The sequence below is a fragment of the Danio rerio genome, chromosome 7, assembly GCF_049306965.1.
Source record: "Danio rerio strain Tuebingen ecotype United States chromosome 7, GRCz12tu, whole genome shotgun sequence".
Classification (NCBI taxonomy): Eukaryota; Metazoa; Chordata; class Actinopteri; order Cypriniformes; family Danionidae; genus Danio; species Danio rerio.
The window spans coordinates 4,352,087-4,495,247 of NC_133182.1; the positions used below are offsets into that span (position 1 = coordinate 4,352,087).

A 143,161-nucleotide genomic window follows, 5' to 3' on the forward strand; every position below is an offset into this window, starting at 1 on the left:
CGCCTCACAGTAAAAAGGTCGCTGGTATGAACCTCGGCTCAGTTGGCGTTTCTGTGTGGAGTTTGCATGTTCTCCCTGCGTTCGCGTGGGTTTCCTCCCGGTGCTCCAGTTCCCACACAGTCCATAGACATGCGGTACAGGTGAATTGGGTAGGCTAAATTGTTCTTAGTGTATGAGTGTGTGTGTGATTGTGTGTGTAGATGTTTCCCAGAGATGGGTTGCGGCTGGAAGGGCATCCGCTGCGTAAAAACTTACTGGATAAGTTGGCGGTTCATTCCGCTGTGGCGACCCTGGATTAATAAAGGGACTAAGCTGACAAGAAAATGAATGAATGAATATATGACGTATTGTCTAATATGAGATTGTTGTTAATCTGTTTTGTGGCTCCACACTAATTTGAGCTAAATTTTATAATTTTTTACTCAATCCATACTTGTTGAATTTAATTAATAACATTGCTTGTAATCTGTTACCTTAATATTATTGTGTAGATAGCATATTATATTTAGAGCTGATAAACAGGCTCCACAAAATTTGTTAAAGTTAAATAAAAGCATTGAGTAGTTTTTATTGACATTTTGTGGGTTTTTCTGTTCAATTAAATTAATATTTTTATTTAATATCTGCAAATTACTAAACTACAGTTTGTAGTTACTCATTTTAAATGACTAACTTTAAATAAGCTAATGTAAATAATTAATTGCTATTAATCTGTTATCTCTATTTTATTGAGTAGATATAGGGTATTATTTTTACAGTGTATTTGAGGGAGCTCCTGGTGTATTATAGCCCTGCACGTCCTCTACGCTCAATTCATTCTAGACAACTGATTATTTCCAGAATATCAAAATTAACTGTAGGTGGTAGATGTTACTCATATCTGGCACCTAAACTCTGGATCAGCCTTCGTAGCACAGTTCGGGAAGCAGACACACTCTGTCAAACCTCTTGGCCAGCACCATGACGCGGACGTACTGGGGTGTTTTTCAACATGTCAATGTTTATGAATAAATTACACCAGCAAGAATACATGACAAACTGGACATCAGTTTAAAGATACAACCCTCAAGCAGCCATTGCAGCTAGTTTTGTTTCAATTGGAAGCTTATAAAGAATGTATTTGCTAAATTTGTGTTAGCTGTACAGAAAAAGCCTATTAGATATGGAGTACATATCATCGTAGTAACAGCACACACACACACAAGGGCCGGAGCAAGCTGAACTGCCGCTCTAGGCAGAGGACAATCACGCCGCCCTCAACCCCAATGTGAAAACGAAAGTGACCGGTTCTGAAAATGAAGTGAGGTGTTGCGGACCTCTATTCTGCCGCCCTATGCGCGGATATAACTGAGGATGCACGGGTGCTGAGGGAGGGAGGGAGGTGTCACGGACACCTCTATTCTGCCGCCCTATGCGCGGATATAACTGAGGACATGCGGGTGCTGATGGAGGTGTCGCTGACGCCGCCCTCTCTATTCTTGCGTCTATGCGCAAATATATCTGAGGACGCGGGTGGTGAGGGAGGTGCTGCGGACATAACCTCTATGGACGCGCCGGCCCTGCACACACACGTTCATTGCTGTGTAACAGTTTTTCCTGTCACTATTTGAGTATGTTTCTACCTGTAGTAACTAGCTCAACCATTAGGGGGCAATCTAGGTATCGAGTCCTCAACCTGCGTAAATGGAGGTAGAGAAGAAGCAATAGACAGGAAGTATTGTGCTCAGCACATGGAATGGCTTTTTCACTTTGCTGTCTGTTGTTGGTGCTCTCATTTGAGGATCATTTTTGTTCTTAAACTCAGATGGAAGTAGGCCTTGTAGGGTCCAGCCAGTTGGTCCAATGACGGTATCCAATGGTGCATGTTCGGTCTTTCCAGTGCACAATGTTGATTTATATTAAACTTAACTCATATTTGACTCCAATTTTAGTATAAGATGGTTTAGAATATTAATATGTTTATCCTCGTTTTATCTGACTCCAATTATAAAACATTGAGAAGATTATTTTGTTTCCTTTCACATTATTTTAGATTATGATTGAATATTCTTTTGATTTGTTATTATACCTTATTCTCATTTACTCAGATTCCGATAGCATCTCGAGTCTTGCACCGGCCGGGTATACAATCTCTTAATACAAGCTTGTCAGTCTTGGTCATTAAACAGAGGCGATTAACCACTTTCCTAGAAAGGCAGAACCCTACTTACTTAATTTAGGAGATTTTTATGTGGTCCCCATAGATCTGTTATCTACTTAATCAAGACAAAGTATTTTAATAATAATCGCACAGGATTATAAATTTGTAGATGAAGGCCTAAATATCCACATTTAAAGTAGTTTCAACAATATTTTGTTGTTCTAAATAGTTGGTCTTTTGCAGTCTACGTATACATGAAATAATGCCAATTTGCTAGTCGGATCTCTAACAACATTGTTTAGCGTGCCACGCTGCTCCGTCTAACATGTTTTAGTCCGTTACTAACCTGTACAGTGGCTTGTAGTGCTATGGACAACAACATTTATCAGTGATAACACGAGGTTTGAATAATTCAAAACATAACAATTTATTAGTCAGGTAAATGTATTATGCCAATTCAATCAGTCAATTCATAAACGATTAATACAAAACATCAAATTATCAAAGATAAATCCAAGATGAAAAAGATGCATTCCTGACTTTGAAATATACATAACGTGTGAATTTTACATAACATGGAGCCTAAGCTCCATGTTATGGGCTGATCTGGGTAGGCAGAATCGCGCTGAGTTTTTCCTCAAACCTTGCCTTAAATAATCCAAGAATTCCCTCAAGGAAGGGGGTGTGTGTGTAAAAAGTCACACCCTTCACAGTGGTTCAAAAGATGCCTGAAGTTATATATTTATTGTGTTGATTATATCTATTTCTGAGAGAATGAGACCATTGTACCAATCGCACTGAGACATTTCAAATGATATCAAACATGATAGTTAAAGTCAGTTTGGTTAATCTAAAACATTCAAACATTGAAATGACCATATGCGTGAGTTGGGGGGATGAAGCTGAGTCTCAGCATAGTCAGATGCAAATGCAGCAGGAACTGGTTTTTCACGCATTCCCCCCTGGTGGGTTGTGGAGTCCATTGGCCCTGTCTTCAGCTCATGTTTTGAATTGTCAAAGATATCAGAATATTTGTAATATTTCAATTCTTACAGCCTGTTATTTGTATATATTTCAGTTTTGTATATGTGTTTTGTGTGGTGTTGATTGTATGTTTGTTTATATGCAAAGGGTTTTTGTATGCACTTTAAGACCTCAAAACAGGACCTGGACAAAAAAGGGACAATCCATCTTCATATCTGCAGACTTTCTTTAATCCACTTACCCTCTGATTCCATGGCCAACCCTTGATGAACTGTTTTGCTGAAACCGATGTTTCATGTGTTTCACTTAAGGACTGACGGTATCTTTTTTTGCTTGCTCTAAAAACTGGTTTAATTTGGAAAGACTGTTATCAAATGCTCATATCTATTCATAAGAGATCTTTAATCTGTAAGAACGGTCTTTAAACCCCAGCGGTTCGAACTGTAGTTCTGCCGAGTGACTTAAAAGTGATCAGCATGATGGTAAAAAACTGAACATTTCTAGTCAAACCATTCTTCTGCACTCTTATACCAAAAACAGAAATAAGGGGAGTATTAATAGCTATAAATGTGGGAGAGGGTTGATATTATGTGATTGTATTGTATTGCAATATGGAACAATTAAATGTTGATGTTAAATCAAAAGTAATTCACAAATACCTGAAAATGAGATGATTTAATGACAATAATTCTCTATGGTTACAACTGAATTAATAACAAAATACTGTATAAAATGATAAAATATGAAATGATAAAACGTATGGTATAAATTGTACCCAGCTTAAATGTAAAATTAAAGTTACCAGAGGTAAAAGGAGACACAGAGGGAGGGAGAGAGAGAGACAAAGAGAGCAGGCCCAAAAGCCTGATTGCAGTAGAGTCAGAGAAGATAGACTCCAGAGGAGAGGAGCAGAGCAAGAGAGAAGCAGGCCAGGAAAAGAGAGGGCAGGAAAAGAGACAGAGCTCGAGTTTACCGACTATTTTGTATATTTCTTGACCATGTGACTAAAGACATTCAAACTGACCAATCAACATGTGAGCACACCATAAAACCCCCAAAGTCCACACAACAGGCCCTGATCTTATCAGTATCTGTCTTTGTAGTTAGTATGGACCTTCTTGAGTCAAAAAGCATGTTTTGTCACATAAACAAATGCATATGATAATTAAGCCTCTTACAAATCTTTAACTCTTTAACTCTGCTGATCATGTCATATCCCTGGTGTGTTCCAGAATTATTTATTTCTGTAGTCATATACATTTTTTTCTAAATACACATGACTCTCTGAAAGTTTCTTTTGTGGTCTCTTAATTTCTTTAATGTAACTTCGAAAAAGTAGTTGTTACAGCTGTACATCACGGTTTATTTTGAAAGGTAAGAGTCCACAGAAAAACATCATATTAAAGCACATTTAGTCCACCAATACAATAGTGTTGAATTATGGATGATTATTCATTTGTTCATGTCACCGTGTCTGCCGGAGACCTCCTTTACCATGTTTTACCATGTTACTTACACATGAAAAAGTCGATGACAGCTTACAGTGTTACAGATGAAATGAGACAACAAACTGAATAAAAAGTCAAAGTTATAGTTACTAAAATCTAAAAGCAGTCGAGTGTTTTGACCTTCTGCATATGCTGTCATTGCTATTGATCTGTCACAGTACTTCCTACTTCGAGTAGTTTGACTGATGGAGAATTTAGCCAGTGGCTGCATGATATATATGAACATCTATTAATCGTTGGTGGTGTTATTGCACTCTTTTTGCTGTCACTGGCTCAGTGACCTGTCAAACATTATGTGATGAGATGCGCCTGCCCCTACACAAGTGGTCCTGTTTACAAAAAAAAGTAAAGAAACAAATCTGAAGTTAAAGTTATATAATCAACAGCAAGAACAGGTATCAAAAATAAGACTTTTAGGGATGTGGCTAGATAATAGACGTACATGGAACAAACATATTAAAAGGATGGAAGATAAAGGCAAAAGTTCTGGCAGACAGGATGGCTTTAAAAACTATATAGATATTACACTGAATAGACCAGTGTTGGATTACGGCTGTGTAGTGTACAGTTCAGCAGCAAAGACTCATCTAGAGAAGTTAGAAAGAAGCCAAGCTCAAACATTAAAAATTTGTTGTTGGGCATTTTGATCATCCCCTGTGTCAGCTCTTCAAGTTGAACACTTTTTTCACAATTTGCCTGGACCATACCCAAGTTCCATTGCCCCCCCTTGCCACCTTCTCGGTTGGTTTGTGTTCACGCTGTCTTTTTTCCTTCTGAAACCTGCTACACTTGCATCATTGAGCTGCCGTTGTGTGTACAGCTACTGCTAGTTGATGGACGTGAAGGCAAAGCCCCAAAATGAAAAGACGGACACACATTGCGGTCGTTCTGTTTTACTAAATCTTTTGATTTTGAACATACAGAAAGCGACTCGCATCAGTCTGCAGCAAAAATATATTATAACCGTTCGGAATATCACGCAGCATCTGCAGAAACTGTTTTGGGAGAAGACAAGCAGACATTATTACTGTGTTTGCCCTGGCTCAGTCCCGCTTGTCACCAAGGTACAGTAAATGATACACAGACTCACACACACACACACACACACACACATGAATAAGCATTATGAAAACGATAGTTTGTTGTACATTCGGCGGTTTACATCCGTTACCTGGTATGATTGCATTCTCATCAGAAGTGAATCGGAATTCATGTGAACCGTACCCCAGACCACCTCATTCAGGCGGACTCGAGTATGGTTCTTGGGTGCTCACCCGAGTTCAGAACACACTAGCTAAACATACCAAACTCCGACATCAAACGAACACGGGTGCAGACCAAAAGTGCTAGTGTGAAAGCACCATTAGAGTATTATGCTGGCCAACTACATATGCTCAGGGACACAACCTCTGGGTCTTAGTCAGAGGATGTAACTGTAAATTAATATTCTTCAAGTAGACCACCCAAATGCTTGCTCGTGCATAAGGAATACACTATGTAATATCTTGTTTTAAGTCAGTGATTGCCAGAAATCAGATGGTCCGTTATGTTGTGCAATAAGCGTTAGGACTAAGATCAAAACAAGGGAAACCAAGACCAGGGGCCTGTTTCAGTAAGGAGGTTCAAACAACTCAGAGTTTAAACTTGAACTCTGGGTTGATTTACCGAGAGATTAAAAACTCGGAGTTTTCGGTTTCAGAACAGTTGATCTGAGTTGGGTCAATCAACTTCGAGTAGACCAACTCAGAGTTAAGCGCACACACAGTGACTTTAAAAAGGCATCATCAATGGAGCGCAGACATTACGAGTGACTATGGCAATATCTTATAAAAGAGATCACCATTTCTTTCCCTAGCTGAACTTGATGTTCTCATTCAAAGTTATAGCAAATATGAGCGTATATATTTGAAAAGAAGCAACCATCAGTGAAGAAGAGACAGTTAGCGTGGGAAAACAGCTGCTCAAGTTAATGCCTAATTTCACTTTTTAAGTATAATAAAATAAGTAATGTAATTTGTGACGTTTATATATTTTTTCTAAACTTTTTTATACATTTATTAGTTTTAAATGATTTAACAGTGCACTTGTGTGCCTGCCTTTTTATTAATCAAATGATAGAGGTTAATATAACATTTAGAAGGTAAGCAGTACTAAAAATAATTTTTAGAAAGAATAATAATGTCATTAATCTAGATACATGCATGTCGAAGGTGAATTTAATTTAATTATTTATTAAAAAAGGATAAGCCATTCTAGTTCAGTTCTTCTGTGTGTGACTAAAATGTAGGCAATATCTGTTTCCATCCAAATATATTACATAAATTCATGTGCAAAACTGGAATATTGCATAAAAGATGCGAATAAAATTCCATCCAACGAGTCAAAGAGAAAAAAATTGTCACTTCCTGATTAAACTGGCACCAAATATCAACAGTAAAAACAGAATTTACTGTGGTAGAAGAAGCTGCGTCAATTAATTCTTTATTTAGCCTAATTAATGTACTTGCGCCTCGATGTCAGAAGACAATGCTGAAACACAATGAACACGTGGGGGCGTCTCAAGCCATGAGACGCGGAGACTCTTGACACGCACCAGACGTTCGGAGGTAATTAATAATATACACTAATACTGAAACAGTAAAGGCATTTTAGAATGACTAAAACTATATTTAAGACATGTTACAGTGTGCTCAGCCTGCTGGTTTGTCCATTTACACACATTTTCATTATCATATGATCATGATCTTTTTTTTAATGTACATACTGTAATTTGTTCAGTAAAAGTGTTTCCATCGTAGTTTATGTGCACATTTTCTATCGAATAAAAGTTTATCCTACTCAGTTATGCGCATTTTTTATACATATTTTAAAAAGTTATGTGCATCATGACGTTTCTATCAATCGTTTTTATGCACGTATCCAAATGAGCATTAAAATAGGCAAGGCAAGGCAAGGCAAGTTTATTTATATAGCACATTTCATACACAATGGCAATTCAAAGTGCTTTACATAAACAAGAATAAAAGAAACAAGTAAAATAAAAATAAAAACAAATAATAAAAATGCGTAAAAACAAAACAAAACATAAAAACAGGTAAAATGTGATATAAAAGAATGAAGAAGAAGAGAAAAACATGATAGTGCAATCTGTCGGACGCAGCACAGTGCTCATTCAGTAAAGGCACAGCTAAACAGATGTGTTTTCAGTCTTGATTTGAATGAGCCTAATGTTGGAGCACATCTGATCATTTCTGGAAGCTGATTCCAGCAGCGGGGGGCATAGTGGCTGAAAGCCGATTCACCCTGCTTTGACTGAACTCTTGGAACTTCTAGTTTATATGATCCTAAAGATCTGAGTGATCTGTTAGGTTTGTATTCAGTGAGCATATCTGTGATGTATTTAGGTCCTTGGCCATTTAGTGATTTATAGACCAGTAATAATATTTTAAAATCTATTCTGAATGTAACTGGCAGCCAGTGTAAAGACCTGAGGACAGGTGTGATGTGCTCTGATTTCCTGCTTCTGGTTAGAATTCTGGCTGCAGCGTTCTGGATGAGCTGCAACTGTCTGACTGTCTTTTTAGGAAGACCAGTGAGGAGTCCATTACAGTAATCCACCCTGCTGCTGATAAAAGCATGAACAAGTTTCTCTAAGTCTTCACTGGAAACAAAGCATCTGATTCTTGCTATGTTTTTGAGATGATAGTATGCTGATTTACTGACTGCTTTGACATGACTGTTAAAACTCAGATCTGACTCCAGAGTCACACCAAGATTCTTGACCTTATTTTTTGTCGTTTGACCTTTAGTGCCAAGGTACGCATTTACCTTGAGAACCTCATCTCTGTTCCCAAACGCAATGACTTCAGTTTTCTCTTTGTTTAACTGAAGAAAGTTTTGGCACATCCAATTGCTCATTTCATCAATGCATTGGCAGAGGGTGTCAATGGGGCTGTAGTCATTAGGCACTAAGGCTAGGTAGATCTGAGTGTCATCAGCATAGCTGTGGTAGGAGATTTGGTTCTTTCTCATAATTTGGCTTAGAGGGAGCATGTAAAGGTTGAACAGGAGAGGTGCCAGAATCGAGCCTTGTGGGACTCCACACGTCATGGGTGTCCACCTCGACCTATGGTCACCTATACTGACATGGTAACCTCTCCCTTCAAGGTAAGATCTAAACCATTTGAGGACCGTGCCAGACAGCCTAACCCAGTTTTCCAGCCTATCCAGAAGTATGCTGTGATCGACAGTGTCAAATGCAGCACTGAGATCCAACAATACCAGCACTGTTATTTTACCTGAATCTGTATTTAGGCGTATATCATTGATTATCTTTATAAGAGCGCTCTCTGTACTGTGATGTGCTCTGAAACCAGATTGAAAATTGTCTAAACACCCCCTGAAGTTTAAGAACTTGTTGACCTGGTTAAAAACAACTTTTTCAATGATTTTGCCAATGAAAGGGAGATTTGAGATTGGCCTGTAATTGCTCAATAGGGTGTTATCCAGGTTGCTCTTCTTCAAGAGGGGTTTAACAACTGCAGTTTTAAGTGAGTTTGGAAAAATCCCTGATAGAAGTGAAGCATTTACCACTTTTAGAAGATCCATTTCTAAACAGGTAAACACCGTTTTGAAGAATGATGTGGGGAGCGTGTCAAGACTGCAGGTTGATGTTTTCATAACTTGCACAATTTCTTCTAAGATTTTGCCGTTAATTGCCATGAAATCAGACATAATTTCTGATTTCTTAAGTTGTGGTTGAGCTTGTTTGATATCGACACAACTTGGCTGATTGGATGAGCTGATTGCCTTTCTGATATTATTGATCTTATCAGTGAAGAAATGAGCAAACTCATTACATTTGCTTTCAGAGAGGAGCTCACTTGGAATCCGACTGGGGGGGTTTGTGAGTCTCTCTATCGTTGCAAAGAGTGTACGAGCATTATTTAAGTTGCTGTTTATAAGGCTTGAAAAGAAAGTCTGTCTAGCAGTGTTTAGTTCCATATTAAAGGCATGAAGACTGTCTTTATAGATATTATAATGGACTACTAGTTTCGTCTTTCTCCACATACGCTCAGCTTTTCTGCACTGTCTTTTCATCATTTGTACTCTAGGTGAAAATAGAAAATAGGTGGGTGGAAACGTAAGGCTAAGGCGAGAAATACCGCTTCATCTTTAACAAAGGGGAGGAGACCGACAGAAACTCTGAGTTTAGAGAATAAAACCTGCTTCTGACCAGGTTAGATTCACAGAGTGAGTTACCACAGTAAAGTTAAAGTTACCTTTCTTTCAGAAACAGGCTTGACTTACCCTGCTTTCTTGAGTTTAACAAACCTGCCATTTTGAAACGGAAAACCCAGAGTTTCTCTCATTTCAGGGTTAAAATACTCTGAGTTTTCAGTTAACCCCCTTTCTGAAACAGGCCCCAGGGGTCCGTTCTTCGTACCTCGCTTAAATGATCTAAGATGATTTGGCAGATCCTGGATCTTTTAATCTTGATAACTGATCTCTTGCTAATTTGGTTCTTCAAACAAGTTCGCGAATCAGATTAGAATGTCTGGATAAACTGATCTGAGATCGCTGTGTGTGTTGTTAAGGACAGATCTATCGATCCTCGAAATCATGATCAGCAATGCAACGATTGGCTGACGGCACAGCAGCGTAATGACATCATCTGATTAATATTCAATTATCCATGTGAGCAAAATTACATCAAATTAGCAGTAAACGGCTTGTTAAATATGACACGCAATAACCTTCCACATTTGTTGTGAGCTGCAGGCTTTCCACTTTCATGTGTCAAGAGTATTCATCATGTATTTCAATGCAAATCAAAGTATTTAGTTCTACATTTAGAAAATATTTTCTTTATTATTGTAGCCGTTTTTTTAATCGGTGTAAAGAATAACTGGTTGTTTACAAAAGCGTTTTCATATTGGTAAAGGCGTCTGCAACTTTTGTGAAGCATCAAATCACCGGAATATTAACTATCAAAACATGTTTCTGACTGCATAAATGTATTATTGCTGTAAAAAAAAGTCACATATTGTGCATTTCCATTATACACAATTTGTACTAAAGCGATCTAAAAAGTTCATATCAATAAGTTTTCTCTTTGCACCACCAGGTGGCAGTCTTTGTACTTTCATTTCGAGGATGCAGATTGCATACGTTTTATTAATATGTATAACTTAATTTATTTTATTAATGACTATAACATTGTGTGTGTATGTATATATATATATATATATATATATATATATATATATATATATATGTATATATATATATATATATATATATATATATATATATATATATATATATATATATATATAGTTAAAAAAATATGTACCATTTTCCCAAGTGTATATAACTACTACTGTAAGAAAATATCAGAATTCGGTACATACTTTATTATCTTTGCTTGAACTGAGCCGATCTAATCCTGTTTATATGAATTGAACCTGCTCCCGATCAGGTTTGACCTAGCAGAACTGTTGCTATGACAACAACTCTCGGATCAGCTTTGAAGAACGAAACGATCCTGGATCGTGTCAAATCGTCATTATCCAAATCCAGCTAACTGAGTAATCCACGTACGAAGAACAGACCCCTGGATAACACGTTGTAATGTCACCTTACAGATAAACAAGACTCGGCAACGTGTGTGGAACAAAGGGGTATAACTAGTCCAAATAATCATTGTGTGAGTGGCTTCAGCTGTGAGAGTGCAATCAGTGTGATCTGGAACCGGTTGTGTGTGTGTGGCCTGACTGGGTGTTGTAGTCAATAACATGGCAGATATGTAGTTCAATGAGTGTGTGTGTGAATGTGTGTGTGAATGTTTACCAGCGACATCTGGTGGTTGTTCGCTGGTGAACATGGCAATAACCATCTAAATTAGGGATGCACGATTCTGACAAAAATGTGAATGACAATTTTGTTTGCTTAAAATCAAGATCAGGATTTTCTCACGATTTAGTAGATGTAAAATAAAGGGTTATATGAAAAGCCTATTATTATTGTTTATTCTCAAACATATGGTAAAACAACACTAATAATATTAGGCCTGTGTGAAGCTCTACTGTTGCTTAAAATGCTACATTTTGTACTGTCATTATGGAGGACTTGAACAGACTTTAACATATCCTGTTTGTTAATTTACAGTAAAATGACGACATCAGAATAAAAATATTCATAATTATAAAGTTGATTTATTATGTTTAGGACATGTGCTTGTCATCTGTTATTGACAACATTATTAGATCATTTGTTTTCACTGGTAAAATTAGAATTTTGTCATTATCAGATTTCTTCTTGCATCATATTCAACATGATATAGGCTAGGGTTGTTATACTGACACAGTAAACATTTATTTTCATGCACAACACTGTGTTCGCTATGAAAGAAAAAAAAATCAAATGCTTGTCTTAATCATAACTGTCCAATGTGATATGATCATTTAAATGATGTGCACACCGGTTCACTTTCACTTCTGAGTTTGGCTCATGTCTACCATCACTGTGAGAAAACACACACGCATGCAAATCAAACTTCCTGCATGGCTCTCAAACGATTGCTCTGTGCAACAAACTGAACATTATTTACAACTTCATTACCTGTTATTTACAGCATTTGCTGGTTCTATTCACTAAAAAAGGCATTATGCGTGCACGTGCGCGTTCTTGAAAGTAAACAGACAGCTCACGTGTGATTTCACGGACACGAATACATCATTACATGAAGACAGAAATGCCATTTCTGGGTGAATTATACCTTATAAATACAGTATGTGACACTTTTAACACCATTTGAAGATGTCCGTGTTGCTGTGAAGACTTGTGCGTCTGCCTTTACCCTTCTCTCCAGACCTTAAAATATAATTGTCTGAATTGTAGAAAAGCTGAATTAAGATCGTGTGTATGGTCGAATCGAGATCCTGATCTTTTTTGATTAATCGTGCAGACCTAATCTAAATTATCACTTTAAATAAGTATGATGGCTTTTAACTAGGCCCTTACCTGTTTCTGCAGATTTTTAGGCCATCATTAATTCTGTTAATTTTCTTGCGTAAATCTATATTTATTCAGTTTTTAAATTAATTTCAGTAATATTATTGACTAATATGAAAATATTCATGATTTATTTACAATGCAGCTTGTACAGTAATATTCTTTAATAGTCTTTTAGTAGCAGATATTTTATGAGAGATTTGCTTTGTTTACCAAATAAAATGGGTTTAATTGGATTTGCATTGTAAAGATTAAATAAAAGTTTAAAATGTATTATGTTTTATTTAAAATATTAAGGTTTTAGTTATGATACTCCCAAAATTATTTGCCAAAATCCACAGATTTTCAACAATATTCTGCGCAGAAATAGCAGAAAATGTCTGCAGATACTGATTTTGGCACTACTTTATAACTGATTAATTTAAATTGCCTCAACATCTTTGCAGTGAAGCGAAGTGATGTAGATTTTCATCAAAAAAAAAAAGAAATATTTTACACCAAATCACCTGTTGATGATGTTATTTCAAACATTTAAAGTGTCATACGAGTAGGTTGACTTGTTTATTACTTAAAATAGTTTGGATTTTATAGGTTATCTAATATTATAATAAAAAACAGACAATGAACTTCCTGTTTTATTTAAATTAGTATACTTCCAGGGAAATACAAAAAACAATATGCAAATGCACCTGAATGTGGAAAAAACTGAACAAGGCCTTTGTAAGAGTAATAAGCAAATGATGTGATGAGCTGAATAATGGATTAGAGCAGATCTAGAATAATCACACGGTCTGACGCTGCAGACAGAAACATCAGACTGAGGACAGAAACACACCAGCTCTGAAGTAAGAACTACTCACATTCATTCTTGAATCAAAAATATTCAGACATTAAACAATTACATTAATGATTGTGATTTTTTTTCTGATGATTTTTAAAGCAGTCATGTTTTACTCAGAAATGAATATCAGAGTTATTTTTCATCTCAATGTTTTTCTTCCTCAGAAATGGCTCAATCTCTATATCTCCCTCTTCTCCTCATTGGTGAGTGTGTTTGTAGTTTTATTTATGGTTTATAGTTTCATTAGGTTTGACTCTGTTCTGAAAAGCATTAAAGCAAAGTGTCTCTTTCACAGCTCTCTGCTCCATATCTGAATGTGTTCAGCGTCAGTATCACTTTATACATGAGATGAAGAACTGGACTGAAGCTCAGATTTACTGCAGAGAGAATTACACAGATCTGGCCACTGTTGACAACATGAATGACACGATCCAGCTGATGAAGAGTGTGAATGATGTACGTCTCTGGATTGGTCTGCAGAGGAAATGGCAGTGGTCTTCAGGTGATCCTGCGCTCTTTTTGAACTGGGCAAATCAACAACCAGATGGCAAAGATGAGTGTGCTTTTATGAGAAATGGAGAGTGGCATGATTGGCCATGTAGTAACACCTTGTTCTTCATATGCTACAACAGTGAGTACAATCGCTTAAAAAAACTGTCATTTAACAAAGGTTTATTCGGATATAAATATGACTGTAAAACTTGTGTAAATTAAGTGTAAATGTAACTACAAGTCAAATCCACTTTGTATTTTTCATTATATAAACCAGCTACTCCTTTTGAATTATTTGTTATCTTTAATAGCACAATATATTGATTCATATTTATGACAGATGTTCTGTTGTGTGTGTGTGTGTGTGTGTGTGTGTGTGTGTGTAATATATATTTTAGTAACACAGACATGCATGATGATTTCGTTGCTGTTCCTGTTCACATTTTAACCTAAGCATAGAAGGGCTGATTCATGGTATCATTATTATTTTTTTATTCAAGTGAGCAGAGGACTGGTGTTTGTCGATCAGAAGATGAACTGGACAGCCGCTCAGAGTTACTGCAGACAGAATCACATTGATCTGGTCAGTGTGAGGAACCAGAATGAGAATCAACAGCTGGAGAAGTTCATTAATGTCAAAAACCCATCTGGATCTGGAATCTGGATCGGTCTGTTCAGAGACTCATGGCAGTGGTCAGATCAGAGCAACTATTCATTCAGTTACTGGAATACTGGTGAACCAAATAATTCTGGAAATAATGAAAACTGTACAGTGCTATTAGAGAACACTCATGGACACTGGGCAGACATCTCTTGTGATCGCCAGTTTCCTTTTGTGTGTCATGAAGGTGAGCAGATCCCCAAACACACTCAATCCATCATCAGCTCCAGATCTCTTAAAGGTGAAGTAGGTGATCTGCCACAATGCTAACCAGTTAGCATTATATCTTTGATAAACAGTCCCTCCCCTGCCAAACCAAGGCTCTTGAAAAACGAGCGCGCACATCTTAAAAAGGGCAGACAACCCTCTCTCACGTACTGTCCTATTGCGACTCTGCTTAGTGCTTGGCCAGCGGCATGCAGGAATTACATTTATTTCTAAGCCATACTTACATGCTGTTTCTGACCGAATATTCAGAGTAGCACGGTAAACAATACAGGAAGCACAACACAGACTGTCACTGTTCAAAAATGAAACAATGAATACAAAACCAACTTCACCTCAGTAAAGCAGGCTAGGCAGAATAGAGCTACTGATGTTTTGTTGTTAAACTGAATGAAAATCTACATTATCGGTGCTTTATAAGGTCTCTTATGAAACTGAAAATAGTCACATCAATCTTCTGCTGTAAGATTTCAGTGGCTGAACAACACTTCTGTGCATATAACCCATTCATAACAACACAATCTACATCAGCTCTGTGTGACTAAAATAGTTTTAAAACAGAACATGACCTGTCTAACAGAAATACTTCAGCCATGATGTCGTCCTTCCTCCAGCGTGCTAAAGTAACTCCAATATTGGTTCAGGATATTAAAAAGTTTTGACTTAGCATTTGTTTTGCTCTATCTCTCTCTCATGTGCAGGTGAATTTGCATGCTTGCGCTGATGGCGGATGTGTGTGAATGGCTGCAGATATTCAAATCTAGATTTGTTGACAGACAGTTTGGCCTACCTAACATAATTATGGGTGATGTCGGCATAACAATATTTAATTGGATGAACATTTTTTTAATTTTATGCCTCATCCAGAAAATAAAAATACATATAAACACATTTAGATCATTTACTTTAATCATTACTATTCAAGAGTGAAGAGACTTTCAACCAGCACAACAACAACATGTTTCTGAAGACAATCACCTACTGCACCTTTAACAATTTCCCTGACAGTGTTTTTGAAAAGATTCCCAGCATTTATGGTGATTTTTACCTAAATTTGATGGCCCTCAGGAAGTTTTCTAATAGGAATATATGATCAGATTATATATAACAATAAAGTACCAAAACATCTATATTCATGGGCTCATGTTTTCCCCCAATTGAATGCAGGTAGGTTTAATCAAAAATGCAACATTTTCTGACAAAAACTGAGAATTATATAATACACGCGCATAAACATGTTTTGTAAGCACACGCATGTGTTTGAAAACTTTTTCACATTTCTAACCTCATGCAAATCCACAGGGGTGGATCATTTTATTGTGGTTAGCTCTGGTGAAGCAGTAAATAAGCCAAAGGAAGCTTAATAACTCTTCAATTTTACACGCAATCTGACTTTCACTTTCTATGATTCTCTTTATTTTTCACTCCCAAGAGAATCTGAAGTCCTGTAACTGATTTAGGAACTGCATTAGGGCTTCCCTTACCTTAATATAAATAAAACACATATTGCCATAAAAACATGAGAAGGTTTGTCTCTTAACTAACAAGTTATCTAGTCAATGGCAGTGAAAGTCTTAAAGTTGACTCTACATGTCTGACATGACAGATTCCTCCACAGTGTTTGTTCTGCATGTTGTTGTTGATCAGTCTCTATCTAGTTTCTGCTTTGTTTTGTGTCCAGATAAACTGATTGTGATCCAGCAGAATCTGTCGTGGTCTGAAGCTCTGAGATACTGCAGACAGCATCATGTGGATCTGGTCTCGGTTCAGTCAGTGGAGATGCAGCGTCGTGTGATGAACGTGGTTAAACTGGCGTCTACTAAGGCGGTGTGGTTGGGTTTACGTCACTCCTGTGCTTTGGGCATCTGGTTCTGGGTGAGTGGACAGACCGTGTGCTATCAGAACTGGGCTCCAGGGAACGGCACATCAGAGGAGGACTGTGAGCCCACAGTGAGATCTGGAGCAGTTCAGTCTGGAGGAGATCAGACCTGGATCAGCCGTCCTGAAACTGACCGACTCAACTTCATCTGCAGGAATTATTAAAAGTGAAAGACCGGTGTATGTTTCAAATTATCAACATTTAATTTGTCATACTATTATAATATACTGTGTTTATTTATAGTGTATAATGACAAACTGTCATTTCAAGATCTACTGTATGTAAAATTTATGTTAGTCACAACTTTGCACTGTATGTTTTAAAGACCCTATATATATATATATATATATATATATATATATATATATATATATATATATATATATATATATATATATGTATGTATGTATGTCACTATCACCAGCAATCGTAACTCCCTAGATTGGTTGTTTGCATGTACAATAACTTATGGACTACAAATCCGCCATTCATGGACTACAATTTTTATACATGCACTCCGCTCACACACATACATGCTTCCTCATTCTGACTGATTACACTCGCACCACCTGAGGATTGTCAAAGACTGATTACACACACACACATTTAAGCAGCAAATACACTCATTGCTGAGTCTTGTTTACTGTTTAGTGAAAATTCAACTCGTTTCCTTAGTCTTGTTCTTCTGTGTGTTTACCTTAGCCTTGTTCTGTGTTATCTCTGTCTGCTGCCTGCCTTCCGACCTCTTGCCTGTTATAGTGACTATAATTCTGGATTTGCCGTCATACATCTGTTTGCCCCTGTGCTGACCATTGCTTGCCTGACTACCGAATAAACCTGCATGTGGATTCCCAAACGCATACAATAATTATCATAATACAAGTGACTGAGACCATTTACAAATCACACAGAGACATTTAAAATAATACAAAGCATTACAAGTTAAAGTTACAGATTCACAAAATACACCATATGAAGAGAAAAAAAGATTAGATGTGGAATGTCAGTGACCTGGGCTCTGAGTGAAGAATTGAAGGGGGTGGCAGAGAGGTGGGCACATAATGGATAACTGAGGCAGTTGAAGAACTTGCTTTTTCTAGAAAGTTTGTTGTTTTGTTGCATGGCAATTCTCGTGGTCTTGTCTCATGAAATTCCATAACAGTTCTCAAGGTTTGGTATTATAGAGAGATATAGCCATGCTTACAGTAGTACAATGTCAAATTAGGTCAAAGATGGAAAGCAATCAACATAAAATCGGTAAACAGAAAAGATGTGGCTTCCAAGCTCATATAAAACAACAACTAAGTATCTCACAGTATGCAGTGTAGCAGTGCTTGTTTTGCTATAATCCCATGATCTATGACAGCTGTAAGGGTCCAGCCCAATGACAAAACTAACAGTGTCGGTGAAGGTTAAATGTTGTAAGCCTTTTCTAGTACATCTGAAAATAAATTTTTTATTTATTAGAATTTACTTTAAAGGTGACACTGTAGCTCAGTGGTTAGCACTGTCGCCTCACAGCAAGAAGGTCCCTGATTCAAATCTCTGGGCCAGTTGTCATATCTGTGTGGAGTTTGCATGTTCTCCCCATATTGGCGTGGGTTTCTCCCTTTTCCTCCTACCTTTCTTTCCAGGCCTGATGCTGAAAGGCTTTCCCAGTCCTTCATCACATCATGTCTTGATTTTTGCAACTTGAGGGTTTATCAGCAAGTTCAGTAAGGAGGTTACTTATACTTACAAATCTCAGCTGAACGTGTGGTGACTTGTACGACTTCATGTCTTCATATTACCCCTGTGATGCAGCAATTTCACTGGCTCCTGGTTCAATCATGCATTGATTGTAAAATTCTGGTTTTCACCTACAAAGCAGTAGCTGTGGATTATATTTGAGATCTGGTTACTCTTTCCAATTCCTTTCCGTATCTTCGGTCTGCTGGAAGTCTGATAACAGTCAATATTTTTTCATTAAATATGTGGATTTGATCATCATATAAATTATCGCCCTTTACAGTACAAGATGGCTTTTAACCGATTAAACTGAATTGCCTTAAAATATATCTGCAGTAGAGTGTAGTGCTTTACCATTTCATAAAAAAAAAAGACTTGACACCTGTTCATTTAAATTGCCATATGAGTAGTGTTACGCAAGAGCGTATTGGGTTGTTTCTGTGCTGCTGTGTGGGTGTGTCTCTCTTTTTCCCTCTCTCGTCCTGTCCCGTTCCTGTTTCCAGGTTACCCCGCCCTAATTGGACGTGCTGCGTGCGTGCGCTGTGGTTGGTGCTGGGAGAAGTCAGCATCTTTTGAAAAGGAACCGACGGAGTCAGATCGCTGGGGGGAGAGACGGAGAGTTTTTCTAAGAGTGTGGCGTTTGTGTGGAAAACGTATCATAGTGCTTCTGTTTGTTTATGAATTGTGAACATTAAGGTGTTCTCTCCCTTTTTCCTCTCCCTCCAATTTTTGTGACTGTCAAATACTGTTTGATAAAGCTGTGAGCTGAGCGCCGTAGGGGCTGAGTGCCATTTACTTTGACACTGATTTTCTCCTGTTTTTTCGTTTAGTTAAGGAGTAAGGGTAGTGTTTGTAATTTATTTTCATCATTTACTTTTGATTCAGTAGGTAAGTTATCTTCGAGGTGGAGTTAGTAAATGTTTTGTTTGTTATTTTGGCCTTGCTCAGCCCTGAAGCTTTTTGTTTGCGCTTATTTATTAGTTTATTGTAAATACAAACCTTTTCCACCTTCTCACAATAAAAGAACCTTAAAGGTCATTTAAAAATCAAACCTGCTACTGTTTATTTATTTTCTCTATAATTTTTATGTTCGACTTCAGCCCTAGACATTTTTGAGGTCGTAACAGTAGGTTGACTTGTTGACTTTTTAAAAATTTGTTTACCATTTTCAAAAGGTAATGCAATATTCATGTATTGAAAAACAACAGATCTTATCTTAAACATTTAATTTTAGAAAACAGACTGGACTTTCTGTCTCATTCAAATTAATATACTTCCAATGAAGTACAGAAACAATATGCAAATACAGCTAAATGTGGGGAAAAATGAAAAAGCCCTTTGTTTAGGGTAATAAGGAAATAATGTGACGTGATGAATGATGGATTACAGCAGATCTAAAATAATCACACAGTCTGAAGCTGCAGACAGAAACATCAGACTGAGGACAGAAACACACCAGCTCTGAAGTAAGAACACGTTCATTCTTGAATCAAAATATTCAGAATTTTAAGTTACATTAATGATTGTGAATTTGTTTTATGTTCATGCTGTGCTGTTTTACTCTGAGATGAATATTAGAGCTATTGTTTATCTCATTGTGTTTCTTCCTCAGAAATGGCTCAAACTCTATATTTCCCTCTTCTCCTCATTGGTGAGTGTGTTTGTAGTTTTATTTATGGTTTATAGTTTCATTAGGTTTGACTCTGTTCTGAAAATCATTAAAGCAAAGTGTCTCTTTCACAGCTCTCTGCTCCATATCTGATTGTGTTCAGCGTCAATATCACTTTATAAAGGAGACAAAGAAGCAGACTGATGCTCGGCAATACTGCAGAGAGAAATACACAGATCTGGCCACTGTTGACAACATGAATGACACAACTGAGCTGATGAAGAGTGTGAAAGATGTACGTCTCTGGATTGGTCTGCAGAGGAAATGGCAGTGGTCTTCAGGTGGTCCTGCGCTTTTTCTGAATTGGGGAGATAAACAACCTGACGGCAAAGATGAGTGTGCTTTTATGAAAAATGGAGAGTGGCATGATGGGAAATGTAGTGACACCTGGATCTTTGTATGCTACAACAGTGAGTACAAACCTATAAAACGCTTTCATTTAACAAAAGTTTCGCAGGAGATTTAAATGTGAATGTAAAATTTGTGTAAAATAAGTGTGAATGTAACTTTATAAGTCAAATCCACGTCGTATTTCTCAATATATAAAACCAGCTATTTATTTTGAATTATTTGTTATCTTTAATAATATTTTATTTACAATTATGTCAGATGTTGCATATATATATATATATATATATATATATATATATATATATATATATATATATATATATATGTGTGTGTGTGTGTGTGTGTGTGTGTGTGTGTGTGTGTCTTATTGGCATATATAAAATTAAATAAAGAGCGATACGTAATTATGTCTCATTTAAAGATAAAGATCTTATAGAAATATTGCTGATTTTATCAACCAATTCTTTTAGTAACACTGACATTTATGGTGATTTTATTGCTGTTCCTGTTCACATTTAAACATTTATAAAGCATAGAAGGGCTGAATAAATGTATCATTTGTTTGTTTTTTTAATACAAGTGAGCAGAGGACTGGTGTTTGTTAATCAGAAGATGAACTGGAGAGCTGCTCAGAGTCACTGCAGACAGAATCACATTGATCTGGTCAGTGTGAGGAACCAGAATGAGAATCAACAGCTGGAGAAGTTCATTAATGACAGAAACTCATCTGGATCTGCAGTCTGGATCAGTCTGTTCAGAGACTCATGGCAGTGGTCAGATCAGAGCAACTCCTCATTCAGATACTGGAATACTGGAGAACCAAATAATGTTGGAGGGAATGAAGACTATACAGTGCTAATGGAGAACACTCAGGGCCATTGGGCAGACATCTCTTGTGACCGCCAGTTTCCTTTTGTGTGTCATGAAGGTGAGCAAATCCTCCAACACACTCAACTCATCATCAGCTCCAGATCTGTTAAAGTTGACTCTACATGTCTGACATGACAAATTCCTCCACAGTGTTTGTTCTGCATGTTGTTGTTGATCAGTCTCTCTCTAGTTTCTGCTTTGTTTTGTGTCCAGATAAACTGATTGTGATCCAGCAGAATCTGTCGTGGTCTGAAGCTCTGAGATACTGCAGACAGAATCATGTGGATCTGGTCTCGGTTCAGTCAGTGGAGATGCAGTATGAGGTGATGAACGTGGTTAAACTGGCGTCTACTGAGGCGGTGTGGTTGGGTTTACGTTTCTCCCACATTTTGGGCATCTGGTTCTGGGTGAGTGGAGAGACTGTGTACTATTGCAACTGGGCTCCAGGGAACGGCACGTTAGAGGAGGACTGTGAGCCCACAGTGAGATCTGGAGCAGTTCAGTCTGGAGGAGATCAGACCTGGATCAGCCGTCCTGAAACTGATAAACTCAACTTCATCTGCAGCAGATATGAGTGAATGGTCATTTGAGAACAAATGTGTAATCACTTCCATTCACTTTTATCTTTATTCATCATGTTACATCCCAACCAGTATAGCATTGGTGGGAACAATAACAAGAGTGTAAATAAATTAATAAATTAAACTTTAATACTCAATTCAGGGTTTCCCCTTCTCCTGTCTCAACTCACAATGATCACAGCGTTTATCAAGTAACAAAGTTTATTATTTTCTTAGACAACAAAGATATTAGAAGCATCTCTTCGGAAGGCAATCCAGGCCAAAATAAAAACGAAAAGACAGCTAACTTGCAGGGAAATAATTCTAACTTACCTGCTCAAATGAAAAGAACCCCAAATAAAATTACAGCAAACTTCCCTTTCCCCCTCCCTCCCACAAACCAGGAGAAAATGTTTTAAAGTAAATGGCGATTTCCAACCAACCGCTTCTATTTATAACCAAAAAATATATATATTTAATAAGTGAAAAGCACACAGGCTCAGATCTAACAGCGAGCCGTTTAGAAAAGAATTAAATTGTCATTTAAAGAAATCAATCTATCACACCACTAATTCATCCAACTATCTGGGGCAGGAGATAGGAGACGCTCGGAACAACAGTGACAACGGAGATTTGTGACCTACACCGAGCAGAAAGATTCCTCCTTTGTTAAACTCCTCCAGCTTATATATGCTCCCACTCGCAACACAGCTGGACCGCAATCAAGCGCAGCTCTAAAGGGAGAGAGAGAGACCTGCGCATGCTTCACAGCCCGCAACACAACATCAGCTCCAAATGCATAAACAAAACACTATATATAAATCTGTACATATACAATATTTATATATACATAAAATAAATGAACAAATAATACGTTCTATAATGTATACGCAATTAGTTTGTATAAAAAAAAGAAATACTTTTGCATATAAAATAAAATATAACAAATGACCATAGGTGGCGTAAATTCTCTGTTCAGATATTGGTAAAATGTATTCTTCAATAATTGATTGATCTACTGAAGTTACTATTTTTGCTCGAGTCTCTTCCTCCAGGTTTTTAACTATCTGTAAAATGAATCAATGGGATCTCTGTCTGTGTTTTGATTTATATTGTAATCCTCACTTGTCAGAATGACTGGTTGCATTGTGTTTGTAAACTCTTTGAACATGTGTCTTGTTAGTAACATCATTAGAGATATCTTTGTATTGTTTTCTTTTAGTTTTATCATGAGGTCATTTGCTTCCATCAATAAGTATATTCATTCATGTAGTTGAAGAGTATATCATGAGTTTTCTGCATTCCTTGCATGTGCTTTAAGGACATATATATGCGTCTATGTACTTTATCCTTATTTTAACAAATAAAAGTGTTTAATCAATCTCTGTCCTTCAGATTAGTCTCTGCTTTATCAAGAGTCTCCACAGTAGAATAACCTCCAGTTAACCAATCAATTAAAAAATCAATCAAAGGCCTTTATGTGTCCCATACACTTCCATGTAGTCACATACACTGTCATGTAGTGAAATTGGACCCCCCTGACCATACACAAACATAACATTTCAGAAGAAGACAGGTCAACGGGAGGTAGCATTAAGAAAAAGAAAGTAAGATACATTTCAGGAGAGAGAAGTGAAAAAAAACTCCCTCACACCTTGCCCTTGAATTAGCGCAGTGTGAGATCAGGGAGAAAAAAGCTCCAGCAGTCAAGTGTAGCAGATCCCAATCTGTACTTAACAAATAATCCCACCGGAAACAGCAGGACAGCTTTGCATCATCTTTTTATTGGTCCCTGAAACACATGTGGGACTCTCAATCAGAAACTCTCTCCACGCTTTCCTCTATTTTCACACACATAATACGAACACAAGTGCAGGAGAAACTTATGCACGTCTTTCCCCGTCAGCATCTGGATTCCGACTGAGGCTGACTGTATAACATTGTACAATATTAATCACAAAAAAACATGTATTTGTTTAAATAAAATAAAAATAAAGTGAAAATAAGTGGTGTTGCTCTTTACAATTGTACTCAAAGTGCTAGATCATGAAGGATTCGGATTTCTGCTTTCCAGTCTATCTCATCATGGACCAACGTTTATCCTTTTCATCATCCTGTTTCTTAGTATTTAACTGTGAATTGATTTTAATTAATGAATAAGTTAACACATTGCTTAATATAAGAATGTTCAGTGCATTTGCCTGTCTCTTTATACCTATTTTCAGGAGCCAGCAAACTAGGTCAGAGGTCATGGAGATCTTGAGTGGAACTGAGGACTGGAAACAACTGTTTCTATTGTTATTTCTAGGAGTTAATATTGTCTAAAAAGTCTAAAGTGATTTTGCTATAGATTTACGGTTAAATCTTTTAAAGTGATTCTACTTTTTATTCAAGATAGACTTTGTGTAGTAAGAATATAACTGCCTGAATGTAGATTATACCAGTTTTGATAAAGACGGCTGACGGTACACTCAGCCTTGGATAAGAAACAGATTATACTTTAAGTGTGTGTGTTCTATTTGATTGTTGATCCGTTTCACAGGTCTGGAGTCAGCTCTTATCAGTCTAAAGAATGTCTGACGTTTATGTTTAGATATTGTTCAGAATTGTACGCACGAACCTCACGTGGAAATGTTCTTAGTTTATCTGTGTTTTAACCAATCAGGTTAGAACACCTATATGTATGACGCAGTTAATGACGTTATGTGAGAGTATAATTGTTATTGATTGGTGATTGTAAGCAGAGCGGCCTAGGAACTCATTGCGAGTGTTGAAGCTGGCTTCTGCGGATGAAACTGCAAACTATCTTCAGTAAACTTGATTTATTTATTTAAATCTCTGATTCCGGCTCTTCTTCATCTACCAGACTGGTCATTCTTTGGGTTAAACTGTAAACTATCCCTACAATCAAATTTATATTCTCAAAAAAAAACAGCAAATAATGTTCTCAAAAAATTAGGCTTATTCATTATGCAATAAACCATGAAATAAAAGCACAATTTAGATTCATATAGTCAATTATTATTTTTTGAGAACAACCAAATTGACAAAAATATTATAAATAGATTCACACATAACAATTTTACAATTTGACTTCATCAACATCAAACATACCTGAAACACATGTGGGACATTCAATCAGAAACTCTCTCCACGCTTTCCTCTCCTTTCACACACACTGTGCACAATATTAAACTCACATAAATCTCAGGATTTTTTCAATATTATAAACTGACTGAATAAAAAACGATCCTAAACATATTTTATGCAACATTATATGAACTTAAATCAAACAGACTATATTAAACATACCAATACGAACACAAGTGCAGGAGAAACTTTTGCACGTCTTTCCCCGTCAGCGTCTGGACTCCGACTGAGGCTGACGCCATAGATATATACATTAGATGTCGCCTGGCCTATTGTTGTCTATTGGACGGAATGCGTCAATAGCGCCACCATCTTGCTACAGGGTAGCGCTCCTTTGAAATGAATGCGGGACCAAGGTACAGTGGAGGACTGTGGCCATCCAAAGCCAGAGATATACACATATACACATATATCTATGATCGGGAGTTTTCCTGGATGTCAGTATGTAATTTTTTTTTTCTAATTACGAAAATTATAATTTTACATCACTTTTCTACATTGATGGATCAGTGACCGCACGGGCATTCCTGACAAAAAGCTTGTGTTTGTGTGTATGGAAATGTACTATTCACCCTCCCTGTTAAATTTGATCTAATCATGTCCTGAAATACAGCTCCTCTCCTGCTTTCACTTCTCATACTGACGGAGGGAGCGATTCGTTTGTGAATGAATCCCCCGAACGACTCTTTCACTAACGTTAGCCGACAATAATACAAGTTTCTGGCAACGCAGCATCTCGTTGTCATATTTCTTTTGCATTGTTTGCTGATTTTATTCAACAAAACTAGCATAAGCCGAGTGTTTAGTGCGAGTTGGAGCTGCTTTGCCGTATGGTGAGTACAGTAAGTGACTGTATTAGAGATCTGTGCGGGACTAAATTTTGAAGACCCGCCCCGTTTTCTATCCACCGCGCCCGATCCCGCTAAAGAGCGGGGGGAGAACAAAACCGAAAATCACCCAGTTATACAGTCCAGACAGCCTATAACAAGCTGTCTGTATAAACACACACACGCACAGCACCAAGCACACACACACAGACAAAGCTTTCTCTCATTCGCTCGCGCGCACACACACACACACACACAAATATCTCTCATTCGCGCATGCGCATACATACACACACACACACACACACACTGCAACAAACAAGCTAAACACAGCATCGCGCTATTTCATTTACACACATACATACGCATGCTCACTTGGGAGTCGGGAGCGATATTGCTAGACAGCCCGCTCCCGTCCTAAATTAAACCCGTTACCGACCGCTCCCGTGATTTATTCGGAAATTTATACCCGCGCTGTAGAAATCTGGTCGGGTCCCGCAGCGCCCGCGGGACAGCCGCGGGAATGCAGACCTCTAGACTGTATTATCAGCAATAACGTGACCCGATTAGCACAAAAGTTCAGAACATACAAAAACGCAAAAAAACTTAATATTACCTATGAAATGTTCTGCCTTTGTGCTTTGTTTTCTTTGTTTGCTCGTTACTACACCCGTAGACAGCGCTAAAGTCCCGCATCTTCACGTAATAACACTGTCTTGACTAGTGCGGATAAATGACATTTGTCCTGGGAGCACTGTACCAATGTGGCGGCGCTATTGACGCATGCTCAGGGTCCCTATGCCATATCTAGTGTATTATCTATGGGCTGACGCCAAGTGTGCCGCAAGCCTGCGTTTGAGTGAAGGTCTCGGCCGTTAGATCGCTGCAGTACAAGTCATAAAGCCCGCCTCCTCCGTGTTAATGAAGGAGACTTGAGCCCAAATAAAAAAATTAATTACACTTACAATAAAATGTCCCAAAAGATGGTTCTGGTCGATTAAGGCACTGGTTATTGTGCTGAAATAGGTGCAGATCTTCATTTTTGTAAACAGTTTGTTTTTAGCAGTAATTTAATGCTGGGCGTGTCATCGTGATTGACAGCTGTGATTGACAGTTTCTCAAAGCAGCGCGTCTGAGCTTCGGCAGGAGACTGAAGTGTTATTATTCGATTTCTGTGTTATTTTACCATGACAAAATGACTTCAGCAGTAAACTACAGTTTCTGACATACATGATCTGGTGGAACACTGTTTATTCGCTAAGGTTAGAGCTTTTTTCGGGCTTTATTAGTTTGCTGATACACGCCTAACCACCCAGATAGCAAAATACACTCGGGCCAGTTCCAGCTAGATTCTCGCCTGCCGGAGACTTACCCCTCAGAGCTCAGACTGACTACCTCTGCTGGACCTACTCCGGATGCCTGGACTCACTGCCCGATTCCAGCCCGAGTCAATCGAGCCAGATGCGGTGGCCGAGCGAGCCGGCGCTGCCGCATGTGAGCCGGAATCAGCCCGCGACGCCGCGAGTACGTTATGAGCTGCTGCCCGGAGCTGGCGCGATTGAATATAAAAAACCCTCATATTTGTTAACGTTATTACATCCATCTGTGTTGATATGACAGCAAACGCATGCTGAGAAGTTCGGGGGGCGTGGTTGATTTTACATAAAGCGTTTGGTTGGAAGCTCGACTCATTTTCGCGGCTCCTCCTCTGGCTCCATCAGACAGTCCTTCTGCGCATGTCAAGGCTCCAATTTCAGCAGTCTTTTGCGACAGTTTGTGCCCGTCAAGCAGGCGTTTTGCCCTCAAGGTGTTCAATGGGAAAAGGGGCTGTCGCGTCGTCCATATTTTTTACAGTCATTGGCTGACGCAACTCTCCCACACTCTCTGAGAGCAAAGCGTGCAACACTAATTGCGGTCCCACTTAAACAAATGCCGAAATAAGGTTCCTACGCCCGGTAGGCATATGATACATAAATTACTTGTTTTTAGTTTTGGGAAGTTCAACAAAGAATATTCTCATTAAAAATAAACATTTCTCTTCCCACAAGCTACACAAGCACAAAGACATAACATCACAACAGCAAATGTGGAAATAGTCTGATTAGAGCAGGCCGCCATCCGGTCCTGCAGCAGAAGAGAGCTGGTCGCAGACACGCCTACCCTCTCCAGTGGGTGAAAGCACACAAAGGCATGGGATGAGGGGCTAGGTAGTGATTGTCTATCTGTAGCCTTGTATGTGTGTGTGTGTGTGTGTGTGTAAGCCTGTAGAGTCCAACAGGTGTCCTTGACAGGGAGCAGGAATTTCAGAGCATTTCCTTATCTTGCTAACTGGGAGAAGATGTTTGTCTCCAGCCGAGGCCGTCTGGCAGGAAAACACAGGGAAGCCAAAAGAGAAGAAAAGTATTTCAAATTTAAGTCAATATCGATTGGCTGAGCAGAGGTAACATAAGAAAGAAAACGTGCCAAACTCTACCATCACCTTACAGACAGTACAGAAAAGATGCAGCTAGATCAATGAGTAAAGAAGCCCAAATATTACTATGAAATCACTTTTAAATGACATCGAAGTCAAAATTATCGTACGTCTGGCAACACTGGTCCCTGATGACCAGAAATGTTTATATAGCAATAAGAAACTAAACACACTTGACATGAGATACTTTGCTGTTTGAACTCCTAAATGTTTTAATCATGATCTAAATACAAAGAAGATTATAATTCTTCATGTAAAAGGTTAACGATCTGTTGTAGGGTTTGACACAGAAGCACATTGTTCTTCATTAACGTCATGAGAAAACAGCAACAGGAAACAACAGAAGAGGAAAGAAAACTCAAATTATCATTGATCATCAGACCAGGATGTTTCCAGTGTCTTCATGAAGGATTATTATTATGGCAGCTCTGATACAGATCATTTGATCTTTTCTGTTCTCTTAATAGAACCAGCAGGTCTCTCAGATGAACTTTTTTTGAGCTCTGCATGTTTTCTCCCCATCCCACACAGAATTTCATGCATTATAATTTATTTAGATTTTACTGACATCAGTTTTGTGATCAAGCTTGTTTAAGCACTTGAAGAATGTCTCAGTTGTGTCATCTTTTAAGTGACATGCAGTATACAATATACAGTAGTCAGTGTTTAAGGTTTGATAGACGTACCTGGAGCCTGTACCATATTACTTAATAAATGGGGTCACAGTTACTGGACAAAACCAAATCAACCAGGGGTCCCTAAGAACCGGGGGCCAACACAGTGGAAGTAGTGTTGCTGTCAAGGTATTGGATTCAGCTCAATTTCCATCAGCTCTGGGTTTAGACAGCCGTGTTTATCAATATGATCACTTAGGCTTTATGGTTTACCTTCAGAAAAAAAAAACATTAAAAAAAACTGTGATACAAGACCCAGATAAAAATTTTGCTTTTTTTATTAATTAATTTAATCATTGAAGTTTACAGTTACTGACTGACGCAAATGTCATGATGCAAATAAGGGAAAATGGTGGAGTAAAAACACACATAGAGGAAGTGAAACAGGTTTTTAGAAAAAATAAACAAATTATGAAAAGTGACTAGAATAATCAGAGTCTGAATCTGCAGACAAACATCCGACTGAGGGCAGAAACACACCAGCTCTGAGGTAAGAACACACATCTATTTTGTGATGCTGTTTTATTAATAAATGTTGAAGTATTTGAGTTATTCTATATCTTTCTTTCTCAGAAATGGCTCAGACTCTATATTTCCCTCTTCTCCTCATTGGTGAGTGTGTTTGTAGTTTTATTTATGGTTTATAGTTTCATTAGGTTTGACTCTGTTCTGAAAAGCATTAAAGCAAAGTGTCTCTTTCACAGCTCTCTGCTCCATATCTGAATGTGTTCAGCGTCAGTATCACTTTATAAATGAGAACAAGACCTGGACTGAAGCTCAGAGATACTGCAGAGAGAAATACACAGATCTGGCCACTGTTGACAACATGAACGACATGATCCAGCTGATGAAGAGTGTGAATGATGTACGTCTCTGGATTGGTCTGCAGAGGAAATGGCAGTGGTCTTCAGGTGATCCTGCACTCTTTTTGAACTGGGCATCTGGACAACCAGATGGCAGAGATGAGTGTGCTTTTATGAAAAATGGAGAGTGGCAAGATGGGAAATGTAGTGACACCTGGTTCTTCATATGCTACAACAGTGAGTACAAATGCTTATAAAAAATGTCATTTAACAAAGATTTCAAAGGAAATGTAAATATGAGCGTATAATTTTTGTAAATTAAGTGTAAATGCAACTTTTTAAGTCAAATCCACTTTGTATCTTATAGAAATATTGTTGAATATATCAACCCATTATTTTAGTAACAGACATGTATGATGATTTCATTGCTGTTCATGTTCACATTTTAACTATAAAGCATAGAAGGGCTGAATCACGGTATCATTCATTTGTTTAATTTTTAATTCAAGTGAGCAGTGGACTGGTGTTTGTCAATCAGACGATGACCTGGAGAGCCGCTCAGAGTTACTGCAGACAGAATCACATTGATCTGGTCAGTGTGAGGAACCAGAATGAGAATCAACAGCTGGAGAAGTTCATTAATGACAGTCATACATCTGAATCTGAAGTCTGGATCGGTCTGTTCAGAGACTCATGGCAGTGGTCAGATCAGAGCAACTCCTCATTCAGATACTGGAATACTGGTGAACCAAATAATGCTGGAAATAATGAAAACTGTACAGTGCTAATAGAGAACACTAATGGACATTGGGCAGACAACACTTGTAACCATAAGTTTCCTTTTGTGTGTCATGAAGGTGAGCAGATCCTCTAAACAAACTCAATCCATCATCAGCTCCAGATCTCTTGACTCTTTCCATGCCAGTGTTTTTAAAAAGATTGCCAGCATTTATGATGAGTTTTTTTTCTCTGGAATTTTTCTCATAGGAATATACGATCATATATAACAATAAAGCACCAAGAGTCTGTTTTAAAAAAAAAAATATTCCCCCAATTGAATGCAGGTAGTTTAATCAAAAATGCAACATTTTCTGACAAAAACTAAGAAAAAGGAGTAAATTTTTAAGAAGTATACACATGCATAAATGTGTTTTAGTGAGCAAGTGTCTGTGTGTGTGTAAACTCTTTCACATTTCTAACCTCATGCAAATCAACACGGTGGATCATTTCACTGTGGTAACTGATGAAGCTGTAAATAAGCCAAAGGAAGCTTGTATAACTAATTTTTGCACGCAACCTGACTTCCACTTTCTCAAATTTACTTTTCACTTCCAAGAGACTCTGAACTCCTGTAACTCCTGTACAATATTGTCAATGGCAGTGAAAGTGTTAAAGTTGACTCTACATGTCTGACATGATAAATTCCTCCACAGTGTTTGTTCTGCATGTTGTTGTTGATCAGTCTCTCTCTAGTTTCTGCTTTGTTTTGTGTCCAGATAAACTGATTGTGATCCAGCAGAATCTGTCGTGGTCTGAAGCTCTGAGATACTGCAGACAGAATCATGTGGATCTGGTCTCGGTTCAGTCAGTGGAGATGCAGCGTCGTGTGATGAACGTGGTTAAACTGGCGTCTACTGAGGCGGTGTGGTTGGGTTTACACAACTACTGCAGCATGAACATGTGGCTCTGGCTGAGTGGAGACATGGTGTGCTATCAGAACTGGGCTCCAGGGAACGGCAGCACACCGGAAAACTGCAAACTGGAGAACAGAAAAGGAGCAGTTCAGTCTGGAGGAGATCAGACCTGGATCAGCCTTCCTGAATCTCACAGACTCAACTTCATCTGCACTAACTACTGAGAATAAAAGACTTGTATATGTTTGTTAAAAATAATAAATGCTTTATTGGACTGTTTTTTTTAATATAATTTAATGTGTTTATTTCAACTGTATAATTTAAAATTCTGTAAGTTAACACATTCAAATGTTATTCTCTACTGGAAAGTGGTTTAAAACATTTAACAAAGACAGTTGAGTGAAATTTCAGTCAAGAGGAAACTAAAAATAACAGTTCGATATTGTGACGTGTGCATACTGAACACTTAAAAGATTAAAGTAAACAAATCTTGTGCAGTGACTTCTTGGTTTTCTGGTGGTTTGTGAACTTCTCACTGCTGTGTTTTAGGCATATCTTTACAGTTGATTAGTTTAAAAAGTGATTGTGTGCATCAAACATTTAATATATCTCTTGCATGTCTTTAATTACAATACAATTTAGTTTTTAGAGTGTACGAGTAAAAGTTGTTTAAAAAATCTTGCAGCATGTATGCAGTGTTCAACCTTCCCACACTGAATGTTCAACCTCAGCTCAAATAAAGATTTGAACAAGTCTAACAGTTACTGCATTGGCTCCCTATTAAATATTGTATCCATTAAAACATTTTATTGACTACCTACCAAGCCGGCTTATCTCCACAGCACTCTCGCACAAACATCTGTTAAAACTTTATTTCATGATACAATGTGCACTAGTTCTGTTCAGTACTCGTGTTAGATTGAATCAGATTTTATCGTTTTTAAATTGAACTGTTTGTTGGGGCATCGGATCACACGTGTTTAAAAGCTTATACTTATAAGCTTATATTATAATCAACATGCATTTAGTGTACTATATCTAGTACCATAAAATGTGTGTGGCTAAGCAAAATGAAATTTAATCAATCATGTTGTTTTATTTTACATTATTATACAAAAAAGGCAATCAGTTTCGGATTGAATCTGACTCTTATAATTCACTGAAGGGAGCTGACTCCTAGAACCGAGCCGACTCGACTCGCAAACAACGCCTGGCTCCCTTCACCAGGCAACGCAGAATGCCCACGTTGTGAAGTTGTCGTGGTCTCATCCAAACAGATTTATTGGTAAATTAAGTGTTGAAATGCCCAATTCTTTAAGTTTATTGTTTTTAAACACTATTGTTTTTTGTTTGATGTCCAGTTGTTTGAGACTATGCTGTTTAAAAAACATCGAAGACATTGTTAAGATTATCTGTGTTTAATTGTACACTTTTTAGTGTGTATTATATGACGTACTGTGGGCGAGGCAGTGGCGCAGTAGGTAGTGCTGTCGCTTCACAGCAAAAAGGTCGCTGGTACGAACCTCCGCTCAGTTGGCGTTTCTGTGTGGAGTTTGCATGTTCTCCCTGCGTTCGCGTGGGTTTCCTCCCAGTGCTCCAGTTCCCACACAGTCCATAGATATGCGGTACAGGTGAATTGGGTAGGCTAAATTGTTCATAGTGTATGAGTGTGTGTGTGTGATTGTGTGTGTGGATGTTTCCCAGAGATGGCTTGCGGCTGGAAGGGCATCCGCTGCGTAAAAACTTACTGGATAAATTGGCGGTTCATTCCGCTGTGGCGACCCCGGATTAATAAAGGGACTAAGCTGACAAGAAAATGAATGAATGAATATATGTTGTATTGTCTAATATGAGATTGTTGTTAATCTGTTTTGTGGCTCCACACTAATTTGAGCTAAATTTAATAATTTTGTACTCAATCCATACTTGTTGAATTTAATTAATAATATTGCTTGTAATCTGTTACCTTAATATTATTGTGTAAATATAGCACATGTATTTTTAGAGCTGATGAGCACAAAAGTTTGTTAAACTTAAAGAGCCCATATTATACATGAAATAGGGTCATATCCTAGTTGTAAGGGTCTCCAACAACAGTCTAATATGCATGCAAGGTCAAAAAACACTTTCATGGTCTTATAATCTGCATTTATTTTTAGCTAATTATCCCAGCGACTCCTGTATGAATCGTCCAGTGATTCATTTGTTCCCAAACCCCTCCTTAGCGCGGAGCTAATCTGCGCTGATTGGACCGATGACAGTCTGTCGCGATTGGTCGACTGCCTTCAGTCAGAGAGGGAAATGGCCAACAGCTAATCAGCAATTTAAAAAGTAATCACAGTTCATACACGCTCGATAGTGTAGGCGTGGATTTTAGCTGCCACACTATGGCGAGTGGATAGTGCCACGGATAACCGAACGAAGGAGACAGTCGTGTACTCGCCATACCACACACACACAAAAACACACACACACCTCCGGATGACAACGCTCCCGCTTCCGCCCGCACCCGCCAGGTTTTAGCCTGAGAACCCGCTCCGTTTTCTGCCCGCCGCGCCCGGTCCCGCTAGAGCGGAGAACACAACCAAAAATCACCCAGTACACAGTCCAGACAGCCAAGCTGTCTGAATAAACACACACACACAGCACAAAGCACACAAAGCTCGTTCGTTCGTTCGCTCTCTCTCTCTCTCTCGCTCTCTCTCTCTCTTACGCGCGCGTGCGCACTAACACACACACAAGCACCACGCAGACTCTCTCTTTCTAATTCGCATAGCAATATCCGTGATATTGCTAGACAGCCGGCTCCCGTCCCAAATTAAACCCGTTACCGACCGCTCCCGCGATTTATTCGGAAATTTATTCCCGCGGCTGTCCCCGCGCCAGATTTCTGCGGCGCGGGAATAAATCGCGGGAGCAGAACTCTAGCACGGAGCTCCATAAACAAACAGCACGCGTCGCGTTTTTAACGTGACTTTGCACGCGATAAGATAAAATATCCAGTTAACCTGATACAGTACACGCGGTTACAAGTAACAAATCACAACTAAATACATTTGCAAGCTAGAGTAAACGAGGCAACAACTTTAACCGCACGTACTTACACTTGAGAAATGGAAGAAACCCATCCTGACGTCCATCAGTTACTCTTTACTGATCCTTCCTTTAACAAACTCAGATGAAGTATTCTTTGTAGCATGTAGCTTCCAGAAGTTTCCAACTGCTTGGTTATAATGCTGATGTTTCATCTTTGGGTAGAGACTCAATATAATGTCCATCTGCAGTATGACTTCAATCGACCGGCATGTTTGTGTGCGTGTGTTTGTGGGTGTGCGTGTGTTTGTGGGTGTGTGTGTGTGTGTCTGGGTTTCTGCGTCAGAGGGCGGGGCCTCAGGTTTGAAATCTCCCGGGTTTGCGCGTGCACGTGAATAACTTGGTTTCGTTCGTACGTCATGGCGAAACACCTAATGAGTCGGTATCAAGGCGACTCGTTTGAAGCACTATGATTCGACTCTTTTATTGATGAATCAACCGTTTAAAACACTGTATTCTTACAGATTTAAGCCTTAGCTGGATACTTCACTTCACTTAGAGCTGTGTTACACACTACATGGAGGGAAATTTTCAAAAACCCATAATATGGGCTCTTTAAATAAAAACATTGAGTAGTTTTTATTGACATTCTGTTGGTTTTTCTGTTCAATTAAATTAATATTTTTGTTTAAAATCTGCAAATTACAAAAGTACTGTTTGCAGTTACTCATTTTAAATGACTAACTTTAAATAAGCTAATGTAATTAATTAATTGCTATTAATCTGTTATCTCAATTTTATTGAGTAGATATAGGGTATTATTTTTACAGTGTATTTGAGGGAGCTCCTGGTGTATTATATCCCCGCACGTCCTCTACGCTCAGTTCATTGTAGACAACTGATTATTCCCAGAATACCAAAATTAACTGTAGGTGGTAGATGTTACTCATATCTGGCACCTAAACTCTGGATCAGCCTTCGTAGCCCAGTTCGGGAAGCAGACACACTCTGTCAAACCTCTTGGCCAGCACCACGACGCAGACATACTGGGGCGTTGTATTTCAACATGTCAACGTTTATGAATAAATTACACCAGCAAGAATACTTGACAAACTGGACATCAGTTTAAAGATACAACCCTCAAGCAGCCATTGCAGCTAGTTGTGTTTCAATTGGAAGCTTATAAAGAATGTATTTGCTAATTTTGTGTTAGTTGTACAGAAAAAGCCTATTAGATATGGAGTACATATTATCAGATTTGGAGTACATATCATCGTAGTAACAGCACACACACACACACACACACACACACACGTTCATTGCTGTGTAACAGTTTTTCCTGTCACTATTCGAGTATGTTATTACCTGTAGAAACTAGCTCAACCATTAGGGGGCGATCTAGGTATCGAGTCCTCAACCTGCTTAAATGGAGGTAGAGAAGAAGCAATAGACAGGAAGTATTGTGTTCAGCACATGGAATGGCTTTTTCACTTTGCCATCCTTTGTTGGTGCTCTCATTTGAGGAACATTTTTGTTCTTAAACTCTGATGGAAGTAGGCCTGTTATTTGTATATATTTCAGTTTTGTATATGTGTTTTGTGTGGTGTTGGCAAGGTGTTGATTGTATGTTTGTTTATATGCAGAGGGTTTTTGTATGCACTTTAAGACCTCAAAACAGGACCTGGACAAAAAAGGACAATCCATCTTCATATATCCAGACTTTCTTTAATCCACTTACCCCATGATTTCATGGCCAACCCTTGATGAGCTGTTTTGCTGAAACCGATGTTTCATGTGTTTCACTTAAGGACTGACAGTATCTGTTTTGCTTGCTCTAAAAACTGGTTTAATTTGGAAAGACTGTTATCAAATGCTCATATCTATTCATAAGAGATCTTTAATCTGTAAGAACGGTCTTTAAACCACAGCGGTTCGAACTGTAGTTCTGCCGAGTGACTAAAAAGTGATCAGCATGATGGTAAAAAACTGTACATTTCTAGTCAAACCATTCTTCTGCAATCTCATACCAAAAACGGAAATAAGGGCAGTATTAATAGCTATAAATGTGGGAGAGCGTTGATATTATGTGATTGTATTGTATTGCTATTTGGAACAATTAAGTCTTGATGTTAAATCAAAAGTAATTCACAAATACTTAAAAATGAGATGATTTAATGACAATAATTCTCTATGGTTACAACTGAATTAATCACAAAATACTGTATAAAATGATAAAATATGAAATGATAAAACATATGGTATAAATTGTACCCAGCTTAAATGTAAAATTAAAGTTACCAGAGGTAGGAGACACAGAGGGAGGGAGAGAGAGACAAAGAGAGCAGGCCCAAAAGCCTGATAGCAGTAGAGTCAGAGAAGATAGACTAAAGAGGAGGAGAGAAGCAGAGCAGGAGAGGAGCAGGCCAGGAAAAGAGAGGGCAGGAAAAGAGACAGAGCTCGAGTTTACCGACTATTTTGTATATTTCTTGACCATGTGACTAAAGAAATTCAAACTGACCAATCAACATGTGAGCACACCATAAAACCCCCAAAGTCCACACAACAGGCCCTGATCTTATCAGTATCTGCCTTTTTAGTTAGTATGGACCTTCTCGAGTCAAAAAGCATGTTTTGTCATATAAACAAATGCATATGATAATTTAGCCTCTTACAAATCTTTAACTCTGCTGATCATGTCATATCCCTGGTGTGTTCCAGAATTATTTATTTTTGTAGTCATATACATTTTTTTCTAAATACACATGACTCTCTGAAAGTTTCTTTTTTTGTGGTCCCTCAATTTCTTTAATGTAACTTCAAAAAGTAGTTGTTACAGCTGTACATCACGGTTTATTTTGAAAGGTAAGAGTCCACAGAAAAACATCATATTAAAGCACATTTAGTCCACCAACACAATAGTGTTGAATTATGGATGGTTATTCATTTGTTCATGTCACCTTGTCTGCCGGAGACCTCCTTTACCAAGTTTTACCATGTTACTTACACATGAAAAAAGTCGATGACAGCTTACAGTGTTACAGATGAAATGAAACAACAAACTGAATAAAAAGTCAAAGTTATATTTACTAAAATCTAAAAGCAGTCGAGTGTTTTGACCTTCTGCATATGCTGTCATTGCTATCGATCTGTCACAGTACTTCCTACTTCCAGTAGTTTGACTGATGGAGAATTTAGCCAGTGGCTGCATGATATATATGAACATCTATTAATCGTTGGTGGTGTTATTGCACTCTTTTTGCTGTCACTGGCTCAGTGACCTGTCAAACATTATGTGATGAGATGCACCTGCCCCTACACAAGTGGTCCTGTTTACAAAAAAAAGTAAAGAAACAAATCTGAAGTTAAAGTTTTATAATCAACAGCAAGAACAGGTATCAGAAATTATACTTTTAGGGATGTGGCTAGATAATAGACGTACATGGAACGAACATTTTAAAAGGATGGAAGATAAAGGCAAAAGTTCTGGCAGACAGGATGGCTTTAAAAACTATATAGATATTACACTGACTAGACCAGTGTTGGATTACGGCTGTGTAGTGTACAGTTCAGCAGCAAAGACTCATCTAGAGAAGTTAGAAAGAAGCCAAGCTCAAACATTAAAAATTTGTTGTTGGGCATTTCGATCATCACCTGTTTCAGCTCTTCAAGTTGAAGTGGGAGAAATGCCTCTTAGTTTAAGAAGGAAACAGTTAACGGCAGTTTATTGGGTAAATCTAATGGGTCAGGAGGAGTCTCACACTACATCAAAGGTCCTAGAAATGTTGGGAGTATAGAAAGAGTGAATGCAAAAGTTTTGGGTAGATAGTGGAGTTTAGTACATTTAGTAAAGGAAAAGAACATTAAAGGGTCATAGGCTCTATTTTGATGATCCAAGCGCAGGGCACAAAAGTATTAAGGGCGTGTTCACTTTTTTTTTTTTTTTTACATGTATTTGTATATACTTTTGTGTGTATATATATATATATATATATATATATATATATATATATATATATATATATATATATATATATGTGTGTGTGTGTGTATGTATATATATATGTATATATATATATATATATATATATATATATATATATATATATATATATGTATGTATGTATTGTAGCGAGTCTGCTGATACCACGGCGCCCTGGTCACAAATCCACCCCAGCTGGAACACTCATCAACACCGGATCGCTCACAGCTGGACCTCATCAGCCAGGGAGAGATATAAGCCAGCCCCGCACAGGAGGAAACTGAGCTTCATTTCCACATGACTCCCTGCGCTAACGCTTGTCTCTCTCTGTCTCTCCCACAGCCGAATCCAGTTCGTGACTGATCCAACACCAGAACTCTCACCAGTTTTCACCATCTCCCCGGAGCACTTGAGCATGCACCCTTAAGAAGAGCACTCATTCACCCCTTTTACACTTATAAATAAAGCACCCTCCGGGGCATTGTTTGTTACACCATCTAACTGTGTTTGTGTTTTCCCTCTGCCTCGCTACAGTATGTATGTATGTATGTATGTATGTACTGTATGTATATATCACAGTAAAGCAGCGTACCAGATCTGGTTTTATTTTGCTATAACCACATGATCTTTGACACCTGTAAGGACCTATCTAAAACCCCAATGACACAACTAACATTATGGGTGAAGCTATAATGTGTGTAAGCCTTTTCTAGAGCATCTGAAAATAAATATTTTATTTATTAGTATTTACTTTAAGGGCGATACGGTGGCCTCACAGCAAGAAGGCCACAGGTTGGAGTCTCGGCCTGGCCAGTTGGCATTTCTTTGTGGAGTCTGCATGTTCTCTCCGTGTTGGCATGGGTTTCCTCCGGGTGCTCTGGTTTCCCCCACAGTCCAAACACATGCGCTATAGGTGAATTGGATGAGCTAAATTGGCCGTAGTGTACAGTATGTGTGTAAATCAGTGTGTATGGATGTTTCCCAGTACTGAGGTGTAGCTGGAATACATATGCTGAATAAGTTGAAGGTTCATTCCATTGTGGCGACCCCTGATGAATAAAGGGACTAAGCTGAAGGAATTGAATGAATGAATTTAATTTGTTTCCATTTCCGAATGTGATTAATTTTAGTTGATAAATTTTGATCTTTTTTCTAATTAGTAATGGATTACATTCATCTCTAATGAATATAGCATTTTCAGCATTTCATCCTTTACTTTAATTGTTCATCGTTTAGCTGGAGTGACTTAGTGTGACTTTCACACTTGGTTCACTTGCCTGGACCGTACCTAAGTTCCATTGCCCCCCCCTTGCCACTTTCTCGGTTGGTTTGTGTTCACGTTGTCTTTTTTCCTTCTGAAACCTGCTACACTTGCATCATTGAGCTGCCGTTGTGTGTACAGCTATTGCTAGTTGATGGACATGAAGGCAAAGCCTTTTCAAAAATGGAAAGACGGACACATATCGCGATCGTTCTGCTTTTACTGCTTTTTACTGCTTTTACCTGAATGTTTTGATTTTGGAAATACAGAAAGCGACTCGCATCAGTCTGCAGCAAAAAATATATTATAAACGTTCAGAACATCACAGAACATCTGCAGAAGCTGTTCTTGGAGAAGACAAGCAGACATTATCACTGTGTTTGCCCTAGCTCAGTCCCGCTTGTCACCAAGGTACAATACATGATACACACACAGACACACACACACACACACATGAATAAGCATTATGAAAACGATAGTTTGTTGTACAGTTGGCGGTTCACATCCGTTACCTGGTACGATTGCATTCTCATCAGAAGTGAATCGGAATTCATGTGAACCCTAACCCAGACCAGCTCTTTCAGGCGGACCCGTGTATGGTTCTTGGGTGCTCACCCGAGTTCAGAAGACACTAGCTAAACGTACCAAACTCTGACATCAAATGAACCCAGGTGCAGACCAAAAGTGCCAGTGTGAAAGCACCATTAGAGTATTATGCTGGCCATCTACATATGCTCAGGGACACAACCTCTGGGTCTTAGTCAGAGGATGTAACTGTAAATTAATATTCTTCAAGTAGACCATCCAAATGCTTGCTCGTGCATAAAGAATACACTAAGTAATATCTTGTTTTAAGTCAGTGATTGCAAGAAATCAGATGGTCCACTATGTTGTGCAATAAGCGTTAAGGCTGAGATCAAAACACAGGAAACCAAGACCAGGATAACGCGTTGTATTGTCACCTTACAGATAAACAAGACTCGGCAACGTGTGTGGAACAAAGGGGTATAACTAGTCCAAATAATCATTGTGTGAGTGGCTTCAGCTGTGAGAGTGCAATCAGTGTGGATCTGGAACCGGTTGTGTGTGTGTGGCCTGACTGGGTGTTGTAGTCAATAACATGGCAGATATGTAGTTCAATGAGTGTGAATGTTTGTGTGTGAATGTTTACCAGCGACATCTGGTGGTTGTTCGCTGGTGAACATGACAATAACCATCTAAATTAGGGCGGCACGATTCTGGCAAAAATGAGAATGACAATTTTGTTTGCTTAAAATCAAGATCAGGATTTTCTCACGATTTAGTAGATGTAAAATAAAGGTTAAAATGATTAACCTATTATCATTATTGTTAATTCTCAAACATATGGTAAAACAACACTAATAATATTAGGCCTGTGTGTAGCTCTACTGTTGCTTAAAATGCAACATTTTGTACAGTAATTATGGTGGACTTGAACAGACTTTCAACATATCCTGTTTGTTAATTTACAGTAAAAAGACGACATCACAATATAAATATTCATAATTCTGAAGTTGATTTATTATGTTTAAGATGTGCTTGTCATCTGTTATTGACAACATTATTAATCATTTGTTTTCACTGGTAAAATAATAATTTTGTCGTTATCAGATTTCTTCTTGCATCATATTTAACATTATATATAGGCTAGGGTTGTTATACTGACACAGTAAACATTTATTTTCATGCACAACACTTTGTGTTGGCTATGAAAGAAAAAAAAAAAAAAAAAATATCAAATGCTTGTCTCAATCACAACTGTCCAATGTGATATGATCATTTAAATGATGTGCACACCGGTTCACTTTCACTTCTGAGTGCGGCTCATGTCTACCATCACTGTGAGAAAACACACACACATGCAAATCAAACTGCCTGCACGGCTCTCAAACGATTGCTCTGTGCAACAAACTGAATGTTATTTACAACTTCATTACCTGTTATTTATAGCATTTGCTGGTTCTATTCACTAAAAAAAAAGGCGTTATGCATGCACGTGCGCGTTCTTGAAAGTAAACAAACAGCTCACGTGTGATTTCACGGCCGCGAATACATCATTACATGAAGACAGAAATTACATTTCTGGGTGAATTATACCTTATGAATACAGTATGTGACAATTTTAACACCATTTGAAGGTGTCCATGTTGCTGTGGAGACTTGTGTGTCTGCCTTTACCCTTCTCTCCAGACCTTGAAATATAATTGGCTGAATCGTAGAAAAGCTGAATTAAAATCGTGTGTATGGTTGAATCGAGATCCTAAATCATGAATATTTTCATATTAGTCAATAATATTACTGAAATTAATTCAAAAACTAAATAAACATAGATTTACACAAGTAAATAAACAGAATCAATGATATGCTAATGATATATATAAAGTGATAATTTAGATTAGGTCTGAAAATGATCAAAAAAAAAAAGATCATTTAAAATGCAGTTTGTACAGTAATATTTTCTGTCTTCTAGTAGCAGATATTTTATAAGAGATTTGCTTCGTTTACCAAATAAAATGGATCTAATTGGATTTGCATTGTAAAGATTAAATAAAATTTAAAAGGTGTTACTTTTTATTTAAAATATTAAGGTTTTAGTTTTGATACTCCCAAAATCATTTGCCAAAATCCACAGATTTACAACAATATTCTGCGCAGAAATAGCAGAAAATGTCTGCAGATTCTGATTTTGGCACTACTTTATAACTGATTAATTAGAATTGCCTCAAAATCTTTGCAGTGAAGTGATGTACATTTTCATTAAAAAAAAGATTAATTTCACACCAACTCACCTGTTGATGATGTTATTTCAAACATTTAAATTGTCATACGAGTAGGTTGACTTGTTTGTTACTTAAAATAGTTTGCATTATAAAAGGTTATCTAATATTATAATAAAAAACAGACACTGCACTTCCTATTTCATTCAAATCAGTATACTTCCAAGGAAATACAGAAACAATATGCAAATACACCTGAATATGGAAAAAAAACTGAACAAGGCCTTTGTTTGAGTAATAAGCAAATGATGTGAAGAGCTGAATAATGGATTAGAGCAGATATAGAATAATCACACGGTATGAATCTGCAGACAGAAACATCAGACTGAGGACAGAAACACACCAGCTCTGAAGTAAGAATAACAGACGTTTATTTACACTTCACTTCATTCACAAAATTATTCACACTTTAAACAATTACACTGATGATTTAGATTTTTTAATGTTTCTGATACTTTTTTAATGCACAGTCATGTGTTACTCAGAGATGAATATCAGAGTTATTGTTCATCTCAATGTGTTTCTTCCTCAGAAATGGCTCAGACCCTATATTTCCCTCTTCTCCTCATTGGTGAGTGTGTTTGTAGTTTTATTTATGGTTTATAGTTTCATTAGGTTTGACTCTGTTCTGAAAAGCATTAAAGCAAAGTGTCTCTTTCACAGCTCTCTGCTCCATATCTGAATGTGTTCAGCGTCAGTATCACTTTATAAATGAGAACAAGACCTGGACTGAAGCTCAGAGATACTGCAGAGAGAAATACACAGATCTGGCCACTGTTGACAACATGAACGACACGATCCAGCTGAACAAGAGTGTGAATGATGTACGTCTCTGGATTGGTCTGCAGAGGAAATGGCAGTGGTCTTCAGGTGATCCTGAACTCTTTTTGAACTGGGAATCTGGACAACCAGATGGCAAAGATGAGTGTGCTTTTATGAGACATGGAAAGTGGCATGATGGGAAATGTAGTGACACCTGGTTCGTCATATGCTACAACAGTGAGTACAAACACTTATAAAAAAACCTGTCATTTAACAAGGGTTTATTAAGATATAAATATGACTGTAAAACTTGTGTAAATAAAGTGTAAATGCAACTACAAGTCAAATCCACTTTGTATTTTTCATTATATAAACCAGCTACTCCTTTTGAATTTTGTTATCTTTAATAGCGCAATATATTTATTCATATTTATGACAGATGTTCTGTTGTGTGTGTGTGTGTGTGTGTGTGTGTGTGTGTAATATTTATTTTAGTAACACAGACATGCATGATGATTTCATTGCTGTTCCTGTTCACATTTTAACCTAAGCATAGAAGGGCTGAATCATGGTATCATTATTATTATTATTTTTATTCAAGTGAGCAGAGGACTGGTGTTTGTTAATCAGACGATGAACTGGAGAGCTGCTCAGAGTTACTGCAGACAGAATCACATTGATCTGGTCAGTGTGAGGAACCAGAATGAGAGTCAACAGCTGGAGAAGTTCATTAATGACAGTATTCCATCTAGATCTGATGTCTGGATCGGTCTGTTCAGAGACTGGCAGTGGTCAGATCAGAGCAACTATTCATTCAGTTACTGGAATACTAATGAACCAAATAACTATGGAAATAATGAAAACTGTACAGTGCTGAAGGAGAACACTAATGGACATTGGGCAGACATCTCTTGTGACTGCCAGTTTCCTTTTGTGTGTCATGAAGGTGAGCAGATCCTCCACACACACTCAATCCATCATCAGCTCCAGATTTCTTAAATGTGCAGTAGGTGATCTGCCACAATGCTAACCAGTTAGCATTATATCTTTGAAAAACAGTCCCTCCCCTGCCAAAGCCAAGGCTCTTGAAAAACGAGCGCGCACATCTTAAAAAGGGCAGACAACCCTCTCTCACGTACTGTCCTATTGCGACTTAGTGCTTGGCCAGCGGCATGCAGGAATTACACTTATTTCTAAGCTATACTTACATGCCATTTCTGACCGAATATTCAGAGTAGCACAGTAAATAATACAGGAAGCATGTCACAGGCTTTCACTGTTCAAAAATGAAACAATGAATACAAAACCAACTTCACCTCAGTAAAGCAGGCTGGGCAGAATAGAGCTATTGAACTAAATAAAAGTGTACATTATAAATGCTGTAAAAGGCCCTTATGACACTGAAAATAGTCACATCAATCTTTTGCCGGAAGATTTCAGTGGCTGAACAACACTTCTGTGCATATAACCCATCAGCTCTGTGTGACTAAAATAGTTTTAAAACAGAACATGACCTGTCTAACAGTAATACTTCAGCCATGGTGTCGTCCTTCTTTCAGCGTGCTAAAGTAACTCCAATACTGGTTCAGGATATTAAAAAGTTTTGACTTAGCATTTGTTTTGCTCTCTTTCGTGTGCAGGTGAATTTGCATGCTTGCGTTGATGGCGGATTTGTGTGAACGGCTGCAGATAATCAAATCTACATTTGTTGACAGACAGTTTGGCCTACCTAACATAATTATGGGTGATGTCGGCCCAACAATATTTAATTGGATGAAATTTTTTTTTTTTTTTCTTATCCAGAAAATAAAAATACATATAAACACATTTAGATCCTTTACTTTAATCATTACTATTGGAAAGGGAAGAGACTTTCAACCAGCACAACAAATGTTTCTGAAGACAATCACCTACTGCACCTTTAACAATTTCCCTGCCAGTGTTTATAAAAGGTTGCCAGCATTTATGATGATTTTCACCTAAATTTGATGGCCCTCAAGAAGTTTTCTAATAGGAATAAATGATCAGATTATATATAACAATAAAGCACCAAAACATCTATATTCATGGGCTCGTGTTTTCCCCCAATTGAATGCAGGTAGGTTTAGTAAAAAATGCAACATTTTCTGACAAAAACTGAGAATTATATAATACACGCGCATAAACATGTTTTGTAAGCACACGCATGTGTTTGAAAACTTTTTCACATTTCTAACCTCATGCAAATCCACAGGGGTGGATCATTTCACTGTGGTTAGCTCTGATGAAGCTGTAAATAAGCCAAAGGAAGCTTAATAACTCTTCATTTTACACGCAATCCGACTTTAACTTCCTCTGATTCTCTTTATTTTTCACTCCCAAGAGACTCTGAAGTCCTGTAACTGATTTAGGAACTGCATTAGGGCTTCCCTTACCTTAATATCAATAAAACACAGATTGCCATAAAAACATAAGAAGTGTTGTCTCTTAATTAACAAGTTATCTAGTCAATGGCAGAGAAAGTCTTAAAGTTGACTCTACATGTCTGACATGACAAATTCCTCCACAGTGTTTGTTCTGCATGTTGTTGTTGATCAGTCTCTCTCTAGTTTCTGCTTTGTTTTGTGTCCAGATAAACTGATTGTGATCCAGCAGAATCTGTCGTGGTCTGAAGCTCTGAGATACTGCAGACAGAATCATGTGGATCTGGTCTCGGTTCAGTCAGTGGAGATGCAGTATAAGGTGATGAACGTGGTTAAACTGGCGTCTACTGGGGCGGTGTGGTTGGGTTTACGTCACTCCTGTGCTTTGGGCATCTGGTTCTGGGTGAGTGGACAGACCGTGTGCTATCAGAACTGGGCTCCAGGGAACGGCACATCAGAGGAGGACTGTGAGCCCACAGTGAGATCTGGAGCAGTTCAGTCTGGAGGAGATCAGACCTGGATCAGCCGTCCTGAAACTGACCGACTCAACTTCATCTGCAGGAATTATTAAAAGTGAAAGACCGGTGTATGTTTCAAATTATCAACATTTAATTTGTCATACTATTATAATATAGTGTGTTTATTTATAGTGTATAATGACAAACTGTCATTTCAATATCTACTGTATGTAACATTTATGTTAGTCACAACTTTGCACTGTATGTTTTAAAGACCCCATATATATATATATATATATATATATATATATATATATATATATATATATATATATATATATATATATATATATGTATGTCACTATCACCAGCAATTGTAACTCCCTAGATCGGTGGTTTGCATGTACAATAACTTATGGACTACAAATCTGCCATTCATGGACTACATTTTTATACATGCACTCCGCTCACATAATACATGCTTCCTCATTCTGACTGATTACACTCGCACCACTTGAGGATTGTCAAAGACTGATTACACACACACACATTTAAGCAGCAAATACACTCATTGCTGAGTCTTGTTTAGTGTTTAGTGAAAATTAAACTCGTTTCCTTAGTCTTGTTCTTCTGTGTTTTTACCTTAGCCTTGTTCTGTGTTATCTCTGTCTGCTGCCTGCCTTCCGACCTCTTGCCTGTTATAGTGACTATAATTCTGGATTTGCCGTCATACATCTGTTTGCCCCTGTGCTGACCATTGCTTGCCTGACTACCAAATAAACCTGCATGTGGATTCCCAAACTCATACAATAATTATCATAATACAAGTGACTGAGACCATTTACAAATCACACAGAGACATTTAAAAGAATACAAAGCATTACAAGTTAAAGTTACAGATTCACAAAATACACCATATGAAGAGAAAAAAGATTAGATGTGGAATGTCAGTGACCTGGGCACTGAGTGAAGAATTGAAGGGGGTGGCAGAGAGGTGGGCACATAATGGATAACTGAGGCAGTTGAAGAACTTGCTCTTTCTAGAAAGTTTGTTGTTTTGTTGCATGGCAATTCTTGTGGTCTTGTCTCATAAAATTCCATAACAGTTCTCAAGGTTTGGTATTATAGAGAGATATAGCCATGCTTACAGTAGTACAATGTCAAGTTAGGTCAAAGACGGGAAGCAATCAACATAAACATGGGAAACAGTAAAGATGTGGCTTCCAAGCTCGTATTAAACAACAACTAAATATCTCACAGTAAAGCAGTGTACCAGTGCTTGTTTTGCTATAACCCCATGATCTTTGACAGCTGTAGGGGTCCAGCCCAATGACGAAACTAACAGTATGGGTGAAGCTTAAATGTGTGTAATCCTTTTCTAGTACATCTGAAAATAAGTTAAGTTTATTCATAAACTAATTTCGAGAGGATCACGTGCTTATGATTTATCACGGCCGGTCTCGCATTTGCTAATCTCTATCTTCCAATCATATGAGCCCTAAGCTACTATAAATAGCCACAGTTTTCAGTTCACTTTATCTTCGTTTGGAAGAAGCAGCTTCACCATAGCTAGCTCCGTTGAAGAACCAACTCTAAACCAGCATGGACAACCAAAGCAGCTACAATCTTCAGGCTCTTCGTTTGGAAGAACGCTCTACTCCGCTCATCAACTACAAAAACTACAAAAGCTACACGCGCTACAAAAGCTACAAGCTACAAAAGGTTCAATCTACAAGCTTAAAGCTTCAATCTACAATATACAATCTAAAAGCTTCAATCTACAAGCTACAGTATACAAGTTACAGCAACAACTATTACTACCATTTCAAACAACTCCAACTCCAACAATTTCATCAACAGCTTAAACAACAACACCAAAACCTTCCACTTCAAAGAGCCTCCACAACGCACCTGCTGTGTCTTCAACCTTATTTTCCAGCAAGATATCAGCCAAAACTCCAAAGCTATTGCAATAAAACTGAACCCTCACCTTCTCCTAGCAGTACACATGCGATCCATCGTTTAACAGATTGTTTGCTGGAATGTGTTCAGCAGAGCAGCAGCTCCAGCCATAAACAATGTTGAATTTGATCAACAAAATGGCCGCCAGGCTTTTTGCACCTTTTGCATGGCCTGACTGAAACTTCTTTAAGCCAATAGCTGTAAAGAGTAACGTAACCATCCAATGAGCTAAAAGACTGGAGATGGTCCCGCCCTCTCTCTTGACTCTGTTGCAAAGACCTTATGAATGAATAGGCCAGACACGCTTGTGAATTTAGTTAAGTTAAGATTTAAAAAAATAATAAAATAAATCCAATAGACATTTAACTTCTGAAAAGATTATTACCAACCAGTATATATTAGCCAGCTATTGGAAAACATTATGCCATCAACCACAGAAGTCCAATTGTAATACGCCAGTGACTCATGTGTTGATATACAAAGCGTCATATAAGATTATATAGCTAGTCAGTCGGATGTGAAAACGGCAAAGAAACAAACTTCCCACTTGACTGTTATAAACAGAAATTCAAACTTAACTGTCACTTCACATGCTCAGTCTTCAAGAGGTACCAGTTTTCCAGGACCACCAGACAAGCCACACCCCATATCCTCAGCTCTCCATCCATCTGCCATCCCGTTGGGAGACGAACACCCACCCCTACCATCCTTGCACATTGTATCAATGAAGCTATCGGACCATGCATTAACAAAAGCGCTTCCATTTACAGCCGCCCATGCCCTTATTAAGATGCCTCGCATGGATATCAACTAAAACAATTTTCATGTCTGCCATACTCGTATTATTTTGCAAAGATTTAATTTCTGATTCTCTTTGTTTTTCTATTTTAGAGATCATGACTGCTGGCTCCAGAAGCTGACCCTCATCCAACCTATTACACTCCACATCCTCTTCACAAAGAATACGTTCCATTTTTCACTTTATCTAATCTGTCCTAACCTGCAGTCTGCGACCTCCGAACCTGAAACCGTTGATTATCTTATTAAAAAAGAAATCGACAACAACTTCATGATTGGACCATTCAAGGCTCCTCCATTTAATATCTCGCGCATTAGCCCCATTGATGTTGCTACTCAAAAATTTTCTGGCAAAAAACGCCTTATAGTCGACCATTCGTCCCAACACAATTGCTCTTTTCCTAGCATTAACAGCACTATCCCATTGGATGAATATTCGCTTAACTACCACATCCTTGATCAAGCGATCTTTCTCTCTCTCATAAAGATAGCCGGTCATAATGCCTGGCTAGCCAAAGTAAACATTTCCTCTACCTTTAAAATCATCCCAATCCACCCAGACTTCTGGCACCTTTTTGGCATTTATTGGCGCAATCAATTCTATTTTTCGCATGCAAAAGCAACCCAAAAATATTTGACATGATGTCAATGAAGCTTTATGCTGGATTCTGTCTAATATTTACGGAATCCCATACCTCATTCACCTTCTAGACGATTTTCTTATTTCCCCCCGTCATCTCCTCCAGCCAAACACCTAGCGATCACCCAGCAGGTTTTTGCTGATCTTGGAAGGACCCAGTACTTCAATCGAATTTCTGGGCATTAATCTAGACTTACATAAATTACATAAATTCCAAGCATCCCTTCCTAAAGAGAAAATCAATCGAGTAATTTCTCTATCCCAAATTTTCCATGAAAAACAGATGTGCACACAACGAGAACTCCTATCAATTCTCAGCCATCTAAATTTCGCTATGCGCATCATTCCTATCATTTCCCACCTCCTTCAACTATCCACCACAGTTCATGGTTTAGAAGAAACATTTTTTCTCTCTAAACCCAGTCGCGATGAACTCTGCTTATGGATCTCTTTCCTTAAGCAATGGAACGGCTGTTCCTTTTTCTACAGCGACTTGATAGCGTTCCCTACTAACATTAACTTATACACAGACGCTGCCCCTTCAATTGGTTACAGTGGCTACAATAAAGGACAGTGGTTTGCCTCAACATGGCCACCGCAATTAAATTCCATTCCAAAAGACCAATGTTCTTCAGCCCTCTTCGAACTCTACCCTACCATCGCAGCAGCCATCCTGTGGGGGGACAAATGGTCTACATCTAGCATTCACTTTCACTGCAATAACGAAGCTACAGTGCATTGCATTAACAAAGGGCACTCCCACTCCCAATCACTTATGCCATTTTAAAATGCCTTATCTGGATATCTGCTAAAAAACTATTTATCATGATTGCTGTACATGTACCTGGTTGCAAAAACCAAATCGCTGACTCTCTCTCTCGTTTCTCTTTGCAGAAATTCTGGCCCCGGAAGCGGACCCTCACCCAACGCCTGTCCCTCCTTATTCAGAAACGATATTGCCATAAACCACCCACTTCATAATCTTCATCAAACTTCTCTATCTCTTATCCCACAAGCAATAGCTCCCAGAACCCTCAATGCATACCTCACAGCATGGAATTCATTCAAACAATTCCATACCATGCTAGACAACCCATTACACTCAAAATCCTTACCTCATGCATCTACACCCTCCGTAAAGGTTACATTTCCTCCCATACAGCCCGCACCTTAGATGCAATGTTCAATCTAGCATTTTTGGGTTCCTTAGATGTTCTGAATTAACAGTTACATCCAAATTTAACCCTCTACTCCAGCCCACTATCTCAGATCTAGCTTTGCAAGACAGGCAAACAATCTCTTTCCTTATCAAACAAAGCAAAACAGATCAATTCCAGAAAATACACTCTACCCTTATTTTCAATATACCTTCACCTACCCGCCCGTTTCAAACCCTCCTAGCCTACCTTAACCAAGAAGATCTCAAGAGGCTAACCCACTAGCCCCGCTTTTTACTGATGACGCTAACCGTCCAGTATCTCGATTCTGGTTCCAAAAACACCTTAAAGAAATCCTTTGCCTATCAGGCTTTCCCCCAGAGCCCCTTTCTCCTGCCACTCATTAAGGATTGGCGCAGCCACTACAGCAGCCTGTAACAGGCTCTCCCACTATCAGATCCAGACCCTTGGTCGCTGGTCTTCTGAAGCTTTCAAATCTTACATTCGCCTCAGTAAATACCACCTCAAGAAAGCCCAACAGGCTTTATCCAACCCCCAAGCCCCTCCTCACACAGCTCCGACCCCCAAAGGTGTCTAACAGAGCCTCGACTCTCGCAAGAGTCATCCAAATCAAAACCCTGTAGAAGCCCATTTGTCCACCCCATGGCACCCTTACATGTTTGCCAACAGACTACCACAAGGGCCGTTGCAGTTAGCATCTTCCGCAAGAGTTATTTACAGATGTTAACGTTTGTATCCATATGTTCTCTGCGCATGTGTTGTGTTTGTACGTATGTATAATATTTGTGCTTGTTCCCTTCTTCCAACCTTTCAAAACTTTTCCTTATAACCCTAGCTTTCAGCTTCTTGTTCCTTTTCTTCTCTACACCCCACTCCCAACTTAATTCTTCTACACTCTACCTCTAACAATCCTTCTTCTCCTGTCTAGACTCCACCTCCAACCTCTGACACCCGCAGGGGCCCCCTCGATCTCCAACTCTTGCAGGACTTGGCCAGAGTCCTTTCTTCTTCATGCTGCTACCTATCTTCTCCCGCCTAGACTGTACCTCCAAGCTCTGACCCCCACAGGGGTCCCCTCAAGCTCCAATTCCAGCAGGAATAATCCAGAATCTTAAACTTCTACACTCTACTTTCAACTACCTCTCTTCTTCTTTTTTGACATCACCCTCTAAGCTCTGACCCCCGCAGGGGTCGCTCCGAGCCCCAACTCTCGCAAGAGTTACCCAGAATCCTCTCTTCTACACACTGCTACCTATCTTTTCCCATCTACACTCTACCCCCAAGCTCTGACCCCCGCAGGGGTTGCTTCGAGCCCCAACTCTCGCATGTTACCCAGAATCCTCTCTTCTACACACTGCTACCTATCTTCTCCCATCTACACTCTACCCCCAAGCTCTAACCCCCGTAGGGGTCGCTCCGAGCCCCAACTCTCGCAAGAGTTACCCAGAATCCTCTCTTCTACATACTGCTACCTATCTTCTCCCATCTACACTCTACCCCTAAGCTCTGACCCCCGCAGGGGTCCCCTCGAGCTCCAATTCCAGCAGGAGTTATCCAGAATCTTCACTTTTACACTCTACTTCAAACTACCTCTCTTCTTCTTTTTAGACACCACCCTCTAAGCTCTGACACCCGCAGGGGTTGCTCCGAGCTCCAACTCCCGCAAGAGTTACCCAGAATCCTCTCTTCTACATTCTGCTATCTATCCTCTCCCGTTTAGACTCTACCCCCAAGCTCTGACCCCCGCAGGGGTCCCTTTAAGCTCCAACTCCCGCAGAAGTTACCCAGAATTCTCTCCACTCCTTTCAACTACCTCTCCTCCCCGTTTAGACATCTCCCCCAAGCTCAAACCCCCGCAGGGGTCCTTTCGAGCTCCAACTCCCGCAGGAGTTCCCAGAATCCTCTCTTCTACACTCTACTTTATTTACCTCTATTCTCCTCTTTAGAAGGGAGGCCCCCTTTTTTACCCATCTTACCACATAAAGTCCAGCCCCCTTATAGCTCCAGTGTCTTTACCCTTCGTAACCCTACCTATTTAATGCCCCCTGCATGAACCTCTCTTTCCTTCCATTATATCCAGCAGCCGGACATAGCTCTATTCTCCTGCTTTTTGGGGGTTTTTCCCTTAAACACGCGGCTGCTGTCCCGAGCGATTAATTACTGCATTTTGGGGAGTTCTAAGATCCACCGAGCTCAGGCTCCTCTTTTGCTCTGCCAACGGGAGGAAGCCCCGGGCTCGATGAGCCCTTGAGCTCGGGGCTCTCTCCTGGGACAGAATGCCAAACAAGCTGTTATAAATCATCAGCTAAGTGTGAACTCTTGAAATATTTTATTTATTAGAATTTACTTTAAAGGTGACACAGTGGCTCAGTGGGTTAGCACTGTCGCCTCATAGCAAGAAGGTCCCTGATTCAAATCCCAGCTGGGCCAGTTGTCATTTCTGTGTGGAGTTTGCATGTTTTCCCCATGTTGGAGTGGGTTTCCTCCATTCCCCCTTTTAACCCTAACCCTAACCCTACCCTACTTTCCAGGCCTGATGCTGAAAGGCTTTCCCAGTCCTTCATCACATCATGTCTTGATTTTTGCAATTTGAGGGTTTATTAGCAAGTTCAGTAAGGAGGTTACTTATACTTACTAATCTCAGCTGCACGTGTTTTGACTCGTACGACTTCACGTCTTCATATTACCCCTGTGATGCAGCAACTTCACTGGCTCCTGGTTCAATCGTGTATTGATTGTAAAATTCTGGTTTTCACCTACAAAGCAGTAGCTGTGGATTATATTTGAGATCTGGTTACTCTTTCCAATTCCTTTCCGTATCTTCGGTCTGCTGGAAGTCTGATAACAGTCAATATTTTTTCATTAAATATGTGGATTTGATCATCATATAAATTATCGCCCTTTACAGTACAAGATGGCTTTTAACCGATTAAACTGAATTGCCTTAAAATATATCTGCAGTAGAGTGTAGTGCTTTACCATTTCATAAAAAAAAGACTTGACACCTGTTTAAATGCCATATGAGTAGGTTGACTTGTTTACTTTTTAAAAATTTGTTTACCATTTACAAAAGGTAATGCAATATTCATGTAATGAAAAACAACAGATCTTATCTTAAACATTTAATTTTAGAAAACAGACTGGACTTTCTGTCCTTTCATTCAAATTAATATACTTCCAATGAAGTACAGAAACAATATGCAAATACAGCTGAATGTGGGGAAAAATGAAAAAGCCCTTTGTTTAGGGTAATAAGCAAATAATGTGACGTGATGAATAATAGATTACAGCAGATCTAAAATAATCTCACAGTCTAAAGCTGCAGACAGAAACATCAGGCCGAGGACAGAAACACACCAGCTCTGAAGTAAGAACACATGTTCATTCTTGAATCAAAATATTCAGACTTTTAACAGTTACATTAATGATTGTGAATTTGTTTTATGTTCATGCTGTGCTGTTTTACTCTGAGATGAATATTAGACTTATTGTTTATCTCAATGTGTTTCTTCCTCAGAAATGGCTCAATCTCTATATTTCCCTCTTCTCCTCATTGGTGAGTGTGTTTGTAGTTTTATTTATGGTTTATAGTTTCATTAGGTTTGACTCTATTCTGAAAAGTATTAAAGCAAAGTGTCTCTTTCACAGCTCTCTGCTCCATATCTGAATGTGTTCAGCGTCAGTATCACTTTATAAATGAGAAGAAGACCTGGACTGAAGCTCAGAGATACTGCAGAGAGAAATACACAGATCTGGCCACTGTTGACAACATGAACGACACAACTGAGCTGATGAAGAGTGTGTATGATGTACGTCTCTGGATTGGTCTGCAGAGGAAATGGCAGTGGTCTTCAGGTGGTCCTGCACTTTTTCTGAATTGGGGATATAATCAACCAGATGGCAGTGATGAGTGTGCTTTTATGAAAAATGGAGTGTGGCATGATGGGAAATGTAGTGACACCTGGATCTTTGTATGCTACAACAGTGAGTACAAACGCCTTTTAAAAACGCTTTCATTTAACAAAAGTTTCGCAGGAGATGTGAATGTAAAATTTGTGTAAAATAAAGTCAAATCCACTTTGTATTTTTCAATATATAAAACCAGCTACTCCTTTTGAAATATTTGTTATCTTTAATTGCACAATATATAATTTTTTTACATTTATGTCAGATGTTGCATATATATATATATATATATATATATATATATATATATATATATATATATATATATTAGTGCTGTCAATCGATTAAAAAATTAACTAATTAATAGCACCTTTTTTTTTTTAAATTAATCGCGATTAATCACATTTAAAATACTAAAACTTGTAATTTTGGCTATTTAAATGTAAAATTAATGTAAACGCAAGTCAAAAACTATTAAAATTCAAAATATAATTGTTTAATAGAATTTTTGTTTAACTTGTAACACAGATTTCTTCATGTAAACAACACACCCACAATAAACCATCAAGATCCTGGCTTGACAGCCATATTTATTACAGAAATTAAAACACAGGCATGTTAATGACATTTAAATTTCAAAACAATCAATGCCAATAAAGAAAACATTGATTTCCATGTTGGATTCTAAGTGGACTGCAAAAAAATGCCAAAATACAGATATTGCAGATATGGAAAATGAAAAATTATAATAATAAACTATAGAATACAAACTGTTGCACTCACTGTAAAGTTTTATTGCTGTGAGTTGAGAACATTAGTTATAGAGTAGAAACAATTTTGCTTAATCCTCCTTTACATTCATCCAGTTGCTAAGACTAGGAGTATCCCGCAAGTGCACAGAGACTCCCGGATGCTTGCAAATGAATGATTATTTCTTGCAAACCGGTCGTTAAATACATTGCACACCCCTCTCCCCCGCATCCCTCCTAGCTCTTTAGGTAGCCTATGTCTCGCGCAACTCACCCCCACTGTCCTTCAGGTGCATCTCGCGCGCACACGCCCCTACTCAGATACGTTGCTCACTCCACCCCTGACACCCCTCAACGGGCCTGACACAAACACACACAATGCGCTGCAGACGTTTTGGCCCAAACGGCCTTCCATACTGGAGCGACTCCCCTTAGATTCAACACGCATGATCACGTTCATCAAATTTGCTTAAACTAAGCGTCCTAAAGTATTACTGTATTTCACAAGGATTCTGACACAACAACGCTTTAATGAGGAAACACGCTAAACTTGGAGGGCTCATGCTGAAAGGCAGTGTAATGCCCTGTCTTTGACAGCTCGCGACTTCACCAGACGTTCTGAGTACATTTACATAAGACACCAATACTCCGATTTTAATATGATTAAGATAATACTCTTATTAAAATTCTACCGTGTAGCCTAAGCAGTGATTTTATTACCTTAAAGGAACACTGAGTCACGAAATGCAGAGGATTTTCTTTCTGTTCGCCATGCGGTATCAACTTACTGCAGAAGTCTAAAGTTAAAAATGAAACACCCGAAATTGCATGAATCTTCGGAGAGCCTGGTGATGTGACTAATTGTTTTATACTGAAACTTGCCTTCAAAAAGTGCTTCCTTGGTCTTATCCACATTTATTGCATGTTGAACACACGTCCACCACAACAGGAAGTAAAAAAAACCTGAACTGCGTTAATTTTTTTTTACGCGTTAATTATTTAAAATTAATCGCATGCGTTAACGCACTAATTTTGACAGCGCTAATATATATATATATATATATATATATATATATATATATATATATATATAAATATATATATGTGACTTATTGGCATATATAAAATGAAATAAAGAGCGATACGTAATTATGTCTAATTTCAAGATAAAGATCTTGTAGAAATATTGCTGAACATATCAACCAATTCTTTTAGTAACATGACCATGATTTTATTGCTGTTCCTGTTCAGATTGAAACTATAAAGCATAGAAGAGCTGAATAAATGTTTCATTTGTTTGTTTTTTTGATACAAGTGAGCAGAGGACTGGTGTTTGTCAATCAGACGATGAACTGGAGAGACGCTCAGAGTTACTGCAGACAGAATCACATTGATCTGGTCAGTGTGAGGAACCAGAATGAGAATCAACAGCTGGAGAACTTCATTAATGACAGAAACTCATCTGGATCTGCAGTCTGGATCGGTCTGTTCAGAGACTCATGGCAGTGGTCAGATCAGAGTACCTATTCATTCAGTTACTGGAATAATCAGGAACCAAATAATGTTGGAGGGAATGAAAACTGTACAGTGCTAATGGAGAACACTCAGGGCCATTGGGCAGACATCTCTTGTGACCGCCAGTTTCCTTTCGTGTGTCATGAAGGTGAGCAGATCCTCCAAACACACTCAATCCATCATCAGCTCCAGATCTCTTAAAGTTGACTCTACATGTCTGACATGTCAAATTCCTCCACAGTGTTTGTTCTGCATGTTGTTGTTGATCAGTCTCTCTCTAGTTCCTGCTTTGTTTTGTGTCCAGATAAACTGATTGTGATCCAGCAGAATCTGTCGTGGTCTGAAGCTCTGAGATACTGCAGACAGCATCATGTGGATCTGGTCTCGGTTCAGTCAGTGGAGATGCAGTATGAGGTGATGAACGTGGTTAAACTGGCGTCTACTGAGGCGGTGTGGTTGGGTTTGCGTTTCTCCCACATTTTGGGCATCTGGTTCTGGGTGAGTGGAGAGACCGTGTACTATCGCAACTGGGCTCCAGGGAACGGCACATCAGAGGAGGACTGTGAGCCCACAGTGAGATCTGGAGCAGTTCAGTCTGGAGGAAATCAGACCTGGATCAGCCGTCCTGAAACTGACAAACTCAACTTCATCTGCAGCAGATATGAGTGAATGGTCATATGAGAACAATTGTGTAATCACTTCCATTCACTTTTATCTTTATTCATCATGTTACATCCCAACCAGTATAGAGTTAAAGGTGACAATAAAAAGAGTGTAAATAAATTAATAAATTAAACTTTAATACTCAATTCAGGGTTTTCCCCTTCTCCTGTCTCAACTCACAATGATCACAACGTTTATCAAGAAGTAACAAGGTTTATTATTTTCTTAGACAACAAAGATATTAGAAGCATCTCTTCGGAAGGGAATCCAGGCCAAAATAATAATGAAAAGACAGCTAACTTGCGGGGAAATAATTCTTGCCTGCTCAAATTAAAAGAACCCCAAATAAAATAACAGCAAACTTCCCTTTCCCCCTCGCTGCCACAAACCAGGAAAAAAACTTTTTAAAGTAAATGGCAATTTCCAACCAATCGCTTCTATTTATAACCAAATAAATATATATATTTTTCTAAAAGCAAGCCGTTTAGAAAAGAATTAAATTGTCATTTAAAGAAATCAATCTATCACACCACTAATTCAACCAACTATCTGGGGCAGGAGATAGGAGACGCTCGGAACAACAGTGACAACGGAGATTTGTGACCTACACCGAGCAGAAAGATTCCTCCTTTGTTAAACTCCTCCAGCTTATATATGCTCCCACTCGCAACACAGCTGGACCGCAATCAAGCGCAGCTCTAAAGGGAGAGAGAGAGACCTGCGCATGCTCCACAGCCCGCAACACAACATCAGCTCCAAATGCATAAACAAAACACTATATATAAATCTGTATATATACAATATTTATATATACATAAAATAAATGAACAAATAATACGTTCTATAATGTATACGCAATTAGTTTGTATAAAAAACAGAAATACTTTTGCATATAAAATAAAATATAACAATTGACCATAGGTGGCGTAAATTGTCTGTTCAGATATTGGTAAAATGTATTCTTTAATAATTGATTGATCTACTGAAGTTACTATTTTTCCTCGAGTCTCTTCCTCCAGGTTTTTACCTATCTGTAAAATGAATCAATGGGATCTCTGTCTGTGTTTTGATTTATATTGTTATCCTCACTTGTCAGAATGACTGGTTGCATTGTGTTTGTAAACTCTTTCAACATGTATCTTGTTAGTAACTTCATTAGAGATATCTTTGTATTGTTTTCTTTTAGTTTTATCATGAGGTCATTTGCTTCCATCAATAAGTATATGCATTCATGCAGTTAAAGAGTATATCATGAGTTTTCTGCATTCCTTGCATGTGCGTTAAGGACATATATATGCGTCTATGTACTTTATCCTTATTTTAGCAGATAAAAGTGTTTAATCACTCTCTGTCCTTCAGATTAGTCTCTGCTTTATCAGGAGTCTCCACAGTAGAATAACCTCCAGTTAACCAATCAATTAATCAATCAATCAAAGGCCTTTATGTGTCCCATACACTTCCATGTAGTCACATACACTGTCATGTAGTGAAATTGGACCCCCCTGACCATACACAAACATCACATTTCAGGGGAAGAAGGGTCAACGGGAGGTAGCATTAAGAAAAAGGAAGTAAGATACATTTCATGAGAGGCCAAAAAAAAAAAAAAACTCCCTCACACCTTGCCCTTGAATTAGGGCAGTGTGAGATCAGGGAGAAAAAAGCTCCAGCAGCCAAGTACATAGACATAACATCAAAACAGGGGATAAGGATATAGTCTGATTAGAGCAGGCAGCCATCTGGTCCTGCAGTTGAAGAGAGCTGGTCTACCTCGTCCAGTGGGTGAAAGCACACAAAGGCATGGGATGAGGGGCTAGGTAGTGATTGTCTATCTGTAGCTGTGTATGTGTAGCTGGGGCCGGTCTTAACGGCTCGACTACCCCTCTGCATTGTGTTGTGTTGTGTAAAGTAAAGAGCTGGAGTCTGTCTGCAGGTTCAGCGGTCATTTATTTAAGTGCTGCACAAACAGAGAACATGCAGTTAGTCTTCTCTTAAAACTCCTCTTACGCCTGCTACTGTTTATCTTAATTACAAATTTTTGTACTTCATACACATTTTTCCACAGGACAGGAGTAAATGCCTACCTCGCTCTGCTCTGTCCTCCGACAGACTGAAGCAAAGTGCGCGCTATGTCACTGACGTCACCGCGGCAACGCACGTCAATGACGTCATCGCGCCGACGCGTCAAAACAAAAATAAAACATTTTCTCTTTATTTCTTACATATTAATGACTAACAAAACAAAAATTTTGCGCGAATTTATAACGAAAACATACATTTAATACCTGTTACATATGTGTGTGTGTGTGTAAGCCTGTAGAATCCAACAGGTGTCCTTGACAGGAAGCAGGAATTTTAGAGCATCTCCTTATCTTGCTCTCTGGAAGAAATTGTTTGTCTCCAGTAGAGGCCGTCTGGCAGGAGAGTCACAGAGAAACCTAAAGAGAAGAAATATTTTTTTTCAAATTTAGGTTATATCTTCCAATTTTAAATATATTTAATGTCCGTCACTGGTCTCCAGGTCTGGCCAAATCTTGTTGCAAAGCCGCTAGTTTCACCTCAATGTTTTCCAAGTAGCGACCCTGCTCGCCACCATTTCAATCAAGCCGGCCAGCTTGGTGGTAGCAGCACTGACCACTTTCATCAATCGTCAATACCCCAGGGCTCTTTATAAGCCCATCAGCAGAAACCCTGTAATCAAAGATCTGAATAGATATATTCAATATCCTCCAAGGACAGAGCAGCCAGGCACACGGCGCACCATTTCTCCCACTCGTCCATCATGTATTCAGCTGCAAGCGTACCGGCAGGACAAGTAGGCTCTCCCAAGCCCAAACTTCTTGTTGAGAAGATGGTGTCAATTGAGTTTAGAGACTAGTTAAATAAATCCATAGTCCCTTATTCGTTTGGACACAGAGCATGGAGAGCCTCAGAGATAGAATAAGACGAGACAAGAGGAGCCAGCCAGGAAAGATATGGGACGGAGGGGAAAAAAGGGTGATCACCTTTGCTGAGAGCCAAAGAAGAATTACTAACATGCTCAACAGATGGATGCCTTTCCTGCTGCAACCCAGCACTGAAAGTATGCTTACTCGTGAACACCCAGTGCTGGGAAACCAGACACTCTCATTTTAACACACTCATACACTACGGTTAGTTTAGTTTAAGTCACATACACTGTATGTCTTTGGACTGTGGGCCAAATCGACACATCCCATGGAAACCTCCATGTACATAGATGGAACATGCAAACTCTACACAGAAAAACTTCCTGGTCCAGTCGGGACTCAAACCAGTGACCATCTTGCTGTACGACAACCGTGCAACCCAGCATCTGGCCACTTGGTGCACCGACAATAATCTGCTCCTTAACACCAACAAGATCAAGGAGCTCATTGTGGACTTCAGAAAGGGACGAACAGGCTCACATGATCCCATCCACATCAATGGGATGGCCGTTGAGCCTGTCTCATCCTTTAAGTTCCTGGGGACCCACATCTCAAAGGACCTTTCCTGGACCACCAACACCTCCAGCCTGATCAAGAAGGCTCACCAGCGCCTATTCTTCTTAAGGCAACTGAAGAAGAACCAGCTTTCATCAGCCGTCTTGGTGAACTTCTACCGCTGCACAATAGAGAGCATCCTGACAAACTGTGTCACAGTCTGGTATGGAAGCTGCTCTGTTGCTGAGCGTAAGGCACTGCAGCTGAAAACTGCCCAACGCATCACAGGGACCACACTGCCAGCCATAGAGGACATCCAGAAGAAACACTGTCTGCGCCGAGCACGCAGTATTCTGAAGGACACCTTTCACCCTGCTCACAGACAGTTTTCTCTCCTGCCCTCCGGCAGGCGCTTCAGGCTCCCCCGGACAAAAACAAGCAGACTGAGAAACAGCTTTTTCCCCAGAGCTGTCTCCCTCCTGAACTCTGCCCCCCACTGACTCTTTTGCCCCCCCAATACACCCCCCACTCTCCTCTAACATACACTCCTCGCAATCACTGCACTGTTTAACATTTGCACATTTAAAATTTGCACATTCACTGCACCACATTGAACTGTTTACTTATTGAACAGTACATACCCACTGCATATGGACATTTGTAATTATGTACACACCCACTATACATATACACTTGTAATCATGCTTATTTATCTGCATACTACTGATTATTAATAGCAACCTGCACATATATTCATATATTGTAACATATACACTTGTAATCATGTTTATTTACCTGCACACTACTGATTATTAATAGCAACCTGCACATATATTCATATATTGTAACATATACACTTGTAATCATGTTTATTTACCTGCACACTACTGATTATTATTAGCAACCTGAACATATAGTCATATATTGTAAATCTGTTCATAGCTTATCCAACCTGTATATAATGTTGATAGTACATCCATCTGTAAATATCACCATAGTTTTCTATAACTGCACTTTATAACTTACTCCTGTATCCTGCTCTTGCTGCTATTGCACTGCTGGTTAGACCTAAACTGCTGGTTAGACCTAAAGCAGCTAAACATAGAAGTTCTAGTAAATTGAAACTGTGTCAGTTCAGTTTTCAGAGTTGAGGTTTGGTTTAGTTTAGTTCAGTTCAATTCAGTGTGGTTTAATTTTCACTCCTGAAAGCCAAACATCATTGTCATCAAGTCTCAAACCAAACAAACCAGTGTACAGGAACAAAACTTCACCAATTGATGAAAGTGGAGAAAATAAAAAACCTAGTGAGAAAACAGGCTCTGTTGGGCATGACCATTTCTCCTCTGGGAAAACTACTTATGCCGAGATGCAGTCTAGATGCTGGAGGCCGAAGAACACTGGACGTCCATCGTGGAGAACTGCAGGTGTGATCACGTAGCTGGCCCATGGGATCAATGCGGAGACTCGTTTGTCACTGGGGTCTTTCAGGAATTAGTCTCATGCTCTCCATTCCTTCATGACTGCCACAGCATCAGCTCAGGAAACGGCCTGGTCCAGGATTATAGATTCTTCTAGAAGTCCTCTATAGTTGCGATCATCTCTTCACTGGTCACAATCTCTAGATGCCTCGGGATAAGTATCTCCAGATGGAAATAGGAAGCAAAGAAAACAAATAGTGTAGCTGCTATTTGTAGCGTATTTAATGAAGAGACATTAAATATCAAGGCAAAAATGAAGTGCTATAAATAAAAATAGCAGTTATATGAATAAACATAGGTGAAGTGCGTCATAAAGGTGGTTGGTCAAGCCCACTCACCTGCATGGAGCACACGTGCATCATACTGTTATGTGATGCATTGTGTGTATGTTTTACTTAAAAGATAGGTCTTTAAAGGGTCACGAAATACCAAAACACATGTGTTTGAGCTGTTGACAGTCGTATATGTGTCCCACGCTGCTAAAAACACTATTAGGACACCTATATTTCACTAAAAAGTGTAAATTGGTTGTTTTTGCGTTATTTCAAGCAAATTCGTACTTCCGGTTTGAAACGAATTTTTGAAGCTGCGTCACGGTCATGACATATTAGCGTGTATTCCAGCGTGCAGACTGGGCGTCTGTGCCAGAGGGAGTCTTATTACGTCTTACAGTGTGATGCATTAATGCATGAGTAAAGCTTGGTTCAAACCAATCAGCGCGCTCTATTGTGCAACTTCATTAATATTCATTACTGTCACAGTGTTTAGACGACAGAGACGCCACGTTGTGTTGGCAAAACAAGCGTGAAGTGTTGCTTTTATAGTTTGCTGCAGTTAAGTTTTGTTTTCATTTTCTCTCTGTGAGAGCTCAGACTCACGTGTGGATTAACAGTGTACGCGACGCTCGACAACAATAACTTGCATGTCTAACGTGGATTATTGTTTACCTGAGAGCTGTTCTCATCTGCAAATGCTGAGATCCGGATTCGCTTGTAGTCTCCTCTTAATAAAGACGCGGCTCTAGTTGCTGGTGATTGTCCTGTCTCTACAGATTCGGTAAGTGAGCGACCAGTGCTCTTTGTTTATTCAGTTTGTTCGTATCGAACAAACTATTAACTATGTAAACATGTTAGCACCACAACCAAACTTTAACCTCGTGTAGGATTTTCCCCGCATTTTGAGACCGGAATAACACACGCGGCTTTCTGACACTACCTGCCGAGTGCATCTAAGTTTCCGGGAAATGCTGAGGTTTTTTTTTTCTCTCATTTGCCGTGCGGTATCAAACATTGCATGAAAAATACACGCTTAGAGCAGTTCCTCGAATCAAATATCTCGTTTGTGAATTTCCAGAATAAAAGAGCCAAACTGCAAGTAAAGTCCACCATTTAATAATTTGGCAAATAATTCGACTATAGATGTCCATGTAAACACAGTCACTTTGTCCCCTGTGTGTGTGTATTTTGACTCTGAAACTCAGCGCACCCAAATAGACACTCCCACACCATGCCTCTTTTCTTCCTCCGACGCTCCCCCCTAAACAGAGCTGGACACGCCCACTTTTCTGACTTTTTCCAAAGTAGAGGTGTAAAAACACCCTGCTGAAACGAGGGGGTTTCATGGCCCTTTAATCTAGTTTTGAACTGACAGAGTGTGTCTGAGCCTTGGACATAGTGTAGGAGCCATACATGAGAAGGCTCAACCTCCTTTAGTAGTCAGTGACAATTATAGTGTAACCTACAGTCCCTCAGGCCTAAATCTGCTTTAATGTCCTTGACAGTGTTGCCAGATTGGAAACGTCAAAGTATCGTACCAGAACCTCAAAATTATTGTATTTGGAGGGAAATTATTGTACACAAATCAAACAGAGAGCATACAACAATTATCCAGACACACAGCATTTCGACACAACGTCCAAATTAGCACAATACATTAAAAACTAGGCATATCTTAATGGGAAGGTTCAAACTTCACCTCTGAGTAGATGTCATCAAACGTTGCATGTTGCCATATGTTGAGGGATTCATTTTGCTGTACAAATTTTATGCCGTTATGGACTGCAAAATAGTGCTGGTTGGCTTGAAAGCAGTGCGCCCTCAGCAGTGCAATTTTAACACACTCTGAGGTGTGCATGCATGCTTCTCGCCTTCTTTTACAGCACTAATTGTTTTAACATTATTGCTTAAAAGATCAACCTAAAACCTCAAACTACTGACCTAACCATGGGCACGCAAAGCAGGAGCGTTAACTCGTGAGAGAGAGATAATTACCGTACGTCTGGCAACACTGGTCCCTGATGCTGTTTAAACCCCTAAATGTATTAACCATGATCTAAATACAAATTCAAGAGTTCACACTTAGCTGATGATTGGTAATAAGCTAGTTTGGCATGCTGTCCCGGGAGAAAGCGCTGAACTCATGAGAGCCTCGAGCCCAGGGCTCCCTCCCGTTGCAGGGCGAGAGGGGAGTTTGAGCTTGGGTAGATCTCGAGAACCCTCCCCCTTCTGCTGCGTGAGGGTTGCTAAGGTGATGCGTTGCTGACAGAATTGAATCGAATTTGGTGCTAATTTGGTTTAGTCAATTTACTTAAGTGTCATGTTTTTGGGAGTGTGGGAGGAAACCGGAGGACCCTGAGAAAACCCATGCAAGCACGGGGAGAACATGAACTCCACACGAAAATGCTGTCCGTTTGGGTAGAGGCCCGAACCGGAGGCACTTTGCTGTGAGGCCGCAGTGCTAGCCACTGGGCTGCCGTGCTGCCCTGTAGACAAAGAGGAGGAGAAGGGCTGGAAGGGGGGATTCTTCAAGACGAAGATGACTAAGGTAAGGTGTTTGGTTATTTATACTTGGTTTGGAATAGTCTGATTGGTGGTTCGTACATTAGCTTGACTCAGGGCCAGCCATGTCAATCATAAGCATGTGATCCTCTCGAAATTAGTTTATGAATAAACTTCACGAAGATAATAATTATTCATGTGTAAGGTTAACGATCTGTTGTAGGGTTTGACACAGAAACACACTGTTGTTCACTGACGCGTTGAGAAAACAGCAACAGGAAACAACAGAAGAGGAAAGATAAACACAAATTATCATTGAACATCAGACCAGGATGTTTCCAGTGTCTTCATGAAGGATTATTATTATGGCAGCTCTGATACACATCTTTTGATCTTTTCTGTTCTCTTGATAGAACCAGCAGGTCTTTTAGATGAACTTTTTTTTTTTTTTTGGCAAAGCTGTGCATGTTTTTTTCTCATCCCACACAGATTTCTCGCATTATATTTTATTTTGATTTTACTGACATCAGTTTTGTAATCAAGCTTGTTTAAGCACTTGAAGAATGTCTCAGTAGTGTCACCTTTTAAGTGACATGCAGTATCCAATATACAGTAGTCAGTGTTTGAGGTTTAATAGAAGTACCTGAAGCCTGTACCATATTACTTGTCAAAATAAGTGGGGTTACAGTTACTGGGCAAAACCAAGTCAATCAGGGGTCCCCAAGAACCAGGGGCCAACACAGTGGAAGTAGTGTTGCTGTCAAGTATTGGATTCAGCTCAATTTGTATCAGCTCTGGGTTTAGACAGCCATGTTTATCAATATAATCACTTAGGCTTTATGGTTTACCTCCAGAATTTAAAAAAAAAAAAAACTCTGAAACAAGCCCCAGATTAAAATTTAGTTTTTTTAATTAATTAATTTAATCATTCAAGTTTACAGATTCTGACTGACGCAAATGTCATGATGCAAATAAGGGAAAATGGTGGAGTAAAAACACACATAGAGGAAGTAAAACAGGTTTTTAAAAAAAATAAACAAATTATGAAAAGTGACTAGAATAATCACAGTCTGAATCTGCAGACAGAAACATCAGACTAAGGACAGAAACACACCAGCTCTGAGGTAAGAACACAAATCTACTGTCTTTAACCAATATTTTCTTATTATTGTAATTTTGTGATGCTGTATTATTAGATAAAAGTGAAGTATTTGAGCTATTCATTGTGTTTCTTCTTCAGAAATGGCTCAGACTCTATATTTCCCTCTTCTCCTCATTGGTGAGTGTGTTTGTGGTTTTATTTATGGTTTATAGTTTCATTAGGTTTGACTCTGTTCTGAAAAGCATTAAAGCAAAGTGTCTCTTTCACAGCTCTCTGCTCCATATCTGAATGTGTTCAGCGTCAGTATCACTTTATACATGAGAAGAAGACCTGGACTGAAGCTCAGAGATACTGCAGAGAGAAATACACAGATCTGGCCACTGTTGACAACATGAATGACACGATTCAGCTGATGAAGAGTGTGAATGATGAACGTATCTGGATTGGTCTGCAGAGGAAATGGCAGTGGTCTTCAGGTGATCCTGCACTCTTTTTGAATTGGGCATATAGGCAACCAGATGGCAAAGATGAGTGTGCTTTTATGATAAATGGAGAGTGGCATGATGGAGCATGTAGTAACACCTTGTTCTTCATATGCTACAACAGTGAGTACAAACGCTTATAAAAAAACTGTCATTTAACAAAGGTTTATTAGGATATAAATATGACTGTAAAACTTGTGTAAATTAAGTGTAAATGCAATTACAAGTCAAATCCACTTTGTATTTTTCATTATATAAAACCAGCTACTCCTTTTGAATTATTTGTTATCTTTAATAGCACAATATATTTATTTATGACAGATGTTCTGTTGTGTGTGTGTGTGTGTGTGTGTGTGTGTGTGTGTGTGTGTGTGTGTGTGTGTGTGTGTGTGTGTGTCTGTGTATAATATATATTTTAGTAACACAGACATGCATGATGATTTCATTGCTGTTCCTGTTCACATTTTAACCTAAGCATAGAAGGGCTGAATCATGGTATCATTATTATTTTTTTTATTCAAGTGAGCAGAGGACTGGTGTTTGTCGATCAGATGATGAACTGGAGAGACGCTCAGAGTTACTGCAGACAGAATCACACTGATCTGGTCACTGTGAGGAACCAGAATGAGAGTCAACAGCTGGAGAAGTTCATTAATGACAGTAACTCATCTGGATCTGCAGTCTGGATCGGTCTGTTCAGAGACTGGCAGTGGTCAGATCAGAGCAACTATTCATTCAGATACTGGGATACCAATCAACCTGATAATCAAGGAGGAACTGAAAACTGTGCAGTGATCACTCAGAACGTTCAGGGACGATGGAATGACATCTCTTGTGATCATCAGTTTCCTTTTGTATGTCATGAAGGTGAGCAGATCCTCCAAACACACTCAATCCATCATCAGCTCCAGATCTCTTAAAGGTGCAGTAGGTGATTGCCACAATGCTAACCAGTTTGCATGATATCTTTGAAACACAGTCCCTCCCCTGCAAAAGCCAGGGCTCTTGAAAAAGGAGCGCGTACACCCTAAAGATTACAACCCTCTCTCGCATGGTGTCCTATAGTAACTCTGCTTAGTGCTTGGCCGGCGGCGTGCAGGAATTACACTTATTACTAAGCCATACTTACATGCTATTTCTGACCGAATATTTAGAGTAGCACGGTAAACAATACAGCAAGCACAACACAGGCTGTGATTGTTCAAAACTGAACCAATGTATATAAAACCTACTTCACCTCAGTAAAGCAGACTAGGCAGAATAGAGCTACTGATGTTTTGTTGTTAAACTAAATAAAAATGTACATTTATCGATGCTGTAAAAGGCCCTTATGAAATTGAAAATAATCACATTAATCTTTCGCCGGAAGATTGGGTTATACAACACTTCTGTGTGTACAACCCAATCATAACTGCACACTCTACATTAGTTCTGCGTGACTAAAATAGTTTTAAAACAGAACATGACCTACTTCAGCCATAATGTTGTCCTTCCTCCATCATTTTGCTCTGTCTCTCATGTGCAGGTGAATTTGCATGCTTGCCTTGATGGCGGATGTGTGTAAACGGCTGCAGATATTCAAATCTACATTTGTTGACAGTTTGGCCTACCTAACATAATTATAAGTGATGTCGGCCCAACAATATTTAACTGGATGAACATTTTTTTTTGTTTTATGCCTCATCCAGAAAATAAAAATACATATAAACACATTTAGATCATTTACTTTAATCATTACTATTGGAAAGTGAAGAGACTTTCAACCCGCACAACAACAACATGTTTCTGAAGACAATCACCTACTGCACCTTTAACAATTTCCATGCCAGTGTTTTTAAAAAGATTTGCAGCATTTATAATGATTTTTACCTGAATTTGATGACCCTAAGGAAGTTTTCTTATAGGAATAAATGATCATATTATATATAACAATAAAGTACTAAAAAAATTATATTCATGGATTTGTTTTTTCCCCCAATTGAATGTAGGTAGGTTTAGTCAAAAAGAACTGCATTAGGGCTTCCCTTAACTTAATATTAATAAAACTTGGTTTGCCATAAAAACTTGTCAATAGCAGGGAAGTGTTGTCTCTTAATTAACAAGTTTTCATGTCAATGGCAGGGAAAGTGTTAAAGTTGACTCTACATGTCTGACATGACAAATTCCTCCAGTGTTTGTTCTGCATGTTGTTGTTGATCAGTCTTTCTCTAGTTTCTGCTTTGTTTTGTGTCCAGATAAACTGATTGTGATCCAGCAGAATCTGTCGTGGTCTGAAGCTCTGAGATACTGCAGACAGAATCATGTGGATCTGGTCTCGGTTCAGTCAGTGGAGATGCAGCGTCGTGTGATGAACGTGGTTAAACTGGCGTCTACTGAGGCGGTGTGGTTGGGTTTGCGTTTCTCCCACATTTTGGGCATCTGGTACTGGGTGAGTGGAGAGACCGTGTTTTATCAGAACTGGGCTCCAGGGAACGGCACATCAGAGGAGGACTGTGAGCCCACAGTGAGATCTGGAGCAGTTCAGTCTGGAGGAAGTCAGACCTGGATCAGCCGTCCTGAAACTGACAGACTCAACTTCATCTGCAGCAGATATGGGTGAATGGGCATATAAGAACAAATGTGTAATCACTTCCATTCACTTTTCTCTTTATTCATCAGTTTGTATAAAAAACAGAAATACTTTTGCGTATAAAATTAAATATAACAATTGACCATAGGTTGCGTAAATTCTCTGTTCACATTTTGGTAAAATGTACTCTTTAATAATTGATTGACCCACTGAAGTTACTATTTTTCCTCGAGTCTCTTCCTCCAGGTTTTTACGTATCTGTAAAATGAATCAATGGGATCTCTTTATATTGTAATCCTCACTTGTCAGAATGACTGATTGCATTGTGTTTATAAACTCTTTCAACGTGTTTCTTGTTAGTAACTTCATTAGAGATATCTTTGTATTGTTTTCTTTTAGTTTTATCATGAGGTCATTTGCTTCCATCAGTAATTATATTCATTCATGTAGTTGAAGAGTATATCATGAGTTTTTTTACATTCCTTGCATGTGCTTTAAGGACCTATATATGCTGGAGTACGTCTCTGTATTTTATCATTATTTTAACAATAAAAAGTGTTTAATCACTCTCTGTCCTTCAGGTTAGTCCCTGCTTTATCAGGAGTCTCAACAGTAGAATAACTTCCAATCAATCAATCAATCAATCAATCAAAGGCCTTTATGTGTCCCATACACTTCCATGTAGTCACATACACTGTCATGTTGTGAAATTGGCCCCCCCACGACCGTACACAAACATCACATTTCAGGGTAAGACAGGTCAACGGGAGGTAGCATTTAGAAAAAGGAAGTAAGATATATTTCATGACCACTACAGCATCAGCTCAGGATACGGCCTGATCCAGGATCATGGATACTTTTAGAAGTTCTCTTTAGTTGCGATCATCTCTTCACAGTTCACAATCTCTAGATGCCTTGTATGAGTATCTCCAGGTGGAAATAGGAAGGAAAGAATACAATTAGCTGCTGTTCAAAGTGTATGTAAGGAATAAATTATTAAAATCAAGGCAAAACTGAAGTGCTATAAATGAAAATAGCAGTTATATAAATAACCATGAAAAACACATGATTATTTCTAACATGTCTGGTGCATTAAGACAGGAGAAGTGTGTCCTACAGGTGGTTTGTCAAGCCCACTCACCTGCATGGAGCACACGTGCATCATACTGTTATGTGATGCATTGTTTGTATGTTTTACTAAAAAAATAGGTCTTTAATCTAGTTTTGAACTGACAGAGTGTGTCTGAGCCTCGGGCATAGTGTAGGAGCCATAAATGAGAAGGCTCGACCTCCTTTACTAGACAGTGACAACTATAGTGTGACCTACAGTCGCTCAGGCCTAAATCTGCTTTAATGTCCCTGACAGTGTTGCCAGATTGGAAATGTCAAAGTATCATACCAGAACCTCAAAATTATCATATTTGGAGGGAAATTATTGTACATGAGTCAAACAGAGCATACAGCAATTATCCAGACACACAGCGTTTTGACACAACGTGCAAATTAGCACAATATGTTAAAAAAAAAACTAGTCATATCTTAGTGGGAAGGTTCAAACTTCACCTCTGAGTTGCTGTCATCGAACGTTGCATGTTGCCAGATGTTGAGGGATTTGTTTTGCTCTACAAATTGATAGTAGCTTGAAAGCAGTGCACCCTCAGCAGTGCAATTTTTAACACACTCTTAGGTGTGCATGCTTTGTTTTGATGAGATTAACATTGGAAAAATCACGTTCACATGATGCATTCTAATGGGGAAAAATAAGAACATCAAGAGAAAACTCCCCTGTCCTTCTCACCTTCCTTTACAGCACTAACTGTTTTAACATTATTGCTTAAGAGATTAACCTCAAACTGAAAACTACTGACCTAACCATGGGCATGTGCAGCAGCAGCATTAACTCGTGAGCCATTCTCCACGTTGATTGGCTGAGAAGAGGTAACATAAGATGAGATAGAAAACGTGCCAAACTCCACTTTCTACTCACAGACAGTACAGAAGATGATGCAGCTAGATCAATGAGTAAAGAAGCCCAAATATTACAATGAAATCACTTTAAAAGGCCATACAATTCTGAAATTATCATACATTATAGGATTTTTCTCATTATTGATTGTACAAGGGTCGAAATTATCGTACAAATATGATAATTGTCATACGTCTGGCAACACTGGTCCCTGATGATTAGACATGTTTATATAGCAATAAGAATCTAAACAAACTTGACATGCGATACTTTGCTGTTTGAACCCCTAAATGTTTTAATCATGATCTAAATACAAAGAAGGTAATAATTCTTCATGTGTAAGGTTAACGATCTGTTGTAGGGTTTGACACAGAAGCACATTGTTCTTCATTAACGTCATGAGAAGAAAGCAACAGGAAACAACAGAAGAGGAAAGAAAACTCAAATTATCATTAAACATCAGACCAGGATGTTTCCAGTTTTTTCATGAAGGATTATTATTATGGCAGCTCTGATACACATCTTTTAAACTTTTCTGTTCTCTTGATAGAACCAGCAGGTCTTTCAAATGGACTTTTTTTAGAGTGAGCCGTGCATGTTTTCTCCCCATCCCACACAGATTTCATGCATTATAATTTATTTAGATTTTGCTACCATCAGTTTTGTGATCAAGCTTGTTCAAGCACTTAAAGAATGTGTCAGTAGTGTCATCTTTAAAGTGACATGCAGTATGCAATATGCAGTAGTCAGTGTTTAAAGGGCCATGAAACCCCCTCGTTTCAGCAGGGTGTTTTCACACCTCTACTTTGGAAAAAGTCAGAAAAGTGGGCATGTCGGATGAACAAAGGTGGGAGGGTGTGGGAGTGTCTATTTGGGCGCGCGCGAGTTTCAGAGTCAAAATACACATACACACACGGACACACACACACACACACACACACATACAGGAGAAAGTGATGGTGTTTAACCTACATGGACATCTGTAGTCAAATTATTTGCCAAATTATTAAATGGTGGACTTTAACTGCAGTTTGGCTCTTTCATTCAGGAAATTCATTCATGCCCCTCGCGACAAACGAGATATTTGACTCGAGGATCTGCTCTAAGCGTGTATTTTTCATGCAATGTTTTATACCGCACGGCGAATGAGAGAAAAAAAAAACCTCCGCATTTCCCAGAAACTTAGATGCACACGGCAGGTAGCGTCAGAAAGCCGCGTGTGTTATTCCGGTCACTAAATGCGGTGAAAACCCTACACGAGGGTAAAGTTTGGTTGTGGTGCTAACATGTTTACACTCGGTGCAATAGTTAGTTCGATACGAACAAACTGAATAAACAAAGAGCACTGGTCGCTCACTTACCAAATCTGTAGAGACAGGACAATCACCAGCAACTAGAGCCGCGTCTTTATGAAGAGAATACTACAAGTGAATCCGGATCTCAGCGTTTGCAGATGAGAACAGCTCTCAGGTAAACAATGTTCCTCCTTAGACACGTAAGTTATTGTTGTCGAGCGTCGCGTACACTGTTAATCCACACGTGACGCCAGCTGAGCTCTCACAGAGAGAAAATGAAAACAAAACTTAACTGCAGCAAACTATAAAAGCAACACTTCACACTTGTGGCGTCTCTGTACTGAAAACACGGTGATAGTAATGAATATTAATGAAGGTGCACAATAGAGCGCGCTGATTGGTTTGAACCAAGCCTTACTCATGCATTAATGCAGCACACTGTAAGACGTAATAAGACTTACTCTGGCACAGACGCCCAGTCTGCACGCTGGAATACAACGCTGTTATGTCATGACCGTGACGCAGCTTCACAAATTTGTTTCAAACCTGAAGTACGAATTTGCTTGAAATAACGCAAAAACAACCAATTTACACTTTTTAGTGAAATATAGGTGTCCTAATAGTGTTTTTAGCAGTGTGGGACACATATACGACTGTCAACAGCTCAAAAAATGTGTTTTGTTGTTTCGTGACCCTTTAAGGTTTGATAGAAGTACCTGGAGCCTGCACCATATTACTTTTCAAAACAGATGGGGTTGCAGTGGCTGGACAAAACCAAATCAGTCTGACCAGGGGTCAACACAATAAACTAATGTTGCTGTCAAGGTATTGGATTCAGCCTAATTTGCATCAGCTCCGGGTTTAGACAGCCGTGTTTATCAATGTATTCACATGGGCTTTATGGTTTACCTTCGGCTGATTAAGGTATAGTTGTACATAGTCATACCTGATGAACACAACAATAAAACATAAATAAACTCTGACACAAGACCCAGGTTAAAATGTAGCCTCTTTTATTAATTAATTTAATCATTCATGTTTACGATGAAATGTCATGATGCAAATAAGGGAAAATGGTGGAGTAAAAACACACAAAGAGGAAGTAAAACGAGTTTTTAGAAAAATAAACAAACTATGAGTTTGAATACTAGAATAATCACAGTCTGAATCTGCAGACAGAAACATCAGACTGAGGACAGAAACACACCAGCTCTGAGGTAAGAACACACATCTACAGTCTTTTACCAATATTTTCTTTATCATTGTAATTCTGTGATACTGTTGATAGATATTTAATTATTTGAGTTATTCAATATGTTTCTTTCTCAGAAATGGCTCAAACTCTATATTCCCCTCTTCTCCTCATTGGTGAGTGTGTTTGTAGATTTATTTATAGTTTATAGTTTCATTAGGTTTGACTCTGTTCTGAAAAGCATTAAAGCAAAGTGTCTCTTTCACAGCTCTCTGCTCCATATCTGAATGTGTTCAGCGTCAGTATCACTTTATAAATGAGAACAAGAACTGGACTGAAGCTCAGAGATACTGCAGAGAGAAATACACAGATCTGGCCACTGTTGACAACATGAATGACATGATCCAGCTGAAGAAGATTGTGAATGCTGTAAATGATGAGTATATCTGGATTGGTCTTCAGAAGACGAGTGTTTATAAATGGCATTGGTCTTCAGGTGATCCTGTGCTCTTTATGAACTGGTATTTTGGAGAACCAGCTGACAGTGATAATTGTACTATGATGAGAAATGGACAGTGGTTTGTTGTGCCATGTAGTAACACCTCATTCTTCATCTGCTTCAACAGTAAGTACAGACCCCTGCCGTGACAAACATTCATTAAACAAAAGATGCTTCAAACAGACACTTAAATGTAAAAATAGTAAAATGCTAAAATGTGCACTGCAAATCAAAAGTCAAGCAAGTCAATTCTACTTTGTAATGTAGTGAAAAATTTCTAACAAACCTATTAATAGTAATGCAAATAGAAAATGAGATGTTAAATTGTAATCTTACTGACCATGGTTTGACCTAAAACAGTAATCATAGCAATTTCCATAACCCAAGTGTTCATAATTACTCAACTCTTCTGTAACACAGGCTATACTTAATATTTTACACCAAAACCACAAAGCAAAATAGGAAAATTGATAAAATAAAATTTTTTATTATTATTTTTTTTATTTCTTTAAGCCAGCAGAGGACTGGTGTTTGTCAAACAGACAATGAACTGGAGAGATGCTCAGAGTTACTGCAGACAGAATCACATTGATCTGGTCAGTGTGAGGAACCAGAATGAGAATCAACAGCTGGAGAAGTTCATTAATGACAGAAAATCATCTGGATCTACAGTCTGGATCGGTCTGTTCAGAGACTCATGGCAGTGGTCAGATCAGAGCAGCTCCTCATTCAGATACTGGGATAACAATCAACCTGATAATAGAGGAGGAATTGAAAACTGTACAGTGATCACTCAGAATGTTCAGAGACAATGGCATGACATCTCTTGTGAACATCAGTTCCCCTTCGGGGGGAACTTCAGCACTATAAGTGGATTTGATTTGTAAAATCCACGCATTGGGAGGTTCGGTTCAGAAGCTACTCGTCTGAAAGAGTATTGAACGGGCCAATTAAGAATGAATTGGCAGCGCAAGCCTGCGCAGGTGAGCGGCATAAGCAATCAACTGAGTATATAAGCTCACCTGGCGCCAGCAGACGCTATCCTTTTCGCTTCAGAGACTTTCTGATCGAGTCGATGAGGGTTCCTCCTGCTGTGACCAGCGATTCTGAGCGAACGAGAGCATTCTCCCGGTCCAGAGTGTGTACACGCAGTGGCAGACGGTCGAGCTGGGTTTCTCCCTTGCCTGGCGTTCTTTGGGTCCGGTCCTCCAGAGCGGTGCGTATAAAGTTGCAAACTTCACAGAAAGAGCAACACAGTCGTGCAGCACGTCCTTATCAGGACGGCGCTCCGACTGTGCGTTTCTGGATGCGGTGGTTTCCTGTCCTCGGATGATGGGCGCGGGCACTGCGTTACATGTCTGGGGGTCCAGCATGTTAATGCGCTGCTCGCCGCCAGTTCATGTCGTCATTGCGATGCCATGACTGTTGCGCAAGATCGCGGTTAGCCTTTGCAAAAGGGTGAACCACCCCAGTTGTCCCCTGCTCTGCAGTGGGCACTCGGGCAGATCTGAGGGTTTCAGCGAGAGATAATCCGTCGCCCACGGGCCCGCGGACCTCCCGCTCCTCTAAGCGCTCCATCCAAGCTTCGGGCGGGGGAAGCGATCCGTCTAACAGATGGTAGCCCTTACGCCCGATGACACCGGAGACCAGATGTCCACCGCGGCATCGGAGGGTGGGCTTTCATTGTCCGATGATGTTCCAGACCCGCTCGCCCCCTTCGGGCTGGTGAGCGCTGTCACTACGGATCCTGAAACGGACATGTTAGCCGTGCTTTCCCGGGCTGCTTCGGCCGTTGGTTGGAGATGGTTTATCCCCCAGCTCCGCGGCCGGACCGACTAGAGGGGCGTTCCCTTCTTCCCGGAGGTGCACAGTAGGCTCACGCGGTCTTGTAAAGCACTTTTTTCTGCTCGTGCTGCGTGTTCCTCCACCCTAACCACTCTTGACGGTGAAACAGCCAGGGGGTATGTGGCGATTCCTCAGGTTGAGTGCGCGATGGCGGTAAATCCGCGCGGCGCCTCTTCTTGGCGGGGTCCGCCTCGTCTCCCATCCAAAGCCTGTAAGTTATCTACCTCCCTCGGAGCTAGAGCTTACATAGCTGCGGGCCAGGCTGCTTCCGCCTTGCATGCGATAGCCACCTACCAGCGCTACCAAGCGCAGGCGCTGGCCGAGCTGCACGAGGGTGGGTCCAACCCAGGCTTACGAGCTTCGCACCGCCGCCGACTTAGCTCTTCGGACTACTGAGTCCGCTGCGTGTGCGTTGGGGAGGACGATGTCCACATTAGTGGTCCAGGAGCGCCACCCCTGGCTGATATGCGCAAAGTCGACAAAGTCCGCTTTCTTGACTTCCCCATATCCCCAGCCAGGTTTGGCGACACTGTCTGTGAATTCACCCAGGAATTCAAGGCGGTGAGAGAGCAGTTGGTGGGTGATGTCTTATCGGCGGTCCGTAGCCCGCTCCGCCCGCCGTGCCATTCATACCTGCTCCTCGCCGAAGGCGCCCGCCTACGAGAGCTGCTCCGCCCCCGCACACGCCTCAGGCGAAGCGAGCGCGTCGGGCACCTCGGAAGCAGGCAGCCCCCCTGCCCAGAACGCCGCTAAGTCCGGAAACGGACCGCGAAGCGCCCCTGGGACAGGCCATCTGGAGAAGAGGGAACTTGCTCTTTCCCCGCTGGAGGGCGGGGCCCCATTTCCAACGACACTTTTTACTGCCATGAAAACATTATGAAAGGGCACTTTTCACTTCCCCAGATGTGACAGCCCGAAATCTGCCAGTCTGGGACGCTATGCTTTCTAGCTTGCAGATTCGGTGCGTTTCGCCAGTGGCTCACGAGCGCTGGGAGGACGGTCTCCTTTCTCCCACCCCTCGAGCCTCCCCTCCGGAGCTCGGGTTTGGAGTGAGAGCAAATATCTCACCTCCAGCTTTTCCGTGGGACCCGCGAGCTTCCCGGATCAGCACACCCACTCCGCGCTGCCCCACTGCTGGTACGTCAGCGATTGTAGCGATGAGTCCATTAGCGAGAGCTCTGCCTGCCTGGTTAGCGCGGGCCAGCTCTTCGCGGTGGCTCATACGCACAATCAGACTCGGCTATGCGATTCAGTTCGCGAAACGGCCCCCCAAGTCACGGGTGTGTATTCACCAGGGTCAGCCCCCTGTCCGCCCCTGTCTTGCGAGAGGAGATTGCTGTCCTCCTGGCGAAGGATGCAATCGAGCCGCTCCCTCCAGCCGAGATGGAGAGTGGGTTTTACAGCCCACGCTTCATCGTGTCCAAAAAGAGCGGTGGGTCACGGCCAATCCTAGATCTGCGCGTTTTGAACCGCTGCCTGCACAAGCTGCCGTTCAGAATGCTCACGCAGAAGCGCATCCTCCGGTGCGTTCGTCCTCTGGGTTGGTCTGCAGCATTAGACCTGATGGACGCGTATTTCCATGTCTCCACTCTTCCTCGCCACCGACAGTTTCTGCGGTTTGCGTTTGAAGGTCGAGCTTGGCAATACAAAGCCCTCCCCTTCGGGCTCTCTCTGTCTCCGCGGGTCCTCACCAAGCCCGCGGAGGGTGCCTCAGCGCCCCTTCGGCTCGCGGGCATCTGCATACTCAATTTCTTTACGACTGGCTGATTTTTGCCCTCTCTCGGAGCAGTTGATTATGCACAGAGACAAAGTGCTCTGGCACTTCCACCTGTGGGGGTTTCAGGTCAACCGAGAAAAGAGCAAACTCGCCCCCGTGCAGAGGATCTCTTCTCTCGGGCTGGAGCTGGACTCGGTCACCATGGCAGCGCGCCTCTCCGGAGAGCGCGCTCAGCTGATGCTGTACTGTCTGAGAGAGCTCGACAGTAAAATAGTGGTCCCACTGAAACTATTTCAGAGGCTCCTGGGGCATATGGCATCCGCAGCCGCTTCATGCCGCTCGGATTATTCTATATGAGACCACTTCAGCACTGGCTTCACGATCGAGTCCCCAGACGCGCATGGCACGCGCGCGCACACCGAGTCTCTGTTACTGCGCTGTGTCGCCGCGCCCTCAGCCCTTGGAGCGACCCCTCGTTCCTACAGGCCTGGGTGTCTCTAGAACAGGCGTCCAGTCTTGTTGTCGTTTCAGCAGACACTTCCAACACGGGCTGGGGGGCTGTGCGTTGCGGGCATGCGGCTGCGGACCTGTGGAAAGGTACCCAGTTGCATTGGCATATCGCCTGGAGCTGTTGGCAGTGTTCCTCGCTCTCCACCGTTTTTTTCCGGTGCTGGAGCGGCAACACGTGCTGGTCAGGACGGACAGTACGGCGGCGGTGGCGTATATCAGCCGTATAGGGGGTATGCGCTCTCGCCGCATGTCTCAGCTCGCCCGCCGTCTGCTCCTCTGGAGTCATCCGCGGCTGAAATCGCTGCACACCATTCATATTAAGGCAAGCTCAACCGTGCAGCCGATGCGCTCTCACGGCAGCCTTGCGTCCTGGAGAATGGAGACTCCACCCCGAGTCTGTTCAGCTGATATGGGCGCGATTCGGGGAAGCCCAGATCGATCTGTTGCTTCCCCCGAGATCGCTCATTGCTAGTTGTTCTTTCCCTGACCGAGTGCTCTCGGCACGGATGCACTGGCTTACAGCTGGCCTCGGGGCACGCGCATATACGCGTTTCCCCCAGTGAGCCTGCTCGCGCAGTTACTGTGCAAGGTCAGGAAGAGGACGAGGAACAGGTTGCTGGTTGCGCCCCTCTGGCTCAACCGGACCTGGATGTCAGAGCTCTCCCTCGCGATAGCCCTCCCCTGGCAGTTCCTTCGAGAGAGCACCTACTCTCTCAGGGACAGGGCACCACCTGGCACCCTCGCCGATCTTTGAAGAGATTTTAGACGCGAGGAAGACTTAGGTAACCTCCGATTGCGGTGGCTAATACCGTCACTCGGGCTAGAGCCCCCTCCCCGAGCGCGCCTATGCCCTGACGTGGAGTCTATTCACTGAATGGTGTGTCTCTCGCTGAGAAGACCCCCGTAATTTGCCAGATCAGCGTTGTGCTTTCTTTACGCCGAGAGAAGCTGGAGAGCAGGCTGTCGCCCTCCACACTCAAGGTTACGTGGCTGCCATCTCCGCTCTCATAACGCGGTGGCTGGCAGCACCGTGGGAACGCATAACCTCATCATCCGGTTCCTCAGGGGCGTTAAGCGAATTAATCCATCCCGCCCCCTCTCATGCCCTCTTAGGATCTCGCCCTCGCTACACAAGCCGCGTCAGATCCCTTCGATCCTCGACTCAGTATCTTTCTGTCCCTGAAGACAGCTCTGCTGGTCGCGTTGATATCGATTAGAGGGTCGGGGACCCGGAGGCATTTTTCGGTCAGTGACTCGTGCCTGTAATTGGGCTGGCTTCTCTCACGTCCTGAGACCCCGCCCGCGATATGTGCCCAAGGTTCCTACCACTCCGTTTTAATACGAGGTAGTGAGCCTGCAAGCGCTGCCCTCGGAGGAGGCAGACCCAGCCCTTCTTTATTGTCCAGTTCGCGTTTTGCGTATTATCCGGACCGCACTCAGAGTTTAGATCATCTGAGCAGCTCTTCGTCTGTTATAACGGTCGGCAGCAGGGAAGTGCCGTACCGAAATAAGTTCCCACTAGATTGTGGATGCCTTTCTTTCACTATCAGAGCCGAGATAAGCCGCGTCCCCCGAGAGCGCGTGCGCACTCCACTCGGAGTTTCGCATCCTCTCGAGCGCGCGCACGCGGCGCCCCTCTAACAGACTTCTGTAGAGCTGCGGGCTGGGTGACACCCAACACATTTGCAAGGTTTTACAATCTGCGAGTGGAGCCGGTTTCCTCAAGGGTATTAGGTAACCCTTGGTGATTGAGGAAACAATTCGGTAGGGTGTTGAAACACGCTTGCTGCGCCATTTTCCCTAACACGGAGATACGTGCGCCTTTTTATCTGTCAGTAAAGTTCCCCGTCAGGTGAGCCCTGCAGATTCCTCCGTGGCCCCCAGCACTGACTCAGCGGAGGAGTCACTTGCTGGCCCACTACGTTGTAGGCCTGCCCGCTGGTCAGCCCGCGTTTTGGGTAAAGGTGCCTGCTATGCGTGATCCCCACTAGGCGATCCCATATGCTTATTCCGCCACGGTTAAGTCCCCCCCCTGGGCGGACCCGTGTCTTCCCTCCCCGCTAACCACTCTTTTGCTATGCGTACTCCCCCTTTATAGGGCTAGTCCATATGTAAATTCTGCCATCTATCCCCCCTTGGGTAACGGATGGCCTCCGCAGCGTCCTCCCTATCGGGATTGCACGCTTCCCAACGTACTGTCGTATTTTCCTAGAATTATCTAGATGCTCACGACTTCCCAAAAAAAAATATATCTAAATCCGTAAAACTTCTGTTGAAGTAGGATAAATTAGGGCCAGGGACACGTTGGAGGACCGCGCCCCCCATGATGCGGGTGCGTCACGCTTGCTTGACTATCTCCTCATCGGGGGTGTTGGTAAGGTGCAGTCATTATGGCGCTTTCAATGGGCTCCCAATGCGTGGATTTTACAAATCAAATCCACTTATAGTGCTGAAGTTCCCCCCGAAGGGGAACGTTCGAGGTTACTAAAGTAACCCTTCGTTCCCCGAGGAGGGGAACGGAAGCACTATACTCCGTCGCCATAATGACTGTCCCTTAGCTGTTGAAAGTCTCTTCAGCTTAAAAAGGATAGCGTCTGCTGGCGCCAGGTGAGCTTATATACTCAGTTGATTGCTTATGCCGCTCACCTGCGCAGGCTTGCGCTGCCAATTCATTCTTAATTGGCCCGTTCAATACTCTTTCAGACGAGTAGCTTCTGAACCGAACCTCCCAATGCGTGGATTTTACAAATCAAATCCACTTATAGTGCTTCCGTTCCCCTCCTCGGGGAACGAAGGGTTACTTTAGTAACCTCGAACGTTTTCTTTTGTATGTCATGAAGGTGAGCAGATCCTCCAAACACACTCAATCCATCATCAGCTCCAGATCTCTTAAAGTTGACTCTACATGTCTGACATGACAGATTCCTCCACAGTGTTTGTTCTGCATGTTGTTGTTGATCAGTCTCTCTCTAGTTTCTGCTTTGTTTTGTGTCCAGATAAACTGCTTGTGGTCCAGCAGAATCTGTTGTGGTCTGAAGCTCTGAGATACTGCAGACAGCATCATGTGGATCTGGTCTCGGTTCAGTCAGAGGAGATGCAGTATAAGGTGATGAACGTGGTTAAACTGGCATCTACTGAGGCGGTGTGGTTGGGTTTACGTCACTCCTGTGCTTTGGGCATCTGGTTCTGGGTGAGAAGACAGACCGTGTGCTATCAGAACTGGGCTCCAGGGAACGGCACATCAGAGGAGGACTGTGAGCCCACAGTGAGATCTGGAGCAGTTCAGTCTGGAGAAAATCAGACCTGGATCAGCTGCCCAGAAACTGACACACTCAACTTCATCTGCAGAAATTATTAAGTCAAAGACTGGTGTGTTTCAAATAATTAATATTTAATTTTCCAGACTATTATAATATATTGTGTTTATTTAGTGTATAATGAAAAACTCATTTTAGGATCTACTGCATGTAACATTTCTTTTAGTCACAACTGTACACTGTAAGTTTTAAAGTTTTAAATACTATATATATATATATATATACAGTTGAAGTCAGAATTATTTGCCCCCTTTTGATTTTTTTCTATTAAATATTAAATATTTCCCAAATGATGTTTAACAGAGCAAGGAAATTTTCACAGCATGTCTGATAATATTCTTTCGTTTGGAGAAAGTCTAATTTGTTTTATTTCAGCTAGAATAAAAGCAGTTTTAAATTAAAGAATTAAAAAAAAAATTTGGAACAAAATTATTAGCCCCTTTAAGCATTATTTTTTTTGATAGTCTACAGAACAAACCATCATTATACAATAACTTGCCTAATTACCCTAACCTGCCTAGTTGACCTAACTAACCTAGTTAAGCCTTTAAATGTCACTTTAAGCTGTATAGAAGTGTCTTGAAAAATATCAAGTAAAATATTATTTACTGTTATTATGGCAAAGATAAAATAAATCAGTTATTAGAAATAGGTTTTTAAAACTATTATGTTTACAAATGTGCTGAAAAAAAATCTTTGGGGAAAAAATAAACAGGGGCGCTAATAATTCTGAATTAAACTATATATATATATATATATATATGTGTGTGTGTGTGTGTGTGTGTGGATTTAGGGTACCTTTAAAAATTCAGTAATTGTCTTCTGGAAAAAGTGGCTCCAAAACATTTGACTGTTCAATGAAATGTCAGTCAATTAGAAAAGTAGAAAATAATGGTATAAGTATGAGGTTTTTACTAAAAAATGTAACTATTTTTGTTAATTGATTTCATGAACTCTTCGTTTTCTGGTGGTTTGGCAATTTCCTTTTCACTACTGTGTATTTTCATTAGTTTTATTTTTGCAATTTACTATTTTAAAAAGTGATTGTGAGAATCAAACTCGTAATATCGTGCATGTTATAAAATACAATTTTTCAGACTGCCATTAAGAGTTACTTATAAAATATCTTACAACATGTATGCATCTTAAACTGTACACAGGAGTATTCAACAACATCAGCTCAAATAAACTTATTTAAAATTTACTAATGCTCATTCTTTTCTAATTTCAAGAGTTTACACTTCAAATCGTCACTACAGCTGACGATTGATTATGAAGCTTGTTCATCGTAAAATCCTTTTGTTTGCTGGCGAGAGGGGAGTTTGAGCTCAGGTAGGTCTTGAGAGCTCCTCCTTATTTAGGGCTTATGACAAATTAGAAATTACTATATAGAGATATTTATCTGCTGGTTAAGAGCTCGACTATAGTGCCAATTTGTATTGATCACTTCGCTTATGATTCATGTCTGTGGATTATGGATTAAAGTTAGCACAGAAAAAACAATTAAAACGCCACACAGAAACGACAACTGGCCTGTTAAGTACTTGAACCAGTGAAATTCTTGCTGAGAGGCAACAGTGCTAACCACTGGGCTGCAGAGCCACCCTATAAAAGAGGAGAAGGGGTAGAAAGGGAGGATTCTTCAAGGTGAAGATAATTGAAGAAATTCTGGTTATTTATAAGGAGTTAGGAATCATCTGATTCTCATTAATCATGCATTAGTTAATACGGGACCAGCAGTGATCAATTATAAGTACATGCGCTTCTCTAAATTTTTTCATAAACAAACTTCACTTAATAGCATTATATTTTTCATATAAACATCTTCATGAAACCCCATTTTACCTGGGAAAAAAATCAAACACGAATGTCTATACAATCATCTAATATTTTCTACGTGTAGATCATTTACTCTTCTAACAACTTTACTCAGCCTTGTGGCATCTTAAACAATTATCTGTGGAAAATAAAGGTTAGGAAATTTATGATGCAAACAAATCTCAATATGAGAGCAAAGAAATGTTAATTAAAAGTGGTTATGACTTCAGCACAATATTTGGCATGATCTGAAGCCACTGGACACCTTTTTTATTTTCACTTCAAGAGTTCACACTTAGATATTGCTTGACAACTGTAAGCAGGTTTGGCATGCTGTCTCGGGAGAGAACCCTGAGCTCGGAGATAGTTGAGCCCAGGGCTCCCGCCAGGTCCATAGAGCATGTGAGGGGAGTACGAGATCAGGTGGTTCTCGAGAGCTCCCCTTTTTTGTAAAGGAGAAAGGGGGTGGTAGGGGGGTTTCTTCGGAAAACGAAGATAAGGGAGTAATATCTAGCTAGGCTACTTATAGTGAGTTAGGATAGATCTGATTGGCTAACTAATGAATGTAGATAGGTGGCCAGCTGCAGTCAATTATATCACGTGCTCCTCTCGAAATTAGTTTAAAAACTTCACTTAAATCAGCACACTTGTTTTTCTATTTTAGATCTCACTTTCACAACTATCAGATGATATTGTCCAATCCTGCAATTATAACATGGTAGATTTTGTAAATCGTTATGTTAAACTGTCAATAAATTTACAAAACTTGCCATGAAGCACAGCACCTTGATTTACTAAACTCAATAAATCTAGAGTTAAAGTAAAATGCCTACAATATTTAGTTCTGTGATTAGTAGTGTGTCTAGATCAGGGGTGCTCAACCCTGTTCCTGGAGATCTACCTTCCTGTACATTTTAGCTCCTACCCTGATCAAACCCATCTGAACCAATTAATTAGGACCTGAAATCCACTTGATAATTACAGACAGGTGTGTTTGATAAGGGTTGCAACTGAAATCTGCAGGAAGGTAGATCTCCAGGAACAGGATTGGCCACCTCTGGTCTAGATCATGGAGAAATTGAAGCACTGTTAAATGCTTTTATTATGTTAGATTTTGAGCTTGTTGCGTAAAGGATGTAATTTTATAATCCTGGGTCAAAGGAAAACACGATTTGCCAATGCAACTTAAGGGATTTTTAAAGATTGAGGGACGTAAAGCCATCCACTGGGTGCCGCCTGGATCAGACTCCTGAGTCAGAAATCTTCGCACCACATGCTCAACTTCCCATCTAAGGGTAGCAACAACCTTAGAGCTAGGGATGGCAGGTGCTTCAGGTTTTACCTGTTTTCTGGGAAATAGGCTTGGGACAAAGCATCTGGCTGTTGGTGCCAGGTCTGCAAGTTAGAATAAACTGAAGCCTCTTAAATACAGGGAACATCAGATCTGCTGACGATCCATTTGCTTTGGCTGTTGTAATTATTCCAGGTTCTTGTGGTTACTAAGAACCTAGAAAGGATGTTAAGCCCCCTGAAGTCAAATGGTGGCGTTCCTCCAAAGCTAATTTTATTGCAAATAATTCCTTACTCATCTGTAACAGACTGCCTTTCACAAATAACATCAGAGGCATCCACCTCTTTGAATCTGAAATTGAGCAGGGTCAAAAGTAAAGTGGTGGTCCTTGCTGCTTCTGGACCCCAGTAAACGTAGACTTCTCCCTTTGTCGGGCTTTCAAAAAGGTGGCAAATGGAGGACGTCACAACAGAAAGGGTTGAGAATATTTAGCTATTAACTCCTCTTGACAGTTCAGCACAGCTTCATGATTCTGGAATGAGGCTTCATGTTGCGTAATCACCTAGCAAAAAAAGTCAACTTAAAATAAGTTATTATGTTCTTCTCGAGTTTCTTCGCAGGTGTTTTTTTGCAATCCATGGACGTGCAACAACTTTAATCATAAGGTAAACACAAAACAAAAGTTTTCATCTGGAGCTCCTTCATGAGAATCGACACTTGTAAACGCTCGGTCCATCAAGCTTGCAGCTCTCAGCACCGCCCACACTCATCACTGTTACCAAGCCAACCAATCACAGAGCTTCCGCTACCCATCATTGCGAAGTGTAGTTACTTTTGTTGAGAGGTGCACGTCAGCAAGGGCTATGAGGCCACATCAGACCATACATATGAGCTTTATGCAGAAGTACAATTTATTCTTGAGCGTTGCTAACACTGTGGGATTTCAGTCACGATTTGGTCATCTGAGACAAATTTGGCAAATACAAAATGATTTTATAAATTCCTAGGCAAAAATCTTGAATCTTAGTAAGGTTGATGTGTTAATTAACAGCCATTTAATGGCTGTTGTGATCAGATATTTCTGGCAGATTCACAAGGTTTCAGACACTTTTCTGTAGTGTGATTCATTGTTGTCCTGCAAAGTTTAGCTCCAACCCCAATTAGACACACCTGGGCTAGTTAATTGAGCTCTTACTAGGGTTTCTAGAATCATCCTTGCAGGTGTTTTGAGGGAAGTTGGAGCTAAAACCTGCAGGACACCAGCCCTCCAGGACAGAGTTTGGGCACCCTTGGTCTAGATCAGGGGTCACCAATCTCGGTCCTGGAGGGCCGGTGTCCCTGCAGGGCTTAGCTCCAACTTGCCTCAACGCACCTGCCTGGATGTTTCAAGTATACCAAGTAAGACCTTGATTAGCTTGTTCAGGTGTGTTTGATTAGGGTTGGAACAAAAATCTGCAGGACACCGGCCCTCCAGGAATAAGTTTAGTGACCGCTGGTCTAAATCAAGGGTGTGCAACCTTGTTCCTAGAGGGCCACTGTCCTATAGAGTTTAGCTTTCTTCTACACACCTGCCTGGAAGTTTCTATTATACATAGAAAGAGCTTGATTAGCCAACCTGATCTCACGAGGAAACATAAATATTTTACATTTGTCAGTTTAGTGGCTAATTCGTACAAATTTGTATGAGTTTAGTCATAGGATAATGTACGATTTTAAAATGGAGGCGTGGCACCCAACCCCAGCCCTAACCCCAACCATCATTGGGTGATGAGCAAATCGAACTAAGTTGTACGAATTAGATCATACAAATTCATACAAACTAGCCACTAAATCAAAATGCTACGAATTGCCGTGAGATTGTGTTGGATTAGCAGGTTCAGGTATTTAATTGGGGTTGGAACTAAATATGCAGGACACCAGCCCTCCAGGACCAAGTTTGGGCACCCCTGCGTCTAGACAAAGCAGTAAAGCTTGAAAACACAATTTCCTCTACAGCTGTTTCAATGGTAACCAGAGGATGTGGTTAGAAACACAGGAAGAACAGAGACAAAACCCAGAACAAAGACCAAAAGGCTAAACTGGATGGACATGATATGTGGTGGGCTTTGATGTAATTCCACACAAAGTTAGTCATTATGGAAAATGTTGATTTGATGATACCCACTGAATCCCATAGTCATTCTTTTATAGAAGTCCATGGGCCACTAAAAAGCTTTTTTCAAAATCTATATTTTTTTGTGTGCAACAGAATAAAGACCTTTACAAACATCACTATTTTGCCCCTGTCAGTTTATTTAATGTTCATTCGGCTGCAGTGTAGATTGTACTGCCGTTTACTTTATTGCATTGTGGTTTAACTGTGTTTATACCTTATTATACTGCAATTTTGCAGTTGTATTGAATATACCACAGATATCATTGTATACAGGCTACTGCTGTTGTACTGTTCAATTCACTGCAGTTTATATTATCCAATTTTGAATTAAAATTCTAATCAGAAAATTACTTGAATCCCAAAAAAATCCCTAAAAAAAGGACAATATATTCTTGGAAGATGAAGAACAAACCCCTTGGAACACAAGTGCAGTACGGTTCTTGCATATTAGACTACAGCAGCACAAGTGCTGTAAAGACGGAGTTTACTTGTTTTTATTCCAGTTTACTGCAACTTTTATTGCTGTTGAACTGTATTGTACTGCATTTGAACTGTGTTTATACTTCATTGTATTGCAATTTTGTGATTGTACTTAATTTTCCTGCAGTTATACTTTTATATACTGCTCTTGTACTGCAGTTGTTTTTGTAAGGGGAAGCTCATAATCACATAAAATATAAACGATTATCAATCGAGGGTGACCTGTGATTTTAATAGTTTTATTTTAAACAAAGTCAAAGGTTTGGGGTCCGTTTTTTTAAGGTATTTTTTCAACAAAATTGTTATGTTCATTAAGGCGGGGTTTATTAAATGAAAAAAAAAATGTAATTCTTATAATTAAAATGTTAAATATTCATTAATTAGACAGTCATTTTTCCATACTGTACCGTCCCTACTATTCTCAAAGAGCTGCAGGTGATGCCGTTGGCCCCTCTTCCGTCTCAGAGCACTGCCCAGTCCTCATACAGCAGTTTCTCCCAACTGCAGCCTGACAGCAGATCACTCCTCTGCATACCGACAGCAAATAATTTAGCACCGGCAATGTGAGGGTATTTCCCTTGTACAGTCAAACTGATCTGCTTCTCTTTTATTTTAACAATTTAATTTGACCATTTATTATTTTCTTGCTGACGGTCACAGATATTTTGGTGACAGTTTCGGAACTTATTATACTGTTTTCAAACAACAATAAATTTAGCTAAATTGACATGCTAACATAAAGCGTAGTGCAAATATAAATACCCCTTTATTAACCATAGGCTTTTAAACAAACAGAAACAGGAGAACGTAATGGCGACCATAATATGCAAATTTATGCATATATTTTGACATAATATATAATTTATGCTAGTTTATGACATAATCTAGCAGAGTTTAGCGCATTTTCATTGAAAATAGTTGACAACAGAGGTAGTTTTAATTGGAATCGTTAATCCAGTCTACAGCTTTTATCACTGTAACAAAGGCCAGCTAGTAAGTGCTGTGCAGGTAAACCTCACTCCTCTGACCTCTAAAAGGCACTGTAGTGACAAACACTAGAGGCCATGTGCAGCGTCCCAATCCGCATACTATCCGTCCTAAATAGTATTTAAAAAAATAATAAGTGTGTCCTAAACCATAGTATGTTGAAAAGAGTATGCCAGAGGTTCCCGGAAAAAAATTAAGTAGAAGCCTTCATGATCGCTGATATTGCCCACAATACATTCGGCATTGGGCATGAATTCGATTAGAGCTACAATGCATGTGAAACATGATGGACGAGCAAGACCAACCGTCAAGTAGAGAGGCTTCAGTAAAGATGTTTGAATGACTGTTAGTCAATATCTAGCCCACTGGAACATATTTAAATCGCATTATGTGTCTTATATTTCATTAGCAACAACAATACTGAACGTATATACGGATACTTTTGGACGTCAAAATGTCTGAATGCAGAATTACCCAAAGACCTGAGGGGATTTCTCTGCATGAAAGACTCATGAACGGCAGATTAACCTGCTGCTGCTTCTCCAATAAGGTAGGAAATTAAATAGGACAGAAATATAGATGATGTGTGGATGATTGACCGAGTTCATAACTAAGCAACACAACGATCTGTTAAAGAGGAAGTAATATGTCCCAAAGCTTGCATACTCTTCTGTTGCACACAAAAGTATAAACATTTCCTTCACAAAAAAGTACACACTTTTAGGACTTAGTATAAGTATGCGAATTGGGGAGCAGCAATGGTCTTTAGTCTCCTTGTTAGAGCAACCGGCTCCCATGCGGAAGGTAGCCGGTCATGCGCATCCCAGCTCAGAGCGGGTTGGGTGGTGTCGAACTGGTGGGGTTACATTACTATAACCATTAATAATTATAATAATTATTAATATCAGAGTTGTATTTGTCGTTGTATTATATCAGTATTTTGTACTGTCTGGAGTCAGCACCTAAGCTTTTCACTCACCATAGCACACGTGCTGCTGATGATGTGATAATAAAAGTGGTTTGATTTGATTTGAGTGATTTCTGAAGGATCATGTGACTCTGAAGACTGGAGTAAGCTTAAAATTCATCATTAAAATCACTGGAATACATGATTAAATTTAATTATAAACTACATTTGAACATTTATTTTATAGTACAGTAACATTTCACAGTTTTACAATTTGTAATGTATTTTTGATTAAATAAATGTGGACTTGGTGAGCAGAAGAAGCTCATTTTAAAACATTTAAAAATCCCCAAACTGACCAGTAGTGTAAACTGCCATGAAAGAATGTATATTTATTATTCGAATATGGTTAGTGTTATAATGTAATGCAGGGAAGTACAGCAACAAAGATCAACACAGAGATAAATAGGCAAATACACCTGAATGAGGAAGAAAGGCCTGTTTAGAGGAATGAATAAATAAATGATATGGTATGATATAGAATAATCACAGTCTGAAGCTGCAGACAGAAACATCAGACTGAGGACAGAAACACACCAGCTCTGAGGTAAGAATAACTCACTTTTACACATAAATACTCTTCTGACATCTGTTCATATTCTTATTAATGATTTACTCTACATTAATGCATGTTTTACTCTAAAATAAATCTGATTGTTTATCTATATGTCTCTTCCTCAGAAATGACTCAAACTCAATACTTCCTCCTGCTGATTGGTGAGTGTGATTGTAGTTTGATTTATGGTTTATGGTTTCATTAGGTTTGACTCTGTTCTGAAAAGCATTAAAGCAAAGTATCTCTTTCACAGCTCTCTGCTCCATATCTGAATGTGTTCAGCGTCAGTATCACTTTATAAATGAGAAGAAGACCTGGACTGAAGCTCAGAGATACTGCAGAGAGAAATACACAGATCTGGCCACTGTTGACAACATGAATGACACGATCCGGCTGAGGAAAAGTGTGAATGATGAACGCATCTGGATTGGTCTTCAGAAGACGAGTGTTTATAAATGGCATTGGTCTTCAGGTGATCCTGCGCTCTATCTGAACTTGTCATCTAGTCCAGCCAACAATAATAATTGTACTTCTAAGATGAGAAATGGACAGTGGTCTGTTGTGCCATGTAATAACAACAATTACTTCATCTGCTACAACAGTGAGTACAAACCCTTACAGTAACATTCTTAAACAATCTTCAAATTGACATTTAAATATGACAACAGTGAACATTCTACATGTTACTTTTATAAGAAAAGCGAAGCAAAAATAAAACCAAATTGTGATCCTAATGTTATTAGTTTAAAGCAGTGGTTTTCAACCCCAGGGGGCTGTGATGGAATTGCAGACGGGCTGCCAGCTGTTATTATTCATTCATTCATTCATTTTCTTGTCGGCTTTGTCCCACTATTAATCCGGGGTCGCCACAGCGGAATAAACCGCCAACTTATCCAGCAAGTTTTTACGCAGCGGATGCCCTTTCAGCCGCAACCCATCTGTGAGAAACATCCACACACACATTCACACACACACTCACACATAACGGACAATTTAGCCTACCCAATTCACCTGTACCGCATGTCTTTGGACATGTGGGGGAAACCGGAGCACCCGTAGGAAACCCATGCGAACGCAGAGAGAACATGCCAGCTGTTATTAATAGAAATGAAATAGATTTACTTCTAAATTTATTTTAAAATGTCATTTACTTTTAAATTTAACATACTTAAAAATGTCCGGTCATAAGTTAAATTAATATGATGATTATATTGTTTAAGTGAGCAACATATATGACATGACTGCTAGAGACTGCATTAGCACCCGGGACAAGATTTGATAAGTAGGATAATACTTATAATCAGGGCTTGAAAATAATTTTTTTGCTCACCAGCCACTGTGGTTAGTAATTGTCCAAAGTTCTAGCCTTTCTGCATTTTCATTCATTCATTCGTTTTATTTTTGCCACAGTGGAATGAACCGTCAACTTATCCAGCACATGTTTTACGCAGTGGATGCCCTTCCAGCTGCAACTCATCACTGGGAAACATCTGAACACACTCATTCACACTCATACACGATGGACAATTTAGCTCACCTAATTTACCTTAAGCACATGTCTTTGGCAGTAAACCGGAGCATGCGGAAGAAACCCACACGAACACGGGAAGAACATGCAAACTCCAATAGAAATGCCAACTGACCCAGCCAATGCTTGAACCAGGGACCTTCTTGTTGTAAAGAGATTGTGCTACCCACACTGCCCCCATGACGCCCATTTTGCATTTTCACCAGCCAAATTTTGTTGAAAACTTGACTTAACCATGCCAAATTACTTCAATTAAAGTCTTTTAACTTGATGTAATTTATTTAAAACCCCTCTGCTTACCCAAATTAGAACAAAGTATAGTAGCTGTCTTTGATCTACTATATGCAGCATATTAATTATGTCTAATAAAGCATAGTTAAGGACAATTTTGACTATTGACATGATATATTGGCCAATATAAACAGCTCAGGCTCACTCTGATTATGTACCCCTATATACATTTTTTAAGAGCACCAAATACATGCCACAAGCTATGTTTTTTAGCAGTTTTTGTTTTTATGAATTTACTAGAGGCTGCTGTGTATGCTTTTTCAGATCTCAAATGTCTTCTGTGCATTCACGCCTGCTGTTCTCACGTAAATCTACCAGAGGCCACTTGACTGGCTGACTGACTGACCAACCCGATTCCCCCAACCAACGCCTTTGCCTAAACCCAACCAATAGTGTTTTGAAAAGCACCGCTTGTCAAGCACCCACTCACTTCCCTAAAGCACTTCCCTACGTTTTCAGATTTTACGACATTATCAGCCTATTTTTTACTTGTTTATTTAATTTTTGACTTCTGTTTTTGTCTTACCTTCTTTCTGGAATCGTTCTTCCCCTGAACTCCAACCTTGTTGTTGTGATCAACTCAGCTCTCTGTCTCAAATCATTCCTCTCTCCATTGCAAATGTTGTAATGATCCCCTTTTCAGTGTGGAGTTTGCATGTTCTCCCCATGTTGTCATGGATTTCCTCTGGATTCCCTGGTTTCCCCCACAGTTTAAACACATGCGTTATAGGTGAATTGGATTAAGTAAAATAGCCGTAGCGTATGAGTGTGTGTGTAAATGAGTGTATATGGGTGTTTCCCAGTACTGGGTTGCAGCCGGAGGGGCATCCATTGTGCAAAAACATATGCTGGAACAGTCCGCGGTTCATTCCGTTGTGGTAACCTCTGATAAATACGGGACTAAGCTAAAGAAAATGAATGAATAATATTTAATTTGGCCAACTTTTTTTAAATCAGTAAAATTATGAAAATGTCTGACATTTGCAACCAAAGCAACCAAAAAATTGCCAAAAATTATCATTTAAATTAATAAATATAACTTGAAGGTGGACCATGAAAACATGTCTTTGGTTTAGGGAGCCAAAAGTTTAAAAAGGCTGAGAACTGCTGGTTTAAAGGACTTAAAATGTTAAATATAAAAAAATATGAATATTTTTTGTTAATATAAACATTGCTGATGCTCTCACTGCTGCATCTGTTCACATTTCAACCATAAAGCAGTAGAAGAATAAGTAGATAAAATAATGTTTTCCATTGGATTTTTAAAAGTGAGCAGAGGATTCGTGTTTGTCAATCAGACGATGAACTGGACAGCTGCTCAGAGTTACTGCAGACAGAATCACACTGACCTGGTCACTGTGAGGAACCAGAATGAGAATCAACAGCTGGAGAAGTTCATTAATGACAGAAACTTTTCTAGATCTTCAGTCTGGATCGGTCTGTTCAGAGACACATGGCAGTGGTCAGATCAGAGCAACTCCTCATTCAGATACTGGGATACTGGTAAACCAAATAATTCTGGAGGTAATGAAAGCTGCACAGTGATTGGTCAGAATTCTCAGAGAGGATGGGAAGAAGTCTCTTGTGACCGCCAGTATCCTTTTGTGTGTCATGAAGGTGAGCAGATCCTCCAATCACACTTAATCCATCATCAGCTGCAGATCTCTTAAAGTTGACTCTAAGGCTGCATTTACACTGCAGATCTTGATGGTCAATTCCGATTTTGTGACTGTATCTGACTTTTTTGATGACCTGCTTACATCATCTTTTAAAAGTGAATCGTATCCGTTTGTCTGCATTTACACAGCACACGGCAAAGACACAATGACCAGGGAAAAAAAGGGCATGCGCTTACTAACAGCTGATAATAAGAGTGCTCTTTTCTCTATTCCTGTATGTAGTCTGTTCACAGCTTTTGACAAGCTGTTTTACTATAATTTATGACAGAAAGTTTCTCATTTGTCCATCTTCTTTTGGTATATAGGCTTTTTAAAAAACCTTTAGGCATCTTGATATAATGTCCATGGCGGGATTTATGCTTGTGATGTAGCTATGCACTGGCGGAGATTGCGCTCTCTCGCTCTCATTAACATGCTTAAATACCTGTGCTACATGACAATATAAAAGCTGTTTAAGTCCTTGTGTATGAGGTTTAAGGTTTGAGACTTTGCTGAAGTCTGTTCTGAAAAGAAAGCGTTAGACTTAACGTCTTTCACTATGGTTTTTAATGACGCGTGACTCGCATTGACAGGAGAAAATCCGATCTGTCTGCTTACACTGCAGACACGAGAACACAGGTCCGATTCATATTGGATAAATTTCCAAATATGAACAAGGCCTGAATCTGATTTGAGTAAATCAGAATCCATGCGATTTGTTCCTGCTTACATGTACATGAGCCAAATCCGATCTGTGCCACATGGTAGAAAAAATCGTAATGGAGTCACTTGAACAGTGCAGTGTAAATGCGGCCGAAGTGTCTGACATGTCAAATTCCTCCACAGTGTTTGTTCTGCATGTTGTTGTTGATCAGTCTCTCTCTAGTTTCTGCTTTGTTTTGTGTCCAGATAAACTGATTGTGATCCAGCAGAATCTGTCGTGGTCTGAAGCTCTGAGATACTGCAGACAGAATCATGTGGATCTGGTCTCGGTTCAGTCAGTGGAGATGCAGCGTCGTGTGATGAACGTGGTTAAACTGGCAACTACTGAGGCGGTGTGGTTGGGTTTGCGTTTCTCCCACATTTCGGGCATCTGGTTCTGGGTGAGTGGAGAGACCGTGTGCTATCAGAACTGGGCTCCAGGGAACGGCACATCAGAGGAGGACTGTGAACCCACAGTGAGATCTGGAGCAGTTCAGTCTGAAGGAGATCAGACCTGGATCAGCCGTCCTGAAACTGACAGACTCAACTTCATCTGCAGCAGATATGAGTAAATGAATATAGTATCTGTCATTTAAGATAACAAATGTGTGATCACTTTTTTGTTTTTATCCTCTTTTGTCTGCTTGTTTAAAATACATACTTTTACATATCTTGTAGTTGTTCTATCCTGTAGTTATTAAGTTCATTTTTAATTCAAACATTTTCTTCAGTAAATATTTATTGAGCTGTAAATTTCTCTTTTCAAGTGGGCCTGTTTTGCTGTATTTACATTTGCATTTATTTACACTTCGTATAGCTGTCATAATAGAAAAAATGCTAAATGATTTTTCCTTTTATCTTTATTCTTCCGTTAGCTTAAAAAAATAAATTAATTTGCTTATAATATTTATTGATTGAACTTTGAAGAGATAAAAACTCTTCATGTTCATTTTTTGGTCAAATATAATTCTCAGTAACTTTTTTGTTGAAAATATTGTGGAGTCACGGTGGTTGCTTCACAAATGGACCTAATCACCTTCTTCTTAGCTGCTACTGCTAGGCCTAACTGGTTGAAGACTTTACAGAGTGAACGCCCTGCAAACCCTCTACAGCCCACCTCTATTGGCTCATTATTCCATTCTCCTTACCGACACTTCTCTTCTATCTCCTTGTACTTTCAGCTTTTCTTTTCATTTGCCTCTTCCATCCGTTCAAGCATAATCAACTGTCTTGTTGTCTCAGAAATTATAATTACGTCTGGTTGGAGTGATGTTGTGCTTTAGGGACTTTATGTGCTTCCCCAGGTTGACTTGCAACTTTCAATCAGAGGCTGAGTAAAGGAAGCCCGATCTTGTCCTTTGCAGTTGGCAGGGTTCCTCACTAGCTTTCACAAAGTCAATCCACCTTTTCAGGGCAAGATGGTACCTAACAGAGATGATGGCAAGGCACATGCTTTCTGCCATTGCCTTCAGTACTTGGTAATGCCGTCAACGGTAGTGCCCATCCACCAGGGTCTTTAGTAGAGGTGTAACCCTACACTAGTCTCACGATTCGGTTCGGTTACGATTATCATGCCATCGATTCGGTTCAATTCGATATTTCGGTGTATCACGGTCCATTGACGATGCTTTCCATACACAGTTTTATATTTTCTTCACAGCAGCAGTTCTTGTATTAAAATGTATGAATATATTAATATTTATATACTATTTGTAATACAATTTTGTCATTTAATACAAATAGTCAGATTTATAAACTGTACCTTTAAACAAAACGAGCATTTAGCAAATAATATAAACAAATATAAATATCCAGCTCAATTTCTGATCCTTGTCTAGTTCTCTTACATCCCTTTGATTGGTCACACCCTCAAAAAAAAACGGTTGCGATTGGCTCTTGCATGCTGCGTTCTTCACAGATGAGTGACACCGATAAGCGGCAGGCGGCAGCGGCGATCTCACAGCTGATTTATGATAGACACGGTGGAGAAAACTCTGCAGACACGCGCTCGTTTCTGGATGCAAAAGTAACGCTGTAAAACAGCCGAGAAGAGTAGAAAAACCACGCCAGCAGGTCAAATGGGCCACTGTGTGTGTGAGAAAGAGAGAGAGAGAGAAAGCGAGAGAGAGAGAGAGAGAGAAATGGAGTAGGCTACTTTCATTCTCTCGATCTCAGTGAAATAGGGGCTATTGTTGTATATGTCAGTGAAAGACTGATCCAGCAAACACACACAGTGAAATTGTGCAGTTTATGAGTTTTAAGTAGTTAAAGCGCTGTAAATACTCGCAATCGCCTCCCTCGCGACAGAGCGCATATGAGGTAAATGACGTCAGTAATAACCGGTTATGATTATTACTGAACTGATACCGAATTGTCCGCATCTGCATCGCAGTGCACCGAAGAAACGATTAATTTTGACACCCCTAGTCTTTACACAGCTGCTCAATAGGTGTTGTAATAATTCCCTACCAAAGCATAACTGGCATGCTGGAGTCTTAAGAGGGGTCTGGCTGCAGACTCGGTGCAGTGCAATCAGAGCTGCATCCAATGCTTTTTAATGCGCTCACCTAACCCCACCCCTAACCCTACCCATCACAGTGACGTCACTCACTCCATTGAGTGCATTGTGTCTGACATTGCATTGCTGGGTGATGCAATATCATCTTGCATCATAAAGGCTGCATCCAGATACTATTGGGAGTCTTACTCTTGCCCCTCAAGTGAATGTTGGCTGGAATGGGTGGATGAGGAATCAGATGTGCTGGAAGTCTGCCTGCATGATGTTTTTTTCCAGGTGATCTTACATTGTGGGCTACCCTCCCACTTTGTCCATGCCCCCTGCTGCCTCAACCCTACTGTCCTGCTCATTTATAACCATTACATAAACACATGCTGAAGAACTAGAAACCCTGAGACACTCAGGAGCAGTGGGTGTTAATTGAAGTGAGGCAACCATTAATGTTGCTGTGGTGGGTGTTGCCACTGCCCCATGGCCAGCAGGAAATGTAGGTTAATTGTTGTCAGGACAGAAAGGCCAAACAAAGTATATAGGTTAACAGAAACTGTGTTTGGGGTTAAGAGTCAAATAAAGAATCACATTTTCTGGTCGCATTGGAGGAAATGCAGAACTTGAAAACATTGCAGGCGTTAAACAGAAAATAAAGACACCTGCTTGGTTTGGAGACTCTGGGGAACTGGTCTGGGGAGTAAGGCCAAAGCTGCAAACCTGGCCGGAGAGATAACCCTGTGGAAGAAGCAAACCTCTGGATAGCTGTTGACTGGGTTAAGCACAAGTAAGACACCACTAATTAAAGAAGACTTCAGCCAGCACAAAGCAGAATTGGACAAATGATTGATGTAGTTAACAGTACGGATGGCTGACGTGAAAGTGACATTTCAACAGTGTCGAGATCCCGAAACGCATGCACTAAAGCATTATCTGAAACACCTAGGTCACTTGACTAAAATGTTTCAAAACACCAGGTCATGTGACTGGAGCGATTCTAAGTATTTGTCATTTCAGAAGCATTGAAATGTCATGGGTCAGGTTTGATCTGAGTGTCTATGTCTCAATCTGTTGTGTTTCAGCTGTTGCCTCATACAATTAGGGCTGACGCACATACTTTACTCACCTGTTGCTATTTACTTCTGATTCTCCCCTTTAATTCTCTGCCAGGTTATTGTGTTTATTAAAGCTTACGGACGCTATGGTATTCCTTATTGCATTGAGTGAATTTTGTCTGGTCCAGTCCAGTCTAGCACAATAATTTTAACTTAACATGATTGCTTAGACGTGATCTGTGCATTCACCACGCTGTTGAATCCAGCCTCCACCTCTGCGCTCACCAGCTTCAGCCAAGTGATGCTCACTGCAGAGCCATTTGGGAAGAGCTGAGCTCCAGTGAGGGGGAGCTTGAGCTATTGCTCCTCCTTTCTTGCAATTCTTCTACGAGTGATGTCACTGGGGGTAGGGTTAGGGGTGGAGTTGGTGTACGCATTAAAACAGCTTATAGGAGGAGGAGCGAGAGCTCATGCTCCCCCTCACTGGAGCTCAGCTCTGCTCAAATGGCTCTGCAGCGAGCAGTGTCTCGCTTCAACACTCGCTCTGCTGCAGGGGTTATCTCCTCATACTGCCCCTTCAACCGCTCTCCTCACCAAAGGACCCGAGTGAGGAATTTCTTTTGCCTTTATCCAGTCTGCGTTCCCGCTGGTGGTCGGCAAATGGCAGCTGCCTTTGTTCTTTACTAAATAAACGATTAGTTTGAGCATTATCTGTCTGTGTACTCTGTCTAAACCTGACATTGAAGACCTGGCGAATCTGCCTTTGACTGACAGGGTCAGAAAAAAAACTCTCTTTATGACCAAAGCAAGACATATTTAATCACAAAATGTTGATTCGCATGTCAGACCAATAGTAAAACAAGATACGTTACAAGATCAGAGCATTTAAAAACTAATATCTATAGCTGCATGACCCTGGATTCAAACCCATCTCTCGGCATGCTAGTTAGCAACTCTCACTAAATTACTTGAAACCTTAACTCTACAACGTGGGGTATAATTCCTCAATTTGCTAAACTAATTCTTTGCTGAAGCTGTTCCAGAGCAATATATTTCAAAAATGACCACTATGTGTCACTGTAAAGACAAGTTTCGGAATGTTTTAAAGTTCTACACAATTGCTTCGACTGTTTCAGTGTTTGATGAAGCATCGCTTTGCCCACCACTAGTTAACAGAGTAGCACATATTTTGACTGTAGAGCAACAATTAGAGAAACAAGAGAGTCTACAATGAAACAAACAAAAGTAAAAGGACCTTAGAAAAAATAAAACAGGAAACAGTATTATGGAATTTCAAAACAAAGGGACTTGCATACAGAGAGAACAATGAGCTAAAAGATAACAAGGGGTGGAGACAATCAAAATCCATGGTAACAAACAAGGGTGTGGCACAGGGAATACACAGAGAACAGAACAAAGTACAAATACACCACGGGACAGTGATAAATGCAGTGTTGACTACAGTCACAGGTGTAAAGCTGCGGTCACACTAGCTTGAACTTTGCACCGCAGCGAACTGCAAAACTTAACGCATGACTCTGGGTTTTCGGTCTGATGCATTTGCATGCGTATGAATAGAAGTCTATGGGGAGAAAAGTCAAGTGTGACCGCAGCTTTAATCTGTTTTACAGTCCCCCATGACCAGACATGTTTGAATAAGAAAATAAAACAGATAAAGGATCCTATTCAGTTTGAACCCAATTTTTAAGGATTACCTAAATACAAAGTCAATAATATATCTAACCAAATATCTGTTGTAGGGTTTGACACAGAAGCACATTGTTGTTCCCCGATGTCCACTGACAGCAACAGCAAAACAAATGAGGAAAGGTAAACCAAATTAAAACACAAGCCAGTTTCCATTGTCTTCTTGTTGAAGGATTATTGTATCGTAAGCTCTAATAACCTTTTTCAGTCTTTTCTGAACTCCTAATCAGACATCCAGGTCTTTCAGATGTATGTTTTAATTATATATATATATATATATATATATATATATATATATATATATATATATATGTATATATATATATATATGTCACGTGGCTCTTTAAAAAAATGAATTTGCTGAAAAAAGGTTCCCGACCCCTGTGCTAGGCTCTTAACAGGCACAAAAAAACGAGAACACGCTATACCTGTACTTGTTTCTCTACACTGGCTGCCAATCCAGTTTAGAATTTCTGGATTGAAAGTTCTGTTGTATGTTTATAAATCCCTCTATGGCCTAGCCCCTGAGTTTATTTCTGAGCTAATTATTATGCACCAACCCGTGAGATCTCTTCGCTCTATGGATCATCTCTATTTGCAAGTTAGGGTTAGGGTTAACGCTTAAAATGTCGAGGTGATAGAGCTTTCTCGGTAGCAGCTTCAAAACTTTGGAACGATCTCCCACTCTCTTTAAGAACAGCTAAAACTTTTGAGTCTTTTCAAGGTCACTGAAAACACACTTATTTTCTTTAGCTTTTAATCATGTGATTTGAGTTTATGTATTTTGGTTTTATGTATTTTTACATGCGTTTTATGTGTTTTACGCACAGCACTTTGGTAATCATTGTGGTTTGTGAAAGTGCTATTGACCTTATTCTAAAATGATTCAGTCGCCTATGGGAGAAATGACTAAGAATAATAAACGGCAGAAAACGGTCAAACTACTTGCTCTACAAACAAATGTTTGCATGACTATACAGACCAAGTAGAATAATATAATAAGAAAATATCAGTTTGTAACATCAAACAGCGAAAATAGCAGTTTTTAATGCATTAAATTTAAAAGTGAATGAGACCGAAAGTCTCGAGCCAAAAAGATAAATGGCTGCCCCCACTCGTCGGCGAAGAATAAGGTGAATTGAAATAAAGAAATAAAGTGAGTTGAGTCTCTCTCTCCCTCCCCCTGTGTCTCTCCTTCTACCTCTTGTTACTTTAATTTTACAATTAAGCTGGAAACAAATTTTAAAAAAATTATAACGAATATCAATATTTATTTTTATATGTGCTAAAAGGCTTATACGCATTTAACGTTCACCCATGCTGTTAGTTCCGTCATAGGACTAATAGATAGACCCTTACAGTGTTTGTAGGAAATAATAATAAAAAACACTTAAAAAACTTTTTAGCTGGTGAGAATACAGGTGTTGGTATACAGGCTTGCCACCACTGTATATCATAAACCAAAAATATGAAAATGTCTGAATATCCCTCATTATATACAAGCAACTGTTTGCACCTTGTTTGTAAAATAAGGCAATGTTTAGTGTCTAATGAAAGAGAAACACTTTTTGTTATTTTGAACAAAACAGTGAACAAAAAACTTTTTTTTTTTAACATTTGTTTGCCAGTATTAATTTTGTAGTCTTTGTTTATTAAAAGGTATTTGAAATGCATGTTTTAAATTTATTTGTTTAAAGACAATGAAGAAGTGCTAAAAGAGAAATGGATTTGTTATTATTATATCAATGTTTCTGAACAAAATCACCAGACTGAAGGAAAGTTTAAAAAAATGCATCATTCTCTAGCAATAAGTTTGTGTTTAAAAAGGCTTAAAAGTGTTTATAATTTGTCCTGGGTTTTAACAAATACATTTAATACGCTGTTCTCCTTACAGAAAAGTTCATTTAGGCTTAAGTGCATGCTTTTAAAAGTAAAAGTATCAGTATCGGTAGCCCTTTATTTACTTGGTATCGTAATGATACCAAATTTTGCAGTATTGCTCAGCCCTATTATGAACTATTTACATTTAAAGTCTTAAACCAATGCTGTCTTGATGATAGGGTATATGCCGAGCTAGTGTGTTTCCCATACTGATAAACTTCCAGTGACCTTTTATTGTGGGTTTTTTCCCTTTTTATATGGTTCCTGTTACAGCATCGATGTTGTAATGTAATTAAAAAACAATCAGTTAAATAGACTTTAGCATATATTCAGTTGCTCAAGCATAAAATGACACAAAAAGCCGTTTACACGCACGCGCCTGTCAGAATCGGCAGGTTAGCGCAGAAGCTCTATCGAATATACTGGGGTAATATAAGTGCTCGAATTATAAAGACATGACGGGGGAAATGTAATGTAATGCAGTGCTTCTTGTACAATCTGAGACCCACTTTATATCTGATATCACTCAGCCAGTGAAGATCACTGATTTTCAAAGAAAACAGACCTCAAACGCGCCGATTTTGCATTGGCATTCAGTTCACCAGAAGCGGTTAACCCAGGTTAGTGGCAAATTAAAAGTCCTGTTAGCATGCTTCGGCATATATCCTATTGTAAATTGTGTTGTGATCCTGTTTTATTTAAAGAGTTGTTCAGTGTGTTTCTTTCTCAAAAACAGACACATTTCTAAATTACACTCTTCTCCTCATTAGTGAGTTGCTCTCAGTTTGAGATTAGGCTGTCGTTACATGTTTGTTGTGTTTATTTTATTAACGTTGTAAAAGGTTAATGGTTTTCCTTCTTTCCTTGAGCTATGAGTTTTCTGTTGGCAACCAGTAGCCAATGTGATGAATCTCAGCGATCAATGTGTTCAACTTTGGTTTCTCATCAGTTCAGCTGTGTGCTTCTGCTTCACATCCTTTCACAAATCCTCTCCTGTAAAGACTGTAAAGTGTTAAAATGACTCAAATTAAACAGCGCCAGTGTCAAATATATCAGTGGCAACTGAAGAAGAACCAGCTTTCATCAGCCGTCTTGGTGAACTTCTACCGCTGCACAATAGAGAGCATTCTGACAAACTGTGTCACAGTCTGGTATGGAAGCTGCTCTGTTGCTGAGCGTAAGGCACTGCAGCGGGTGGTGAAAAGTGCCCAACGCATCACAGGAACCACACTGCCAGCCATAGAGGACATCCAGAAGAAACACTGTCTGCGCCGAGCACGCAGTATTCTGAAGGACACCTTTCACCCCGCTCACAGACTGTTTTCTCTCCTGCCCTCCGGCAGGTGCTTCAGACTCCCCCGGACAAAAACCAGCAGACTGAGGAACAGCTTTTTCCCCAGAGCTGTCTCCCTCCTGAACTCTGCCCCCCACTGACTCTTTTGCCCCCCAATACACCCCCCACTCTCCTCTAACTTAAACTCCTCGCAATAACTGCACTGTTTAACATTTGCGCATTTAAAATTTGCACATTCACTGCACCACATTGAACTGTTTACTTATTGAACTGTGCATACCCACTGCATACGGGCATTTGTAATTATGTACACACCCACTATACATATACACTTGTAATCATGCTTATTTATCTGCATACTACTGATTATTAATAGCAACCTGTACATATATTCATATATTGTAACATATACACTTGTAATCATGTTTATCTATCCCTGTACATATATTCATATATTGTAACATATACACTTGTAATCATGTTTATCTATCTGCACACTACTGATTATTAATAGCAACCTGTACATATATTCATATATTGTAAATCTGTTCATAGCTTATCCAACCTGTATATAATGTTCATAGTACATCCATCTGTAAATATCACCATAGTTTTCTATAACTGCACTTTATAACTTATTCCTGTATCCTGCACTTGCTGCTATTGCACTGCTGGTTAGACCTAAACTGCATTTTATTGCATTGTACTTGTACATGTGTAATGACAATAAAGTTGAATCTAATCTAATCTAATCTAAAATATAAATTTGTGCAGGTTTTCCACAACAGCATAACAGAAGAGCACCTCAGGAAACTGGACAAACACATTAATTTTTAATTACAAATAATCAGATTTGATGCTGTCAGTCACTGCATTACTGAAGAGGATAGAACACAGAAGTGAAGTTTATTTATAAATTAAATTTCGAGAGGATCCCATCGTTGTGATTGTACTTAGCTGTTCCCGCATCAGCTAGCTCATGATTAATTCTCCAGTCAGATGATTCATAACTCACTATAAATAACCAGAGTTTTCTTATCTCAATATCTTCGTCTTGAAGAATCCCCCCTACTCTCCCTCTTTTCCAGATGGAATCCATAGCCATACTCTTAGCGAGTACACCTCTCCTCAGCCCACCATATCTGTCATTAGCCAGTAAAAAGCCGGGGTGAGTTTATCGAGATCTACCTGAGCTCAAACTCCCACCTCACCCTGCAAACAGGAGGGAGCCCAGGGCTCAAGGATCTCACAAGCTCAGGGCTCTCTTCCGGGACAGCATGCCAAACAAGCTTTTATTTTCAATCATCAGCTAAATGTGAACTCTTGAAAGTAAATAAAAACAGATGCAAATGTTGAGTTGGATTTTCCCTGTGAAGGCGTTATGGAAATATGAATTTTGAAAAATACAGACTCAACTCTCTACCATATTTAAATGAATACACTTCCCAAGAAGTACAGAATCACACAGAGGGACATATGCAAAAACATATGAATGAGGAAGAAAAACGAAAAAAGTCTTTATTTAGAGTAATAAACAAATAATGTGACGTGCTGAATGACGGATGAGAGCAGATATTATCACATAGTATGAAGCTGTAGATACAAAGATCAGACTGAGGACAGAAACACACCAGCTCTGAGGTACGAACTACTCATATACTCACATTACACACAAATACACTTCAGATATAATAACACTAATTAATATGAATCGTGTTATGAAGCTAAAATAATTTCAATATGCTTCGTTACAGAAATGGCTCAAACTCTATATTTCCCACTTCTTCTCATGGGTGAGTGTGTTTGTAGTTTTATTTATGGTTTATAGTTTCATTAGGTTTGACTGTTCTGAAAATCACAAGTCTCTTTCACAGCTCTCTGCTCCACATCTGAATGTGTTCAGCGTCAGTATCACTTTATAAATGAGATGAAGAACTGGACTGAAGCTCAGAGATACTGCAGAGAGAAATACACAGATCTGGCCACTGTTGACAACATGAATGACATGATCCAGCTGAACAAGAGTTTGAATTATGTACACAATCAAAATATCTGGATTGGTCTTCAGAAGACGGGTGTTTATAAATGGCATTGGTCTTCAGGTGATCCTGTGCTCTTTCTGAACTGGACATCTGTAGAACTAGTCTACAGTAGTCAGTGTATTGTTATGTATAATGGACAATGGATTACAGAGCAATGTATTAACACCCGTGAGTTCATCTGCTTCAACAGTGAGTACACACATTAATTCAACAAAAGATACATCAACTGAAAATGTCACAATAGTAAATATTTTAAATATTATTAATCACGTCAGACCTAAATTATGTTCCAAATTTCTGAAAAAGAAAAAGTATATTTTCACAGTCCTTGAGTTGAATTTATAAAAATTCAACACCCTTTAAATATATTTATTTCGGACAACTTTACATGGCCGATTCCGATCGAGTCTGAAACCGTGTGATCACACCTGATTTCTGATCATGTAATGGGATCTGGACATTCCTATCAGGAACCACAAAAAACATGGGCTGACATGTGATGTCTATTGTAATGGATACAAGGTCCGAAGTGGTTAAGTCAGATCTAATTTGTAATCTTGGGTCAGATATGTATGACAAACCTTATATGAACTGAAAAACAAATAGAAAAAATATATATTATTATAGTCTTACAGGCAGGGCTTAATTTTTGCCAGAACAGGCCAGATCCAGAACTGGCACCTCTGAAATCTCATCCGGCACCTAATTTTACTGATCCGCCCTTCTCCCTCATCCGCTGTTCACTTTCACTTTCTTCTGCAACTCCCCAATCCTCTTTATTTTTGCCACGACAAACAACCTCTGCCCCAGCTCTTAACTTATGTCCGTGACACCCCTCCGCTTACCAACACCCCGCTATGCCCCTGTTCTCCACTTTTGAGCACAACACCTATCCTCAGGTAGCATGCCGGATCCGTTACCCTGATCTGTTCCGGGATCTCGCGATTCACAAATTAAGCACTGCTTACAGGCCATAGCTTTTAAACTTAAAGGGCACCTATGGAGAAAAATCTACTTTTCAAGCTGTTTGGACAAACATATGTGTATTTCAAGAGTTCACACTTAGCTGATGATTAATTGTAAAAGCTTGTTTGGCATGCTGTCCCGGGAGAGAGCCCTGAGCTCATGAGATCCTCGAGCCCAGGGCTCCCTCCCGTTGCAAGGCGAGAGGGAAGTTTGAGCTCAGGTAGATCTTGAGAACTCCCCTGCTGTAGCAAGTGAATGCTCTTGAAATTAATTACTAACTAGAAGCGTGTCTATGTTGACAATTTGGATTGTTCAATTGACTTAATTGCATGTTTTTAGGCGGTAGGAGGAAACCGGGGAACCCGGGGGAAACCCACACGAGCACGGGGAGAAGTGCAAACTCCACACAGAACTGTCTGCTAGTTTTGGTAAAGCCAGGAACCAGAGACGTTCTTGCTGTGAGGCGACAGTGCTAGGCACTGGGCCACCGTGTCACCCGTCTAAGAAGGAGGAGTAGGGGAGGAAGGGGGGACTCTTCAAAACGAAGATAGCAATGGAATAAACCCCAGGGTATTTATAGTAGTTTAGGAGTCATCTGATTGGACCGTAGTGAATTAGATAATGCGGGTCAGCTGCTAGTAATCAAAAGCATGTGATCCTCTCGAAATTTGTTTATACATAAACTTCACTTCAAGAGTTCACACTTAGCTGATGATTAATTGTAAAAGCTTGTTTGGCATGCTGTCCCGGGAGAGAGCCCTGAGCTCATGAGATCCTCGAGCCCAGGGCTCCCTCCCGTTGCAAGGCGGGAGGGGAGTTTGAGCTCAGGTAGATCTCAAGAACTCCCCAAAATGCCTTTGTATAGCTCGGGACAGCAGCCGCGTATTGAAGAGCCCCCCAAAAAGCAGGTGTAACAAAGCCATATCTGGCTGCTGGATATAGCGTTGATAGCTTAGGAAGAGAAGCTCCTGCGGGAGCAGAGCAAAGTAGACTGCTAGAGCCTAGTCGGGGTGAGGGCAGGGCTGGATTGACTCCGCGGGAGTCAAGGCTCAAATATATACACCCCTGCGGGGGTGGGAGCTGGGGTTAGATTGCTCAAGCAAGAGTCGTGAAGGTTTGGGCGGTGAAGACTCCTGCATGAGAGGATGGGAGGTGGCCAGGGCCTGAACTCCTGCGGGATTTGAAGCTCGTTTTAGTCGCTCCTGCGGGAGCTAGAGCTGAGGATTGAGGGCCTAAGCGAAAGGAAGAACATAGCGAAAGAGCGACGCTAAAAGAAAAACAGTTAGCGGAGAACTCAACGCTGAAAAAGAAATTGAGGAAATAGAAGGGTAAGGAGATAAGGGGGGAGATCAGAGAAGGGTAAAGGTAGCAGAAGCACTCATGCTGTAAGGAAGAAAGAAGGGGCAGATAATTGCCAGGCGGAGAATCTCAACGCCAGAAAGAAGAAAAGGAGAATATAAGAGTATATATGCATATATAAATATATATATATATATGAACATGTATAGTTATTATATGGTAAGGGCTGGGCATGGGCGGTGATTGACTCTTGCGAGAGTTGAAGCTCGGAGCGACTCCTGCGGGGGTCAGAGCTGCTGTGGGCATTTCTCCTGCGGAAGTCTGGGAAAGGGAGGGGGCGGTGGAGACTGCAGCAGGAGGTGGCCGGGGCGGGACTCTTGCAAGAGTCGAAGCTCGTTTTAGTCACTCCTGCAGGAGTTAGAGCTGAGGATTGATGGCCTATAAGAAAGGAAGAAAAGAGCGGGTGGAGGAACTCGACGCCAAAGGAAGAAAAGGAGAGAGGGGATAACCTGCGTGCGTGAGCATGCACGTGCGTCTAATCCTGTTTCGGCATATGCATGCACACGCATCGGAACAGGTATACATCGGATGTATGCGCATAACATACGCGTACATACCATTTCTAATGGCCTGGGGGGGGGGGGGGGGGGGGGGGCGCAAATGGTGACTCTTGCGAGAGTCGAAGCTCAGAGCGACCCCTGCGGGGGTCAGAGCTATGGGGGGGGGGCAGTAAGAGTCAGGAAGAGGAAGGGGGGTAGTGCAGGCTCTTACTGGAGGTGGTAGTGAAGGGGTGGCCGGGGATGGGCTAGGGGTGACTCGCGAGAGTCGAAGCTCAGATTGGACCCCTGCAGGGGTCAGAGCATGGTGAGGGAAGGAGCATAGCAGGTTTGAAAAAAAAGTTAAGAGCATACATGCAACCTGCACAACATGTAATGCCCATAGGCTCACATACTCATTCGCTTGCACGTGCATATGCATACCTAAACGTACGCCCACACCTATATACATATCAACGTGCAAATAAGCATGTATACGTGTGCAACCGCACACTGTATCTGCGCGAGCAATCACACACATTCCCATGCACACCCATACACAAGCACACACACACACACGCACTCCTGCCTACTTAGGGTCGAGCTCGTACCCCTAGTTGGAGTTTGGAATTTAGCTGGTTAGGGCTGGCTGGGCTGTCTTGAGGTGGGATCGGCTGAGGCGAATGTAAGCTTTGAAGGCATCGGAGGACCAGCAGCCTAGGGTCTGGATTTGGTGTGAGGATAGACCTTTGTGAGCTGCTGTGGTGGCTGCGCTAATTCTAAATGAATGGCTGAAATACAATTCGGGGGAAACGCCCGAAAGGCGAAAGACTTCTTTCAGATGTTTTTGAAACCAAAAACGGGTTACTGGACGGTAAGCGTCATCAGTAAAAAGTGGGGCATGTGGGTCGGACTCCTTTGATCTCCTTTAATGGAGAAAAGCTAGGAGAGTTTGGAATGGCTGTGCGGGGGAAAAAATGTTAAATATGTAAATAAAATGCCCTTTGCCTGTCTGATCTGTTTTGCATTGTTTAATGAAAAAGGCGAGAGTTTCAGCATTCAGCAGTGTTAGATCAGATATAGTGGGGTGTATTGCGGGGTTGAAATTGGATGTGATAGCCATTTCTGAACACCTCAGGAAGCCAAAAAAGCCAGGGTAAACATCGCGTCTAGTGTACAGGCTGTGTGGAGTGAGAGGTATCCTCTACGTAGTGTGCGTATGCACTTTGCTAAAATATTGAGCGAAATGGGTAGTCTAGTGTCGGGAAGGGGGGGTGTGATTTCTGGATACCTTTAATAAGGAGGGAAGTTTGAGCGTTAGAAATGGCTTCTGAGGTGGCCCCGTAAATCAATTTATTAAAAAATTGGACCCCACTAAGGTAGCTTTTTATGGAGCTTGCCTGGATATTTTTGGCTGTATGGAGGTGGGAAATAAATGAGGTGATGGTAAGCAATGAAAAATCTGGGAACTGTATTTGGTACAGGGTGTGGAAATATTTATAAGATTTCCATGCTGTGAGATATGACTGAAGGGTCCTTGGTGCGACAGCGTGAAGGATCAGGGATATGGAAGTTTCATGGAGGCGATGTAATGGGTGGTTTATGGCAATATCATTTGTGAATAGAGTGGAACAGGTGTTGGATGCTGATCTGCTTCCGGTACCAAGAGCCGAAATTTCTGAAAAAGAAAGCGAGAGAGAGAATCAGCAATTTGATTTTTGCAACCTGGAACATGTCTAGCAGTCATAATGAATTGCTTTTTGGCTGCCGTCCAAACGAGGCGTCTTAGTAAGGGCATAATTGGAAGTGCGTGCGAGCGTCCTTTATTAATGCAATAAACGGTGGCTTCGTTGTCGCAATGAACGAGATTGCTAGAGGCGGACCATTCATCTCCCCATAAAAGCGCTGCTGCGACTATGGGGTAGAGTTCGAAAGCGCAGATGATTGCTGATTTCTGGGTAGACTGAGCATCTGCGGGGTCCACGTTGAAGCGAACCAGTGACCTTGGTAAAAGCCACCGAACCCGACTGAGGGGGCAGCGTCAGTGAATAAATTAATGTCCACCGGGGAAGAAATTAGGTCGCTATAAAAAAAGGAACAGCCGTTCCATTGCTTAAGGAAGGAGATCCATAAGCTGAGTTTGTTGCGACTGGGTTTAGAAAGATATATGGCATCTTCTTAACAGGGGACCGAGGAGGAGAGCTGAAGGAGGTGAGTAATAAACGGGCGGCCTTGGGGAATTATGCGCATCGCGAAATTGAAATGCACGAGAATAGATAGCAGTTCGCGTTTGGTGCATGATTGTTTCTCGAGGAAAATTTGAAATAAAGAGATTATACGGTCGATCTTTCTTTGGGAAGGGATGCTTGAAATTAATTTGAATCTAAGTTGATGCCCAGAAATTCTATGGAAGTGCTGGGACTCCTCTGCGAGGGGGATGCCTAGATTTTCGAAAACCTTTTGGGTGATCGATAGGTGTTTAGCTGGAGGTGAAGAAGGTGGGGAAATGAGAAGAAAATCATCGAGGAGATGGATGATATGCAGGATTTCGTAGTTATTAGATAAATCCAGCATAATGCTTCTGAAAGCATATCGAAAATTTTAGGACTACTTTTGCAGCTGAAAGTTAGTCAGACTGCAAAGTAAGATTGTGAGCGCCAATGAATGCCAAAAAGGTGCCAGAAGTCTGGGTGAATTGGCATGATTTTAAAGGCGGATAAAATGTCGATTTTTTGCAAGCCAAGCATTGCCACCGGCTAATCTGATGAGCGAAATTGCTTGGTCTATATCATGATAATTCAGTGAGTATTTGTCTGATGGAATGGTGCTGTTAATGCTAGGAAATATAGAGTTATGCGGAGCGGAGAGATCGATAATCAATCGTTTTTTGTTAGAGAATTTCCTAGTTGCTACACCGATTGGACTAATACGAGAAACGCTGACCTTGGGGCGGGAAAAGGTCCTATCATGAATTCATTGTCAATTTCTTTTTTGATTAACATATCGACAGTTTCGGGATCAGTAGTAGCGGATTGCAGATTACGACAGAATGGGTTGAAGGCAGGGAGAGCTGAAACGCCCGGGTTAAATCTGTGGGTTAGACCTGAAATCAGAAAATCAGAGAAGTTAGTATCAGGGTGACAGCGCAATTCAAAGGCAAGTCGAGAAACATTTACAGGAGTCGACAAGTAATTTTTTGACTTTTAATTCTTCGCTCTTAACGCCTTGCAAATCACTTTGGCATAAGCACCTCCGCAGTAGCTGCATAAATGTAGAATTTTGCAAGGAGCCCTGTAACACCGATTGAGGAGGAAAAGATTGGTTTAGAGCAGTGGTTCTCAAACTGTGGTACGTGTACCACAAGTGGTACGCGGGCTTCCTTCTAGTGGTACATGGAGGAATGAAATATCTCATGTACATGCTACAAATAATTCAAAATTTATTAAAAATGATGTATATAATATGCCATATATTATATATAGGCTATATTTCTGAGGTAATCTGCCAGGTTTTTTAACTGTGCAGAGCTGTAGCTGCTTTACTGGGCCTACTACGCTACTGTATTTCAATACTGCTCATTTTGGTGGTACTTGGAGAGACAATTTTTTGCTAAGGTGGTACTTGATGAAAAAAGTTTGAGAACCACTGGTTTAGAGGAAATGCAGAAGGGTTGAAATGAGAGGCTGAGGTGGAAGGCATGTGAGGACTGGTTTGGGCGCTAGGGGGAGCAGGCGGCCAGAAGAAGGGTGTGGATCCGGGTTGAGTGAGAGAGTGAATGGCGTTGTTGGGATCCTGATTGGAGTTTTGCTGGAGGGTTGGAGGTGACGTAATTTGGGTTTGCCGGCTTGCCTGAGGGAGCTGTTCTGAGGGGGTGTGGCTTGAGACGTGTTTTTGTTTTGATTTCCTTTTCCCGGTTTGAGAGCGGGGATGTTGGGTATAGGGAGTATAGCGAGAATCGGACTTCTGAGTGTTTGGTCTGGCGGGTGGGCTGAGCGACGGGTGAGAGTCTGAAGTGGAGTTAGTGTATAATTTTAACAGTTCCGGTTTGTTGAGGTTTCGGGGAGCGTGGATGCCAAGATCGGCTAGGAGTTTCGTGAGTTCGGTGACGGTTATACTTTTTGATGACTGGATGAAGGAGGAGGCAGAGGCATAAGAAGAGGTAGGAGAAACATTATTTGTTCTGGATGTTGCTGGCGATGGTGATCTGTGGCGGGATGGTCTGCTGATAGCGGAGCGGGTAATTCTTCGTCCTCTTGTTAAATCTTTGTTTTGAGATTGAGGGTCTTTTATTACAGGCTGGTGTATTGCTGGGGGGGTAACGATGATAGTAGGGAGGTCTTGAGGGTTGTTCTCTTAGTTTTCGGGCATGTTGTTGTTATTGTTGTTATTGTCGAAATTGCTCATGGTCTTGATGTTATTAGCTTAGTGGTGACTTGAGAAGAGGTTGACGATGGTGGCGGTGAAAGTTGTTGTTGGCTGGATGACTTGTTGGCTGGGTGGCTTGCTGGCTGGATGGCTTGCTGGCTGGATGGCTTGCCGGCTGGATGGCTTGCTGGTTAGCTTGCTTGCTGGTTAGCTGGCTTGCTGGTTAGCTGGCTTGCTGGTTAGCTGGCTTGCTGGTTAGCTGGCTTGCTGGTTAGCTGGCTTGCTGGTTTGCTGGATAGCTGGCTTGCTGATTAGCTGGCCTGAAGGTTAGCTGGTTAGCTGGCTTGCACGTTGGCTGGCTTGCTTGTTAGCTAGCTTGCAGGTTGGCTGGCTTGCTGGTTAGCTGGCTTGCTGGTTTAGCTGGCTTGCTTCCGGTCTTCAAAACGAAGATAGCAATGGAATAAACCCCAGGGTATTTATAGTAGTTTAGGAGTCATCTGATTGGATCATAGTGAATTAGATAATGCGGGTCAGCTGCTAGCAATCATAAGCACGTGATCCTCTCGAAATTTGTTTATACATAAACTTCACATATAGTGTATAGACCGTCATATTGGGGTGATATAAACACACCCAGTACTTTCTTTTTCAATTTAACAACATAAAAACGGTGGACCAATTATTGTCCATTGGTTGACAGCTGCGCACATTAACATGTCCCAGTAGTCACCCGTATATGTCAACAAGACCAGACATACGCAAAGCAACCGGGAATAAAAGGTCTGTTGTGTTCGCTAGGATCAGCAATCATCATCAAATGTGATTAATAGTAAGTTTCACATGTTTAAAGTGTTTTAAAACAGAGCACGTGCGTAATTAATTACAGAGATTTACTTCACCAGCACAGCCGCGTGTCAGAACAATTATAAAAGAAGATGCTTCAATCCTGGTTTGTGGACGTTAAATCAGGTTTATTTTGTACATTAGCATAACAGATATCCACACAGCAGTGGAGATTAGCCTGTATCCTGTCACATTTGAGTGCAAAAATAGTGCAAAGCTAAGCGCGTTCTGGCTGCCTATCTGTGTGTGTGTGTATCTGTGTGTGTGTGTGTGTGTGTGCGTGAACTTTGTAACGATATTGCGTGTGACTCATCAATGCAACTTCACAACAAATACTGATTAGTAAAATTCTGTAGGGAGTCAATGGATCATTCCAGAACCGAACAAGTCACAGACCATATTTTTCTTAAAAGATTGGTTGGTGCCTACATGTCTGAGCTTTCATTTAATTTTCAAGGCAATCCACAGGATGACTTGCCAGTCGCGATCACAACTGCGTGCTAATTAACTTTTACACCTTAAAACAATAAGAGGCCCTACAATCAAAAACCCACCAAACCGGTTTCTGAAAGTGCCTTTTGTTTCACGCCTGCGACTCACGTCTGAGAGGAACACGCATTCTAGGCTCACACAGAAGTGATCAGAAACGCTTCCAAAGTTTAATGGACATTTAAGTAAAACAGTTTATTTGAGTAATGTATGTTTGCTTTATGTTTCTGTAGGTTTTTGTGTGTACATGTTCCATGTGTTTAACAAAACTGTTATGGATAGTTATTGAGTTATAGCCCTCAGTGACAAATGAAATCTACAGAATGTTTGTGAAATACTTCATGTTTGGTATTGATTGAAAGCTAGGAAAGTTTCTAATGCATTGGTTTATATGAAGAAACCATACTAGAAAAGATGTCCATGTTATGAGACTTTATTTTAATAACTTTGCTATCAAAGCAGCGCCCACACAAGGTGCCAACCCGGCCTTCTAGAGGGCAGAATTGCGGTGTGACTCCACCCCGCACCTTCTCTGATTGGACAAGTATTGTGTAGACCCAGCCTCTACCAAAGCCTATAAAACTTTGAACTAGGAAATTTCATCGTCGTCTTTTGCCGGTCATCTTTGCCAGTCGTCACCGCCGTCGCTGCCCGGACGTCGCTCTTCTCGTGCTGTGGCCGTTACATCGCCTCGCTGGAAGCCTCGTTACATCACAGAGCAGACCGCGACCTTCACTTGCTGCCGGCTTGACCCGCGATCTGCTTGTGCAACCGCTTCAACAACAAGCCATCGGGTCAACACATCCAAACTCTGAAACTCATCGTAACTACAGAAACCCAGGAAGGACTTTGAACGCCGCTTTGTCCAACATCCGTATCCCTAGCAACCAACTAAGGAAACCCTTCTTCACCGACAAGGGAATTCCATCACGTCACTGAAGTTGCTACGCTGACCAATCAGCTTCGCCGGGATTTCCCTTTGGACCAGTCGAGGAAACCAAAATTCCATCAGAACGAAAGTAGCACAAACAAGGTTTCTATCCATTGCTGAAATTGTTGTGAATTATGTTTAAGTAGTAAAGAATAGCAAAATTCTCTGCTTTTATGGTTTCTCTCAGGTTGCAATGCTAAGAATTTAGCAAAGGCTAGAAGTTAAATCCACTCAGTCATAACTCTCCTCAAACTGCTTGTGCGTGTGTGTATTTATGTGCATTTGTTTGTTTTACTTAGATTAGTACTTTGTGTTATAGAGTAGCAATAAACTTTTGTTTCGTTTTAAGGTTTAAAATTAAGGCTTTATAAGTTAATGCCTCAGCTTCAGATACTGCTACCTTGTGCATTAAATAATTAGATACTGTTTTTATATTGTTATTGTTGGCCACATAATAATATAATACAGGATTGCTTTAGACTAAACGTTCTATTTGCTGGACAAATTCTTAAGTTAAGTGTAAGCTTTAAATAATTCTATGTGAATCATGTTCGAATCTTTGATTCGAATCCCCAAAGATTAAACATGATTTAAACCAAAGAACTGACTCTTATAATTCTTACTGTAGTATTTCTCACAAACGCTACGTGAGACTTTCTTCCTTTAAGTCTGTCTGTTGTCTGATGCAGCCGAGGGAGGAGAAAAACCCTCTGGGGAGGAAGACCGCGTATACGCGTTTTGACCTGTGGTGTCGTCAAACTGCTGAAATGAACTTAAATTACACTTCAGTTTTGATCGCACAGATAAGATCAATACATCAATTGAATCTGTTATGTGTCTACTTTTTGTTTTGTACACTTACAACAACAACAAACATGTGTGCTTTTGCAAAATAAGGAAAACAAACAGTGTAGGCATTCTGTGTTTTCTCTCTCCGTGAACTGCTTTTAAAAATGCGTCGGTAAAATGCGCTAAAACTCTGCGAATAGAAATTGCACACAGATGAGAATTGTATTTCTAAAAAGCTTTAAGTGTCTACTTTTAAACGCAGCTATGCATGTTGAAAACAAACATTGCTTGATAAAGTAATCAGTATGAAACCAATGCTATGTCTAGTTCCCCATCTAGGGAACTTCAACACTGCGTCTAACCAGAACGCTAGGGGAACACCTCTTTTATACGCGTCTTGAAGCACATGTGAAATCAATCTAATGTAATTAAGCAGGTGTCATCAGACCAGAGAGTATAAAAGCCTGTACTGAACATTCAGTATCAACTTCTTTGCTTTCAAGAAGCACGCACGTGAAAATACACCCTTTTTCTGTGAACTTTCATTACTGACTTGCATACACAAAATACAAAAAAACTGACAACTTACTTTTTTGTTTTGATATGGCAGAGAAAAACTTTAAACGTTGTGTGCCTCCATGCCCTCGCTTTATTACGGCTGGTGACTCACATGATTTGTGTTTAGAGTGTTTGGGAGAGGAGCATGCCCTGGCAGCATTTGAGAATGCTGACTGTGGGCACTGTGACGCTCTCTCCCGCAAAGTGCTGCGTAGTAGAAGGGAGTTTTTTAATAAAGCTCCCGTGGCGCGTTCTCCTCGCAGTTCGGGTCCCGCTCGTGCTGAGGCTGAGCGTCGACTTCGGTCGTGGGGTTCGCAGCTAGATCTGGCAGATGAGATGGAGACGGACTCTGTCCTTTCTCTTTCTGGATCCGTGAGATCTAATCCTCCTTCGGGAGCATCAGAAGCACGCTCTGCGGTTTCTTCTGCGCCTCGTGGGAGGGCGGCGTCCTCCGTTTCCGAGGAAACAGAGACGCCGCAGCAGCAAACGCAAAGAGGATCGGGGAATCTGCCGCCCCAGTCAGTGGAATATGAGGAGTTAGTGGAGGTGATTTCACGTGCTGCTGACAGGTTTGACGTAATAGAGTGGCAGCCAGCACGTGAGCAGCAACATCTGCGTCTGACAGGAATGCTGGATGAAAGAGAATTACCCAGCAGAGTAGATCCTCCACTGAGGGACCTCCCCTTTTGCCCCGAGCTACATGAGGCTGTTTCGAGATCATGGAAAAATCCTTATTCAGCACGTTTAATGACACCGAAAACGGTTATTTATTCAGCAGTTCGTGGGCTTGGGGAAAAAGTATGTAAAGAAATGCCTTTAATAGAAGAAGATTTAGCGCGTCATCTGCGTCCAGATTTAAAATCTGCAAGGGTCCCTCCTTTGTCGTCTAGACCATTAAGAATAACATTAGGTCTTGTCGGCAAAGCATTTATCATGGCTGGTCAGTCTGTCGGATGCCTGCACACTATGTCAGTGTTGCAGGCATATCAGGCTGACCTAATTAAAGAGTGCCTAGATGGCGGGGGAGCGACACCCGAAAAGCTTCGAGAAGCTCTTCGGGCGTCGGATTTAGCTTTAAGGGCTACTAAAGAGGCAGCCTCTAGTTTGGGGCGATCTTTGGCCACCCTGGTGACTACTGAGCGGCACCTCTGGCTGACACAAGCAGAGGTGTCAGAAACAGACAGAGCTATTTTCCTGGACGCTCCAATATCAAGCTCAGGGCTCTTTGGCAACGCCGTCAATCGCGTCGCCGAATCCTTTGACCGAGTCAAAAAACGCTCGAGCTCCCTCGGGGACTTTCTTCCCCCAAGACCAAAAAGTCAAGGGGCTGTTAAAAGACAGCCCCAGCCGTCAACCAGCTCCTCATACCGTGCGGTACAAAAGGAGAGCGTGGCTTCCCGGGCTCCCCCTCAAAAAAAGAGGGCCTGGAGAGCACGCTCTCAGCCTGAGCCTTCCCCTAAAATTCCCACGAGGACGATAATAGTTTCGAGGAAGGCGAAGGATAAAAGGAAGTCCTGACGTGTTGGGAGTCAGGCTTCCCAAGGCCCCCCTGGACATCGAGAGCACTATTCGACGCCCTCACTGAACAAGGGTCCGTGGAGAAAGGGAGAGACCACCTCACCACGTATGCTGGTGGGGGGCTCTGTGTCTCCCGGGGTGGGCGTTCCTCAGTGTCTGAGGGCATTGGGGACCCCACCCCCTCTTCGGGGGGTCCAAGAGCAACCAGAGGCCAGTCTCGAGAGGCTGGTACCCCTAGCACATTTTCTGGCAGCGTGGAAACACCTGCCGATGGTGTCTCAGTGGGTCCTGTTCACAGTGGAACATGGCTACAAATTACAGTTTTGTGCACGCCCACCTCACTTCAATGGTATTACACGCACCGTAGTGAAGCCAGAACAGGCTCTGGTTATGGAAGAGGAAGTACTGGCTCTATTAAAGAAAGGCACAACAGAGCGTGTTCCCCCACTCGACAGAGAGTCAGGGTTTTACAGCCGGTATTTTATAGTTCCCAAAAAGGATGGGGGATTGCATCCCATATTAGATCTGAGAAATCTTAATCGGTCCGTCGGGGCCCTCAGGTTCAGGATGTTAACCATCAAAAACGTGGTGTCACAAATTCAGTCCGAGGACGGGCTCGTGACGATAGACCTGAAAGACGCATGCTTCCATATTTCCATCCTTCCCCAACACAGGAAATACCTGAGGTTCGCTTTCGGGGGCGAAGTGTTCCAGTATCGGGTTCTTCCATTCGGCCTAGCTCTGTCACCTCGAACCTTCACCAAAATAGTCGAAGTAGCACTAGCTCCACTTCGTATGCAGGGTATACGTATCCTAAACTACATAGACGATTGGCTAATTCTAGCTCAGACTCACGATATGGCAGTTCGGCATCGAGATGTCGTTCTCACCCATATCAGAAGGTTGGGGTTTCGGTTGAACACCGCAAAAAGTGTGCTTGTTCCAGCCAGGATGACCATTTTTTTAGGTGTGCTATGGGACTCCATGACGATGCGAGCACGTCTGTCCCCGCCATGAATCGCTTCGATTCAGTCAGCCGTACGCAGAGTCAAACTAGGCCAGTTCATCACTGTGAAACACTTTCAGAGGTTGTTGGGTACAGCAGACCGAACGGAATTACGCTGGCTGCTGCTGCCATGAGACCCCTGCAGTGTTGGCTCAAATCCAGGGGGTTTTCCCTCAAAAGGAATCCTTTCCGCATGATCAAGGTCTCGCGGCGCTGCCTTCGAGCCTTAAGTATGTGGAAAATGCCCTGGTTCCTGACCCAGGGCCCAGTGTTGGGGGCTGTCTGTCCTCGTGTTATGCTTATGACAGATGCTTCTCTAACGGGCTGGGGAGCAACCCTGAGGGGGCTTCCCGCAGCGGGACGATGGGGAGAACATCATCGTTACTGGCACATAAACTGCCTGAAGATGATGGCCGTGTTTCTGGCCTTAAAACACTTTCTCCCAGATCTAAGGGGCCATCATATTTTAGTCCGCACGGACAACACATCGGTGGTCTCTTACCTCAACCATCAGGGGGGTCTGAGGTCTCGAATGCTATGCAAACTAGCACATCGGATCCTCCTGTGGGCCCAGAACAAAATTCTGTCCATCAGGGCAATGTATGTCCCGGGCCATCTAAACATGGGAGCAGATCTCCTGTCGAGGCAGGGGGTGAGATCCGGGGAATGGAAACTTCACCCCGAGGTGGTGGAGACCATTTGGGAAAGATTCGGAAAAGCGCAGGTAGACCTGTTTGCTTCCCAAGAGACCACGCATTGCGTACTGTGGTTTTCTCTCTCGCATCCAGCCCCTCTGGGACTGGATGCCATGGTTCAGACATGGCCGAGGCTACGTCTGTATGCTTTTCCCCCGGTCGCTCTGCTCCCAGGAGTCCTGGAGAGAATAGTCAAGACGGAGTACAGTTACTGCTGGTAGCCCCATTTTGGCCTACCAGAATTTGGTTTTCGGACCTCATAGCCCTGCTGGCGGGTCTCCCGTGGGAGATCCCCATCAGGAGGGACCTTCTGTCCCAGGCGGGAGGAATGATACTTCATCCCCGACCCGACCTGTGGAAACTGTGGGTGTGGCCTCTGAGGGGGCCCACCTCATAGAGTATGGATTGTCAACCGAGGTTGCTCAGACCATTCTAAGCTCCAGGGCTCCCTTCACAAGGCAGCTTTATGCCCTAAAATGGGCTCTCTTTTCAGCTTGGTGCAGAGAACACCAGCTGAACCCAGTCAGCTGTCAGGTAGCCTCAGTGCTGGAATTTCTCCACGATCGCCTGTCTGCTGGGTTAGCTGCATCCACTCTGATAGTGTACGTGTCAGCTATAGCGGCTTACAGTTCTCCCCTAGATGATGAGTAACTAGGACAGCATCCGCTAATTCGTCGCTTCCTTCATGGAGCCATAAGGCTAAGGCCTGTCAGTACACACAGGGTACCGACATGGGATTTAACATTGGTGCTCGAGGGCATCTCTGCTCCCCCATTTGAGCCACTGCAGGAGGCGTCAGATAAGTTTCTGACACTAAAAACAGCTTTCTTATTAGCTATTTCTTCCTTTTAAAAAAAAAATAAATAAAAAGGGTTGGTGACCTCCAGGCTTTGTCGGTTGCACCTTCATTTCTGGAGTTTGCTCCAGGCATGTCCAAAGCCTTTCATATTCCCAGTCCGGGGTATGTGCCTAAGGTGCCCACTCATGTGGCGAGACCTGCTGTGCTACAGGCCTTTCACCCGCCCCCATTTCAGTCGTCGGACCAAGAGAAGTTAAACTTACTCTGCCCAGTTAGGGCTCTGAATACATATGTTAACCGGGTTATCAACTGGAGAAAGAGTGAACAGTTACTGGTCTGCTTCGGACCCTCAAAGAGGGGGAGTCCGGCGAATATGCAGACAATAAGTAATTGGATAGTTGAGACTATCTCAATTACCTATCAGGCTGCTGGACGTCCCGCACCTAAATTTGTTAAGGCCCACTTCACAAGGGCTGCAGGGGCCTCCAAAGCTTCTATTTCGGGCTCAGCCCTTTCTGACATTTGTTTGGCGGCAGGATGGTCGACACCACATACATTTGTGGGTCACTATCAACTCAATGTAGACCCCTCACCAGGGTCCTCTATTCTCACTGCGTAGTGTGCGTTCACAGTCAGCAGTGAGTCTGGCCTAGTGGGTATTGCGTTCCCCTAGCGTTCTGGTTAGACGCAGTGTTGAAGTTCCCTAGATGGGGAACGTCTCGGGTTACGTATGTAACCATAGTTCCCAGAGAGGGAACGAGACACTGCGTATTCCGCCAAACTCTCTTCTGCCTGTTACTTCTTTCAAGCAATATCGAATTTGATACTGAATGTTCAGTACAGGCTTTTATACTCTCTGGTCTGACGACACCTGCTTAATTACATTAGATTGATTTCACATGTGCTTCAAGACGCGTATAAAAGAGGTGTTCCCCTAGCGTTCTGGTTAGACGCAGTGTCCTGTTCCCTCTCGGGGAACTATGGTTACATACGTAACCCGCGACGTTTCTCAGTCTGATCTTATCAGTTTTAATGCGACCACGCCCACGGGGCAAGACGCGAGCAGACTGTGGTCAGAAAAACACATCACTAAAATGGAAGAAAACTCGGCAAATAGTCAACAAAGATGATGATTTATGATATCTAAATAAAACTTGATATGTCTACTTTTGCATTAACCAATTCAAGTCGAAAACAAACGATCTCTTTTTATGTAATCCGTATAAAAGTAAGGACTGTATGGATTCTCCTTCGCTTCATATGTAAATCCAGATGTGAAAACAACGGAGGTAAAGAACCAGTGGCAAAGTGAGCTAAAGTAGACAAGAAGTGCTCCGAGTTTGCTCAGTAATGAGAGTAATGTTGGTCTGTGCCATGCCGACAAACTATTAGATGAAGATGAAGCCTTTCACTTCACATAATCTTTAAAAACGCTACAAAAGTGGACCAAGATAAAGTAATCTTGCGTCTGTGAGTTTCCGCTGATGTCAAGAAGAAGGCCAGCGCTTACAATGAAATACTGCCTTTTTCCTGCGCTGCTCCCCATCACAGAATACCTGTCTGCTAGACTACATTTCTAAGTTTCCTTTGTAAGTTTATTCTTTAAATAATTACTGTGAATACCGAATGAGAGGATGATCACTTGCGCCAAAAGCTGCTGTGATGCACATGACTGTTTAACAGATTTCATTATCCCACATGGTGTTGTTTTTCACCTGCTTTCTTTTGCAACATTACTCTCATTACTGAGCAAACTCAGATTTTTAGAAATACAATTCTCATCTGTGTGCAATTTATATTCGCAGAGTTTTAGCGCATTTTACCGATGCATTTCTAAAAGCAGTTCACGGAGAGAGAAAACACTGAATGCCTACACTGTTTGTTTTCCTTATTTTGCGAAAGCACACACGTTTGTTGTTGTTGTAAGTGTACAAAACAAAAAGTAGACACATAACAGATTCAATTGATGTATTGATCTTATCTGTGCGATCAAAACTGAAAGTGTAATTTAAGTTCATTTCAGCAGTTTGACGACACCACAGGTCAAAACGCGTATACGCGGTCTTCCTCCCCAGAGGGTTAAAGCACGCGGGAAGGCATGTAGAAACAGTAGGCGGGTAAGACTCGTCTTGAAGGCGCAGTACGACAAAACCACCCCCTGGTGGAAATGTGTATAAAACAGGATTTTGTAAAAGGTATAATGAAAAATCTGATGGGTGTTTTGAGCTGAAACTTTATATACACATCCTTAAATCTGAAAATATAAAGGTAACCTAGGTGGCCTTTAAAGTAATCATTAATATTTATAATCAACTCATAACAACACTTCAAACATGCTTTTCTTATACTGTCATAGCTGCTTTTGTTTACAGCCAAAGTATACAAAACAATAAGAATAAACTGATAAAATAATGTTTTAATTGATTTTCCTACAGTGAGCAGAGCACTGGTGTTTGTCGATCAGTCGATGACCTGGAGAGCTGCTCAGAGTTACTGCAGACAGAATCACATTGATCTGGTCAGTGTGAGGAACCAGAATGAGAATCAACAGCTGGAGAAGTTTATTAATGAGAGTAAGAAATCTGGATCTTCAGTCTGGATCGGTCTGTTCAGTGACCCATGGCAGTGGTCAGATCAGAGCAACTCCTCATTCAGATACTGGGCAGATAATTTTATAGATCTAGCAGACTGTGCAGTGATTCAACCAAACAAACAGCGACGATGGGGTGACTACAATAATGTTTACCATCAGTATGCTTTTGTGTGTCATGAAGGTGAGCAGATCCTCCAAACACACTCAATCCATCATCAGCTCCAGATCTCTTAAAGTTGACTCTACATGTCTGACATGACAAATTCCTCCACAGTGTTTGTTCTGCATGTTGTTGTTGATCAGTCTCTCTCTAGTTTCTGCTTTGTTTTGTGTCCAGATAAACTGATTGTGATCCAGCAGAATCTGTCGTGGTCTGAAGCTCTGAGATACTGCAGACAGAATCATGTGGATCTGGTCTCGGTTCAGTCAGTGGAGATGCAGCGTTGTGTGATGAACGTGGTTAAACTGGCGTCTACTGAGGCGGTGTGGTTGGGTTTACGTCACTCCTGCGCTTTGGGCATCTGGTTCTGGGTGAGTGGAGAGACCGTATGCTATCAGAACTGGGCTCCAGGGAACGGCACATCAGAGGAGGACTGTGAGCCCACAGTGAGATCTGGAGCAGTTCAGTCTGGAGGAAATCAGACCTGGATCAGCCGTCCTGAAACTGACAGACTCAACTTCATCTGCAGCAGATATGAGTGAATAAATATAGTATCTGTCATTTAAGATAACAAATGTGTGATCACTATTTGTTTTTATCCTCTTTTGTCTGCTTGTTTAAAATACATACTTTAACATATCTTGTAGTTGTTCTATCCTGTAGTTATTAAGTTCATGTTTAATTCAAACATTTTCTTCAGCAAATAATTATTGAGCTCATTTAAAGTGGGCCTGTTTTGCAGTTTTTTTATTCATCAGTATGATTTGTTTGTGTTTGTCCATTTTAAAAGCCTCAGCTTAATTAGCAATACTTTCAATATATACTTTGTTATAAATTATAAATGTATGATATATGCATACTGTTAGGAATGGGTTTATATCCACAGCGGTTCGAAATGTAGTTCTGCTGAATGACTAAGAAGTTATTAGTATGATGGAGAAAAACTACATTTCTATTCTTACCATTCTTCTGCAATCTTGTTGTAGAGAAACTGCACAGAAGGACTTACTTCAAACATTAAAGATAATAACAAAGTTAGGTGACAAGAACTTAAAGTACTTAAAAAAACTGTTAAACTGAGACTGAGATAGACACTCTTCAATGATTATGTTTTGCACTGTTCACTGTACAAAGTACTATGTCAAATAAAGTGTTTCCTCTAAACAATAACAAGTGCTTAAAGTGCTTAAATAACAAGTGCTCAAAGTGCTAAAGAATTGAAGATTAGAAGTGAAATCAAGGCCATTATCACTTTTTTCTGGGTTCAATCCTGCAAACTTTCTTTTTAAGACATTTGGACCAGAAGATGGAGCTGGTCCAGAGGAGGAGGCTGAGGGTCTGCTGTTTATCCAATCATGTTTTTTTCTTCTGTCAAATAAAAATATCAGGCTACTTAAAATCGATCGCTCCACAGGAATTATGCATTTAATTAATGCTCCACTGTTATAATTATTTCAACATTTGTCAACAGTTTTAATAGAAGTTGTTAGATTAAAGATTATTTCTTATAATTATGACTTATTTCCTCCGTCTGACTCGCGGTTCTCGAGTGGGCGCGCTACGTATGATGAAAGACAATGACAATGAACCTCAAGGCTTATATGTTGACTTTTTGTACAACAATTGTGTTGCTAACATATGGTATTGTATTAGTTTGCATAATTTTTTTACGCTGTACAATGAAAGCCTCAGTTTAGTCCAGAGCTATTCATTATACAAAAATAAAAATCTTTGGATTTGATTGGTTCGTAAGCTATGTAGGCTATTTTAAAAACTAATATCATATAGGTACTATTAAAAACTGTTATTTTATAAATAGAAAAAAGGTTGGTTTGTTGGTTGTAGCCTACATTAAATCATCAATAGCTTGTTTGTTGAGTTTATGACGCGGCTCCAGGAAGCACAGAGGCGATCAGTATCAGCACTGCTTTGTGTCAAACTGTGAGCAGAAATGTCCTTTCATTTCGCTTCTTTGGCAAAATACGTCTGTAAATATCTTTGCGAGGGAACGCAAAAATTTAAAAAATATATATATATTTTCCTATATATTACTGTTTTTTTTCTTTTCTTTTTTCTCGCACCCAGTTTTTTTTTTCTCACCATCACATCCCTTCCGGGTCTCCGAACAACAGAGATCCGGCACAGTGCTGGAATACTTGCTGGAATACTGAGACATTCAAACTGACCAATCAACATATGACCACATCTGTCACTGGTTTGACCCTCGGCTGGGCCAGTTGGCATTTCTGTGTGGAGTTTGCATGTTCTTCCCATGTTGGCGTAAATTTCCTCCAGGTGCTTCGGTTTCCCCCACAGTCCAAAGACTGCGCTATAGGGGAATTAGGTAGGCTAAATTATCTGTAGTGTATGAGTGTGTATGGATGTTTCCCAGAGATGGGTTGCAGCTGGAAGGGCATCCGCAGCATAAAACATGTGCTGGATAAGTTAATGGTACATTCCATTGTGACGACCCTGGATTAATAAAGGGACTAAGGCGAAAAGAAAATGAATAAATGAATGCTCCTCACAGCACTTGTTTAAACAGCATTTTATGAGTTCACACTTACCTGATGATTGATAATAAAGCTTGTTTGGCATGCTGTCCTGGAAGAGAACCCTGAGCTCATAAGATCCTCGAGCCCTGGGCTCCCTCCTGTTAGCTGGGCAAGAGAGAAGTTTGAGCTTAGGTAGATCTTGAAGAACTCCTCCGACTTATTTCTGGTTAATGACAGATATACGGATGCTAAGGAGAGATATACGCCTTATAAGGGCTCGACTATGGTGCCAATTTAGAATGTTCAATTAACTTAGGTTGCATATTTTTTGACTGGGGAGGAAACTGGAGGAAACCCACGCAAGCATGGGGAGAACAAACAAACTCTGCACAGAAACGGTGATAGTTCAATAGGGACTTTAACTACTGACATTCTTGCTGTGAGGCAGTGGTGATCACTGGGCCAACTTTTCACCCATTTAGAAAGGAGGGGGAGTAAGGGGTGGGTGGGTAGATTCTTCAAGACACAGATAACTGAGCTAAGTAAAGATGCAATCCCACTGGACTATTCTCCCCATAGACCTCCATTCATACACATGCGAATGTGTCAGACCGGAAACATAATTTGAGAAATTGCCATCAAATCCCTGAAATCACAGGCATTCTGTGCTTGTTTACGTGAGTAAAAATCACACAGTTTGAACTACCGAAGACATAATTTGAGATAATTGTCATTGAGCCACCCACACCCGTGACATATTTGGCATAGTAAATATCTGGACCCGTTGTCGATTCAAAAACTTGTCGCGTAAAATGTGTACTGATTAAAAATAACATCACAATTACCTACAGCATCCAGGCCAGCGGGAAGTTAAGTGAGTGAAAACATAGCAGGATTACATGTGTCTTTTATACATGTCATCTTAGCATTGCCACAACAGGGTCGAAAAGAAAAAAGTTGAGGAGAAATTGCTAATTCCCTTCAAAAGCAAACTGAGCAAAAAAAGTATGTTCTACCTCACTAAAAGCTTCTTTCTCTTTATGTAGTTAATGACAGAAGATACACTACATGGCCTCACGTTGTTTCCATGTCACTTCTCGTGCATATTTGGTTGTGAGACGTAGTATGTGGACAAGACAAAGTCGTTGGCGATTCATTCTATTGTAAAGTAATGCAGCATCACATCAGCAAAGAAATGCTACGCCAGATAGTCATGCAGTGTAAAAACATCTGTGACATCACAACTTTGAAAGTCATGCAGTCTGAACTTGACATTAGAGACTGCTTAGAATTTATCCAGTGGACCAACAGAGGAAATCTATAAGGATGGAATTCACTAAGCAAAAAATCTAACCTGCAATTAAGCAACAAAAGCGCTAAAAAGGATCCGCAAAAAACAGCACAGGATAACATCTCTTCTCTTACTCTTTGCTTAGTTTTTAATGGAAATATCTCTGGCCATGATTCTGTATGCAGATCAGCTTGTTTGGAGCTCTTATACTCCACATTTTCGACTTGTCTTTGAGTAATTGATTGTCAGGATTCTGACACTTCGGTCTTGTTGTTTCTTGTTTTATTGGAGTCCAGACACTAGTCCTGTCTTGTGTAGTATTGTGCTTAGGTTGAGCACTCATACTTCTCATCATCGACTACGTTTACATGGACATCCGTAATAAAATGATTTGCCTTAATCTGAATAAAACAATAAGCACGGTGGCACAGTAGGTAGCCTGATTGCCTGACAGCAAGAAGTTCACTGGTTCGAGCCCCAGCTGGAAGAGTTGGCATTTCTGTGTTTCGAGGGGAGGTGTTGCAGTGTGGAGTTTGCATGTTCTCCCCATGTTCATGTCTGTGGCTTTACTCCGGGTGCTCCGCTTTCCCCCACAATCCAAACACATGCGCTATAGGTGTCACGAAATGGGGAATGATCACAAAATGCAAAAATCCAAGTGCAGCAATTTATTAACAAAAAGACAAAGGTACCCAAAAAGACAGATTTCCAAATCTTACACAGAGCTATAAGCAAGATACAAAAACTAGATGACCAGACGAAGGAACTGGCAAAAATCCAAAAAACAGGTAAATACAAGGACAGGGTGGGAGTGCTAACAAGTGCTAACAAAAACGAACACAAACAGGAATCCAATAATAATCGTAATACAAAAAAAACTAGATAACCAGACAAACATACCAGAATCCTAAAGCAACTAAAAGAGGACAAGAGGGTTTATAAAGACAGGACAAAATTAACAAACACAAAACAGCTGTAACATAACACAATCAGTAATACAAAGGATTATGGTAAATGAAGTGAAACTACAAAACAAATTAGTGCCCTCAAGTGTCCAAACTAGGGCACTGCAACAGGTGTGACATTACCCCGCTCAAAGGGAGTGGATTCCAGACACTCCCACTTGATCTCTTAACTAGGAGGGAGGTGGAATGGAGGTTGACCAGGGGGAGGGATGGTGGTTCAAACATACATAAACTATAACTTACATGGAAACAAGGTGGAACCATACAAGCCAAGGTGAAGTCCAGTGAGCTTTGAGGATGTGATGCCCAAACTAAAGGCCACCATAGTGGTACAAATGCTGGAATTGGTGGCCAGCCTAAGGTATAAGGCCACCCAGACAGTGATGAATTAAACTTTGGTCTGTTTGGAACAAAAGTTTGTTTCGGTGGCAAGGGCCTTTCCAGCTTAGGAAGAGGCTTACCCCTAGATCTGGGTTGTGAAATGAAAGCGGGCTCACCGGCGCTTGAGGGCGAGGGCTCACCGGCGCTTGAGGCTGAAGGCTCACCGGCGCTTGGGGACGAAGGCTCACCGGCGCTTGAGGACGAAGGCTCTAAGAAACTTAAAAATGAAGCCTCAACAATCTTAAAAAAATAAGGTTCAACGAGTCTTGAAAAAGAATCAGAAAAAATAGAAAACAGTTCAAAAGCAATGGAGGATGAGGACTCAAAGGTGATTTCTGGAGCAGATACTGAACTAACAGTCATCTCAGGCTGAATCTTTAAATGAGCAGGAATACTAAACAAAATCTCTGAACTGCTGATCACTTTGGGCAAAGGCTGTAAGGTTGTGACAATCCTGAGCAAAAAGTCTGGAGTAATGGCTATCTTACTGAACGATTCATGACTAGCAGATCTCTTGAGGAGAGCCTCCATGTCATCAGCCATCATTGAAAGAGGTCCTGGAGAAACAGTGAACTCAATCAAATTCTCTGGAGTAGTGATCACTGCAGGCTGAGATCCTAAAGGATCCATCGATTTAGGCAGAGACTTGACACTGGCCAGAATATTAGAGAAAGTGTCAAAACATTCTACAGCCTCAATGACACATTCAGGAATGATGGTTGTTTGAGGTGGAGATCCGGGGGTGATGCCAATTTTGGAAAACGAATCAAGTTCAAAACTATTACACTTAAGATGCATAACAAAATCTCAAAATTGAACAATCTTCAGATCCTCCATCTCCTTCATCGATAAAGGATGATCCAGACATTGATTAAAGATGTTACTAAGTTCATAGTCAGACAGTCTCAGTCCCACTGACAAGGTCCAAAATGACTGTGCAAAGGCTCCTACCTCCAAACCCTATGGGCGTTCAGCCACTAATGCCTGGAGACGAAGCACTCATTCCTTCTCAGATGCAGGCGAAAGAATCTGAAAACTCATCCTCCCAAAAAAAACAGCCAAACAAAAAAAATTCTGCTGCTGGATTTGAATGGCCCTAGGATTATGTCACGAAATAGGGAATGATCACAAAATGCAAAAATCCAAGTGCAGCAATTTATTAACAAAAAGACAAAGGTACCCAAAAAGACAGATTTCCAAATCTTGCACAGAGCTATAAGCAAGATACAAAAACTAGATGACCAGACGAAGGAACTGGCAAAAATCCAAAAAAAAAAAAAACAGGTAAATACAAGGACAGGGTGGGAGTGCTAACAAGTGCTAACAAAAACGAACACAAACAGGAATCCAATAATAATCGTAATACAAAAAAAACTAGATAACCAGACAAACATACCAGAATCCTAAAGCAACTAAAAGAGGACAAGAGGGTTTATAAAGACAGGACAAAATTAACAAACACAAAACAGCTGTAACATAACACAATCAGTAATACAAAGGATTATGGGAAATGAAGTGAAACTACAAAACAAACTAGTGCCCTCAAGTGTCCAAACTAGGGCACTGCAACAGGTGTGACAATAGGTAAATAAGCGAAATTGGCCGTAGTGCATGTGTAAAGCCGAAAAGAAAATTAACAAATAAACATCTACATATCCACATAATTTTTTTCTAAATATATTAATTAATGTTGAGTGTTTAGGTCAAATTATGTTTGATTCACTTTGTGAACTACTAAAAAACTATTTGCAAATATTGAAATATAAGGGAACAAAACAAAATAAAATGCCCTGGTTAAAAAAAGTCTGACAATTTCACAGATAACGCAAATCAAATTAGTTTATGGAGGAAAATTCCTGTTTTGATGTGCTGTTTGCATCTATACACTATTTGCACTTATGTGTGTAAAGAATGTTTGTGTGAGGAGAGCAGTGCAACCTGATACCTGGAAGATCTCATGATTACTTTATTTTTTACTTTGAAAAATAACTTTGACATTTGAACTATTTTCCATGACAGGTTCAGCACACTACGGAAAGTAAAATTCCTGTCTGACAGGACTGCAGTAAGTTAAGAAAAAGTTCAATTCAAATAACTTCAATTCACATTTAGATGATTGGTAATAAAGCTTGTTTGCTGTCTCGGGAGAGAGCCCTAAGCTTATAATATCTTTGAGCCCTGGACTCCCTCCTGTGAGCAGGGCAAGTGGGAAGTGTGAGCTCAGGTAGTTCTTGATAAACTCACCTGACTTATTTCTGGCTAATGACAGATATTGGGATGCTAATGTAACCGGTGTTCGCACTCTCTGCGTTGCGTACAATAATGAGATAGGCCACTGGTACTGCTGATGGTGGGTTTATTGTCGCTCAAGCGTCAGATCAGAGCAAACTGGATGAATCAGAAAACAGCACAATAAGTTGAAATGATTTCGGTTGTAAATTTTCCCACCTCTCCTCAGCACACTCAATACGGTCTGAGAACTCAGCGCGGCAACCGGAAGTGACGTTGGGCGGCAACCGGAAGTGAAGTTGCGCGCAATACAACTATAAAACTATTTTCATTAAACAACACAAATAAAGTAAAAACTAAATTCTAACATATGTCTAAACAAATTGATGCAAAACAAATGCACGAAAATTAAAAGGAGGGACTATTGGTGAAATGCATTAAATTAATACTCTTATTAACACCTGTCACACTAAGGGGAGATATACGACTTGCTAAGAGCTTGACTATGATGCCAATTTGGTATGTTCAATTTACTTATTAATTCAGGGTCGCCACAGCAGAATGAACCGCCAATTTAACCAGCACATGTTTTACGCAGCAGATGCCCTTCCAGTTGCAACCCATCTCTGGGAAACATCATACACACTTGTCACACACATACACTAAGGACAATGTAGCCTACCTAATTCCCCTATAGCGCATGTCTTTAGACTAGGGGAAACTGAGGCACCTGGAGGAAACCCACACCAACATGGGGAGAACATGCAAACTCCACACAGAAACGCCAACTGACCCAACTGAGGCTCAAACCAGTGACCTTCTTGCTGTGAGACGCAAGGTTATAATAGTTTTAGATTTTTCATTAGTTTTAATTTCTATTTCATTTTGACTTTTTGTTTTCAAATTCAGTTAGTTTTAATTAGTTTTAGTGGCAGATTTCCTAGTTTTTATTAGTTTCTATTTTTTAAAATGTCTTAGTTTTAGTTTTTATCAGTTACAGTATTAGTTTCAGTTTTATTTCTGAATGAGGATATTTGTTAGGTGCAAGATTCAAAATCAACAGGATAAATATTGTATAATAAAAACGCAGTCATACATTTTTTGAAACCTGTATTCAGAGGACACATGAACACTATCATCTACCACAACCATCTACCTATCCTCAAGTTAGACACAGTAGTGATGGACAGGGCCGGAATAATCTATGGGCATTATGGGCACAGGCCAATTGGCCCGTCCGCATTTAGATTTTGCCTACTTTTCTTGTCTTTACTGGCGTTTCACCTAGCATTTCTGAACAGCCCTCCATCCACACTATACCACTGAAAGTGCACATCACATGACCACACACAAGACAGACACTGCCTGAGCTACAGAGAGCAGTGAATGTCGGACAGTTTATCAAGGATGTACCGCTGGATCGCTTCTCACTATAGTAGTTAAACAAGATATTTAATTAATCTTAATTTAATTAATTAATTTAACAACTCTTTAGTGTTTTGAATCTGCCAAGTAACGTGTCACAGCGTCAGTACATTGCTTCGGTCTTTCGCTTTCACGCTTGTGTAACAGTGTGAAAAATACTTTTTCTCGTTTTATTTATTTATTTATTTTTATTTAATTCATGGAAGTAGAAACTGAAAGCAATTTGTATTATTTTCCTTTACTGTCCTTTTACTGTTTACTATTACTACTAATCTTTTTGTCAAACTGAAGTCTCATATGTAATGTTATTATGTTATTTTTATGGGTTATGAACTTCGTAATTTTGTTCCTATTGTTTATGGTTAATCAGTGCTGTTTGGATAGCGGAACAAATTTTGGGGTGATGTTTGAGGGGGAAGCAACTTTAGCGGAACACTTCTGGCTTTCTAGAGAGTGCGCATGTGCTGAAATCGTCAGTTCGACGTTTTGCACTGCTGACGAGCGCATGGCTCTCCGTCTCTCATCTATATATGTGGTATGAGCACAATATTGATAAATATGAGTATATCCTGCTTGACAACAATTATGTAAGTGTGTATAAGTGTATCTAACGATGGATTGTTGTAAATGAAGTTTGATGTGTTGAGTTTAAGCTTGATTTATTCATAAGGTTTATACTGCTAACTGTTTAGCATTGTGCTCGGTTTTGCTAGTGTGTGTGTTGGAGACAGAGAGGCTGCGTCCGAAACCGCATACTTTCATACTATACAGTACGCCAAAATCAGTATGCGAGCCGAGTGGTATGTCCGAATACATAGAATTCGAAAATCAGTATGGGAGAAGCACCCGGATGACTTACTACTTCCGGCGAAATTCTGGAGTGCGCATCTCATGCACGCTGCGCTATCCCATGATGCCCCGCGAGCGAATTCATGAATGGGAGTGAAGCAACGCAAATTACGCAGGTAGGTCACGTGACCATGACAAAATGGCGGGTGTAGTACGTCCGAATTCCATTCATACTTTCACATTCATACTGTATAGAACGTACTTTTCTAACGGCCGAGTAGTACGTTTAAATTCAAATACAGTACCTACTGAGTAGTAGGCGGTTTCGGACGCAGCCAGAGAGTCCAGTCGATGTCCAGTTGCTCCACTGCTGTTTATTTATTCTTTTCAGGTATGTTAATTAATTTTGCTTATATAAAAAGGAAAGGTTTACAGTTATATGTGAATGAACATGTTTTGTTTAATCAGATGTTTTATATATATTATGTATATTTATTTTCCACTTTTCCCTTTTATATGCATTTAATTTAATATTGTATCTTGTAAAGTGAGTCCGACGTTTTGCACTGCTGACGAGCGCATGGCTCTATATACTGTACGAGTGTGTGTGTTGAAGACAGAGAGAGAGAGTCCAGTTGCTCCACTGCTGTTTATTTATTCTTTTCAGAATAAACAAGTTTCATCTCTGAAGTGGTCGTGGGTTTTGTGAATTTCAAACTGTCCATGCTACACTTGTATTTAGTAATTTTAACGAAAACCTCAGATACTGTTGGTTTGGCACCTTTTTTAACAATCAAGTTTGTGGACGTCATTATAACGACACAAATCACTCTGCCTATTCACGCCAGAGTCCAGCGGAAAAAGTGATTGACACGTGGTCATTTGTGTGTAACATATCTTTATTTATTTATGATTTGACAATGACGATGCCATCATCCATCGCGATGTTTCACATTAGACATCGTATGATACCAAACTGATGGACATCAACCAATCCTACTCCCTATGCCTTTTATAAAAAGCTAGTTTTGCATTTTACTCTTTTTAATACTTTTGCATTTATGTCAAATGAATGACACTGAATGAAGTTTAACCAGAACAATAAAAATATCTGACTCTTATTAGAACTATAACTCACTGTTCATCCTTCAGTTTTGTGTCAGAGATGTAAATATTGTCCATACAGTACATCAGACCCTGCTGTGTACATAAGCAAATGAATAAGGATGTGCACATATACAAATTAATTCATGTTTTATAAACAAACAAAAATATTAAATTATACAAAAAAAATAATGAATATATTTCAAGAGTTCACACTTAGCTGATGATTGATAATAAAGCTAGTTTGGTGTGCTGTCCCAGGAGAGAGCCCTGACCTCCCTCCCATTGCAAGGCGAGAGGGGAGTTTGAGCTCAGGTAGATCTCGATGACTCCCCCTCTTGCTTGTTGTAGTTAAGTGTCAGATATGGAAGCGGAAAGGTGTACTCAAGAGTTTAGCAAAAAATGTTTGGATTAATTGTTTAGAGTGCTTGTTTTTGAACTGTGGGAGGAAACCGGAGGACCCGGGGAAAACCCACGCGACCACGGGGAGAACGAGCAAACTCCGCACAGAAATGCTGTCTGGTTTGGAAAGGAATTAAACCAGGGGCATTCTTGCTGTGAGGCAACAGCGCTGATCGGTTGGGTGGGGGGGTTTCTTCAAAACGAAGATATTGAGATGAGAAAAGTCTGGTTATTTATAGTGAGTTAAGGATCGTCTGATAGGATAATCAGTCATTATGTAAAGTTGGAACAGCTTTGAACAATCATAAGCACGTGATCCTCACGAAATTTCTTTATAAATAAACTTCACTTTAAGAGTTCACACTTAGCTGATGATTGATAATAAAGCTAGTTTGGCGTGCTGTCCCGGGAGAGAGCCCTGAGCTCCCTCCTGTTGCAAGGCGAGAGGGGAGTTTGAGCTCAGGTAGATCTCGATGACTCCCCAAAGAAGCCTTTTGCGCATGGGACAGCAGCCGCGTATCAAAGAAACCCCCCAAGAGGCTTAAGACAATGCTATATCCGGCTGCTGGATATAACTTTGTGGAAGGAGATAGAGATGCTCTTGCTAGTGCAGAGTTTTGAAAGCGACTCCGGGGGAGTCTAGGCAGTGGCGTAGGAGGGGCTGGGAGTGACTCCTGCGGGAGCCAGAGCTAGGGTGGGCGGGGTTTTCGTGGGAGTCAGGAAAGGTTTTTGGGCGGTGTTGACTCCGGCGGAAAAGGGGTGTGAGTTAGGGGGGGGGGGGTGGGGTAGGAACTCCTGTGGAGTTGAAGCTAGGGGGACTCCGTGGGAGTCAGAACTAAGGAAGTGAGGGCCTATGTGGAAGGAAGAAAAGGATAGTGGATGACTCAACACTAGAAGAAAGAAAGATAGCAGTAAACTTATGCTAAAGGAAGAAAATTAGTGGAGTAACTCAACGCTGTGAAAGGAGGGGGAGGGGGAAGTGGGGGTAAAAGGTTTGGGGGGGGAGGTAGCAGAAGCGCTCGGCGCTGTTATAAAGAAAAGAAGGGGCGCATAAATGCCGGAAGGGTGATAGAAAGAGGGACGGAGGAACTCAACGTCAGAAAGAAGAAAAGTTAGGAGAGAATTTATTTATTTTTTCCTCTAGTGGCCGGGGAGGGGAAGTGATTGACTCCTGCGGGAGTTGAAGCTCAGAGTAACTCCTGCGGGGGCGATACTCTTGCTGGAGTCTGGGAGAATGGGGGGGTGGTGAAGACTCTAGCGAGAGGTGGCCGTGGCATGATTCCTGCGGTAATCGAAGCTCGTTTTAGTCACTCCTGCGGGAGTTAGAGCTGAGGAATGATGACCTATGGAATAGAGAGAGAGTAACGGAGAAACTCAAAGCTAGAAGATAGTATTGCGACTGAACTGGTCGCTAAAGAGAAAAGAAGCGGAGGAACTCAAGCTGAAAAGATAAGCGGGGGGCGGGGGGGATGGGACACGGAAAAGGGGATCAGAAAAAGGGGGGACGGAGAACGCTGAAAGTAGAAAAAGAAGGGGCTATTAAATGCTGGAAGGGAGATAGAAAGAGGGGCTAAGTATCTTGAGGTCGGAAAAGGTAAAGGGGTGGGGGTGGGAACTAGTGGCTGGGGGGGGGGGGGCAGTGAGACCCCTGCGGGGGTCGAAGCTCGGGGCGATCCCTGCGGGGATCAAAGCCGTGGGGGGGGGGGGGGGGGGGGGGGGGAGGGGGGGTTGGGGCAGGGTCTAGCAAGAGATGGGAGGAAGGAGGGGGAGGTGAGGGCTCTTGCTAGCGAGTGGCTGCTAATGCCTGTTTCACACCGCAAGCGTCAGCGGCGCATGAGCAGAGCGTGAGCAGCGCGTGTGTTTTCGGCATCCATGTTAACAGATTAGAGTTTTCATACCGCATGCAGCAGCAGCGCGTCAGAGCGAGGCGTGAGCATCGCCGAAGCAGCAGTGCAGTGATAGTTTCGGCGCTGGGTCTATTTTTGACGCGCTGCTCATGCTTAATTAAAGTGACAGTGCATTGATAATGACCAAAACACATTGAATGACAGTAAAAAGTAGCATTTTTACCCAATAAATTGGTTAATAATGTCAAATGGTTCATATAAAGTCAATCAAATGAACATAAACGATTAAAAACGGCACAAACATTTATTTAGGCCTGAACTACAAAACCAAATGTAAAACAATTTTAGTATCAGTTTTGCTTAAGTTGCACGCTAGTGTTTAAGGAGAGGGGAAATAGAATATTTACGGGATTTGTAGTCCATAGCGAAGTGTATTGTGGGTAGTGTAGTTCGGCGCGCATGCTGGATGATGTTAACTCGCTGTGTGCTGTGCAGCTGAGCAGAGGAAGAAAGTTTTAATGGGCTTTGTTTTATGTTCAATCGAGTTATTCCTACCGGGAGCTGTTTGCACTGTGAATCTGACAACACGAAAATAAGTAAAAGAATGGCATGCATGGGTTACTTTTGTCCGTCTCATCCTCTGCACGAGCATGAATTAACGAGCTGTTATTCTGCCGCTGGACATCACTGAAACGGAGAAGGTAACACTAGTTTGATCTGTATAAATATCATTATAACTATATTATATAAATATTATTATATATAGGCTTACAGCAACCTGACAATCAAAAAACAAATGACATGATATCACAGGCGATTGTCTTCTGACTGTAGAACTTCTCATCTAGCTTGAGAAGCATACAGTACTATTTGATCTTTAAAATTTGTAAAATAAACATTTGCAGGTAAAAGAAACAGCATATGAGGGGCCTTGGTGTAGATAAAAAGTTTAAAAAGTGTATTTGTATATAGAGAGACATGGGTAACTAGATACAATAAACAGAGATAGTTTGATCTCTGCAGCAGCTGCCGAAGAGCTGCGCACTGCAGACGCAGCTGGTGTGAAAGGCAAACGCCTGTGTGCTGCTTCTGTTCAACATACACGCTGCTCACGCTCTGCTCACGCGCTGCTGACGCTTGCGGTGTGAAACAGGCGTAAGGGTTGGGCTGGGGATGGGCTTGGCAGGACCCCTGCGGGGGTAGAGGTTGAGAGTAACTAAAGAGAGTTGGAGCGGAGGGGGGTAGGGAATGAGGGGGAAGCGGAGTATAGCTCGCGCTTGGGAGAAGAGAATAAGAAATGTAGCTAAGAGGCTACTAAGAGGGAAAATAGGAGGAAATGGCAGAGTCGTGCTCGGGCCCTTGAGCTCCGGTGGTTGGGTGTCAGCTGGAGAGGATCAGCTGGGCTTCCTTGAGATGGTAGCGGCTGAGGCAGATGTATGATTTGAAGGCTTCGGAAGACCATCGTCCGGGGATCTGAATCTGCCATTGGGAGAACCCATGGTAGGCTGCTGTGGTGGCTGCCCCAATTCTGAATGAGTGGCTGGAGAATGGTTCTGGGGGGAATCCTGAGGCGAAGTAGGCGTTTTTGAAACCAAAAAACCTGTTACTGGACAATTAGCATCATCAGTAAAGAGGGGGGAGAGAGTTGGGCAATATCATTTCTGGATAGTGTGAGACTGGTGTAGGATGGGGATCCATCTCTGGAGCCCTGATACATGTTCAGCAACTATAAAAAACTGTTTATTGGCTGTAGTCCAAGTCTAGCGCCTTGATGGCATGAGAATGCCCCTTAATGATGCATTGGACAGCCGCTTTAGTGTCGCAGTGTACAAGGATGCTAGATGCAGCCCATTCGTCGCCCCGCAAGATAGCCGCGGCGATGATGGGATATAGTTCAAAAGGGGATGATTGTTGGTTCTGAGAATTTCGAACATTTGGGGGGGCCATAGTGAAGTGAACCCGCGCCCTTGGTAATATCCGCCAAAACCAACTGAAGGGGCTCAATAAAGAAATTAGATCAGATATGGTGGGGTGGATTGAGAGATTGAAAGTGTGGAGTATAATAGGTTGGATGGGGTCAGCCTCTGGAGCCGGCAGTCATGATCTATGAGATTGAAAAACAAACAGAATTAGAAATCAATGTGACGGGGTACTATGCCTCTGTCAACTGAGTAAATTTACAGTTCTACTGGCGGACAAATATGGACATTGATTCCGGTAAGAGAATCAGGCAACAAAGAAGTAATCCTCTTCAAACTTCTTTAATAACAATTATTAAGCAGTCAGTGCCATCAAACTTTCCTTCAAGTATGTTGTGGTCTGTAGAACAGATGAGGAATACAGTATAACTATAAGGTATCTTTACACATTCACTTCAATGAGAAATCACACCATATATACAATGATTAAACAGTGATAATAAAGGAACAAATATATATGTTATAACAAACAAACTAATTATAGTTAAATGGCAGTAAAAGGCAATAGGTGGAATGACGCAGCGTATATTGCACACTGTATTCTCTCGCGGCTATCGCGATCGATATTTCCCTATGATCGCGGCGCGATCGTCGTCATATATAACAAACAGTCTCTTATATGAAAGGTGTAAATGTTCACTCAGTGATTGTCACATTATTACTCACATTTGGTGCATGAACGCACAACATGTAGGAAGAAAAGGAGCGCATTGGGATCTGGCCCGGCATCCGAGTATGGGAAGTTGCACCGCTAATAACAGTCCGTGTGAAACTCGCTGAATATTTTCGGTTCCTAGTGGGCTTTCTGACAATCAAGTCTTTACAACATAATACATGTATGGCAGACATGAAATTGTTTTAGCTGATATCCATGCGAGGCGTCTTAAAAAGGGCATGGGCGACTGTAAATGGAAGCGCCTTAGTAAATGCATGGCCCGATAGCTTCGTTGTCTCTATGTGTAAGGATGGTAGGGGTGTTCGTCCCCCACAGCATGGCATATCGATGGAGAGCTGAAGATATGGGGTGTGGCTTGTCTGGTAGTCCTGGAAAACTGTTACCTCTTGAAGACTGAGCAGGTGAAGTGATAGTGAAGTGGAGTTTAAACTTCTATTTATAACAGTCAAGTGGGAATTTTGTTTCTTTATCTTTTTTTTTTTTTCCCACATCCAACTGACTTGCTATATAATCTTGTATATCAACACATGAGTCACTGGCGTATTACAATTGGACTTCTGTGCTTGATGGCATAATGTTTTCCAATAGCTGGCTAATATTTACTGGTTGGGTATTAATCTTTTCAGAAGTTAAGTGGCTATTGAATTTTTATTTATTATTTTTTATTTTTATTATTAATTAAATTATTTATTTAATTAATTAGTTGATTTATATTATTATTATTATTATTTTATTTATTTATTTTTTAAATAAATATATATAAATATATATATATATAAATAAATAAATATATATAAATAAATTATATATATATATATATATATATATATATATATATATATATATATATATATATATATATAATTGCCAACATCAAACTTAATAAGACTTAAAAGCGATGTCACCACTTAGTAGAACTATGATATATATATGACTAGAGCTGCTGCTCTGCTGAACATATCCCAGCAAACAAGCTGTTAAATGATGGATCGCATGTGTACTGCTAGGAGAAGGTGAGGGTTCAGTTTCATTGCAATAGCTTTGGAGTGTTGGCTGATATCTTGCTGGGGAATAGGGTTGAAGACACAGCAGATGCGTTGTGGTGGCACTTTGAAGTGGAAGGTTTAGGTGTTGTTTAAGCTGTTGATGAAATTGTTGGAGTTGTTTGAAATGGTAGTAATAGTAGTTGTTGCTGCTGTAGTTTGTAGATTGAAGCTTTTAGCTTGAAGCTTGTAGGTTGAAGCTTGTAGCGCTTGTAGCGTTTGTAGTTGCGGAGCAGAGCTTTCTTCAAGACAAAGATATTAAGATGAGAAAAGTCTGGTTATTTATAGTGAGTTAAGGATCGTCTGATAGGATAATCAGTCATTAGCTAAAGTTGGAACAGCTGTGAACAATCATAAGCACGTGATCCTTTCGAAATTTGTTTATAAATATACTTCACATATGTATAACAATATCCCTTTCACAATGTAATACTGGTAAATGGACAGTTTTAGACTACCATTATCGTTTACCTGTTTTACTGAGTGAAAAATGTCACAACCTGCTTTCTAGACTCACCGCCAGGACTACAAGATTTTCCAAAGGGCTGATTTTGTAAGCTATTAGCTTATCAGTGTGCAAGTAAATGTGCTGTTTTCCAAACCTGCATCTCTAGGCCCAGTGTCCTACAGAGTTTACACATTTATTAAACACACCATGACCAGATAATCCAGAGGGTTTTCTAGACAGCAGGTTATGGTTAAGTTTAAAAATATGTTTAAGTACATAACTTCAGCTTTCAGCTCCAAAAACAGAACTGACTTAATACGTGTGTTTTTAGATAATAGAATAATATATAGTGTTCTTAATGTATAGTGTTCTTGTTGGGTTGTTAGGTTAGGATTGTATTCTGAGGAGGTTCTAATTTCTCTAGCCTTGCCCTTGGGGTGTCGATCAGAACACAGGAGTGGATCAGGCAGTTAAGGTCAATCAAACTTGTTTATTGAACACTAAAGAGGTGTGTGTATAGGCGTGTGTTGTTCTACAATGAAATAGAAATAATAAAATAATCAGTATAACATAATTAGACATCTAGATCACAAATAACATTCACCATATATAGTCACAGTACAATATTATGATATATGCATCAAGTACAACGCTTCATCGAGCGAGCAGTAAACGTGATGTAATGGTTTCACTTTCGCTGTGCAGTACAATCAGCATGTCAAAACCGAAAGTACTCAAAACTGGCATTAAGCCCAGAAAAAATTACTTCTTAAAACACTTGTCATGAGTAAATCCCATTGTAATAGCATGAGGACATAAACAGGCATGTATAGAACATAATTTACAAATAACTAGCGATCATAAACTCGTGCGAGAGCACGTGAATGCGGCGAACACGCTGAATGAGCTTAACCCTGTCATTTCTGAATGTCCCGCTAATAGCGTATAAACGGCAAATCACTCGATCATTAGTTACTGAAATGAGAACGACTGTCCTTTAGATCAGAATGTGTACTCACAGTTCGTTATAGACGCACACAATAACACACAAAGGCACATAGGATGAGGCCATTCCCCATAGCTGCGGGCGCTTCTCTGCATAGCTCTGCTTTGTGCTGCGTCATGAGAATGATAGACAGGTATGTCAAGTCCCGCCTCTCTAACAGTTCTCAATTAAATGCCATTATAAAGTAATGTTTATTTAAATACTATAGCAATAAAATGCTTGATCCGGGTAATTGGAAGATCTCATCATTATTTTTTGACTTTTAGAAAAATAATGTTGACATTGCATATGATCGTGTCTGAGCGGACTGCAATCGCCAAACTCCTGTCATGCTTGCAACAAGCACCAGTCACTCAGGAGCATCCTCCGAAGTCCTCTAGTGTTTGGAGGGAAGGTTAAATTTTTCCTGGCTCTTGTGCTCCATACAATGCTTTGTAATGATGTCGACACAAAACGGTTAAAGATTTAAAATCAGGTCTACTTTTAAAAAAAAGAAAAATAGGGGACTCTAATAGAGGCTTTTTAATTATTTGTTTTATTTTCAATAAACATAAAGTTCAGTTTCCTCCTCCACGGCTCTTTGGTCCTGGCTCTCTCTCCCCATCTGTTGTTAGGCCAGGCTTTGATTATCATCTCTCTATCCCAGTCACTGTAAAACAAAGATGTTAGTAATGCATTTGATTTACCTACCCTCGAGCTTGCTGTGCTTTCAGCCTGCTCTAACTCCATGTGGGCCGTTCGACCAGGCCCTTCTTGTGACACTATGCTACAGAACTTTATTACACAAGTAATAACATCCTTTCCATTTAACTTCTGGCCCTCAGCAATAGAATAATTAACACCTTCTACATAACAGTTTCTTTGCATTATGTTAAATTAAAATTGAGGTAAAATCGAATTAGTTGAATGCATGCAACAAGGTGTGGCATAGAGAGAAAGCTAAATAATGCAAAAACACATACAATTAACAAAACGGTAGAAATCAAAAGCTCAATCCCCAACATTTTAGATTTAGAAATCAATTTTTAGTCCCAAAAACAGCACATCTAAAGAAAAATTATGTATAATTACTCTATATTTTACTGCTAAAATTCCTACTTCTGACTGTTAAGACACTTTTAGATGTGAATAAGAAACTGAACAAACTCTTGAGAACCTTAACTGTTTAAACGATCATCTAAATACACAGTAGATAATATATAAAATTTAATATTCAAGGTTAAAGATCTGTTGTAGGGTTTGACACAGAAGCACATTGTTGTTCACTGAGGTCATGAGATGACAGCAACAGGAAAAACAAATGAGGAAAGCTAAAACCAAATTAGCAATAAACCACAGACCAGGATGTCTCCACTGTTCCCCTTCGGTTGGGGAACTTCAGTGCCATGAATGGGAGGATTCGGATCAGAAGCCGCTTATCTGGAGAGTATTGAACGGGCCAATGAATGAAATTAATTGGCAGCGTAAGCTTGCGCAGGTGTGCGACATCTGCAATTATCTCAGCATATAAGCACACCTGAAGCCAGCAGACGCCATCCTTTTCGCTTCAGATCCTTTCTGAGTGAGTCGATGAGGGTTCCTCTTGCTGATCAGCACTTCAGAGCGAACGAGTGTGTCTCCCGGTCCAGAGTGGGTCTTCGCGGTGGCAGACGGTCGAGCTGGGTTACTCCCTTGCCTGCGGTTCTTTGGGTCCGGTCCTCCAGAGCGGTGCGTATAGTTGCAACTTTCCTAAAAGAGCAACACAGTCGTGCAGCACGTCCTTTTCAGGATGGCGCTCCGACTGTGCGTTTCTGGATGCGGGGGTTTCCTGTCTCCGGATGATGGACACGATCACTGCATTGCATGTTTGGGGGTCCAGCATGTTAATGCGGTGCTCGCGGGCGGTTCATGTCGTCATTGCGATGCCATGACCGTTGCACAGCTAAGATCGCGGCTAACTTTCGCAAGAGAGCGAGCCACCCCAGTTGCCTCCTGCTCTAAAAAAAGCAGCGGGCGCTCGGGCAGATCTGAGGGTTTCAGCGGGAGCTAATCCGCCGCCCACGGGCTCGCGGACCTCTCGCTCCTCACGGCGCTCCATCCAAGCTTCGGGTGGTGAGAGTGATCCGTCTAACCAGATGGTAGCTCTCACACTCGCTGACACCGGAGATCAGATGTCCTCCGCGGCATCGGAGGGTGGGCTTTCACTGTCCGACGAAGATCCGGACCCGCTCGCCCCCTCCGGGCAGGTGAGCGCTATCAAATCGGATCCTGAAGCGGACATGTTAGCCGTGCTTTCCCGGGCTGCTTCGGCCATGGGGTTGGAGATGGTTTATCCCCCAGCTCCGCGGCCGGACCAACTAGATGGGTGCTACGTAGAGGACCAGAAGGCGAAGCCTTCGAAGCCTCTCGTCCCCTTCTTCCCGGAAGTGCACAGTAGGCTCACGCAGTCCTGGAGGGCACCTTTCTCTGCCCGTGCTGCGAGTGCCTCCGCCCTCACCGCCCTTGACGGCGGAGCTGCCAGGGGGTATGAGGCGATCCCGTCAGTGGAGCGCGCTATCGCGGTCAATCTTTGTCCGCGCGGCGCCTCTACGTGGCGGGGTTTGCCCCGCCTCCCGTCCAAAGCCTGTAGGTTGTCTGCCTCCCTCGGAGCCAGAGCTTATAAGGCTGCGGGCCAGGCTGCTTCTGCTTTGCACGCGATGGCCACCTACCAGCGCTACCAAGCGCAGGCGCTGGCCGAGCTGCACGAGGGCGGGTCCAACCCAAGCTTATTACATGAGCTGCGCACCGCGACCGACTATGCTCTTCGGACTACTAAGTCCGCCGCGTGTGCGCTGGGGAGGACGATGTCCACACTTG

At 40.8% G+C, this 143,161-nt stretch overlaps 9 protein-coding genes across 14 annotated transcripts; all 9 read left to right on the top strand.

Annotated features, from left to right (window-relative positions):
* The first annotated feature begins 13,449 nt into the window (after positions 1-13,449).
* On the top strand, positions 13,450-16,921 carry si:dkey-83f18.5. The gene is made up of 5 exons (NM_001100002.1): positions 13,450-13,493; positions 13,654-13,692; positions 13,785-14,120; positions 14,482-14,829; positions 16,549-16,921. Exons 2-5 carry the CDS (start codon positions 13,656-13,658, stop codon positions 16,908-16,910), a joined length of 1,083 nt encoding a protein of 360 aa, NP_001093472.1. The 5' UTR covers positions 13,450-13,493; positions 13,654-13,655; the 3' UTR covers positions 16,911-16,921.
* Positions 16,922-19,896: 2,975 nt separating this feature from the next.
* On the top strand, positions 19,897-24,758 carry si:dkey-83f18.3. Of its 2 annotated transcripts, NM_001100081.1 has the most exons (5): positions 19,897-19,940; positions 20,087-20,125; positions 20,218-20,553; positions 21,075-21,422; positions 21,578-21,942. In NM_001100081.1, exons 2-5 carry the CDS (start codon positions 20,089-20,091, stop codon positions 21,940-21,942), a joined length of 1,086 nt encoding a protein of 361 aa, NP_001093551.1. In that variant the 5' UTR covers positions 19,897-19,940; positions 20,087-20,088. The 2 variants fall into 2 exon arrangements, with proteins under 2 accessions (NP_001093551.1, XP_073762021.1); XM_073905920.1 differs by lacking the exons at positions 19,897-19,940; positions 20,218-20,553 and having other exon boundaries at positions 21,082-21,422; positions 21,578-24,758.
* Positions 24,759-29,500: 4,742 nt separating this feature from the next.
* si:dkey-83f18.2 lies at positions 29,501-31,724 on the top strand. Its single transcript, NM_001100069.1, has 5 exons — positions 29,501-29,538; positions 29,622-29,660; positions 29,753-30,088; positions 30,361-30,708; positions 31,348-31,724. Exons 2-5 carry the CDS (start codon positions 29,624-29,626, stop codon positions 31,707-31,709), a joined length of 1,083 nt encoding a protein of 360 aa, NP_001093539.1. The 5' UTR covers positions 29,501-29,538; positions 29,622-29,623; the 3' UTR covers positions 31,710-31,724.
* An 11,366-nt stretch (positions 31,725-43,090) lies between these two features.
* si:ch211-225k7.6 lies at positions 43,091-46,291 on the top strand. The gene is made up of 4 exons (NM_001099992.1): positions 43,091-43,127; positions 43,220-43,555; positions 43,920-44,264; positions 45,930-46,291. Exons 1-4 carry the CDS (start codon positions 43,091-43,093, stop codon positions 46,289-46,291), a joined length of 1,080 nt encoding a protein of 359 aa, NP_001093462.1.
* Positions 46,292-53,819: 7,528 nt separating this feature from the next.
* On the top strand, positions 53,820-58,065 carry si:ch211-225k7.2. The gene is made up of 5 exons (XM_003198868.7): positions 53,820-54,123; positions 54,274-54,312; positions 54,405-54,740; positions 56,727-57,074; positions 57,231-58,065. Exons 2-5 carry the CDS (start codon positions 54,276-54,278, stop codon positions 57,593-57,595), a joined length of 1,086 nt encoding a protein of 361 aa, XP_003198916.1. The 5' UTR covers positions 53,820-54,123; positions 54,274-54,275; the 3' UTR covers positions 57,596-58,065.
* Positions 58,066-63,126: 5,061 nt separating this feature from the next.
* si:ch211-225k7.3 lies at positions 63,127-72,527 on the top strand. 3 transcript variants are annotated; one of them, XM_073907925.1, is made up of 6 exons: positions 63,732-65,333; positions 66,370-66,411; positions 66,528-66,566; positions 66,659-66,994; positions 67,394-67,738; positions 69,106-72,527. In XM_073907925.1, exons 3-6 carry the CDS (start codon positions 66,530-66,532, stop codon positions 69,468-69,470), a joined length of 1,083 nt encoding a protein of 360 aa, XP_073764026.1. In that variant the 5' UTR covers positions 63,732-65,333; positions 66,370-66,411; positions 66,528-66,529; the 3' UTR covers positions 69,471-72,527. The 3 variants fall into 3 exon arrangements, with proteins under 3 accessions (XP_073764025.1, XP_021333338.1, XP_073764026.1); XM_073907924.1 differs by having other exon boundaries at positions 63,127-66,411; XM_021477663.3 differs by having other exon boundaries at positions 63,127-66,566.
* Positions 72,528-73,874: 1,347 nt separating this feature from the next.
* si:ch211-225k7.4 lies at positions 73,875-81,835 on the top strand. Of its 2 annotated transcripts, none has more exons than NM_001123404.1 (5): positions 73,875-73,918; positions 74,031-74,069; positions 74,162-74,518; positions 74,906-75,230; positions 81,438-81,835. In NM_001123404.1, the coding sequence occupies exons 2-5, from the start codon at positions 74,033-74,035 to the stop codon at positions 81,820-81,822; spliced, it is 1,104 nt and encodes a 367-aa protein (NP_001116876.1). In that variant the 5' UTR covers positions 73,875-73,918; positions 74,031-74,032; the 3' UTR covers positions 81,823-81,835. The 2 variants fall into 2 exon arrangements, with proteins under 2 accessions (NP_001116876.1, XP_068078203.1); XM_068222102.1 differs by lacking the exon at positions 73,875-73,918 and adding an exon at positions 81,287-81,304 and having other exon boundaries at positions 74,033-74,069; positions 74,906-75,235; positions 81,461-81,822.
* An 8,152-nt stretch (positions 81,836-89,987) lies between these two features.
* Positions 89,988-94,790, top strand: si:ch211-225k7.5. The gene is made up of 5 exons (NM_001100080.1): positions 89,988-90,026; positions 90,161-90,196; positions 90,289-90,636; positions 93,124-93,471; positions 94,422-94,790. The coding sequence occupies exons 2-5, from the start codon at positions 90,163-90,165 to the stop codon at positions 94,784-94,786; spliced, it is 1,095 nt and encodes a 364-aa protein (NP_001093550.1). The 5' UTR covers positions 89,988-90,026; positions 90,161-90,162; the 3' UTR covers positions 94,787-94,790.
* Positions 94,791-103,013: 8,223 nt separating this feature from the next.
* On the top strand, positions 103,014-123,963 carry LOC110439916 (snaclec alboaggregin-B subunit beta-like). 2 transcript variants are annotated; one of them, XM_021477664.3, is made up of 5 exons: positions 103,014-104,298; positions 104,412-104,450; positions 104,532-104,888; positions 121,929-122,267; positions 122,424-123,963. In XM_021477664.3, the coding sequence occupies exons 2-5, from the start codon at positions 104,414-104,416 to the stop codon at positions 122,786-122,788; spliced, it is 1,098 nt and encodes a 365-aa protein (XP_021333339.2). In that variant the 5' UTR covers positions 103,014-104,298; positions 104,412-104,413; the 3' UTR covers positions 122,789-123,963. The 2 variants fall into 2 exon arrangements, with proteins under 2 accessions (XP_021333339.2, XP_073764027.1); XM_073907926.1 differs by lacking the exons at positions 103,014-104,298; positions 104,412-104,450; positions 104,532-104,888 and adding an exon at positions 113,805-114,230.
* Positions 123,964-143,161: the final 19,198 nt, after the last annotated feature.

What these genes read in the sequence shown, in the direction of transcription:
- si:dkey-83f18.5 (NM_001100002.1), top strand. Translation starts at nt 13,656, where the DNA reads ATGGCTCAATCTCTATATCTCCCTCTTCTCCTCATTG. An exon ending in TCTCCCTCTTCTCCTCATTG is followed by an intron (nt 13,693 to 13,784) that starts GTGAGTGTGTTT and finishes TCTCTTTCACAG; the next exon opens with CTCTCTGCTCCATATCTGAA. An exon ending in GTTCTTCATATGCTACAACA is followed by an intron (nt 14,121 to 14,481) that starts GTGAGTACAATC and finishes TTTTTATTCAAG; the next exon opens with TGAGCAGAGGACTGGTGTTT.
- si:dkey-83f18.3 (NM_001100081.1), top strand. Translation starts at nt 20,089, where the DNA reads ATGGCTCAAACTCTATATTTCCCTCTTCTCCTCATTG. An exon ending in TTTCCCTCTTCTCCTCATTG is followed by an intron (nt 20,126 to 20,217) that starts GTGAGTGTGTTT and finishes TCTCTTTCACAG; the next exon opens with CTCTCTGCTCCATATCTGAT. An exon ending in TCCTTTTGTGTGTCATGAAG is followed by an intron (nt 21,423 to 21,577) that starts GTGAGCAAATCC and finishes TTTTGTGTCCAG; the next exon opens with ATAAACTGATTGTGATCCAG.
- si:dkey-83f18.2 (NM_001100069.1), top strand. Translation starts at nt 29,624, where the DNA reads ATGGCTCAGACTCTATATTTCCCTCTTCTCCTCATTG. An exon ending in TTTCCCTCTTCTCCTCATTG is followed by an intron (nt 29,661 to 29,752) that starts GTGAGTGTGTTT and finishes TCTCTTTCACAG; the next exon opens with CTCTCTGCTCCATATCTGAA. An exon ending in GTTCTTCATATGCTACAACA is followed by an intron (nt 30,089 to 30,360) that starts GTGAGTACAAAT and finishes TTTTAATTCAAG; the next exon opens with TGAGCAGTGGACTGGTGTTT.
- si:ch211-225k7.6 (NM_001099992.1), top strand. Translation starts at nt 43,091, where the DNA reads ATGGCTCAGACCCTATATTTCCCTCTTCTCCTCATTG. An exon ending in TTTCCCTCTTCTCCTCATTG is followed by an intron (nt 43,128 to 43,219) that starts GTGAGTGTGTTT and finishes TCTCTTTCACAG; the next exon opens with CTCTCTGCTCCATATCTGAA. An exon ending in GTTCGTCATATGCTACAACA is followed by an intron (nt 43,556 to 43,919) that starts GTGAGTACAAAC and finishes TTTTTATTCAAG; the next exon opens with TGAGCAGAGGACTGGTGTTT.
- si:ch211-225k7.2 (XM_003198868.7), top strand. Translation starts at nt 54,276, where the DNA reads ATGGCTCAATCTCTATATTTCCCTCTTCTCCTCATTG. An exon ending in GATCTTTGTATGCTACAACA is followed by an intron (nt 54,741 to 56,726) that starts GTGAGTACAAAC and finishes TTTTGATACAAG; the next exon opens with TGAGCAGAGGACTGGTGTTT. An exon ending in TCCTTTCGTGTGTCATGAAG is followed by an intron (nt 57,075 to 57,230) that starts GTGAGCAGATCC and finishes TTTTGTGTCCAG; the next exon opens with ATAAACTGATTGTGATCCAG.
- si:ch211-225k7.3 (XM_021477663.3), top strand. Translation starts at nt 66,530, where the DNA reads ATGGCTCAGACTCTATATTTCCCTCTTCTCCTCATTG. An exon ending in TTTCCCTCTTCTCCTCATTG is followed by an intron (nt 66,567 to 66,658) that starts GTGAGTGTGTTT and finishes TCTCTTTCACAG; the next exon opens with CTCTCTGCTCCATATCTGAA. An exon ending in TCCTTTTGTATGTCATGAAG is followed by an intron (nt 67,739 to 69,105) that starts GTGAGCAGATCC and finishes TTTTGTGTCCAG; the next exon opens with ATAAACTGATTGTGATCCAG.
- si:ch211-225k7.4 (NM_001123404.1), top strand. Translation starts at nt 74,033, where the DNA reads ATGGCTCAAACTCTATATTCCCCTCTTCTCCTCATTG. An exon ending in ATTCTTCATCTGCTTCAACA is followed by an intron (nt 74,519 to 74,905) that starts GTAAGTACAGAC and finishes TATTTCTTTAAG; the next exon opens with CCAGCAGAGGACTGGTGTTT. An exon ending in GACATCTCTTGTGAACATCA is followed by an intron (nt 75,231 to 81,437) that starts GTTCCCCTTCGG and finishes GTCTCTCTCTAG; the next exon opens with TTTCTGCTTTGTTTTGTGTC.
- si:ch211-225k7.5 (NM_001100080.1), top strand. Translation starts at nt 90,163, where the DNA reads ATGACTCAAACTCAATACTTCCTCCTGCTGATTG. An exon ending in TTACTTCATCTGCTACAACA is followed by an intron (nt 90,637 to 93,123) that starts GTGAGTACAAAC and finishes GATTTTTAAAAG; the next exon opens with TGAGCAGAGGATTCGTGTTT. An exon ending in TCCTTTTGTGTGTCATGAAG is followed by an intron (nt 93,472 to 94,421) that starts GTGAGCAGATCC and finishes TTTTGTGTCCAG; the next exon opens with ATAAACTGATTGTGATCCAG.
- LOC110439916 (XM_021477664.3), top strand. Translation starts at nt 104,414, where the DNA reads ATGGCTCAAACTCTATATTTCCCACTTCTTCTCATGG. An exon ending in TTTCCCACTTCTTCTCATGG is followed by an intron (nt 104,451 to 104,531) that starts GTGAGTGTGTTT and finishes TCTCTTTCACAG; the next exon opens with CTCTCTGCTCCACATCTGAA. An exon ending in TGAGTTCATCTGCTTCAACA is followed by an intron (nt 104,889 to 121,928) that starts GTGAGTACACAC and finishes ATTTTCCTACAG; the next exon opens with TGAGCAGAGCACTGGTGTTT.